Genomic DNA, 141,275 nt, shown 5'->3' on the forward strand with positions numbered 1-141,275 from the left:
CCATTCTGAAGGAGATCAACCCTGGGATTTCTTTGGAAGGACTGATGCTAAAGCTGAAACTCCATACTTTGGCCACCTCATGAGAAGAGTTGACTCATTGGAAAAGACTCTGATGCTGGGAGGGATCGGGGGCAGGAGGAGAAGGGGACGACCTAGGATGAGATGGCTGGATGGCATCACTGGCTCAATGGACGAGAGTCTGAGTGAACTCCGGGAATTGGTGATGGACAGGGAGGCCTGGCGTGCTGCGATTCATGGGGTCGCAAAGAGTCGGACACGACTGAGCGACTGAACTGAACTGAACTAAAGGGTTATCCAATAAGAGGCTGAGAGGAAAGAAATCCATCAAGGCAACCCAGAAGTACTAGACACAGGTAATTGGCCACAAACCCAACAACTGGATTGATTTTTTAAAACTAACATAGGATCTTGTCCATGATAGAAAACATTTTATTTATATACAAAGGTCAAAAGAGTCAAGAAAACATTATAAATGATCATAAAAATCAGGTCCAGCATCTTGGCTAAGCTGTCCACTTCTGACGTCATCCTCTTCTCTTCCTAGCATAGTGCAGTTTCTTCTGTTTGAGTGTCGTTTTAAGGTGAGTTTGAGGTCAGCAGTCCTCTCTACAGACCAGTCCGGTGCAGGGGCCTTTAGAAGTAAGAATTAATCCAACAGTCAAATTCCCTTCAATTTCACTGTGCATGAGCTAGTTCAGTTCAGTTCATTTCAGTTCATCAACTCTTTGCATGAGGTGGCCAAAGTACTGGAGTTTCAGCTTTTGTATCATTCCTTCCAAAGAAATCCCAGGGCTGATCTCCTTCAGAATGGACTGGTTGGATCTCCTTGCAGTCCAAGGGACTCTCAAGAGTCTTCTCCAACACCACACTTCAAAAGCATCAATTCTTCAGCACTCAGCCTTCTTCACAGTCCAACTCTCATATCCATACATGACCACAGGAAAAACCATAGCCTTGACTAGATGGACCTTAGTCGGCAAAGTAATGTCTCTGCTTTTGAATATACTATCTAGCTTGGTCATAACTTTTCTTTCAAGGAGTAAGCGTCTTTTAATTTCATGGCTGCAGTCACCATCTGCAGTGATTTTGGAGCCCCCCAAAATAATAAAATCTGACACCGTTTCTCCTGTTTCCCCATCTATTTCCCATGAAGTGATGGGACCAGATGCCATGACCTTCGTTTTCTGAATGTTGAGCTTTAAGCCAACCTTTCACTCTCCTCTTTCACTTTCATCAAGAGGCTTTTTAGCTCCTCTTCACTTTCTGCCATAAGGGTGGTGTCATCTGCATATCTGAGGTTATTGATATTTCTCCTGGCAATCTTGATTCCAGCTTGTGTTTCTCCCAGCCCAGCGTTTCTCATGATGTACTCTGCATAGAAGTTAAATAAGCAGGGTGACAATAAACAGCCTTGACGTACTCCTTTTCCTATTTGGAACCAGTCTGTTGTTCCATGTCCAGTTCTAACTGTTGCTTCCTGACCTGCATACAGATTTCTCAAGAGGCAGGTCAGGTGGTCTGGTATTCCCATCTCTTTCAGAATTTTCCACAGTTTATTGTGATCCACACAGTCAAAGGCTTTGGCATAGTCAATAAAGCAGAAATAGATGTGTTTCTGGAACTCTCTCGCTTTTTCCATGATCCAGCGGATGTTGGCAATTTGATCTCTGGTTCCTCTGCCTTTTCTAAAACCAGCTTGAACGTCAGGGAGTTCATGGTTCACGTATTGCTGAAGCCTGGCTTGGAGAATTTTGAGCATTACTTTACTAGCATGTAAGTAGATAAAAAAGTCTTTCCATCCTGGTTGGAGTCTTGATTGCAGGTTGTGAGGCATCTGATCTTCATCCAAAGATTACTGAGATAAGCTTCAAAAACAAACTTGGAGTGTCTTCTAATAATTCAATCAAAATTATGCATTAATATACAGTAACAGGGCTTCCTCAGTGGCTCAGCAGTTTAAAAATCTGCCAGGAGACCCAGGTTGATCCCTGCGTCAGGAAGATCCTCTGGAGGAGGGCATGGCAACCCACTTCAGTATTCTTGTTTGAAGAATCCCGTGGACAGAGGAGTCTGGCTGGCTACAGTTCCTAGGGTCACAGAGTCAGACATGACTAATGTGACTAAGCACACACACACCATAACAGCAAAGAACTATCCAGGAAATGAGTCTTAGTAGATACACACCTCCATCAACAAACTGGGATTTAACATTCTTTAAAACATCTTTCTTCCTAAAATTACCCTTGTTTTTACCAAATATAACCAAATTAAGACTCGTTTGTGTGCTAAATGTCTGGTTTCAATAAACTCAACCTGATGATTTACATAACTACATGTGATCATAGACTTTTTTTTTTTTTGCTTTGCTGAAACTTTTATAAAGAAGGTCGGACTATACTTTAAAAAAAATGCTCTCAGAGCTAGGAAATGCCAAGGGCTTTTGTCTAACAGATCTAGGTGAACTCCTCCCTTCTCAAGGTCACCAAAATTCCTTGAGATTTCTGTAGCTGTTAGTGAGATGGCCTTCCTAACTTATAGATATCCTAACTTAAAGCTACTGGAAACCTAACAGTTTTCAATCTCTGGACAGATAAGGTAGAGAGAAAAAATAAATGTTTCAATTTGGCTTACAAAAGTATAAGTTACCAAATTTCTATAAGTTATAATTAAATTGAGAAGACTTTATTACACTTGAAAAACACAGATTCAAACCAGTAATTTTTCAGATAGAAACTATGAAAGTTATAAGCATATTCGTTCATTCATTCCTTTTGTTAATCTTTGTGAAGCCATCAGCTTTTCCATTAATTTTTTATTTCTTACCTAGTTCAGCATTATGGTCTGAAAGTCAGAAACTTGTGTTTATCCAAAGGTCCTTTCTATAAATCTTCTAAAAGAGGAAGCATTTTGGCAAAAACATCAGAACAAAACCATAACTGTCAATAATGACAAAAGACTTAAGAAGGCATGTTTTAAAAATCTGATTACAATGCAATTGACAAAGAACTTGATTATGACTGTGACAACAGTTTAAGATAGTAACTAGAATTATGACGGATAACATTTTACCAGGATATATTAGAATTTTAGGAATCCCGTATGATTTCTAGGATATCTATATTAGTAATATTTATCATGCTATGTAACCTGAGGAGATTTATTACTCATTTCACAATACTTCCCATGCAATTCAACGAACCAAATGAACCTAATTAGTTTAATATCTCTCTTTGGGATGTTTCAGAGGCCCTTTGAAGCATACCAATCTTAGCTAGAGGTCAAAAGTACTTCATTAGAATTTGATTAAGGAAGTTTTGTCAATAAATATCAAAAGGGTTTAGGACACTCAGATAGGAGCATGGGTCATTGTGAAAAATAGTTATTCATTTAGCCAAAGTAATAATAAATGATTTCAAAGGCAAATACAGAACAGATCATTTAAGAGGTAAAGAAACTTAAAAACCTGTTATCAATGGCAATTTAAAATCTTGTCTCTTTTTAACAGAGAGAAAAGCCAAATTGAAGTTTTGTACCAGCTTACTTTTAAAGTTCATTTACTCAATTAAACTTATTTTGAACTTATCACTTAACTTACATTAGCACAATTTTAACTGTCAATTTGTTGAATATCTGGAGAGATCCTAAAATGTAGTTATTTCTAAAAGTTCACCTAAAGCTCTTATTTGTATTTTCTTTCCTTAAAGCTTCCTTATCTTAAAAATTTTTTTAATTTCATTTACATTTCTTTATCTAAAAGTTTCTTTACATTAAATTGTGCCACCACCTACTTGTGGGTCACTTAGTCTGCTGATGTGTTACAAAGAGCATATACTGAGGCTCAAGGTCTAGTGGAAGTCGACTAGCCCACCCATTTTGCTTCTAATCAGTCTATGTAATGTCTTTGGGTTATGTCATACTTACAAAGGTTGTGGCTTGCCCCGTTCCCTCCTTAAAGGCAAAGAAACTCATATAATCTGTTATCAAAAATGGCATTCTAAGAAAACTTTTCTCTGAACAGAAAGAAAAAAACAAATTTAAGTCTCAGCTTACTCTCGACAAGATTCATTTACCCCTATGGAGAACAGAATGGAGGTTCCTTAAAAAACTAAACATACAGCTACTATATGACCCTGCAATCCCACTCCTGGACATGTATCTGGAGAAAAACATGATCCGAAAGGATCTGTGCACTCCAGTGTTCATTGCAGCACTGTTTCTGACAGCCAAGACATGGAAGCAACCTAAGCACCTGTCTACAGAGGAATGGGTGAAGATGGGCACACACATGCCTGTGTGTGAGCTCAGTCCCTGCAGTCCTGTCCGACTCTTTGTGACCCTGTGGACTATAGCCCCCCAGGCTCCTCTGTCCATGGGATTCTCCAGGCAAGAATGCTGGAGTGGGTTGCCATGCCCTCCTCCAGGGGATCTTCCAGACCCAGGGACTGAACTTGCGCCTCCTGTGGCTCCTGCATTGCAGGCAGATTCTTTACCACTGAGCCACTGGGAAATCCTGTTGTACATATATGGAATGGAATATTGGTCGGAATATTGAAAAAGAATGAAATAATGCCATTTGCAGCAACATGGATAGACCTAGAAAATGTCATACAGAGTGAAGTAAGTTAGACAGAGAAAAGAAATATCATATGATGTCCTTTCTATGTGGAATCTAAAAGAAACGATACGAATGAACACAAATTACTTATAAAACGATTTTTAGTGAGAACAACAAACTTACAGTTGCCAGGGAGAAGGGATAGTTAGTGGCTCTGGGAAGGCCATGTACACACTGCTATAGGGAAAATGGATAGCCAACAGGACATTTTGTACAGCACGTGGAACTCTGCTGAATGTTATGTGGCAACCTGGATGGGACAGGGGGTTGACGGAGAATGCATACATGTGTATGCATGGCTGAGTCCACTCGCTGTTCACCTGAAAGTGCCACAACATTGTCAGTTACACCCCAATATAAAATCAAAAGCTCAAGGTTTAAAAAAAAGAAAAGAATCCTATCAGGGGAAAAAAGTTCATTTATCCAACTAAATTCAATCCAGTCTCAGGAAATCCTGATATGCATAACTCTTTTCAGTATATATGTATATGTGTGTGTGAAAGTGAAGTTGCTCAGTCGTGTCCGACTCTTTGCGATCCCATGGGCTGTAGCCTACCAGGCTCCTCTGTCCATGGGATTTTCCGGGCAATAGTCCTGGAGTGGATTGCCATTTCCTTCTTCAGGGGATCTTCCCAACCCAGGGATCGAACACGGGTCTCCCACATTGTAGACAGACGCTTTACCGTTTGAGCCACCAGGGAAGTCGTACATATGTGTGTCTATATATATATACATATATATGTTTTACCCAGTGTCTCACTGGGTATATATATTCTTCATATCTTCTTTTACTGAAAACACATCTTAGGGTCCTTAAAGTTTTCTCCACATTGAATTACTTTTTTTGTTGACAAATTCATAACAGAATGAGGTCTTACTTGACCTCTAGTAAACTTACATACAACAGAAATATTATACTTAATATGGATAACTCTAGACATGTCTATATTATCAAACCAACATGCTTAAACCACTTTCATTAGCGGATATCAATTCAGTACTGAATATTTCCCATATGATGGGTCCTAAAATTTATCTTGGCCAATTTTCTATATATTTAGATTTAATTTGTAAGCGCATACTTTCAAGTACATTAAATCTCAACCAATTTTCCACCACAGGCAGAGCCTGAGGCAATAAGGAAACATTCTCTGGCGTCACATGTGAGCTCTGTCCTGTTAGTTACCAAAGACATCTCAACTGTCAGTGTGAGTACTGACACATATACATCATCAAACATTAATACCAAGTGTCAATTTGATACTGGATATTTCCCAGTTCACATGAACCTGAAATCCAAATTTAGCTTAATTTCCCTTGCACTTAGAATTATTCGCTTTTAAGTGCCAACTTTTCTTTAAGCCAGTTAAATAGAACTCATTTACGAATTAACCTCAGGAACAATATCCAAAATAAAGACACATACTGAGACATGTTGTTCAGTCACCAAGTTTCATCTGACTCTTCAAGACTCCATGGACTGTAGCACACCTGGCTTCTCTGAGCCTCACCATCTCCCAGAGTTTGCCCAAGTTCACGTCCAGTGAATTGGTGATGCCATCCAACTATCTCATTCTCTATCACCCTCTTCTCCTTCTGCCTTCAAATTTTCCCAGCATCAGGATCTTTTCCAACAAGTCAGCTATTCACATCAGGTGGCCAAAGTATTGAATCTTCAGCTTCAATATCAGTTCTTCCAATGAATATTCAGAGTTGATTTCCTTTAAGATTGGTTTGATCTCCTTGCTTTCCAAGGGACTCTCAACAGACTTTTCCAGCATCTCAGTTCAAAAGCATGAATTCTTCTTTACTGTCCAGCTCTCTTACATGACTACTGGAAAGACATAGCCTCAACTATACAGATGTTTGTCGGCAAAGTGACGTCTTTGCTTTTTAATACACTGTCTAGGTTTGTCATATCTTTCCTGCCAAGAAACAACTGTCTTCTAATTTCATGGCCACAGTCACCATCCACAGTGATTTTAGAGCCCAAGAAGAGGAAATCTGTCGCTGCTTCCATCTTAATCCCTTCTATTTGTCATGAAGTGATAGGAACAGATACCATGATCTTAGTTTTTTTAATATTGAGTTTTAAGCCAGCTTTTTCACTCTCCTCCTTCACTCTCATCAAGAGGCTCTTTAGTTCCTCTGCACTTTCTGCCAATAGAGTGGTATCATCAGCATATCTGAGGTTGCTGATGGTGGCTCAGACGGTAAAGCATCTGTCTACAATGAGGGAGACCTGGGTTCGATCCCTGGGTTGGGAAGTTCTCTGGAGAAGGAAAAGCAACCTACTCCAGAACTCTTGCCTAGAAAATCCCATGGACAAAGGAGCCTGGTGTCCATGGGGTCGCAAAGAGTCGGACACGACTGAGCGACTTCACTTTCATACATACATCCAAACAGAAACAACAAGAGATCGCATAGCTTTGTTTTCTAAACTTAGCCATGAATTAGATATCACAATACAAAGCTCACTAGTTTACAACAGTTGGAATAAGACAAATTTTTAAAGGCTTCTTTTCCTTCTTTTTTCCCCTTCAGATTCAGGAATTAGAGATGGTCTAGATAAGTGTCCCTGAGAGTCAAGGTCTCAAGGCACAGGGAGAGAAAAGCATCTTGTCCTAGTAGGACAACTTCAAAAAAGTTTTAATCAACCTTCTCTGGAGTCTAAAGAATACTGTGACCACACTGTCAAAAATCATCTTCATTTTTTTGTGGCCATAGTTTCATAGCCAAAATTTTAGACCAGATAGTGCTCAGTAGGCCCTGATAACAAAGGCAGAGTGGTTCCAGCAGGGATTGTCCCTCTGGGGAGGTGGGAGTGTTAGTTTGATTAGCCCCAGACTGTTGATCACAGGAGAAGAGTCCTGGACATAAGGGAACTTCAATCCATTTTCCCATACTGTGGCAATAGAGATCTAATATTTTCAAGCCATTTTTCTTTATCATTGGATCATAGCTATAGGTTGACCAGTCATTTAGAATTTTTCCCAAGAGGCTTCCAGGTGGGGTGTAGAACTTTAGAGGAAGCGCTTCTCATTTTCAACTCATGCAGTTTGGACCAGATGTCTGTGTGCTCAAACCAATCTGTGTGCTCAGATCAAAGTAACCAAACCAAACCAACCAAGCCAGATCCTCACCAGCTGGAAGTCACACTCCAAATAAAACAAATGGCAAAGAGATGCCCAGAAATAAAAATCCAAATGGCAAAAACCCCCCAAACATGACTTCCCAGTCAGTCCTCCTAGACCTGTGACCTGGCAGAGTGGCAAGTGGCCATTTTTAGTTCTCATATATTTCCAAGCAACTTGTTGGTCTCCTGCAAAGAAGTTACTCTATCATTTCCTCCTTTAGGATCTTCTAGATATCAAAGTAAGCATTCCATTCAGTCTGATCTTATGGCTGGCTTTTTCTAACTGTGCCTGCAAAAATATCAATTTTGGAATATCAAAAGGACCCCAAATTTGGATCCTTTAGGTTGAGATCTCCTTTAGTATAATTTCCTCAATGAAATAGGTACTTGCAAGTACTAATTTTGTACATACATAGCCCTGACTGGAGTGTTAGTGGCTGCTTGCTAATGCCTCTTGCTTCTGTGTTTGCAGGCCGAACTGCGGAAAAGCATCCAATCAGCCTCATACCTAACTACTCAGCACAGCCCACTCAGTCTCCTGCAATTAAGCAATCGTGATATCTTTCAACCAAGCCCCACTCAGTATCTAGATCATGAGTAAGTATGCTCCAGTATCTTTCAACTGGAAGGTGGCACGTAACCTGCTCCACTGCCAAGTAAAACTCAGGATCATCAACTAAAACAGGAGATCTGAGAACCAGGAGACACTTCCCCAAATTCATCTGGTCTCCCTCCGTGAGCAGGCGGATAGATGCAAGGGGCTGCTGCCGGTACCAAAGCTGTGTTTTCTCATAGAGTTCAGGCGAAGGAGGGAAGCCCAGTCTGGGTGACTTCATCAGTCACCACAACTCTTGACCAAAAAATGGTACACAATGTGAGAGTTCTGAGTTAAGTTTTATTTGGGGCAAAATGAGGACTGCAGTCTGGGAGACAGCACCTCAGATAGTTCTAAGAAACTGTTTCAAAACGGTACTGGGAGAAGGTCAATATATGTGATTTTGGGGAAGGGGGAGTTCACACAATCAAGCACATATCTTACAAAAGGTTTTCTACTAGTCATAAGAAGCTGATGTCACCATGAATGGATTTAGTGTTTTTCTAGATACAAGGAGATGCGAAGAGTGGGATTATGAAATCAGTTCCTAAAATATCGAACTATTATCCAAAGACCTGTTCCACCAGTTTCCCTAGAGCACAGAGTGCTTCTTTCTCCACCCTGAACTCCCTTCAAGGCTGCCGCAGCATAGGACTCGGCCTCCACAGAGGCAGATAGCAAAGGTCTTTGGCAAGCACCAATCTGTAGCTGACAATCTCTTCAAGAAAACTGGAGATACCAAGGGAACATTTCGTGCAAAGGTGGGCACAATAAAGAGCAGAAATAGCAAGGACGTAACAGAAGTAGAAGAGATTAAGAAGAGGTGGGAAGAATACACAGAAGAATAATACAAAGATCTTAATGACCTGGATAACCGTGATGTGCGGTCACTCACCTAGAGCCAGACGTCCTGGAGTATGATGTCAAGTGGGCTTTAGGAAGCATTACTACAAACAGAGCTAGTGGAGGTATTGGAATTCCAGCTGAGTTATTTAAAATCCTAAAAGATGATGCTGTGAAAGTGCTGCACTCAATATGCCAGCAAATTTGGAAAACTCGGCCATAGCCACAGGACTGGAAAAAAATCAGTTTCATTCCATCTTAAAGAAAGGCAGTGCCAAAGAATGTTCAGATTGTGGTACAATTGTGCTCATTTCACATGCTGGCAAAGTAATCCTCAAAATCCTTCAAGCTAGGCTTCAACAGTATGTGAACCAAGAACTTCCATATGTACAAGCTGGATTTAGAAAAAGCAGAGGATCCAGAGATCAAATTGACAACATTCGTTGGATCACAGAAAAAGCAAGGAAATTCCAGAAAAACATCTACTTCTGCTTCATCAACCAAGCTAAAGCCTTTGACTGTGTGGATGAAAACAAACTTTGGAAAATTCTTAAAGAGATGGGAGTACTAGACCACCTTGCCTGTCTCCTGAGAAACCTGTATGCGGGTTAAGAAGCAAAAGTTAAAACCGGACATGGAACAACAAACTGGTTCAAAACTGGGAAAGGAGTGAGTCAAGGCTGTATCCTGTCACCCTGCTTATTTAACTTATATGCAGAGTACATCATGCAAAATGCTGGGCTGGATGAATCACAAGCTGGAATCAAGATCACCAGGAGAAACATCAACAATCTCAGTTATGCACATGATACCACTCTAATGGCAGAAAGTGAAGAGAAACTAAAGAGCCTCTTAATAGAGGTGAAAGAAGAGAGTGAAAAAGCTGGCTTACAACTGAACATTCAAAAAAACTAAGATCATGGCATCTGGTCCCATCACTTCAAGGCAAATAGGGAAAAAGTAGAAGCAGTGACAGATTTTATGTTCTTGAATGCCAAAATCACTGCAGAAAGTGACTGCAGACACAAAATTAAAAGATGCTTGCTGCTTGGAAGAAAAGCTATGACAAACCTAGATACCGTATTAAAAAGCAGAGGTATCACTTTGCTAACATTTAGTCAAAGGTCTCTATAGTCAAAGCTATGATTTTTCCAGTAGTCATATATGGATGTGAGAGTTAGACCATAAAGAAGGCTGAGCACTGAAGAACTGATGCTTTTAAATTATGGTGGTAGAGAAGACCCTTAAGAGTCCCTTGGACTGCAAGATCAAACCAGTCAATCCTAAAGGAAATCAACCTTGAATATTCATTGGAAAGACTGATGCTGAAGCTGAAGCTCAAATACTTTGGCCACCTTTGGCCAGCTGACTCACTAGAATAGACTCTGATGCTGGGAAAGATTGAAGGCAGGAAGAGAAGGGGGCGACAGAGGATGAGACGGTTGGATGGCATCACCAATGCCATCCAATGGACATGAGTTTGAGCAATCTCCAGGAGACAGTGAAGGATGGGGAAGGCTGGTGTGCTGCTAGTCCATGGGGTCACACAGTCAGACAGGACTTGGCGACTGTGCAACAACATGGAAGCATCTGCACTTTTCATGGCTGATAAAGACACAGTAGAGCACTTCTAGTATTACCACGACTTGCGGCCGGCAATCCTAACAAGCGCAGAGAGAATTTCTATGACAAGTTAGTGAGCATAACACCTTTTTTTCCCATCCAAGGTTATGGACTGTGGATTCTGTCCATGGATCCTGGGGCGAGAGTCCCCATTTTCAGCAGTACTGTCTCTAAAATTGGTTTGTTCCTTCCGTCCAAGTTCTATCCACAAGAGATCAGGAGCACAAAGCAGCAACCACAGTGGAGACAGAAACATCACTTCACCTTGGGGTTGTGCCCCAGAGGGAACCAATAAGGATGTGCCAGTGCCTTACTGGGGCATTCTGCCAAAGTCCTATATTTTTAGACTTTGGGAATGGACTGATTAATATTGTAATTTCATTGAGAGTCAAACTGTAACTGATGAGTGGAATTGGACATTTGTAAAACATAGGCTTTCTTCAAGGAATCCCATAAATTATTCGGGAAGGAAATCCTGACAAAAGGCAGAAGAATCTGCGTGTGTGTGTGTGTGTGTGTGTGTGTGTGTGTGTGTGATTTTCAAACAAAAATTGATATACTGTCATAATTATAGCCTGCTTTTTTATAATATCACAATAGATCATGAGTAATTTTCAACAAATACAGTTATAAGATACTATTAATGGCTGCATAATATTCTATTATAGGCATATAGCATGATTTATTTAATTCATCCCTACATTTCAACATGTGTGCTGTGTACAGTCCTTATAATTATTATGAAATTGTGCTCCGATGGGTGCTGTAAATCTTTGTCCACATTCTATTTTTATTTTCTTAGACTATTTCTATAAATGGAAGTGCTGTGTCACAATTTAGTAAGAATAGTAATGCATATTTTAAAGATTTTTTTGATCTGCACTGTCAAATTGTCCTCCAGAAAGGTTGTTCCTGTTCATAACAGAACTAGATCTTTGACCTTGGCTTAGAAGATGGCAAAGAGACTGGGAGAATGTCTCTAAATGGTGAGAAGTAAGATGATTCAGTACAAGAAGGAAGGAAGCGTATTAGTGTTGTGCCTCTGATAGATTCCTTTTCTCTGATGCTGGAAACACCTTTAAGACAGAATATGGGATGGGACTAAATCTTCAAGACTTGGAGTCGACTTGATTTAAATAATCTTCCCTGAATATTCATTGGAAGGACTGATGCTCAAGCTGAAGCTCCAATACTTTGGCCACCTGATGCAAAGAGCCAACTCATTGGAAATGACCTTGATGCTGAAAAAGATTGAAGGCAAAAAGAGAAGGGAGTGGCAGAGGACAAGATGGTTAGATAGCATCACCAACTCAATGCACATGAGTTTGAGCAAACTCCAGGAGACAGTGAAGGACAGGGAAACCCGGCATGCTGCAGTCCATGAGGCTGAGAAGGGTCAAACATGACTTAGTGACTGAACAACCATGTGCAGCTGTGCTAAGGGCACCCAGGGAGGGGCTTGTTATCCATGTTTGGACCAGAGTACTCATGAGAATAGTAGAATCAGAAAGCACTCCAAGGGAAGAACAGCTTCAGGTGAGAAGGAGAAAGCAGAGCTGGCCACCTGGTTCATGACTTCCGACCTGGAGAGTCAGTGCTTCCTTTGCTCAAACAACAGGGGTTTTCGAGCATTACTACAATAATGGAGGCTGTTTCTTCATCTTTTTAAAAAACTATCTTTCTATTTTCTTTCCTTTGCAGCTAGACATTATACTTCAGGAGGGCAAAATCCACCTTGTTCTTCTTGTGTATAACCAACAAAAGCTGACCAGGGGGAGAATACTTTCTAATTCCCTCCACTGTCAAACTAAGATAGCAAATCCTGCCACAAAATACACAAGGCGATTAAAATCTAAGGCTACTGACCACTGTTCTGTCTTCTCTTGTGGTTCTAGAGATGTAGATCCGGTTTATTTCTTCCTGCACAGAGACCAAAGGTCAGTTCCGTCTCCATCAACCTATCTCCCAAATCTGCAATTAAATTATTAGTATCTTTCCCCATATCTCTCATCTGGGGTTCCACAGAATGTAGTGGTTATCACTCTAACGTTCCGCTTCCGATTCATATTTAAAGCTTAAAAGATTGTACCCATGAAACTTGGTCTCTCTCCCTGTCCCATGCCCACACCAGATTCCCCTGGTCCACTGCCCTGCTCCCTGTACAACATCAGGAGGCACGTGAAAGCAGAGCCTGGATTAGCATTTGCTTCTGACATTTGTGCTCACCGAGTTGGGCTTACATAAACGGGTGTCTCCTTTCTCATGTGACTTTTCTGGACTCCATTTCTTCTCTGCTGTAACTATAGTGCCCATTGACCCTTGTCACCCAGGAAGCCCTTAGTACCTACTTCACCCGACCCCATCAGCCAGACTTCAATCCTCCGGGCTCTTGACCGCCTCTGACACGGTTGTGCTCGTTTTTCAGAGAGGATCATGGCTCAGAAAAGTTACATTGGATATAAAACTGTCTTCTAGCTAGCCTGGAGATGGGACTGAAGGATCTTCTATTTCCCCCTCCCCAATCAGACCTGGAGTTAGGTCATCTGCACCGTCCCCGCATGCCCGACTTTCCCGCGAGCGCCGAGCCCTGGGAAGTCTAACATGCGATCCGCTTGCAAAGACTTCGCGATCTGTTCAGGCGCATAAAACAGCGAACAGGAAGCTCCAACCGCGTCCAACCACGCTCCCGTTTGTCCCCGAGGCCACCCCGGGAAGAAAACAAGTGTTTGCGGAATTTGGCGGCCAAGGCCCAATAAATCCAGGCTTTATTCTCATTCCACTTTCTCTCTAGGCATCCCCAAGCTCGACCCTCAAAAGCAATCCCCCAGATTCGAAGGGTGGGCCCGGGGCTCTCCGCCCGGCTCGTGAGACCCCAGGCGGGCATCCTCCGGGTTTCCATCAGCCTTCCCCCACCCCCGCCCGCCTCTACCCCGCCCCGAGCCCAGCGGGGACCGGGCGAGCAGTCCCCCGCGCGGGGCTGGAGAAGGGCAAGGGAGGGAAGCGGCGGCGAGGCTCCCCCCAGGGAGCGCGGCGGGGAGTGCAGCGGCGGGGTCGGGGGAAGGGCCGGGAGGCGCCGGCGCAGCCAATCCCCGGGCCGCCCCCTCCCCGCCGCCGCGAGCCGAGCCGGGGCGGGGGAGCCAGGCGGCGGCGGCGGCGGCGGCGGCGACGGAGGCTGCCGCGGGGAGGGATGGAGAGGGGAGGGGGGAGCGGAGCCGAGCGGAGACGGCCGCGGCGCTGCAGAGCGGCTGGGGCGGCGGCGCGGCTCCCGGTGCTCCCCCCGGCGCCCGCCCCGCGTCGGTGAGGGCCCGGCCTGGAGGCCCGGAGCCATGGGCTGCATCGGCTCCCGGACCGTGGGTGGGTACCGCGGCGGCGCGGGCGCTGGCGGAGGCAGGGCTCGGCCCGGCCCGGTCCTCCAGCCCCCTCCCCCACCGCGCCCCGCGCCCCTCCCCGGGATCCCTCTCTCCGCACCCGCCCGGTCCGGCCTCGCTTCCTCACTTTCCCTCCGAGCCCTCGCGGTCCCTGCCTTCATCTCTCCCCGCTCTCCTCGCGCGCCTCCTGGGCTTGCATCCCTCCGGGCTCTTTGCATCCGTCTCCCTCTAGCTTCCTTCCGTCGCCCTCCCCCAGGCGCGGTTCCTCTCCATCATACCCCACCGGCATCCTCTCCGTGGCTCTCCTCTACTCTCCCGTCCTGCACCCTCCACCTCCAGGCCCTGCCTTCCCCAGCGCCTTCTCGCCCCACTCCGTGTCCGGAGCAGCGCCCCCTTCGAAGGACCCCCCAGCCTCAGTCTCAGCCCCGAGTCTCCTTCGCACGCGCCCCCCCACCCATCCACCCACCGCACCCCGCCTCCATCCGGCTTGGATGTTTTGCCCCCATCTCTTTCCTTCTCCGTTGCCTTTTTCTGTCGTCCCTGCCTCCCCCGATTTGCTTTGTTCACGTGCATTTTCCCTCCGGGGCGGGGGCGGGATGAGCCTGGTGCCTCCGGGAGGGCAACGGGTTCCACGCCCGGAGGGAATGGGGCCGCGCTGGGCTGGGGTAGAGGGGACGAGCCGGGGATATCGGAGGAGGCGGGGGGCGGTTAGAGGGCCGGAGAGGGGTCCGGAGCCGGCTCCCCGGAGGGTGGGGCCGACGGCGGAGGGAACCGGGGACCCGACTGCACCTGTCGGCGGGGCTGGCGGGGCGGGGCCGGCTCTTTATTTACCTTTGGCTTGAGGAAGGAAGCGAGGCGCCTCCTAAGACTTCTCCCCTCTGCCTTGCTACCACCCCTTCTCCCCTACCCAGTGCACCCACTCCGCTCTCACAGCTCAACAGATTGATCCAACCCTCTCCCCAACCCCCCAATTTTTCCAACTCCCAATTTCTCCCGCCTGCATGCCCCAGTGACCTCAGGCTGAGAGAACAATTTGTATTATTATTGCAAACGAACTCACTCTCCAAAAGCCTGATTTCTCTGAGACGGATGTATTCCCATGGATTACCACCCCCACCCCCTGCCCCACTCTGCTTTCACCTCTGTTCGGGGTTCTTTCCCTCCCCCTCCCTGCCCCCCGCGACTCTGACTCAGCTCTCCCTCTCTTGCAAAGGCCACCTCCCCCCACCCTTCTCTCCCACTCTGCCCTCCCCATCTCCCTTCCCCTCAGAGGTGGTTCCCTGCCTGCCCCATTCCCGCTCTGTTCGCCCAGATGTCCATCTTTCCTGTTCCCTCCCAGACACCTCCTCTGCTCTGACCCATGGCACCATTCGCCTGTAGCCCCAGGGAGAAAGTGCCCGCTTTGTAGGGTCCTTCCTCTCTCAGACCTGTCAACCACAGTCCTTAGGCTTGCAGCATCCATGTCATCCTTACACACCCAGTACCTCCTGCTGCCACCCAAGATCACAGTCAATTCCCCCCTTCTCAAGAGTGGACCCCTAATCCTAAACTCTGAATCAAAAAACTTTATGCTTGAATGCCCAGCATCTACCACCCAAGTGATTCTTCCCCAAGCCTTCCAGGAGGCACACCCTGCCCTCACACCAGCAGTCTCCATGTACGAGGAGCTCTGGCCTGAGCTGAACAATGACCGTCCTCCTAGGCCCTCCAGTTTCCCCATCAGCCCTCAAACTCCGTCCACTCCCTCCCATTGTCTTTTGTCTTCTCTCTGACTTGAATTCCTCTTCCCTTAGTTTCTGTTTTTCAAAGCCCCCTGCTCTCCTTCCTCTGGCTCCCTTCTCTCTTTCATTTAGCCTGCGTCTCCCACAGTCAGGTAGAATGATCCCATCTCTTTGCTCCTCTGCTCTCATTGATTCTAGGTGAACACACCCAGCTCTCACCTCTATCCCCACCAAATCTCCTTACTCTCATACAAATCCACCCGCTCCCATGGAGGGCCAACCAGGGAAGATGCAATCCTTCCACCTCACATGTAATAAAGCCAACAAGGAGGGAGGCTTGGCTCCGGAAAAGTTCTGCCCTTGTTTGTAGAGACCTAATAGAGGAAAAGTACAGAACCCAGGCACTCCCATAAAGGAACCCTCAGAGATCCCTTGAGACAGAATGGAGAACTGTTTTCCTGCTAAAACCCAGCCACTGGCCCTTCCATTTAAACAAGAGCAACAAATAAGCTCATGGGACCCTTTTCCTAAGTGTGCTGTTCTTGACTGAGCTCAGCGTGCCAAAAACTGGGGGTGAGTGGAGATGTAGAGGGGAATAGGCAATTGGTAGAGAAAGTGTCTGAGGGAGGGGAGGGGGGCTGGCCCCCAACTTGTGGCATCAGAATTCTGGAGGAAGAGAATAATGAGGGGCCATCGGGGTGGTCAGGGGGGCGGGGGGTAGGGGATGTGAAAGGGCCGCAACTCACCATCTGGCCACCGCAGGAAATGAGGTGATCGCCGTGGACTGGAAGGGCCTGAAGGATGTGGACCAAATCAACATGGACAGCACCAGCTCGCTGCACGGGAGCAGCCTTCATCGGCCATCCACCGAGGTGAGCACCCCCCCACCAACTCCCCTGCTCAGCTGCCCTCCTGAAAGAGCTCAAAAAGACCCCCGAACCCAGTCCTTCAGCCATCTCCCTGAATTCCAGGATAACATCCCAGACCCACTCCCAGACTGACTCTTTCACTGAATGTTCCTCCTCTGTTCCTCAAATACAAGCCCAGTGCTCCATACCGAGACCCCAAGTTCCTGATGTGACTCTCAGAAAAGCCCTCCCTACTTCACACACTTTTGGAAGGCCCTCTGAGGAAGTGTCCCGGGTACCCACCCCCTCTCCTCTTCTCCTTGCAGCAAACCCGGACAGACTTCTCCTGGGATGGCATCAATGTGAGTGCAGTCCCCCCACCCCCGACCTCCCCCCTAACTCCTCTCCGGTAGGCCTGCTATAGATCACAGAGGTCCCTGGTTCCAGTGGGCCCTGGAAGCTCTCACGTTCTTTACATACCCCCAAACTTCCAAGAGCGGTTGGGAGGTGGGCCTCCTGGGTATCAGGGTTTCCTATCACCCGTCCTAGTTCAGATCCTTCCTCTGAACATACAAGCATCCCATACTCTCTTATCCCTCTGCCCCATCTCCCATGTCCCCCTCCCAGCTCTCCATGGAGGACACCACTTCCATCCTTCCGAAGCTTAAGCGAAACTCGAACGCCTATGGCATTGGGGCCCTGGCCAAGTCATCGTTCTCAGGTGAGACTCCCCGCCTGAGGATGCTTTCAGACAGGACACTACCTGTGGGCTTCTGGCCTCAGGCTCCCTGGGGTTCAGGCCTGGAAAACACACCCTCATCCCCATACTCCAGGCCTGTTTGCCGTTTCTGTCAAGCCCCTCCAACCCTCCAGACCACCCCTCATATACGGTGTCTCAGGGCATAACCTGCCCTTTTCATGAGACAGCATCCCATGGGGCTAGGGTGGGGATAACGGGGTTTTGAGGGAATCTGGTACAGCTGTTGTGTGATGTTCTGGAGGACGTGGGGAATGTCTGGCCCCTCAGGGATTTCGAGAAGCATGAAGGACCACGTGACAAAGCCCACAGCCATGGGACAGGGCCGAGTGGCCCACATGATTGAGTGGCAGGGCTGGGGGAAGACACCAGCCATTCAGCCGCAACACAGCCACGAGGCCGTCCGCAGGGACACAGATGCCTACTCCGACCTCAGCGACGGCGAGAAGGAGGCCCGCTTCCTCGCAGGTACTTATTCCCCAGCCCCTCGAAAGACACATTTTCAGGATGGCCAAGACCCACTCTTCAACCTGGTCCCCTGTGGTAGGACTGACTCTGTCCATATGATGACCATCAGACTTCATTTCCCATCTAGCTTGAATTTCAAGGACTCTGACTTGTTCATTCTGATAAATGCTCTCAAACTTTTTCTTTAATATTTGTTTTTATTTGGCTGCACTGGGTGTTAGGTTGTGGCATGTGGGATTTTAGTTCCCGGGGATCGAACCCTGGACCCTCGCATTGGGAGTCCGGAGTCTTAGCCACTGGGCTACCAGGGAAGTCCCTCAAACTTATTTTTTATCATCATCTCAGAAGTTGAGGGAAATTAACATGAGATTGTGGGTCCACCTGATGTCTTCTCTCCCACATTAGGACTGTCCAATCTCTGGATTCCCTCTAACAGGGGAAAAAAAAGCAGGGGCCTTAGACTTCAATAGTCTCTCTCTACTTATGTTTTATGATGAAAAAGAAAGAAAAGCCTTGGGGTTCACTTCTAGCCTTTGCGCATCAGCACTTTGCTGTCATGGATTCACTTACAGACAACTTACTTGTACAACTACCAGAAGATCAAGGGACCTGGGTGAGGAGAGGGTATGTACAGAAGAGGTTTTATTCAGTAGAGGCAGGAGGCAGGCATATGATGTACTTACAACACTAACCAGGGGCGTCCCTGGTAGCTCAGAGGTAAAGAATCTGCCTGCCAATGCAGGAGACATGGGTTCAATCGCTAGATGGGGAAGACCCCCCCCCAGAGGAGGACATGGCAATCCACTCCAGTGTTTTTACCTGGGAAATCCCATGGACAGAGAAGCGTGGTGGGCTACAGTCCATGGGATCGAAAAAGAGTTGGACACAACTTAGCAACTAAATAACAGCAATATTGGCCAAGCCTTGGTGGCAGATCTCAACAAGATACTTCAGAAAAAGCTCCGGTGGTGTGCATGGCAGAAGAAATACCAGTGGGGTGGGGAGATGAACAGGTAGGGGGTAATGCAGGGCAGCTAGCAAAGTAGGCTTCAACTTACTCATGGCTTTGACTAGCATGGGAACCCCAAGTCTATGCACCTACATTACTCTATCCCCACTCCCTTGCCATCCCAGACCTTAAACTTTCAGCCTGATACCACTGTAGACCTACAATCCCTCCCATTTAGATTCCTCTGGCCTTGACTACCTAGCACTAGCTACCATTCCTAAAAAAAATAAACTTCCGGAAATCCTCAATTTTAATCCCTTATGATATCTCACCAGAAGATCCCCCCCCCCAACTCTTTCCCCTAGGAATTCTAAGTCTGACCTGGGAAGTCACCCATGATTTTGCCTTGTTTTAGGGCATATACAAAAACTGTCCTGTCCGATACAGTAGCCGCTGGCCATATGTGGCTGAGAATTTGAAATGTGGCTAGTCCAACGGACCCGTGCCATAAGTGCAAAATATCAACTGGATTTCAAAGACTTTGTGTGAATAAGAGAACGTAAAATATCTCAATAATTTGTATATGGATTATACATTGAAATGACAGTTTTATATAGATTAAAGATGTATTATTAAAATTCATTTTACCTGTTTCTTTTTCATTTTAATATGACTACTAGGCAGTTTTAAGGGAGAAGGCAATGGCACCCCACTCCAGTACTCTTGCCTGGAAAATCCCATGAACAGAGGAGCTTGGTAGGCTGCGGTCCATGGGGTTGCTAAGAGTTGGACACGACTGAGCGACTTCACTTTCATGCATTGGAGAAGGAAATGGCAACCCACTCCAGTGTTCTTGCCTGGAGAATCCCAGGGACGGGGGAGCCTGGTGGGCTGCCGTCTATGGGGTCGCACAGAGTCGGACACGACTGAAGCGAGTTAGCAGCAGCAGCAGACAATTTTAAACTGCACAAATGACTCGTGTTATATTCCTATTGACAGCACCACACTGATGCTCCTTCCCCAGGCCTGTGTCTAAGGCTTCCTGGAGGCATCTTATGCTAACTACCTTTCTTCTCCCAGGCGTCATGGAACAGTTTGCCATCTCTGAGGCCACACTCATGGCCTGGTCTTCCATGGATGGTGAGGACATGAGTGTCAACTCCACCCAGGAAACCCTGGGCTGCAACTACAGTGACAACTACCAGGAGCTGATGGAGAGTCAGGGTGAGGCTACCTCCATTCATCTCTACGACTCTGTGCCCACAGCAGCTTTCCTATTGCCTGCCACGTCCCACCCCCATCTCACCCCCAATTCTCTGTGCTCCTGTCACTGCCTTTGATGATGTCCTGGGCCCCCACCAACCTTCCTTTCCCCCACCATCTCTTTCCAGATGCCCTCGCTCAAGCCCCGATGGATGGCTGGCCTCATTCCTATGTGTCCCAGGGCATGTACTGTCTGGGGTCATCGGATGCCTGGGAAGCGAGCGACCAGTCCCTCATTGCCTCTCCGGCCACAGGATCCTATCTCGGGCCTGCATTTGATGACTCACAGCCTAGCCTGCATGAAATGGGACCTTCCCAACCTGCTTCTGGATACTCTGCTCAGGAGCCATCGTCTTTGCTGGGAGGAGACACTGACTGGGCTCCAGGGGTGGGCGGGGTGGACCTGGCAAGGGGCCCCGCGGAGGAGGAGAAGAGGCCGCTGGCCCCTGAGGAGGAAGAGGATGCGGGATGCCGGGACCTGGAGTCCCTCTCCCCACGCGAGGACCCCGAGCTGTCCACCGCTCTCAGCCGGAAGGTGTCTGACGTCACATCCTCAGGCGTGCAGTCCTTTGATGAGGAGGAAGGCGAGGCCAACAACTAGCTTCCTCCCACTCCTCGCCCAGCCGTCCACTCCCGCCTGAGGGCCCTGGCTGCAACCACACCCTCCTCCTTCCCCCAGCAGTGCGCGTGAAACCTGGACAAGACGACCCTGATGAGTCCAGGCGTCCTCGCCAGCCAAACGGAGGGGCGGGGTGGAATTTTATCCCGGCTTATGCTGTAGAGACGACAGGTCCAGGAATTGAGGCCCGGGCAACCAAGATGGCCCGGAACTTCGCTTGCCTGCAGGCTTCTGGGTCTGCGGCAGCGGAGCCCCTGTGTGCATCGCGAGCACAGGAGCGCCGTGCCCTGGATCGCTGTTCTTTGCTCCCTGATCTCGTCTTCCAGAAGCCTCCACTGTGGCTGTCTGAAGGCCTCCTTTCTCCACGTCACTCTTGCTCTTCCCAACTCTTTTCTCTGGCTGTGGCCCAGGCTCAGCCCTCCTATGAGGCACGGACCTGCGGGGCTGTTTGATGTGATTAGATGGACCCGGGGCTGGGGGAAGCAACGTACAGACCACATCCCCTGGGAGGGTGGAGTCTCTACCCTCAGAGGTAACTTGGCTTCTGAGATGAGGGGTCGTGGAGGAGGTGGACATGGCAGCTGGGACGCACAGGGGCCCGGTGGTCACTGGTGAGACCAGGGACAAACACAGGCCACGTGCTTTGAGATCTTGAGTATATCCAGTGGATGAACAGAGGACCCCACCGGCCTGGGAAAGGACCCCCACCAGGGCTGGCTGCTCCAGCTCCTCTTCCCTTTTTCTGCCTTCTAACATCCCCTGCTCTGGGAGCCCCAGCCCACCCCTCCAAGGGGAGACTCGGAATGCTGGAGTCCCGGCCAGACAGGAAGCATGAAGCTGCCTCCCTCCATCCAGCCCTAATTCTCTGGAGCTGTTTACACTTTTCTCTTTGCCTTTTCTACATTTTTATAACTTCTTGGGGACTCAGGGTTGAGTGGGGGTGGAGGGAGGGGTCTGGTGCTGTCAGGCACCCCCCGGATTGGGGCAGGGGAGGGGGTTGGTGTTGGTTGAGGAGCAGCAAGGGTGCTTGGCCCCCTTTGCCCCTCCTCACCTCCTCCCGGGACTCCTGGGAGGACCTCACAGGTGTCCCCCCTCCCGCCCCAGACCTGAAGAGGAAGAGAGGAGGACGAGGTATTCTTCCTTCCAGGATGGTTTACAACGAGGCATAAGCCCCTGAAACTGCTTGCTCTCCCACACGGACTCACCATTCTGGGGTGGAGGGTGGGGTGGGGGGGAACCTCTGGGCAACCGGTGAAGCCCCAGGACTTCTGTCACAGAGCCTGATGGCAGGGGGCTGGGTTGAAGGGTAGAGTGGAGAGCCACCCCGGCCCCGGCTGCAGAATGAGGAGGCTGAGCGCTGGGGTGGCTCCGTCCATGTACGACCCTGCCCCCCATCAAGCCCCCAGTGTCATACACACGTGCCTCTGAAATGTAACCGAGGCCACGTCCCACGTCTTCTGGGGGAGAGGAGGATGGCCACCCTCTGGGGTCGTGGTTCTGGGAGGAAACGGGTGGGCAGGGTGAGCCCAGATAGGTGAGCTCACCTCATCCAAAGCGGGTTACGGGTTGTGTGTGATCATGTGACCGGACATTGCTGGCCCCACCCTGCCCCTACTGCTGCAGGTCCTTGGGGTTTTGAGGGTCACGGTCTCCTCTCAAGGGGTCCCTGTTTCCTCACCTTGTGCACCCTGCCCTCTCTCTAAGGCATCATCCTTTTCTCCTTACTCTCACCCGCTTCGTGCCCCATCTTCCACCCCCAGACCGCAGGGGACATCCAGTCCAGGGAGCGGATTCATTCATCAACACTTCCTTTTCCGCTCAGGGCCCTGTGGAGTCAGGAAAGGTCATCTAAAGCAGCGTTCTCGCCTTCCTCCTTCCCTGAGGAAGCCCAGCGGTCCCTGCCAGTCCTGCCAAAAGATGGCTAAAACTCTGAAGGACTCTAGCAGAGTTCAGATGTGAGCATGAGCAGGGGCTCAGCCTCTGCGGGGCGTTGGCAACGCTGCAGACCAGAGGTCAGGTGGGGAGGGGTCTGCACTTTGCAAGCAGCTCCCCTCCGGTCTGAAGAGGCAGAAGACCCGAGGAGCTGGCCTGGGACCCTCTTAAGACTCTTCCAAGGGAGGGACTGCCTCTCTGGTGCTGGAGGCTAGGATGCATGGGGTTTGCTTTGTAGCCTATTTTAGGGGGAGGGGAGGGGCATGTGCCGGAAGAGGCTGCTGGGGGTGGGGGAGGGTTGCTTTTTCTTTGGGGTTAAAGGCTGTGCAGCACGTTTTAGGACAGCCCCCAGAACGGGGCTGTTTTTATATCATTGTGAATGAAACTGCTCTTGCTAAATTATTTTCTTCTGGTGGGGGGGGGTGCACTTTCATTTTCAATTCACTTTATTTAAGGAAAATCGCAATCTTCCATTCCTCCCCTCCCCCCATCGCCCCCCACCCCCCACACACCTTCCTCTTAAGGAGGGAATCTTGGTGAATGAGTTATTACCTCTCCTCACGCCCGACCTGTACATCCCATACTCCGTCTTCCAGGTCTGGGAAATATCCATTTTTATGGCCAGTCTTAGCATGTTTTCTTAATGTGACATTTCCACCCCAGGCCCAAGAGAGATTCTATGACATATATTACAGAGAGAATTATATATAAATATATATATAAATACTATAGATTATATACACAGGAGCAGGGGCTCCAGGGCCCACTGCGAGGCCCCCTCCCCAGGCTGCAGCCTCTCTCTCTTGGCCCTGGGGAGGCGGAAGGGGTGTACTGTTGGAGACGGTTCCAGGCTGTGTTCAATGGCACTAAACACTGGTGGCACCTTCGGCTATGAGTGTCTTATTTGGGGGGCGGCGGAGGCTGGGCATGGGGCGGGAAGGAGGAGGATGCCAGGGATGGGCACAGGATAATAACCAGGATGGGAATTAAAAGAGGCATAAAAGTAGGCTCGGAGTTGGTGATGGACAGGGAAGCTTGGCGTGCTGCAGTCCATGGGGTCGGAAAGGGTCCGACATGACTGAGCGGCTGAACTGAAAAGAACGGAGGGACAAAAGCCTTAGGGATGGGATCAGGAGCACCTGGGACCACTTGTAGAGAAGGCAGGGTAATGGCAGGCTCCCTGTCACCGGCTTGGAGAGGATAAGGGTCTCTGATTTCCCAAGTGCGGGAGGCATCAAAGAGCTGGGCCATTTCAACACTGAACCTCTAGGAGAGGAATACAAAGGACCAGCCCTGAAGATGTGTAGGGGTGAACCAGCGGCCCAGCTGCCCTGAGCCTTGGTTTTGGGCAGGAGAAGCCCCGGCTAGATCAGCTCAAGGACAGAGCTGACCCTTGGGCAGGACAGATCAAGGACGACAGTGGGAGACAGAGTGACCTGGAAACCGGAGGGTGAGGAAGCTGTAATGCGAGATGCCAGAGGGAGTAAAATAAATCCATTAGGGCCGCGTGACTGTTGAGCCATAAAGTACCACCCCTTCCACACAGAGCCTTCCCGTGACCGTCCCTCTTCTAGGCTCTTTCCCCCAATAGGCTCTGCATCCATGTCTCACTGCCTAAATGGAGGACGGAGGGGGAAGTAGGAATGGCCTTTTCCCGCCCAAGGAATTGAGGCCAGACTCTGGGAGCTCAGATGGTAAAGCATCTGCCTGCAATGTGGGAGACCCAGGTTCGATCCCCGGGTGGGGAAGATCCCCTGGAGAAGGAAATGGCAACCCATTCCGGTACTCTCACCTGGAAAATTCCATGGACGGAGGAGCCTGGTAGGCTACAGTCCATGGGGTTGCAAAGAGTCAGACACAACTGAGCAACTTCACTTTCTAGTAGGAGCCAGAATGGAGTCTGGAGGCAAATTTCAGGGAGTGGCTGTGGGCAAGTGGAGGACAGGGTGGAGGGCTCTGAGAGAAGGCGCTGTGGACAGTTTGCGAGTACATTCGGGGGCCATGAGGCCATGAGGCCCTAGGCGGTCCCGTCTCCTCCTCCAACATGGTGCTGGCAGGACCACAGTCATCCTGGGTCTCCCTTAACCCACCCCCTGGAGAACTGATGGGAGGATGCGCAAGGCCGGGAAGTCACTGGGACAAGAACACTGGGGGCGCCTCCTGGGGGAGGGCGGGTTGTGGGGGATGCATGGGAGAGGAAGCTATTCTCCACCCACACACGGGCAAACTCAGGAAGCCCATGGAATATCAGGGGCCCTTCACACAGATCCCCTCCCGCCTATCTGGGGAGAGGAGGGCATGGCCCAAATGACTGACCAAGGCTACCTCCTGCCCAAATTCCAGTTCCTCCTCCAAGGATCACATTTTTAAAAACTCCCAGGAGAGGCTGTGTATTGATGTGATCCCCACCAGCTTTAGGAAGCACACTCTCCCACACCGTGCACCCTGTGCACTCTCTCCTGGGTCCCTGGACAGTCTTTGTGAGGAGGCCAGGGAGGTAGTCAAAGGACCAGTTCGTCCCCATCCTCCTCATCCGTGGAGCGCAGACTGGGGCCCTGAAGGATATCGGCCAGCTCCTCCTCGGGCCCTGGCCCCTCCACCAGCTCCAGCTCCTCCAGCTCGCTCTCTGCCTTGGCTGGAGCCTGGGAGAGGGGGTGTTCCGGGAAGGGGAATGGCACGGGGGTCTCTGGGGAGGCAGGGGTCATGTCCCCTGCCCCAGTGGCCCCAGCTCCGTCCTCAGGCAGGCTCCAGCCCTCTGCAGGAGGCAGCAGGACCCCGGTGTTCTTCCGAGTGGAAGTTGTACTCCGGAAGCTGGCAAGAGGGGGGCGGAGCTGCACCCCAGACTTGGTGTGTCCCTCAATGGCCTTCTGCAGCTGAGGAGCACAGGGAAGGGGAGAGAGGGTAAGACACAGGAAAGGAAAGAAGACAAGACAGGAGAGCGGAGAAACAGACAATCAAAGGAAAAGGAATGGGAAAGATATGGCCGGGCAGGGGTGAATCGAAGGGGGAAGGCAGAAAAAGGAAAATGGGGGCATGATGGACAAAGAGCCTCACCTGCAGAGCGGTGAAATATCAAGAGCCCTGACCTAGGATCTCTTTCGCCTGGTCCCCAACCCTCAGGCTGCCTTCAGCCACGTCCCATCTGCCTGCTCTTTCCACGCCCCTCCACAGCGGCACCCCCATGAGACTGTGACTCAGGCCCTGCACCCCCATTCCAAGCCCATGCCATCCTGAGAAGATCGGGGGGCTGCCACCCCCGACCCCCTCCAGTCTCTGCATGAGAAACAGGTGGGAAACCTGGAGCACCTCCTGGATGCTAGAACCAGCCCCTCCCCACCTCACCCCTTCCTCCCACTGCTGCTCCAAGCGGGGAACACGTCGCTCTTACCTCCTCCAGGGCCAGCACACCCCTCAGCTTCCCCATGCTGGTCACGTAAGCAAGGTGGAGGCCCAGGAGGGAGAAGAGGGTGTGGGTCTGCAAGGACAGAGTGGTAGGTAAGGTCAGCATGGCGGCCCCGCTCCTTCCGATCCTCCCGGAAGCCCTGCTGGGTGGGTGGTGGGTGAGGACTTGCCTTGTGCAGAGTCGTCTGCTCCACCAGCTGGAAGGGGGACTGGTCAATACAGCAAGAGTCAAAACAGACAGGCTGGCCCAGCTGCTCCTGCTCCCAGGCCTCAATCTGCCAGAGAGGAGAGCCATCACCCAATATTGGAGCCCCCTTTAACCCCGGATCCTTGAACCCAAACTGCCCTCCAATCCCTGGCCCAGAAGCCTGAAATAGGCTGTGAAACTATCAGTCACAACTCATCCAGGTTGCTGGCCTGCCTCCCTTTGCCCCAATATATTCTCCTCCCTCCTCCAGCCTCAAATCAACCTTCAGCTTCAGGTGCTCAAAACACGTCCCCTTCTTTGGGGTGCTCCAAACGCTTGCTATTCCCCACCACCTTTCCAGTCTTGTTTTCTACTACTCCTGTAATTTTCTTGGGCCCCAAAATCACTGAGGACAGTGACTGCAGCCATGAAATTAAAAGACACTTACTCCTTACAAGAAAAGGTATGACAAACCTAAACAGCATATCAAAAAGCAGAGCCATCCCTTTGTCAACAAAGTCCATCTAGTCAAAGCTATGGTTTTTCCAGTAGTCACATACGGCTGTGAGAGCTGGTCCATCGAGAAGGCTGAGCACCAAAGAACTGATGCTTTTGAACTGTGGTGCTGGAGAAGACTCTTGAGAGTCCACTGCACTACAAGGAGATCAAACCAGTCAGTCTTAAAGGAAATCAACCCTGAATATTCACTGAAAGGACGGATGCTGACGCTCCAGTGTTTTGGCTACCTGATGCAAAGAGCCAACTCCTTGGAAAAGACTCTGATGCTGGGAAAGATAGAAGGCAGGAGAAGGGGGCGACAGAGGATGAGATGGTTGGATGGCATCACTGACTCAATGGACATGAACCTGAGCAAACTCTGAGAGAACCAGCATGGGTCTTGCTCCATCTTAGACTTGCCTTAGCTCTGGACTGAACTCCTCCAGAGTGCTGTGAGGCATCCATCCTTATCCTTGTGTGTCATGAAGAAACCTGCAGGCTGACCTTTTACAAATCAGATCTTGGAGAAACTTTATTGGATTTAAAGAGCTGTTCTGGGTCACATGGCACTTTGTTGACTCAAACAAGCCGCTTTTGTGTGTGTGTTTGGTTGGTTTGTTCTACATTGTATTGCTTTGTCTGTGACCAAAGCAATAGGCAAAAGTCCAACTGCGCTTTGGATTTTAGATTTGCATGCCCAAATCCCCAAGGTTCCAAATAACCCAGTATCACTGTGGCTCTCATAAACGAATTTTAAATTTTCTATAACCTCTTCTCAGTCCCCTCCTAATGTGCTAGAGAAAACTTTCAGGAGTCTCTTGCACAGAAAAGAGATCAAACCAGTCAATCCTAAAAGAAATCAACTCTGAATATTCCCTGGAAGGACTGATGCTGAAGCTGAAGCTCCAGTACGTTGCCCACCTGATGTCAAGAGCCGTCTCATTGGAAAAGACCTTGATGCTGGGAAAGATTGAAGGCAGGAGGAGAAGGGGATGACAGAGAATGAGATGGTTGGATGGCATCACTGGCTCAATGGACATGAGTTTGAGCAAGCTCCAGGAGATGGTGAAGGACAAGGAAGCCTGGCATGCTGCTGTCCATGGGATCGCAAAGAGCTGGACACAACTGAGTGACTGAACAACAACCTCTGAATGAGGGTCTACTTTCTTTTTCAGTTTGCTCAGATCTACACGTCTTAAGCTTCAGAGGACATCACTGAAGGTCATGCCCCAGTTCTCCTGTCCAGTATTTGGTCCACAGGGTTGCGCTCTCCCCGCCTGTCCCATCCTGCTTTTTCCTGACTACAATCACACCTCTTCCAAACTTTCACCTTGCCTGACTAAAGGTCCACCCAAAGCTGGGCAGCACTCACAGCCCAGGATGGATGACCACTTAGCAGGTATGTTGCAGACAAGGTTTACTTATATGACAGGGAGCGAGACCCTTGCCGATGCTGGTTTGGTTGGCCCTGCCCCCCTTCAGTGTGCTCTGATCATTCCTGGCCTTCTTGGTTCCATTTCCCCTGTCCTCAGGGAACAACAGTAGCAGAACCATTTCCTGTGTACACGCACCAAGCACTTCTCTGCACCAAGCATTATGCTAATTGCTTCACTCTGCCCTATGGTTATCTCTATTTCACAGATGAGGAAAAACAGAGGAACAGAATGCCTAAGTGTTTGTCCTTAAATGCTTAAGATTACACAGACCTTGACTGCCCATCATGTCCCAGGAACCCCAGTTTTCATCTGCTCTAGGTTTGACGTGATCCACGACTTTGAAAAGCTCAGCATCAGTTACAAACCGGGGCTCTAATGGGTGTGTATTCCTAACAGAGCGGTGGAATTAGATAAAGACTTCTGGTGACCTAGAATTGAATTCTTTGACTGTTCCCAAAGGTGTCATCTTGATATTGTCAAGGGTGTCATCTGAATCCAGCCCGAAAACGCTGTTCAAAATACCCTGAAGTTTGACTCCTATTGTATCTTATCCTTCGAAAGAATCATGGTGGGTCCCATGGGAGTTGAGACCTGCTTAAAGTCTTCCCGGAGACAAATATCAGCTAAAAATGTATCATCTATCTTCTTTTTATCCCTAGTTGCACTTTAGTTCCTGTGGTTATTAAATAACCTCACTGATCAACTAGCTGGCTTTCTTTGGTGCATTAAAAAAAAATTATTATTGGTTTCAGCAGCCTAGTAAAGCACTCCTTCATTGTAGTTATGAACCATCTGATTCCTGCTTGTGGGTAAAAGGAATAGTTCAGTTTTTTTCATCTGTGATTATCCATTTGATTTTTCAGGTCATTTATCCAGAAATGTTGTGTGTCTTGAGGGGTGTCAAGGGGAGAAGGGGAAGACCTGCCTTTCTCTCCTGTCACTAACCATTCTCTCCTCCAATCTTCAGTACTTTTAATTTTTAGCACATATATATTCTGGATGGGATTTTCCAGGTGGTTCAGTGGTAAGGAATACAGGAGATTCAGGAGACTCAGGTTGATCCCTGGGTCGGGAAGATCCCCTGGAGGAAGAAATGGCAGTCCACTCCAGCATTCTTGCCTTGGAAATCCCATGGAGAGAGGAGTCTGGTGGGCTACAGTCCATAGAGTTCCAAAGAGTCAGACACAACTGAGCAAATGAGCATACATGGATGCATACATTCTGGACATCCAGTAGATGTTTCTTTGAAGATAATATACATTATGGTATTTCATCAGCCACATACTTTTTTGTTGTTTGCTCGCTTTACATATCTAATTTTATATTTTAATATCGAGATAAATTTCCCATGAAAATTACCATTTGAACCATTTTAAGAGTACAATTAAGTGGCTTTTTAGTACATTCAAAATGTTCAGCCATTGGCAACGTCAAATTTAAGGGGTGGGTGGATGGGTGAGTAGGAATTAGGGAATTGGCTTACATAGTTGTGAAAGCTAAAATGTCTGATATTTCAGCCACATACTTTTAAAGCTCTACCTTTCAGCCTTTGCAGCAAGCTTGCCTGCTCTTTTACTAAATGGAATGGTTGCTAATGGATTTTATTGGTGCCTCTCCACACCCCAGGGTAGTTCTGATCTGCGCAGCTCAGACATGTGTTCCCAATCTGTTCCCTGCGCCATGTTCTGGTCACTCAGCACAACCTGCTCCACCCAGTGCTTGATTTTCTCTCTCATGGAGTCAACAGCCACCTCTCTGTGGAAATAGGCATTTGTCCCAAGGAGGCACCACCGTCGGTATTTGCCCTCAGTCTGTGGTTCTTCCCAGTCTCGCTTCCTGGAATCTTCCCATTGTCCACTGTCTTAGGGCCCAGATCAACCTAGCATAGTCACCTCACCAGGCACTGATTTCTCCATTTCAGTTTTGATGCTGTTCTTCCACCTCCGTTTGTATAAAAGTTGGAAGCCATTTTCCTGCAGGTAAATGTCAACCTTCCCACATAGCGTCTGCCTGGTCCAGAACACCCCTAATGTCTCAAAGCTCTAAGGCTCATCCTATCACCATTGGCCCATCTACACACGGAGGCTCAAAACCTCCTTCTCCTGAAATGACACTGGTCCCCATGAGGACACTGCCATGTTTCCCCACCCCCAAGCAATGTGCCCAGCACCACTCCATAATCAGACCTCACTAACAACCTCTCAAAGTGTTCTTCTGCCTAGCTTCACATCTTATTCTTACAACAACACAATGAAGAAGATTGAAAAAAAAAAAGAGCAATATCTTCACTTAACAAGACAGGGAACTCCCTGGTCCAGTGGTTAAGACTGCACGCTTCCAATGCAGGTGGCGTGAGTTCTGTCCCTGGTCAAGGAACTAAGATTTCTGCATGTCACACAGCACAGCCGGCAAAACCAAATAAAACAGAAAAATGATTCACCCCCAGCTTCCTGTTTCCTTTACTTACCTCTTCAGGAGACATGTTATCCACTAAATCCGTTGAATCCTAGAGAAGAAAGACATAGGTCCAAGTTCCTGCCCTTTTCTTCCTCGTAGAACCATAACCGCTTCTCCCTGGCTGGCCACTGATGCCTCTTTCCATCCCATCATCCCTTCCATATGATGAAGCTTCTCCTCCCTAGTGGGACCTCTTCCCTCCCACCTTCAGGATCATGGGTTTCTCACTCCTCAAAGACAAGCTCCCTTTCCCAGACTCCCCCTTGCTGACTCCAACACATCTTCTCTCACCTGGGTCATTTTCTTCTTTTTGGGGCGAGCTCTGCCTAGCAAGCAGTGAAGCAGGGACCGAAAGATGGAAGGTCTTGGACCTGAGAGGAGTGGTGAGTGGATGGAAATGGAGACAAAGCAACGTCATCCTGGGAGGAAGGGGTTAGGGGCCCCAAGCAGTCCTGATACTTTGTCACAACAGGTCAGCATTTCTAGGTGCCTCACCTCCATAGGACCTCCCCTCTCCCACTCTCCTCATCCAGCCCTTGCCCCCCCACTTTGGGACCGTAACATTGGACTCAGAACAGAAATCCCTTCCCACCATCCCCTGGCCTAATCCCTCCTCATAATAGCAGCCCTTAGGTTGAGGAGCGTGCAGAGACAAGCCACAAGGTGTGAGGCAAGGGTGAGGTGCATGATGGGAGAATCTTTACCTGTAGACGCCAGTGCTTCCAGCTGCTGTTTGTGGCTGGGCAGGGGCCCATTGGGCTCTTCGGGGGGCAGTGGATCAGTAGGAAGGGGGTGAGGAGGGTGAAGAGGAGGCATCTGTACAGAAAAGTAAAAATTTCAGTCCTAGAGAAGAGGCTACCTCATCCTGCCTGTACCAGCTGGTGTCCTGGGAAACCTATCTAACACCCTTGTTCTTTCCAGTTCAGAAGTCCTCAAAGCTCTTTAGATTCCGTGACTCCAAAATTTGCAGCCTCATCTCCTTCAGTCCCTGGACGCAGGGGCACTGATCTCTTACACTTTGTCAATGATCAGCATCAATCCTCTCTCTTCCTGTTTTCCCTTTGCCCCATCTGTCCCACTCCCCTGACCCTTCCCAGCCCGCTTACCTCGGGCTTCCCATAGAGATCCTCATCTTCATCTTCATCCACAAAGGCAAAGGACTCGGGTCGACCCTGGGGCCAGACACCAGAGCGCCCTACCCCCGCTGGCCGCACCTTCCCGTCGAAGGGCAGCTCGGACAGCTTCCTCGCCATGTCCTGGGCCAACCGCAGCCTCCGCTCGGGACACAGGTGACGCTGCAGGAGGGACTGAAGTTCTGACCGCTCCACGGAGCCCAGCAGGATCATTGAATCTGGGGGAGACCCAGGCTTGGCCTGAGGGCAGCTCGATCACCCCGTCGGCCCCTCTCTCCGAAGGATGGAGTCAGGGACTCAGCCCAGCTCTTTTCAGCTGTTACCCTCTCTTCCTAAAAACTCATTTTCAAAGTCTTTCAGGACTGACCTCATTCAGTCCTTTTTATTTCACCCATTTAGCACTTAGGGACCCAAATGAGAGTACATTATTGCTGTTTAGTCGCTCAGTCGTGTCCGACTCTTTGGGACCCCATGGACTATAGCCCACCAGGCTCCCCTGTCCGTGGGATTTCCCAGGCAAGAATAATGGAGTGGGTTGCTATTTCCTTCTCCATGAGAGTATATTAACTGGTGCTAATTTGTACTTATTTTGATGAGCCCTTACATAGACAGTTTGCAAACAGGTGAACTGGGAATTAAAATAGCCTCACCAACCCTGTCTCCAAAAGAAGACATTAAAAGCCATTCACACTGAGATGGGACTATATTGGGCTGGTCAAAAAGTTTGTTTGGGTTTTCTGTATCATCTTATGTGCTATGTGCTATGCTTAGTCGCTCAGTTGTGTCTGACTCTTTGTGACCTCATGGACTGTAGCCTGCCAGGCTCCTCTGTCCGTGGGAGTCTCCAGGCGAGAATACCGGAGTGGGTTTCCATGCCCTCCTCTAGGGGATCTTCCTGATCCAGGGATTGAACCCAGGCCTCCCACATTGCAGGCGGATTTTTTACCATCTGAGCCACTAGGGAAGCCCATATCATCTTATGGAAAAACCCAAATGAACTTTTTGGTCAACCCAATACTTTGAAAAAAGGCTACAAGGATATCTGATGTTCAATCACTAAAATTCTCTGGGTCCTTCTAGGCATAGACATAATGCTTCCTTTTCCAGGAAAAGTTCTTTAATATTTATTAGAATTCGTTACTATCATTAACATTTTCATTGTGTTCTAAGGCCAGAAGATTGTATGCGTGCTAAGTCACTTCAGACTCTTTGCAACCCTATGGACTGTAGCCTGCCAAGATCCTCTGACCATGGGATTTCCGAAGCAAGGATACTGGAGTGGGTTGCCATGCTCTCCTCCAGGGCACCTTCCTGACCCAGGGATCAAACCCACATCTCTCCGATAGACCCCCTGTCTCTTACATCTCCTGCACTGGCAGGCAGGTTCTTTACCACTAGCACTATCTTAGAAGCCCAAGATTAAGGCAGTGTTTTGAGATAAATCTTACTGTTAGGTCTTGTGCTGTGTGCTGTGCTAAGTCGCTTCAGTCCTGTCTGACTGTGAGAGCCTAAGGACTGTAGCCTGCCAGGCTTTCCTGTCCATGGAATTCTCCAGATGAGAATAATGGAGTGGGTTGCCATGTCCTCCTCCAGGGGTTCTTCCTGACCCAGGGATAGAAACTGCATCTCTCATGTCTCCTGCATTGGCAGGCAGGTTCTTTACCACTGTTAAGAATTAGTCATTACTATTAAAACTCTGCAACCCATCAGCCGTACCCCTGTTCCAATAAGGAGCCACTGCTTTAGGGGCCACTGAAAGGTATTTGGGATTTGGGAAAATATTAAAACTAAGGTAATTTGGATATTCTAATCATCTGAAATTAGAACTAACAATTTAAATGGCTTCAAACGGCCCTATGATTCCATTACACTAATTCAAACATTAGACAACTATTTATTTAATATCTGGTAAATACCTATAAGGAAGAAGTCTGAGGGAGACAGATGTTATAGTCTCAGCTCTAAAAGGATACCGAATCTAGTGAGGAAGATAAGGATATAGAAACCACAATAAGAAGTAATACGAAGCAAGATTAAGTGTCAGAGGTGGGCAGAAAGGATGGTGAAGGAGGTGAAATCACTACTTATCAAAGATGTTTACTCCTTCACATGGAATGGTCTCATCCGCTCCTTAAATTGGGTATTAAGGAACAGCTGTCATTTAGCTATGGGGCAAAGAGAGCCACCTCAAGGGGTGTAAGATTTACAGCGGAGCCTCATTATTCACAGATTCCCTATTTGTGAAGGCTTCCCTGAAGGCTCAGTCAGTAAACGATCCACCTACAGTGCAGGAGACCGAGGTTCAATCCCTGGGTCAGGAAGATTCCCTGGAGAAGGAAATGGCAACCCACTCCAGTACTCTTGCCTGGAGAATCCCAGGGACAGAGGAGTCTGGTGAGCTCCAGCCTATGAGGTTGCAAGAGCCAGACACGATTTAGCAACTAAACCCCTACCGTTACCTATTTGTGAATTCCCCCACTGGCTTGAGTATATTTGTAACCCAAAATCAATACATGCTGTGCTTTCCCCATCATTCACAGGCACGTGTAAAGCAGCAAAAGATCCGAGCTGCCCCACGCACATGTTCCCAGTTGAGTCTGAACAGAGTGATACACCGCCTTCTTTTTTTTTTCCTAGCTTCATATTATAAACAAATGTTCCTTTCGTGATCCATTGAATGCCATGATTTTGTATTTTTGTGTTTCATGATGGTGATTGTGTTGTTTACAATTGCCCCCAAGCAAGAAGGCTTTGATGTGCCTTATGGAGAAAATACACGTGTTAGATAAGCTTTATTTAGCCATGAGCTATCATGCTATTGGTTGTGGTGAGTTCCAAGTTAATGAATTAACAACAGATATTAAATAAGTTGTCTTTAATGAGAAGCACAGGGCTTCCCAGGCGGCACTAGTAAAGAACTCGCCTGCCAATGCAGGAGACGTAAGAGACATGGGTTCAATCCCTGGGTCAGGAAGATCCCCTAGAGGAGGGCATGGAAACCCACTCCAGTATTCTTGCCTGGAGAATCCCATGGACCCAGGAGCCTGGCGGGCTACAGTCCACAAGGTCACAAAGAGTCAGACATGACTGAAGCAACTTAGCACACACACAAGGGAAAACCCATTTAAGACAAGTGTATGCTTCTTTGACTGCTGCTGCTGCTGCGTTGCTTCAGTCGTGTCCGACTCTGTGCGACCCCATAGACAGCAGCCCACCAGGCTCCGCCGTCCCTGGGATTCTCCAGGCAAGAACACTGGAGTGGGTTGCCATTTCCTTCTGCAATGCATGAAAGTGAAAAGTGAAAGTGAAGTCCCTCAGTTGTGTCCAACTCTTAGCGACCCCATGGACTGCAGCCCACCAGGCTCCTCCGTCCATGGATTTTCCAGGCAGGAGCACTGGAGTGGGGTGCCATTGTCTTCTCTGCTGCTTTGACTACTTGAAGAAAATGTGACCAGAGGCTTGCAGGAACTTCACCTTGCATTTCAGGAACTTCACCTTGCATTTCCTTTGGGAGCAATGGTTCAGTGAAGTGAAAGTCGCTCAGCTGTGTCCAGCTGTTTGCGACCCCATGGATTATAGTCCTTGGAATTCTCCATAGAGTACTGGAGTGGGTAGCCTTTCCCTTCTCCAGGGGATCTTCCCAACCCAGGGATCGAGCCCAGGTCTCCCACATTGTGGGCAGATTCTTTGCTAGCTGAGCCACAAAGTTCATAATTACAGTATCCCTAATTCAGTGTTCATGGCAAGTTTTTAGAACATAAGCACAAGGAATAATGAGAATCCACTGCATTTCTTTCGCTGGGTTTTTAACTGTCTTCCTGTGCTTGTGCTTTTCCTTCCTTGAAGATGATCGATCATGTTTGCTAAGGAGCAGAGGCCTTAGCAGAGGTCTACAGCAGGGTGACCTGTGGACTGGGTGGCCCCTACAGACGAGCGCTCACCCCAGTACTGCCTGCACTTCTGTGGCGCCTTTGTTCAGGTCACTAGCCCATGAATCTGCTTCCTTCCCTCCCACTGACCTTTCGATTCAACCAGTGGTAGAGTCTTGACTGTGGTGGTCTGGAGCAGGTTTCGCAACTCCTCGTATGTGCAGGAAGCTGAAACAAACTTCACATCCCGTACCATGATGTCCTCAACAAAGATTGTAAATTTGCTGTGGAGGGAGAAAGCACCGGGGAGTTTAGCCCCACCATATGTGCCTGTCCCTTCCACTCCTCCCGTGAGGTTTTCACCATGCATTTGATCACTCATAAAATTAGTAAGTACACGAGAATATAAAAATAAGTGAAAAAAATAAGGCAGTGGATCCAGACATCGACCCTAATCTCATTCTCAGTCTCAGAACCTCCCACCCCCACCCCATCAGATCTGAACTAATTCCAGCTGGTGCCCCTGACCTGAGCTGGTTCCAACCAAGGTCAGGCAAGTAGGGTAGCTTCTTGACCTGGATGATGCTGTCGTAAAGGGAGGGCTGCAGGCTCTGAGCCACCATGTTGGCCAAAATAACAGCCACCATCATGGGTAGGATGTGAGCAATCTGACCCGTTAGTTCGAAGCAAATCACGGCCGTGGAGACTGTGTGGGACACCGCGCCAGTCAGCGCTGCTGCTCCTGGAACCGGAAACAGACGTGCACCCTGCTTAGGGCTGCCTTTCCTGGCGTGGCGGCAGTGATGGGCGGGACCCAGGGAGGGGGGGTGGAGACGTGACCCCAGGCCGCGCCAGCACTCCTGAGATGACCTTGTGTCAAGTAGGGGCTAGAATGCTGAGCTCTTACAAAATCATTTTGACCTCATTCTACGACCTTTGGCAACTTAAAAAATTTTGTGTGTCCAAATTTTCATTTATAAAATATAGTGATGTGCTATCTGTTCCTTGCTTTTAAACAATTGCATCACTCTTAACTGAGCGTTTTAAAAAACCCATTTACAGCATTTTATTTTGGGCCTCAGGTTCTGATGCCAACAATTTATGAGCAGATTCAAAACCCAAGAATCATGCTGTGGGCTTGGAGCAATGAGATCCTGATTCTATTTCTCAATGGTATGAGAAGAACTTAATCCTTCTGGAACCCCATGCTCTCATCTCTAAGGTGAAAGAGGTCATTAGATAAGTTCTAAGGCCCTTGCAGGTCTAAAACATTACAATTCCATAAGCTCTTTGAAGATAGAATCTGTCTTACTTGTTTTTGGTTATGATTTCCCATCAGCCAAAGAGTCCCTAGTGCATTAACTTTATTTCTTGTTTAAACATGGGAAGATATGCTATGAGAAAAGATGCTGGGGAAGCCATACATGAAAATAGAATGAGAAAAAGTCATAAAAGATAAAGATTGGGAGGAATGGTTTTACTGGATAATGCATGCAATATACTACAGAACATTAATACAGGAGATATATATATATATATATCCAATATATAAGCTCATATATATATATGGGCTTCCCAGGTAGCTCAGTGGTAAAGAATTTGCCTGCCAATGCAGGAACCACAGAATATATAGGTTTGATCCCTGGGTCAGAAAGACCCCCTAGAGGAGGGCATGGCAACCCACTCCAGTATTCTTGCCTGGTGAATCCTATGGACAGAGGAGCCTGGTGGGCTACAGTTCATAGAATCACAGAGAGTCAGACATGGCTGAAGTGACATAGCATGCATGCATGCTAAGGGAAATGTCTACCAGGGAGGTTGAAGGGATATCTGAGAGGCATGAAGATAGGGAATAATAGCAGATGCAAGAAGTTTTTGTACAGAACTGTGATGGGGGACTAAGGTCACCGTATGTTCTATAAAGCTGATTAGTTCTATATCAAAGGGAAGTGTGGGATTAGATGTCATGGGATTTTGGTAAAGAGGAAAGGGAGGGAGGAAGCATAACAATTCTAGGGAATATCCTGGTCATTTTGTTAGACATGGTTTTTGGGTGGAAGGGACTATACATATAATGGGAAAAGATAATCTCAGACTCTCAAAAGATTAGACATCTCGGAAGTCATTTTGGAATAAAGAAACTAGAGTGCAGAAGGCAGGTAATCCGCCCCATGGTCATCCAGTGACGAGAGCTGCAGATGAGACCAGAGCCCACATTTCTTAGCTCTTAGTCACGTGCTCCTAAGACTCGTCAACATGAGCACATCAGCGGGTAGGAGTATTCGAGCCAGTCACAAGCACTGTTCTTTCCACGATTCTTTGGAGAAAAAGAAAAAGCCCTTACCAAACACTCAGAGCCAATCTGAGGTGTTCTCATCCTTATTATCTCATTTAATCCCTAAAATCCCTATTCTGTGTAAAGAAAGAGGGAGGCTCAAAGATGTTTAATGAGAGCTAATTAGAGTCAGAGCCAAGGGCTAATTATTTAAATAAAAGTTGAATTAAATAGCATTAAATGAAGACCGTTTTGTATAGCTTGGAATGCAGATGTCATGGGAGAGTCTGAGTGTGGGTGTCCGGGGTTACAGGAGGGTGGAATGTGTCTTACCAATAACTGCATAGCCCCCAGGTAGGATCTTATAGATGATGTTATCAAACAAGATACCATCTGGGAAAAGCATGGCCATGATCTCTCCTACTAGCCTTCCGAATGCAGCTCCTAGGGAGAGACCAAAGGAAGGAAAGGATTCAAGGTCTTTATCCTCCATTTTTTAAGAGTCAATGCCTCCTGGGGTGCTAAGACTGAACACAAGTCCCCAGCATTCCAGGCCTTTCCTTATTTTCACAGTACCCTAGCCTGAACCACCAGTAAGGTCCCAGGCTTCTCATCAGAACTTACCGAGCACGAACACAGGCATGAAGCCTCCGCAGGGTATGGGCATGGTGGTGGCCACGATGGACATCCAGAACTGGGGTAAAAAGAGGCGTCAGCGCACCCTCTAGACTGTGTCCAACACACACACACACACACACACACACACACACACATCACTCACAACCCCCTTCTTTGCTGCTTCTTGTTCCAAGAGGTATAGAAATCCTAGGAGAGCTAATCCCTCTGGAAGTCATTTTGTCTGTCACCTTCCCCCAGAACCAAAAACAGCATGGAGCACTCAGGCTAAGATATCACCAAAGACAACATTATAAGAAGGTTCCTCCAGGCAGTTAACCCAAATCGCTCCTACTTGGAGTGACAATATTTGCCTTTAGATAATCAAAACAAAAATTGGGGCCCCAGGGGACTCCTCTGTCACTGCCCCCAAAGGGTCCTAGCCCACTGTATCCTCTTAACCCCAAAAGGTCACCTCAACAAAGCAACCTGAAGCTCTTGAACCTGGAGGATATCTTTTCCTGGCCAGACTATGTTTCGAAAAAGAGCCTCATTTCCAAGCGGCAGAGACCTTCAAGTCATAGTGACTTACTGTGTGACTGACTTAGCTTCAGTAAGGTCATTTACAAAGCCATCTACATGGCAAACCTCACAAGGCAGCCTGGAGTGAAGATGGCCCTACCTGAGCCATTTGCTTTAACGTTTTCCTTTAACATCAAATCACCTTCAACAAAGATCAGAAAATCAGATCTGTCTGGACCAATCTGCAAGAGCACATTGCGAGAGCCAGCTAAGCCAGCCAGTGTCATAGAAAAGAACTCTTAGGCCAAGATAGTATTCCAAAAGGAATTGGGATGATTTTAGCAAAAGTAATATGTATAATTGCCTTATGATGTTGTATTGGTTTCTGCTGTACATTTATTATTGTCTTTTGAGGTCGGCCCTGGCTCAAGGGAATCTCTCTAAGGTTCAGAAAATGAGAAACTTTATTTCTCATTAGTTTACAACAAAGTTGGTGCAGTTTTCAGTTGTACATATTTTTATCCTGGTAATTTTTTTTTTACCCTAGCTGCTGTCATCTTTTACCAAATTAGTTTGAGACCTTTTTCTAAGATTGGTTTACTTATTTTGGAAGTCATATGTAAACCTGTTGCTTAATTTATATATTATGTCACATGTTTTTGTTTCTTTTACAGATATTTCAAAAGTTCAATCACTAGTCTTTTCCCCATTCTGTTTCTCAGTTCTTTTGCCTACTCTGCTGTGAATATGGGCTTCCCTTGTGGCTCAGCTGGTAAAGAATCTGCCTGCAATGTGGGAGACCTGGGTTCAATCCCTGAGTTGGGAAGATCCCCTGGAGAAGGGAAAGGCTACCTACTCCAGTATTCTGGCCTAGAGAATTTCATGGACTGTATAGCCCATGGGGTCACAAAGATGAAAAACTGCACCAACTTTATTGTAAACTAATGAGAAATAAAGCTTCTCACTTTCTGAACCTTAGAGAGATTCCCTTGAGCCAGGGCTGAGCAGAAGACAATGATAAATGTACAGCAGAAATCAACACAACATCGTAAAGCAATTTGCCTACAATTAAAAATAAATTAAAAAAAAGAATGATAAAGGCTCTGAGAAGCCTTTGTCCCAGAAGCTCTGGGATCAGGCAAAATACATATGTGTCAGAATGCACGTGTGCCTGCTAAGTCGCCTCATTCGTGTCCGACTCTTTGCCACCCTATAGACTGTTGCCCTCTCCCCATGGGGTTCTCCAGGCAGGAATACCTGAATGAGTTGTCATTTCCTTCTACAACTGTCAGAACAGAACTGTTTAAAACAGCAAAGTTGAGAACAGCAGAGTTAGATATATAAATGAAGAGGGTTGCAGATTGCAAATTCCTTGCGTGTGTAACAAGTTCGCCTTGTCTCTGCCTTCTCTCAGTACCAGCACAGTGCTCAGTAAATGCAGGTAGGATGTAGGTAGGTGGGAGGTAGGTAGGTAGGAGGTAGGAAGGTAAGTTAAGTAGACAGGAAGGAAGGAAAGAAAGAAGAGTTTGGTCAAACAGTATTCATACAAAGCAGAAAAGCTTCTCAGAGCTAATATTTGCTTAAAACACCCACCAGTAATGCTTGCAGGGGAACTTGTTTGAACTGTGATGAGCAGACGTCACTGAAGACTACCCCATTGGACTGTCTGGAGACGGAGTTCTAGATGCTGATAGTTTAAGCTTCTTAAGGGATCCTGACTCATAACATTTGGAGACCTCTTGAACTATTCTGTACTATCTCTTTGGAATAAGTACATGAAAGCCATAAGGGATTTTGTAGGCTCAGGTTAATCTGAAAGCTCCCGTAATACAGATAATAGGTGGCCGATGGGTCTGATTTCAGGGGATGAACTTTAGATTATCCTCCAAGATACACGTAAGAAGAGGCTCAGCATCACAGTACGCTGAAAGTTATCAACTCCTGCAGCACAGAGGTGGACGCTTGAGACTAGCAAATTTTTGAGTTGTTAGCACACAACAGGGCAAGCGACCTGGAACACAAATTACTCCCAAGATTTTAAGCCCCCAGTTCTAGAGAAGTGGGAAACTAGAGACCCCTTCTCACAGATTGTGTTTTATTTAGATGCTTCACAAGGAGGAAGCACAGGAAGATTAGGCAAGAGTTCTCCAGAGCCTTGGGCTGTACTGAGAACTCAGTGATACTAGCTAATAACGTTAGACTCATTAAAAAGGAAATGGAGATGTTGTAATCATATTCTTGCTCATTAGAGACACACCAGACTCACAACAAGATAACTTTCCATGTCTTAAAATTGAGAAGATGGACATTCCCTTCATCAGTATTACAAAACAGCTGAACTGAGAATCCTATTAGTGAACACGGATACTGCCAGAAGACCACATGAGCTAAATTTCAAATTAGACTGGAAAAATAGTTCCAGTCAATTTTATGTTTTAATGTGGCCAGGTACCTTTACTGTCCACATTTTGGAAATAAAAAGGGTATGGTTATATGTCCAGTGATAGAGTAAAGATACTGGAAGCAGTGATAACTAAGTAATATAGATTTATAGCAGCAGATGGTTTTATATTTAAAATATTATAGAATAGTACAGGCCTGCTGCAAACTGTTGGGCTTGAAATATAGCCCAAGAAATGTGAGTTTCTTTTCTTTAAAAAAAATTATTTATTTATTGGCTGTGCTGGGTCTTTGTTGCTGCTCGGGCTTTTCACTAGTTGTGGCAAGTGAGGGCTACCCTCTAGCTGTGATGTACGCGCTTCTCATCTCTCACTGTGGAGTACAGGTTCCAGGGCACTCGGACTTCCGTAGTTGTAGCTCCTCGTGTCTCCAGCATTGGCAGGTGGATTCTATATCACTGAGCTGCCAGGGAAGCCCCGAGTTTCTTTTCTTGATTCTCTTATATGTAGACATTAATGAGGAAGTAATTAAGTAAGAAATCAGTGAGTGACATACAGCCTAGTCCTTCTATATAATCCAAGTAGGTGTCTCAGAATAAACCTCAGTCTGCAAAGTGGGATCCAGAGATAGGCTTGGAAATCTGGGGAAATGAGGCAAGGCGTGAAGGAGATGTTGAAAATATATACAGAATTTTGTTTCTCCCAAAATTTTTAAACGCTTAATGTTTCAAGAATATATATGATCCCAAAGAAGCAGTTTAGTCTAGAAGAGTATCACAAAAACAGAATTATTATCATTGAGCAATAAATTCTGAGATGCCATCAAAACTTGGACTTGGTTACTGCAGATGGGTTTGTATGTTCAACAGCTAATTACAAGGAGCTGGGGTTTATAAATTAGAGAAGATAAACTCTATAATGAAAAATCGTATCTCTAGCAAGACACTGAGAACTTTTATGATAAAAAAAATATCAAATCTATTGAAGGAAGAAATGAAAATGATCTAATTGATAAAATGGGTGTGCTAAATATGGAAGGCACAGGCCTAATTAGCCCATGTGGAATGGAATAGGAAACAGAATGCATAAATACAGCTCCCAGAAGCCCACAGCAAATCCTGAAAACGTAGTGACAGAGTTGGAACCTGGTATGTCAAGCACTTGGTATCTCTAATCATAAGACCATTGACAAGCACATTAAATGAGCAGCAAAAAAACAAGAAGAAATTTTTAAACAACTTTTTCCAACCACAAGCATTAGATACGCTAAAGATCAATAATCAAGTATCACATATTTGGCACACAGTAGGTGCATTAGAACACTTATTGAATAAATGGATGGGAGAACCCACAATGGCTATTACAATGTAACTTAGTGACTCATATCCTATGGAAATAGAGTTTCACAGTAAGTATCAAGAATAAGTTGCATATTGAAATTAGATAGTAGCCCCACTCGCTGCAACTGGAGAAACCCCATGTGCAGCAACAAAGACCCAGTGCAGCCAAAAATAATTAATTTTTTAAAAAAGATTCTCTTTAAAAAAGAATAACTTAATAAACGTGAAAGTTCAATGTGGACAGAACTCTCTGACTTTGGTAAATTACATGGGAATGAAGAACCAAAGAACTGCCTTTTGCGGGTGAATTCTTAATAAGCAAGGTATCCAGTGATAACACCAACCAGAACACTCCTTATGCATGATTCTGAACATCTAGATGTCTCTTGCTTTATCGTGTATATTTTATTTTAAACATATCAACTTTTGTGGATTCACCTAAAGTCTGCCCCAAAGTACTGTCAAACCCACTAAAATGTATGTAAAAAAACTGTGCTATAGACTAAAATAGAATCATTACTTAGATTGTTTAAAAGAAATCAAATGAAAACCCTAATATATAGAGGAAAATCATGGGCTATTCAGACAAGGTTTAGTCGCTAAGTCATGTCTGACTCTTGTGGTCCCATGGGCTGGAGCCTACCAGGCTCCTCTGTCCATGGGACTCTCCAGGTGAGAATACTGGAGTGGGTTGCCATTTTCTCCTCCAAATACATACAGGAAAATCAAGGGCTATTCAGACAAGACATACTATTAATAATGAGGCAATCATCAAAAAGAAAAAGACAAACAGCAATTATAACAGATGTCACAACCAGGGATGGAAATAAAAATAACCTTGTACAAAGCAGTAACTGAAAAGTCTATAACCATGTGATCCTTGATGGGAAGATATGAGAAAGAACCAATGTAAGTAAAAGAGATCAGCTTTTGTTTCCTAGCTGAAGTTAGAAGAAAATGGTTTAAGAATGGCAAAATCCTCACAAGCCTTGCTACCTCAATAGAGAATAATAATATTGTAAAGATTATTTATAGTCACTAATAAAATGGATTTAAATATTTTATCTCTTTTGTAACCCTAGAGAAGAGATTATCCACCAGACTGGGAGAAAAATGGATATGCAAATCATCTGAAAGTGTATAATCAGATGCTGGAGATGAAGTACCTAATTATCTAATATGTGGAGAGATTTGGTTAATTTATCTGAGGTCTTCACACAGTTATTGTATTGTTTAAGCTCTGTCTTGTCCCTATTTACTCAGCGGCTGTGATGTCTCAGTAATTTAGCAAGTGAAACCTTTAGAAGGGTTATAATAATTATGACATCATGAAGTCGACATGAATGGAACATTAACCCAGATATGGGTTCGGTTTTCTAGATGAGCAACTTATTACTACTTAGGCTCTGATTTCCAAGTTGTTTCTTTTTAGGTTGGACAAAGACCAGGCCAAGTTTTACCCTTCCCTACCTTAGGCAAAGGGGCTTCCCTAGTGGCTCAGACAGTAAAGGGTTTCCCAGGTGGCGCTAGTGGTAAAGAATCTGCCTGCCAAGGCAGGAGACTACAGATGCGGAGAAGGCAATGGCACCCACTCCAGTACTCTTGCCTGGAAAATCCCATGGACACAGGAGCCTGGTGGGCTGCAGCCATGGCATCGCAAAGAGTCAGACACAAAGGAGTACGCCCACACACCCCTTATGCAAACCCTGGTTCCTAGGTTGAAAACAGAAGCTCAGGGAGCCAGGGGTGTAGGGAGAGGTACCTTCATGATGAAGAAGAGGAGGAGGACGAGAACAACGCTGGCTTTGGGGTGGATCCACACAGCTGACCGGCCCAGGCTCTCAGGGTCCCCCATATGTTTTACCCACGTATTGTTGTCAAACAGGGTACTGATGGCTTCCCGAGGCATCAGCTGTGAGAGGAGGAAGCAGAAGGGAGCAGTTCTCCAGGGATGCTAGGTACTTCCATTTTTTTAAAGAGAACCGATTCCCTGGTCTCATCTTTCATGGGTCCCTTTCCGCTTTTTTCTCAGGGAGAGATGCCGTCCGTGGGGAAAAGCACGTATGCTCAGAAGCCTGAGGGTCACCTGCGCTGTTTCCTCTTTTCCACGTGGCCTCATCCTGGTTTACTCTCAGTCACGTGCTCAGTGACCTGACCCCCCACCCTCAAAGGTCACCCTTGGAGCTGACCTCTCCGGCCATGAACTGCCCTATTCCTGGTGGAAAGGTGAAGGAGGCGATGACAAAGGTGACAATTCCAGGATAGAGCAGGCGGCTGGAAAAGAAACAGGATTAATTACTTAGAATTAATCCTCATCCTAATTTGGCCAACCCACAGTGGATGCCACACCCTGGAAACCTGAAGTTTCCTGGCGTTCCCCTGTGGTCTCAGACCATTAGACCAAGCACTCTCTCCACCAATAAGCAATCTTTAAAGGGGAAACCACACCGTTAGTCCCTAGTAGGGTATCCAGGCTTCTATATTTTATCACAAGCCACCAAAAGGCATTTAACGCCTTCCGCCAAGATTAAAAGGGAGGAACTCTTGGAGAAACCAGAGAGTAAACGGGTAGGGCGGTGACTCACTGCTTAGCCAGAAACTGGCTGAGGACCTTGTGCTTTCGGACACCAAGCATGACTTGGCGATGCAGATACACAAACACAGCTCCCAGGAACCCACAGCAAATCCTGAGGGTGCAAGCCATACAGAAATGAAACCCTCATCCCTCGGCCCTGGCCACTGCAAGGAAGCAAATACCAGGCATCCACCTGCCTTTCTACCCACCTCCCCCACTGACAGTTTCCACCTTACCCATGCCCACGCCAACTTCCCAGCTTGGGTCCTTTCCAATCCAAAGCTTTGCCCCAGCCCTGCCCCTCCCCCACTCCCAGAGCAGGCACTGACCCGATAATTGCAAAGGCTGGGAGTTCCTGCAGGTCAAAGGGGAAGTCCATTCGGAAATTGGTTCTGAAGAGGGCTGTGATGGTGACTACAGGATGGAAAGGCCAAGGTCATGGTGGGAGTGTCACAGAAGCCATCCAGAAGGACCCAAGTTCATCAGCCTTAAGGATTAAAGCTTCCTCTAAACCTACTGGCCCCTCTTCTATTTCTTTTTTCTAACACTGCTGGCAGAAACGAGCTTCGTTTGTGGCTCAGCCGTAAAGAACCCGCCTGCCAAGGCAGGAGATGCAGATTCGATGCCTAGATCAGGAAGATCCCCAGAAGGAAATGGCAGCCCACTCCAGCATTCTTGCCTGGAAAATTCCATGGACAGAGGAGCCTGGCGGGCTACAGCCCATGGGGTCGCAGAAGAGTCAGACACGACTTAGCGACTAGACAACAACCCTACTCCACGACCTGTACCTTTGCCCTCTATACGCCCTTGGGCCTTGGTCCCACTTCCCAGATGATGCTTCCCATGTTACCAGCATCCTTGTTCCACACGGCCAGCACTCGGAAAACAAAGGCGCTGAACGTGGCTGCAAAGAATCCTCGCCAGTAGTTCCTCACAGCGAAGTAGGTGGAGGTGACCTCGATGCTAAACAGCACTCCTACGGGGCAAGGAAGTCAGGTCAGGTGCAGGCCGGGGGTGAGGCTCTCTCTCACACCCCCACCCCGGGGACCCCAGGAGCTTTGGCTCCTTGAGCCACGAGGGGGGAGCAGTAGTGGGAACAGATGGTCTCTTGGAGTGTGCCATGCTCTAAACCATATACCTGCCCATGCTAGCACTTTTTGCAGACCAGAGAGATGGTTCAACAAGACACAGAGAAGATGGGAAATGAGCGGGGTTTAACCCACAACACATGATGGTTGTGCCTGCTCTACCCCTTTGAAATCAGGGCTGGGTGGAATTCACAGTTGTCTGATATCCACAGGGATCTGAAAATTTTCTGCAGAAAAGTTACAAGGGGGAAAGCTTCCAGAGTGAGTGTTCATCAGAGCACGCAGTAGAGCTCAAGATTTACCCCATAACGCCACCACCCCTGCAATCTCTCCTCCCTTCTCCCATGCGTCACGTACCCTACAACTTTTAGGGAAGAAACAAGAAAAATAAAAAGGAAGGGACTTTGTAAGAGCTGACAGTACTCAGTATTCCAAGAGAGGATTCATTAATATTTTTTTCTAAGTAAAATGTAAAAAACCTGACTTAAAAGGACCAGATCCAGGGGGGAGGAGACCAAGAAGCTCAAAGAAGTTACAAACCATTATGCTCAAGGAAGGAGGGTGAGGTAGAAGCCAAGCTAATTCAGAGTCCTAAGTTGCCCTGTTTCTGAGAGTAGATGCTGGAGCAGAAATGAGAAGGCAAATAAACAGAAAAATAGCAAGAGCTGGTGGAAACAAAGGAAGGAAGCTAACAAGGGTATAAAAGACTCAAGAGATGCAAAGAAAATAATCTTTACACATACCACGAATCGGAGAGAAGACTGTGATTAGATGCAAAGTGGAAACTGAGAACAGAATTACCTAACATCTGGCTAAGCCTCATCTTTATCAGAGCTGAAGAAGGAAGACAACAAATGCAGCCTATAACTGCATGAGTGGAAAGAGCCCTGGCCCCCAGGAAAGCTGTGAACTAGGTCAGGTTCCTGTCCTTTGCTCTCTGTGGCTACTGGTCGGCCAAGACCCACCCCCGCCCCCCGCCACCAACCATGCCACCTGCTTCCCACTTCTGGTGGCCTCTCACATCCGAGCCATTTTCTTCCCCCTGTTCTAGATTCCAAAAGTCACGTCTCTTGATTTCTCAGGACTCCAGCCCTTTCTGCTGCAGGTGACAGTCAATGGCGATAGGAAGTCAGTTATGCCACAGCGAGGGTGGCCTAATGGTTGCTCCTGTGTGGAACAGCCGCTGCACTTGGGCAGAGGACACCTTGTGGTTCCCCTTCTCTGGGAACCAGTCCCCCCTCTCTGGGATCCCCAGTCCCCCTCTGCAGGTAAAAACAGTCCATCCCTTATCTTGTTTTCTGGGAATTTGGGGCATCAGAGCACGTGTCAGCACTTTCAGAGGTAGTTCTCTATTTATATCTCTGAGGTCCCCCTGGGACTGAAGGTTCTTTTGGATTCTCAGCACCTAACACCTATGTGCCTGGTACATCATCAGGCTTCAAAGCCTTGTCCTATGGATGAGAGGAGAGGAGAGAGGAGGGGAGGGGAAGGAGGGGAGATGGAGAACAGGGGAAGGAAGAAAAAGAGCAAGGGATCATAGATGGGTGGAATTTCAGAAAATGGGGACTCTGAGGGACAGCCCTTTGCCAACCACCCCTGGCCTGCCCCTGCTTCCCAAATCTCATCAGGTTCGGCAGCTGCTCTCTTGGCCTAAAAGGAGAATTTGGGGAGTCGGGGGTGGGGGGGTGTCACGCAGAACAAACTGCTCCTTTTCTTCACCAGTAACAAAGAGTCGGAGACGACTGAGTAACTGAACTGAACTGAACAAAACCAAAGTTGGCTCTGATTTGTCGAAATGTAAACTATCCAACTTACGAATATTTGACGACCAGCTTTTGAAATCCTAGGCTAGATTTCCCTTCCCGAGTTCTGGGACACGTTCTGTAACAGTCTGTCACTGTGTACTTCGGAACGAGAGTGAATTTTCATATTTGCCTGAGCCAAACAGAAAATGTGCCGCTGAAAGGAAACAAAGCATTAAAAAACACAAACAGCACTTGGAAGCTCTGGGCTCCTAGGTTCCGGAACGTCGCTCTCTTTCCCACCCTGCAGGCTCCTCTCTGTCTCCTCCTCTGGCGCCAGGGGCCCTGGTCTCTGACTCTTGTGACTTGTAGATCCACTTTTTCAAAGTCATCTATGCTGATGGCTTAACTACCATCCCCATGCTAACCGACAGGCTGACAAAGCCATGCTTTCAGCTCAGTTCCTGGACTCCAGACTCAGCAAGCCAGCTGCCTATTTGACGTCACTTGGAGATGTCGCAGGAACTTCAAACTCAATGTATTCAAAGCGAAATGTATCAACTCTCTTAGACCTGTTTCACTTCCTATATTCCCTATCTTGCTTGCAACACCACGATCCACCGCATGTTCCTCCTTATAAAACTGAAAGTTCGCCTAGATTCCTCCTTTCTTATCTTTCATAACCTCGCAAAATCAGTCACCAGGTGCCATTCATTTCCTTTTCTATCACCCTTATATATCATTCTGTTCTCTGTCTCCTCTGCCTCTGCCCAGTTCAGTCTCTCACCATCTAGCATCATCAGGACTAGGACAATAGTCTTCTTGTTAATCCTGGATAAATCCTGCTAATCCACAGGCCAGTTCTGTCTGGCCAAAGCTGGCCATGTCACTATCTTGTTTGAAACTCTTCCCCGACTCCCCTTCACCCATGACAGCATTTCCCAAAGTCAGGTCCATGAGATATTACGAGTTCCCTAAAGAGGGTCCCTGCAAAAAGGATTCTGCGGGACATACTGTCTTTGAGCCACACGTGGGATATTCACAGGGCATGTCAGTGTATTGAACTCTTCCTGTTTAAAAAAACTATCTATTCAACGCAGTATTTTCCAACCTATCTGATCTTGGAACACTATTTACATGTTATGTCTACTAACACCAGGAACTGTGTTCTGTACAACACATTCAGGCAAACTCTAGCCTAGAGAATGAAACTGACATTCTTGAGCATTTCCTACGATGACCTTCATGAATCACCCCCCAGGTACCTGTCCAGACTCATTTCCTGTCATTTCTTCCCCTGTGTCCTCTAGTAATGCTTATGTATTGACATTCTATTCCTGTATGTCTTGACTATGCAATGCTGTTTCTTCTCTCCAGAATATTCTTTGCACTTTGCCCAGGCTGCCACTGGGATGCTTCTCTGAGTGGGCTGTGATGGTCTGCTGGCCTTCCTGTCTACCTTTGCTGCTGCGGGTACCTGCAAGGATAGTAACCAGCACGGCACCCAGAGGTACTGTCTCTGCTCACAGCAGAGTGCATATATGGAGTCGTCTTAGCCAAATGTTGCAGTAGATTTCATCAGTGTAAGGCATTAAGAGCTGACTACAGAGTGAATAAATTACTCTAATACTATTTTTTTTTGTTTAGAATTAATCTGTATTTGTAAAGTATAGCTATCAAATAAGGTTATCTGCAAGTTCATTTAATATTTGCCACTTACTACAAACATCCTAATAACAAAACATTTTAACTTTTCAATGCTTAACATTTTCTTATGTCAACTTATGTCAAGAGCCATGTTTTATCTGTAACTTAACTATTTGCCTCTCCCAGTGTCTAGACAGGATCATGAAGAATCTTCCTCATTCGTCCCAGAAGCTCTAGTTTTATGCAAAAAAAAAAAAAAATTCATATTCTCTTCACTTTAAAAGAATCTGGATTAAAAACAAAACAACAAAAAATGCTACCCTTCTAAAAGTATTCTTCAGACCTTCTGGATTTGTAAGGCAAAAGATTCAATAAAGGTGAGAGGGGGTATAAATGCAAGTGTGAATATGTGAACTTGTGCAGAAATCCCAACAGGCGAGCCCTCCCTGCTGGGGACATTGACTTTAATGCCAAGAGCTGACCACAGTAGTGCAAGCAGGATGCCAGCTACCTCGTTGGCCAACCTATCTCCCTTAGGCCATGGGCGTTGCTTTAGCATCAGTTCAAGTGAGCATGGTACATTTTCATTAACTGTTAATGTTTATCCATGTATTGTTCCTGAGCCAAGTCATCTTGGTTTCCTGAAGACTCTTCTATGAAAGGACTGATTATATTTTCATAATTGAAAGATCCCTCTAACAGCTGCATTTATGAAGCAGATGCCTTTCCTGCAATTCTGCTTCTCCAGTTGTTAACATGGTATCTTTTTTTATCACCAATGAATCCAACCAGTGATCTATATAATCCTTGCTCTGTTAATCTGGTTACAACTGTTACCAATGAGTAAATAAACAGATACAGCAGCTGTCTCTGACCATGCACACTTGTTAGTCATCCAGGACAAGGAAAAGTCTGAAAAGTTGCTCTTTGTCTAACATTAGTAGAAAGAGCTAAACTCAACTTTACATTGTGGTCAAGGAAAAACGGGACTTTAATTCTCATCTGTAGTCCTCATCTAAACCTGACCATTGGCACTTCCTTGGTGGTTCAGTGGTTCAGACTCTGCACTGCCAATGCAGGGGGCTGGGTTCAATCCCTGGTCTGAGAACTAAGATCCTGCATGCTGTGCAGCATGCCCCAAATAAAAAAAAAGCTGACTATTCATCTAAATGTCTTTCCAGGTGGTGCTGGGGTAAAGAAACTGCCTGCCAATGCAAGAAATGCAGGAGACACAGGTTCCATCCTTGGGTCGGGAAGATCCCCTGGAGAAGGAAATGGCAACCCATTCCAGTATTCTTGCTGGAAAATCCTATGGACAAAGGAGCCTGGCAGGCCACAGTCCATGGGGTTGCAAAGAGTTGGACACAACTGAGCACACACACATGTTAACCTAAATAAGGTCCACTCAAACCCCCAAGAAAGGCAGTGCCAAAGAATGCTCAAACTACCATACAATTGCACTCATCTCACATGCTAGCAAAGTGATGCTCAAAATTCTCCAAGCCAGGCTTCAACAGTACGTGAACTTCCACATGTTCAAGCTGGATTTAGAAAAGGCAGAGGATCCAGAGACCAAATTGCCAACATCCATTAGATCATAGAAAAAGCAAGAGAGTTCCAGAAAAACATTTACTTCTGCTTTATTGACTACGCCAAAGCCTTTGACTGTGTGGATCACAACAAACTGTGGAAAATTCTGAAAGAGATGGGGACACCAGACCACCTGACCTGCCTCCTGAGAAATCTGTATGCAGGTCAAGAGGCAACTTAGAACTGGACATGGAACAACAGACTGGTTCCAAATCAGGAAAGGAGTATGTCAACTCAAGGCTGTATCTTGTCACCCTGCTTATTTAACTTATATGCAGAGTTCATCATGAGAAATGCTGGACTGGATGAAGCACAAGCTGGAATCAAGATTGCTGGGAGAAATATCAATAACCTCAGATATTCAGATAACATCACCCTTATGGCAGAAGAACTAAAGAATCTCTTGATGAAACTGAAAGAGAAGAGTGAAAAAGTTGGCTTAAAACTCAACATTCAGAAAACTAAGATCATGGCATCTGGTCCCATCACTTCATGGCAAATAGATGGGAAACAGTGGCTGACTTTATTTTTTTGGGCTCCAAAATCACTGCAGATGGTGACTGCAGCCAGGAAATGAAAAGACACTTGCTCCTTAGAAGAAAAGCTATGACCAACCTAAACAGCATATTAAAAAGCAGAGATATTACTTTGCCAACAAAGGTCCATCTAGTCAAAGCTATAGTTTTTCCAGTAGTCATGTATGAATGTGAGAGTTGGACTATAAAGAAAGCTGAGTGCCGAAAATTTGATGCTTTTGAACTGATGTGTTGGACAAGACTCTTGAGAGTCCCTTGGACAGCAAGGAGATCCAACCAGTCTATCCTAAAGGAAATCAGTCCTAAATATTCATTGGAAGCACTGATGCTGAAGCTGAAATTCCAATACTTTGGCCACCTGATGCAAAGAACTGACTCATTGGAAAAGACCCTGATGCTGGCAAAGATTGAAAGTGAGAGAAGGGGATGACAGAGGATGAGATGGTTGGATGGCATCACCAACTCTATGGACATGAGTTTGAGTAAGCTCCAGGAATTGGTGATGGATAGGGAGGCCCGGAGTGCTGCTGTCCATGGGGTCACAAAGAGTCGGACACAACTGTGCGACTGAACTGAACTGAAACTCCCATGCCCTTAACAACATACAAGCAAAGGTAAGTCTTCTTTTGGAGAAGAAAATACATGCAAATGTGAACTATATAGAGATGCCAATTACACTTCAATTTAAAAAATGACAACAAAAAAATGAATGATTAAAGAGAAAAAAGTTTAAAAAAATGCACACACAAGTCCCCTGTTAGAGGCTGTAATAAGTGAAGGGCAAAAACATCCAACAATACAAAAGTCTGTCTAGCTTCCCGGGTGGCACAGTGGTAAAGAATCCGCCTGCCCGTGCTGGAGACACAAGAAATGTGGGTGGATTCAGTCCCTGGGTCCAGAAGAGCTCCTGGAGGAGGAAATGGCAAGGGAAACCCATGCCAGTCTTCCTGCCTGGGAAATCCCATGGACAGAGGAGCCTGGAGGGATACAGTCCATGGGGTTGCAAAGAGTCGGACCCAAGTGAGCACTCAGAAATACAATATAAGTAGGGGTCCCACAGAGGCCACCCTGGTTTTCCTTCCTGGTTCTCCCACTTACTAACAGCAAGTCACTTACTCTCTCTCTTTAATATCAACCTCATACAGCTCTGGGCAGGAAGGGATGTAAAGTCTTTAGAATACTGCCTGCACATAGTAAATGCTCACTAAAAGCTATCTGGCTTTACCCTTCTTTAAACTGGTAATACCCAGACTTGGGGATGCTGGCAGTAACCATTTTGGGAGCAAGAACAGGCAAGTGCACTGATGCAGGAGGGGATACATCACTTGCCTCCAAGAGGTGTCCCAAAACAGCAGCCGACTCCCACGGCACAGCCCACCGTCAGCATGTCAGTGTAATAGTATGGCTGCTACTAGGGGACAGACAGAGGGGGAGAGACAGACAGGGGGAGAGACAGACAGAGGGGGACAGGCAGACAGAGGGGGACAGGCAGACAGAGGGGGAGAGACAGACAGAGGGGGACAGGCAGACAGAGGGGGACAGGCAGACAGAGGGGGACAGGTAGACAGAGGGGGCAGGTAGACAGAGGGGGAAAGACAGACAGAGGGGGACAGGCAGACAGAGGGGGAGAGGCAGACAGAGGGGGACAGGCAGACAGAGGGGGAAAGACAGACAGAGGGGGACAGGCAGACAGAGGGGGAGAGGCAGACAGAGGGGGACAGGCAGACAGAGGGGGCAGGTAGACAGAGGGGGAGAGGCAGACAGAGGGGGACAGGCAGACAGAGGGGGCAGGTAGACAGAGGGGGAAAGACAGACAGAGGGGGACAGGCAGACAGAGGGGGAGAGGCAGACAGAGGGGGACAGGCAGACAGAGAGGGACAGGCAGACAGAGGGCGAGAGGCAGGGATGGGGAGAGACAGACAGAGGGGGAGAGACAGACAGAGGGAGAGACAGACAGAGGGTGAGAGGCAGAGGGTGAGAGGCAGGGAGGGGTAAGGCAGGCAGGAGAGGAAGGAGAACAGGCAAGGAGGGGGGACAGAGAAGGAGAGACTTGAGTCACACGGAATCCATCACAGGGGCCCCATCTCCCCAGTGCCATCCCAGGCCAAGAGAAACTGTTAGTTTGGCAAACAGGAATTGATCTCATAGCGCAAAGCCAGACATAGAAAATGAACCGGTTAGGTAAATTTACAGAAGGCAGGTAAGCCTAAATGGTCACCAGAGAAGGGGGCTGGGGACAATCGGGGCCAGAAGTATTAACAGGAAAGGGCTTTGGCAAACGGCAAGAAAGAGCCAGCAGCTTCTAAAAGAACACACAGCGCTCTGGTTTAAGAAAGTGAGTGATTCGGGATGTGATTCGGGGTCACTCCCTGAAAGGCCCACCCCCATCCCCCTTCCGCGAGCAGCCCCCCACCCCCACCCCACCCCAAAGCTTATGAGAGCACCCCCTCCACAACCCCTCAGGCCAACTGGGATAGGGAGGAAGTGAAACTTGCCTCCGACAGGGGCTGCGAAGCAGCAGCCCACGCCCACAGCGCAGGCCGACACCAGTAGGTCAAGCTGCCCAGGCACGGTCTGCAACAGAGGAGCGCGGGGACGAGGCGGTAGAGGGCTAGGGCGCGGCTGGAGCGCATGAGACGCGGGGTGGAGGACCAGGAACGACAAAGGGACGGGGCGGCCCCCGAGGGAATCGCGGAGGGTAACTGACACTGGGGCTGGCGGAGGAACGGACCATGTGCGACCTCCCCCAACCCCGAGGCAGGGCCCGGATCCGGGAGAGAGGGCGTCAAGGGATCAGCAAGGGCTTAAACAGCGGCATCGTCTGGCTCGAAGAGGCGGGCCAGGGGCACGTGGATGCAGGCTGCGGGAGCGGGGGTTAGCGCAGTGCCCGGCTCAGCATCGCGGCCAAGGCAGCCCAGCCCCACCTCCTTTGCCCTTCGGCAAGGCAGCCCAGCCCCACCTCCTTTGCCCTTCTCAGCCTTACCTCATACACCCCACAGAACACCGACATGAATTTGCTGAGGATGGCCGCGCAGATGCTGGCAATGTGAACAAAAGGGCCCTGGGAGAGAGGAGCGGGACGAGGGGTCAGGGGCAGGGGTTGGGTGGGGGGGCCTGGTGGCATTCTTGGACAGACATCGGTTGTTGTGGACACTGTACCAGGGGCTAGAAATATAGCTAAGATAGAAGTTATGCCTTCGCAGAGGTTCAACCCAGGGAGGAAGGGAGGTGATGCCTAGCACATTATCATTTCAGAAAATTCTAGAGGCTGTGAAGAAACTGACTAGTCAAAGCTGTGGTTTTTTCCAGCAGTTTTTTCCAGCAGTCATGTATGGATGCAACAGTTGGGCATAAAGAAGGCTGAGTGCTGAAGAACTGGTGCTGGAGAAGGCTCTTGAGAGCCCGCTGCACTGCAAGGAGATCCAACCAGTCCATCCTAAAGGAAATCAATCCTGAATATTCACTGGAAGGACTGAGGCTGAAGCTGAAGCTCCAATAGGTTGGCCACCTGATGTGAAGAACTGACTCATTGGAAAAGACCCTGATGCTGGGAAAGATTGAAGGCAGGAGGAGAAGGGGAAGACAGAGGATGAGATGGTTGGATAGCATCACCGACTCAATGGACATGAGTTTGAGCAAACTCTGGGAGATAGGGAAGGACAGGAAAGCCTGGCGTGCTGCAGTCCATGGGGTCGCAAAGAGTCAGACACCACTGAGTGGCTGAACACCAGAAGAGAGAGAGGAAACACAAGGGAGGGGTGGGGAAGGTCACAGCTGAGTAGGGCCTTGATGGACATGAAGGCAGAAGCCATGGGGTTCTCAGTAGAAGAATGTTTCAGGCTGAGGGCACAGCAAGTACAAGAACCTGGAGGGGGCAGGCTTGGTGGCTGAGCGGCAGAAACTGCCTTGTCATTCCAGCACCAGGAAGGAGGAGTAGCCTCGGAGGACAGAGAGGAGCCTAATCACCAAAGGCTCCAGGAAATAAGTTTGGACTTCATTTTGAAATGGAATAGAGGGACTTCTCAGGGTGGTCCAGTGGTTAAGACCCTGCACTTCCACCACAGGGGGTGTAGGATCAATCCCTGGGTGGGGAACTAAGATCCCATATGTTGAATGGCCAAAAGAAAAAAAAAAAAAAAGAAGTGAAAACTTCTTTGACGTTCCTAGCAGCAGCAACCAGAGGGCAGTTATTTCTGATATCATTTCTAAAAGATAAATCTGGTTGCAGCAAGGCAAGAAGTTACATGTAACTTCTTACAAGGTGACAAGTAACCTCGAAAAAAAGCACAGCCTGTTTTAGGTCTCAGTTTTCACAGGGTTTGTCTGGATTGTCTCTAAGGCAGTGGTTCTCAACTGGGAGACATTCTGCCCCCAGGGGACATCTGGCGATGTCTGGAGACTTTCGGATTGTCAAAATGCCGGGCTGCGGAGCTGCTGCTGGCTTGTAGGAGGGACGGGCTGGGGAGGTTGCTGATCCTACAAACGCACAGGACGGCCCCCTAGAACCAAGAATTACTCAGCCCCAGATGCCAGTAGTGATTGCCCCAAAGGTGACTCTGCTCTAAGCTACTCCCAGCTCTGATGTTTTTTGTCATTGTGTCCCAGGGTGAGGATCTTCCCTGTTACCCTAGGAATCGCGATGGTCCCAACCTCCCCACCCCCACCAGCTCCCGCTAGACTCTGTGGCGCCCTCTGCTGGAGGGCCTGCCCAGCTTACCCCGCAGAAACTGGTCTTACCTCTTTCCCTACAGGAATGCCACTGCCCAGCCCCGCGGTGAGGGCCACTACCTTGGCCACGAAGGCCTTGAGGGTGAGATACTCCTTCAGGACCACCCCGCGAAGAATTGTCTTCATTTCAGGAATTCCAGAGCCTGAAAGCGTGTTGTTGTTTTGAGCGATTACGTGCAAGTTTAAAGGAGGTTAAAGGTAGATGGACATCCAGAGAGTGGACACGGGACGGAGCGAGAGGTTTTGTGGTGGCGGGGCAGGGGCGGGGGTTGGTGAGCGGGGAGAGCGGGACAGTGGCAAAGCCGAGAACAGGCTTGGGAGCGAGGGGAGGAGATGCTGTGGGTTGTGGTGACAGCGTGACGCGGTGGGATCTGGGAAATTCTCACCGACAGCCTGGGGAGAGATGAGCTGGCAGAAGAGGGCGCTGAAGAGGATGAGGGTTAGGGGGAAGCCGACCCAGACCAGGAATTGCAGAGGCAGGCTGGGCTGCATCTGGTAGTAGGACCACTTGTAGGCTGCGGAGACAGGCGTCCCGGCTCAGTCTTACGAGGATGTCGGTGCCGCCCCGATGCCCGCAGCGAGGAGAGCCGTGCTAAGAGCATGCATGAGTGGCCACTGTCCCCGCTGGACCTCAGAAGTGGCTCTATTCTCATTTGACTCGTGGGGGGATCTGAGCCAGGGGAGGTGACATGACTCATTCGAGTTCCCACCACCTGTGGGAGGTCGAGTGGACGGCAGGGCAGTAAACCACAGTGAGGGCACCTCCTTAGAGGCCGTGGGCACCCAGCCACTTGTTACCCTGGCACGAGGGGCTCCTGGGACTCCACATGTTTCCAGTTGCCTGAACTGCAGAGCCCTCGGAAAAAGTAGCACAAGCTGGTCACCCTACAAGAGTGGCGCCCACAGCCTGGCTGATAAAAAGGGACAGGGAAAGTGGACCTGGGTCTGGTGTCCCTGGACTGGAGTCACACCTGTTCTTCTCTGAGCACCATCCCGAAGCTCCCCCAGCTTACCCTAGGTGGAAACTCTAGAACAACCACAGTGTGGGGAGGGCTAGGGGGGCAAAGGGCCATGTTACACCTACCCTGAAGTGTTTTGGCACTGACATAATCCATGCACCAGCTAACCAGAGCCATCAGGAGCCCCAGAAGCACCAGAAAGATCCAGTCTTCCCCTAACTTTCTTCTCACCACGAGTCCCAGGCGGTGCATACAATCTAGGGAAAGAAAGGACAGAGGAGCAGGTAACCAGTGGCTGCTCTGGGTGTGCGGCTTAGGGCTGGGAGCTGAGGGCCTCTCGGAGTCCGGTCTGTATGTCTCATTCCCTGAGTTCCTCCTCACCTCTCTGCCCTTCAGAAGGCACCAGAGTCCAATTCCCCTCTGGCTGCTTGATTCCCTTCTAAACTCTGCTTTCCTGGGGCTGTGTGGGAGGGATGGTGGGAAGGTAGTGTGAGTAGGACACGGGAGCCGTGTCTTTTCCTTGGAGGAGGGCTTTGGTGTGCAGATGGGGACCGTGAGTCAGAAATACGCAATGAGTCTTCAGAGTTACTACCCTAATCCCTGTACCTCTTTCCTCTCCAGACACCTCCATTCCCCCGTCCCCGTCACCTTGACATTTAGAATAGTGATCCTCGTCCTTGCTGTCCACGGAAGCGCTGGAGCCCATCGTCTTGGGCATCTCGTTGTCCTGCTCCTTGCCTGAGAACTGCCCTTTGTGGTGGCCATAAATCTGGATAGAGGGAGATGGGAAAGGTCTGTGTCGTTGAAGAGTCAAAAGAAATGGAAGGAAGTATATAGAAGGAAATGGCACCCCACTCCAGTACTCTTGCCTGGAAAATCCCATGGACGGAGGAGCCTGGTAGGCTACAGTCCATGGGGTCGCAAAGAGTTGGACATGACTGAGCGACTTCACTTCACTTCATATAGACCCACAGATATATTGAACAAACAGCTTTTTAAAATCCTGGGTGTTTGGTGCCCTGTGACAACCTAGAGGGGTGGGATAGGGTGGGAAGTGGAAGGGAGGTTCAAGACAGAGGGGACATATGTACACCTATGGCTGATTCATGCTGATGTACGGTAGAAGCTAGCACAACATTGCAAAGCAGTGGTCCTCCAATCAAAAATAAATAGATTTTTAAAAAATCCTGGGTGTTGACGGCCTCGTGCAGGGTCACTTGGGTTATCAATGCCCTCCACTCCCCACCATCCATCCACACAGTGCCCACTCCTCGCCCTTGTCCATCCATCCACACCCCTGCCCAGCTGTACTCATCTCTCTCAACAGCAGCCTTCAGCAAGGGAACCAGTTCCTGCTCTGAAGCAGGGGTACGAGAACTGTGCTAAGACTGGGCACCTGTGTCAATGACATGTTTTGTGTGTCACTGCTTCCTGCTTCTTGGTCCCTCTGTCGCTTCCCTGGACCCCCCTCATACTGATACGGACGGGGTGAGGACAGGCTAGCAGGTGACTCCTGGTGGCTCTTGGCCTTGGTGTGTCTAGCTTTAATGAGGCTCCTCGGACGCCCTGCCAGGCTTAGGGAAGACCCAGCCACATCCCCTCCCCGTGCTTGTAGGCACAAACTGGACACCGCCCCCAAAAGTAGAGTGTGTGTGTTTGGGGTGTTGTATGTGTGCAAGGTATACTAACTCCTTTTAGCCTGCCCCACCTCCACTACAGTAACTCTGTCCTCTGGGGCCAGGGTCAGACCAGGCCACGTTGCTGGTTCTCGGAGAGCCTGAGTGGAAGAGATCTGATTTCACAATACGAGCAGTCGAGTTTATGCCTGAATCCTGAGCAGGAGGCACTAATACCCTGCTCTGGGATGAGGTTAGTGACCGAAGGGAGCTGTGTTTTCCTCCATGCCCTCCCCAGACCTGAGAGAAGACACTTCCCATGAGGGCCAGCACGTGGAATACCTCAACTCACCTTAGATCCCAGGCTGGAGGAGATGAGAAGCGGGGGCTACATACCAAACCTGGGCTGGGAAACACTGAAAGAGTCCGATCTTGGGACTTCCCTGGTGGTCCAGTGGTGAAGAAGCCACCTTGCAATGCAGGGAACTTGGGTTCAACCCCTGGTCAGGGAACCAAGGTCCCACACTCTAAGCCACAACTACGGAGCCTGAAGGCACTCTGGAGCCCAAGCCACAACTAGAGACTCCACGTGCCACAACGAAAGATCCTGTGTGCCACAGCTATGACTGAACGAAGTCAAATAAATAAATACATTTATAAAATAAAAATAAAAGAGCCAAATCTGTGCTGGCTGGACTAGGACTCACCATCTGAGCAGAGCTGGGAGGTAAAGAGAGGTCAAGCCTGAAACAGTCGTATTGTCCCGATTCCTGAATGTAGGGCCGGGGATGGGAGGATGGATGCAAAGATGCTGACAATTGATAATCATTGGGCAAGGGGTACTTGGGGATTCAATACACCACTTTTTCTATTTTTGTATAAGTGTGAAATTTCCATAATAAGATTTAAGCAGAGAAAAACAAAGGTCCAAGCTCCCCTTCATTGCACCTGCCCAACCTGATTTCCCACATCCCTTTGGCTTCGCGCTAGTGTGCTCCTTGGCTCGCCGTCACTGGAAGGCGCTGCAGCTGCACCTTTACTAAGCTGACATCCCACTCAGACCGCGTACCTGGCGACAGAGAGCCCAGGACCACGAGTGGGGGGTCTTCCTGTCCAACCCTGCACTGTGTTCCAAGCTACCTTCTCCAGGAAGCCTGCTCTGACTCACCCCTGGAGCCTCCCCTGGCCTTTGTGCCCTTGCCCCCCAGCTGATTCTCCAGGAACTGCCCCCACCCACCATCCTTAGGATGGGTCAGGATTGAGACCTGGATTCTCTGGACCCCCAGCATGGAGATCCCCAGCCTAGCCCTCAGCTTCCCTGCCCTGCCTAGACCCCAAAGGAAACACAGTTCCACCCCCTCATCAGCTAAAACATTTTTAAATCCTGATTTCCTGGTCCCCTCCACCCCCGCCCCCGACAGGTTCCATCCTGTCCCTCTACAGGCACATTCACTTGCTGAACTTAACCTGGGCATTTATCTGCAACAAGCTCCCAAACATCCTTTGGGGATGCCCCCACCATCACTGCCCTTTCCTCAATGTCTGCACCTGAAGGATATTTACCCTGGACTCATTGGAAAAGACCCTGATCCTGGGAAAGACTGAAGGCAGCAGGAGAAGAGAGCAACAGAGGATGAGATGGTTGGATGGCATTATCGAATCAATGAACATGAGTCTGAGCAAACTCCAGGAGGCAGTGAAGGACCGGGAAGCCTGGCGTGCTGCCATCCATGGGGTCACACAGAGTCGGACATGACTGAGCGACTGAACAACAAACCCCTAGTTAGTTCACCAGCAACCCCCCCGCCCACCTCACTGAGATCAGAGCTCTGTATCTCTCCAGGTGCTACCACCACATGGGGCCTCACTTGATGAATCCTCCCACCTGCAAGTTTGATTACATTTCTTCTGCTCATTTGACACTGGTCTGTCTTGGATCACTGACCATGCTCTTCTGTCCATCTTCTCCCCTTATCCCCACCTCTCTGCCTTCTGCAGAAGTGTGGGTGTGTGTGTTCCGCTGAGGGTGGGAAGGGAGAATCTGGTGGTGCCTGCGTGCAGGGTGAGGGGCACACAGAGGTGTGGGCTCCTCTGCCAGTCCCCTAGTGTAGCTTATGTAAGCACAGGCTTGGCACCCATGTGTGGCTCTGCCTTCTCCCCCCGACATTTGGGGGATTCAGTTAGTAAACTTGTGTTCAGGTACACGTGTATCTCTATAGAAGGTGCCCACCGGGCTGAACCCAGACCTTTAAAGAATGTTCATATTTGGAACACACGACCATGTACTTTAAGTTAGAAAGACCACGCTGCCCCCTTTAGCCACCTGCCTCTCCATTTCCCCCGATTCGTGGCTCCTCTGGCTCCTGGACCCCACCGCCCCCTCCTCTGAGGACTTTACCTGTGTTGGGTGGGCGCTGGCATGGGGGCCTGCGTCCCTCCGGAGCCTGCGCTGCAGACCCCCGTCCTCGGAGGGCAGTCCGTAGCTGGTGCAGTGCTCAAAGGGCATGTACTGGTACTGGGGGGCGCTGCCCCACCAGCTGGGCTCGCCCCCGCGCGGCTGGGCCTCCGACGGCTCCATGCCCCTGCCCCCGGCCAGGCTTCGGCCTGCCGGCCCCCACCCTCCCCTGAGAACAGCTCCTTAAGCCTCTCCTCCTGCCTGTCCCCAAGGCGTCTGGGGCAGCATGCCCACCCCCGGCTATTTATAGCCATCTCTCCGTCACATGACCCCCCCCACTGCCACATCTGATCTGCTTGGGGTCGAAGCAGGTGTGAGAGCCGTGCGGGGGAGGGGTGGGGACAAGAACCTGGGGGGCAGCCCCACAGGGAATTCCCCCAGCAGGACAAGCACCGGCCCACTCCTGCGTCACGAAGAGGATTCCAGCTCCATGTCACTGGTCTGGCTATAAATACTGTGCAGATCATGGTGGAAGACTGCTTTGAGGCTTTTGGACCTGCGTGCTCCCCGAGTCTGCACACTCTAAGCAGCCCATCTCTTTTCTTCTGTCAGTCCATCCTTCCGTGGGGACGTAGCGGTTGGGAGCTGGGTGGAGTGATTCTAGGGTCCAGAAACACTGGGGAGTGGCTCACCTGGGCAAGTAAGCCGCGCCTCTCTGCCGTCTTCCCCTGTGGGCTCGTCTCCAGCTCTGGGTGCCCCCCAGGTTTAGCCCTCATCTGTCGGACCAGCTCTCCCAACCCAATCGATGTTCAGCTTTCTCCTCCAGCTCTGCCTTTTGTTGTCTGCCAGAGGCCACTAGCGATGCTTTGGAGTCATACCCTTGACCCCACCTTTACCACCACTGGGCGTGGGGCGCAGGGGCAATAGCCTTGGGTTCTGGCATTTCTCCTACTTCCCGGACTGATCCATGACAGCCACACAGCAGCCTGGATGTTCAGGGAGGGACTGAGCTTCCATTTAGAGCACAGAGCATCCCTGGGAGGGCTGTCAGGGCAGGTGAGATAACAGGGGGGGAAGCGGAAGTGGGGCGAGGGAACGAGGGAGCCCACGGAGAGACGGGAGTGGGCGTTTCTCACGATGAGCCCGACAGACATAAGAGATGACAGGGAAGTACCCTGCTATTCTTCCCTTTTCAGGTCAATAAATAATTTTTGGCCAAGGCCAAACTGCTCTATATGGCATTATGCTTTTTTTTAGACCAATTTTCCTAGTGCAGTCCTTCCCTTGTGAACTATTCACTGTTGAAGGAAAGCTATAAACATGAGCCAATGTGTGGTTTGGGATCCATCACCAAGCAAGGTCTGTCCCAGGGACTGCAGGGTAGGGACACTGAACGCCTGGTCTACAATTGAAATTTGTCCCAGGCTAAATGGGACTGTCCAAAGCAGGTGGAAAGATGAATACCATTAAGAGCACCTTTCCTAACATAAATCTGAAGACCTGTAATCTACCCACAAAGATGACAAACGTGTGATTTGAGGCCCTGGATGTTCTGTAACGTCTCCCTTCTCCCCAGGCAGAAAATAAGAGAGATCTAATGGGTTGGTGTGAGATGAAAGAAACACTGTAAGCTTTTTTTTTTTTTAAATATCTGTCTATTTATTTATTTGGCAGTGTCGAGTGTCGGTTGCAGCATGTGGGATCTTCATGGCGACACACAGGATCTTCTGTTGTGGCACACAGCTTCTCCAGCTGTGACACACATTCTCTAGTTGAGGCACACAGGCTCAGTTGTGATACACATTCTCTAGTTGTGGCCCACAGGCTCAGCTGTGGTGAATGGGCTCGACTGCCCTGTGGCATGTGGAATCTTAGTTCCCTGACCAGGGACCGAACCCACATCCCCAGCATTGCAAGGCGATTCTTAATCACTGGACCATTAGGACAGTCCCAAAAGAAAAACTTTAATAAGGAAAATAGACCTCTAAGAGGAAAGAAAATAGATTGCCAAAGCGAAATTATTTTCTTGTGGGGAGGGGGGCTTCAGAAACAGAAAAGATTTCCACCCCTTTGTGGAGGTGGCTCCCCTGAAAGTAGTCAGTTTTTGCAGGAACTTGATAATTCCAAGAAACAAGTATCTAACACAATTGTTTATTTCTCCAGCGTTCCTGAGAAAATCAGGTCCTGGTTGTGGATCCCAAAATCTGAAGGCAAGATCATGGGCATTAAGAAAACCCTCCCAATCCACCAAGCCACCTGGAAGCACCAGCTGCAATTCTAAAAACCAGACTCTGAACCAGGAGGGTCAAGGAGCTCTCCAGCTGCTAGCTCTGAAGGGTAAGCATTTGAGAGTAAGGATCTTGAGTCTTAGCTCAAAGATTAAAATCTCCTGGGTTATCATCCTGCAAGACAACAAGAAAATAAAATATAAACTGTGCCCATCCCACCCCCAACACCCCATGGGTTCAGCGATTTTATTCGGAAGGACAGTGATGGGTTTCTGGCGAGTCCTTTGAAAAGCTCCTAAATTTGGAAACAAATTCACAACCATGCATTTACCTATGATATGTATACTGAATAAGATATGTATTCTTTGGGGTTTTAATAGATTTTCTTGAGGTCCAAGCTTAAAACCTATAAACCTATAGGCTTATGGAATTGCTATTTGAAGGAAGGTTGCTGAAATGACTGTCCAGGACACAGGTGCGTGGGAGTGTGTTGGGGTATAGAAGGTTGTCAACGATCCAGCTCCTTGGGATCCCCGTATTAATTTAAGCAGGAACTTTCTCCCTGGGTGACACCCTTGTTTTCAGATTCCCACCTCTTGAAGTCTGGGCTTTCCAACTCTTGGACAATACACCATATTATTCTTAAGGGGCTTTAGTCATGACTTGTCTGTTCCACATCAAGCCTAGCATGAGACCCATGACCACCAACTTTCTGAAATTTCCCCCAGGCAACTGTAACTTCCTCTGAACACCCCTCTTCGTAGGCAGTCATTTCTCGCTGGTAGCCATTTCTCCTCTATGCTTACTGAACCTTGCCTCCCAGATCTTTCAAAAAGGCCTGGTCCCTTCCCTCCCCGGCATACAACGCCTTCCTAACAATGGACAGGGCTCTTTCTCCCTCTTCTGGATTTTTGAACACGGTACACTTTTCCCCCTGTTCTCTGCCCAACAAGGGCTAAGATGGAATAGTCTTTCTATTGGTTTCAGGCTCCTTCTCACAACTCAATGGGGAAAATCTATAGCCCCAAAAAGTAAGGAGGGAGGAAAAAAAAAACCTTTTGCTAGGAAAAAAAGTCACAGAAGCAAAATTGTTGAACTCAAGCTGACAGATTGTTACCCATTCTGGCCTCTGTTTCCTTAGAAAGGCAGTTAACTTGAGGGTTATGGAGAGAAAAGAATGGACGTAAAAGTCAGTGTTTGCCCCAAAGTGAGTGCTGAATGTTAACTTGTGTCATTAAACTGAAGTTCACGCTCAGAGATGGTAACACCATCTGTAATGCGTTAACCCCAAGTGATCCACCACGCATCCTCCCGCTTCATCCTCACAGGGTAGCATCCTTCCTTAAGGCAGCAATGATTCACTGGTGTTTAAATGAGGGCGAGGTTAGGTACCTTAGCCAAGGTCTCTGATACCTTAAAAGGACAAGCCAGTATCCAAAATCTATTTAATTCTGGAGTTTGTGTCCTTAAAGCTACACCTTTTTCTTCTGTATAAATTGAAGTTTCTGAGCCTCATTTTCCTCTTCTGAAGAACCGGGGCGATGACACCCTCCTGGCTTGTGGGAGGATGGTGTAAAGCTGCAAGCATAGGGCCTGAGACGCAGTGTGTTCGGGCAGCTGGAGCAGTTATTAACATCTTTGCCTCAGACCACTTTCTCCTTCTATCGGAATATCCCCCTTGCTCCATTTATTCCTGTTATTCTCTTCCTTATCATGGGAGATGGGATGGGGGGAGGGCAGCAAAGAACCGCCCCCGGTTCTGGAAGGGGGATAATTTTAGAAGAGAATCCCCTGGCAGAGGACACGGAGCTGTGAAATTCAACCTGACACCCTTATCCAAGGGCGGGGCGGGGAGGACAGGGAGTCCAGCTCAGCAGATGCTGCTCTGTAAGCCCGGAACACACCCACCTCCCCCAGGCTGTCCTCCCACTCACTGCTCCAGGGCCTTCCCTCCAGAGGCACCCGGGGCCAGCCTGCTCCTAAGGCCTTTGCCCTCAGTGTTCTTCAGCCAGTTCCTCTCTCCACCCGGTGATGCTTCAGCTCAACTTCGTCCCTCTTTGCTCTTCCCCTAGGTTCACAGACAAGCTCCCCACCCCCCCACCCCGCCCCAGGGTCCTCATCAGCTATCCCACCACAAAGCTCCTACAAAACTTCCTGTTTCTAACCCTCTGTAGCCTGACTGCCTCTCCAGGTACAGACATACGGGACCCGAGAATTCCCCAGATTACACAGTCCACTGCCCGAGAATTCTCTTACCAGTTACACCCAGCCAGGAAAACCTTAAACCCAAATTGGACTATGCGAGATGGGGAATTCTACGATCCTTGGCATCTCCTCCCATTTCAACTCAATCTGTTTCTCTAGCTTCCATCTCGTCATCTAAATAATCCAGGACTGATGCTACTTGACTCTTCCACCTCTTGTGACCATGAGGAATCCCAGTGCTGGTAGCTGTGTTTGGGGCCGCTGCCTGTGGCTACGACAATGGAGGTGGGCCCATGCGAAATGCGGACCTGGTGGCATTAGAAAGATCTTGTAGCCAAACAAGATGTGTCCCGCTCTGGGTGCGCCCTGTGAGGTGGTGGGGAAAAAGCAGCTCTAAGAAGCCAAGGAAATAGGTGGGCTTCCCAACACGGATTTATCTACAGACATCAGGCACACATCGGTAATAAATATGAGCATTTATTTGGCACCAGATGGCAATACAAAATCCTGGCAGTGGGAACTGGAAAGGTTCTATCACCTAAGTACTTCCAGATGACACTGAGCCAAGGGCAGGACTTGGCAACGAGTCTATGAGCCCCCAGCTCATGGAACGAGTGTTTACTGAGCACCTGAACTACCAGAGCCTGGGCGCTGTGCCCGGCACCATGGGAGATGCAGAGGAAGTCGCCCTGCACGTGACTTCCATCCTCGGGAGCTAATAACACCAGTGGATGAAACAAAACACGTGGGAGGATACGGAGTACAAACACTAAACTGGGTATTTTCACCAAAAGGGAAATTTCGTCAAAGAGTAGGGTTCTAGCTAGGGTTGCTTCCTTTCTTCAGCAAACATTTATTGAAGAGCTATGACATGCCAGGCACTGGGTGCCTACTAGTGAACGAGACAAGGTTTCTGCCCTCATGGAGTTTAAAGGGGAGATGCGAATGAACACGTGACACACGCACGCATATAATGAGTGATTATACAGTGTGATAAGTGCAATGAGGGGATTAAACAGAAGACAGAAATAAAGCTAAAAACAACACTCGATTTTTAATAGAATGGCTTGGGAAGGCTTCCACAAAAGGGTGGCCTTTGAGCTCTGACTTGAAGGATAAAGAAGCCACCAGGGCCAAGAGTGGCAAGGGGTAGGGCTCAGCGGACCCAGGAAGAGTGTCTGACACTCTAGGCCAGGAAAGACCTCAGAATGTTTGAGAAACCCAGGACATCACTGAGCTGCCGTTTACAGGGAAATCAGCACTTACGAGGCCCTGAAGGCCAAGGGAAGGAGTCTGGAATTTGATTAGAGGTGTGACAGGAAACCAAAGGGTTCCAAGCAGGGGAGCAAGAGGATCAGATTTATACTTAAAAACCAAAATCAAAATCTGTCATACAGAGATTAGATTGTCGTATGGCAAAAGAAGGCCTTTAAGAATAGAAGGCTTCATGTAAGTGCATATAAAGGTGGTTTCTAGGGTTAATAAATAACATATATAGAGCACTGACCTCCCTGAAATGGACAGTCACAATGGGAAGGGGAAATAACACATAAAATCCAGAGGGGATTTAATACAGAAGAAGAAAGCCGGAACAAAGTACTATATTACGTCCTCAAGCAGCCAAACGATCCAATTAAGCTGTATTTTAGACGATTTCGTGGCTGCAATAAACAGAATGAGACAAAGCTAAAGAGGGGAGAAACAGGAAGCAGAGAGATAACAGCCAGGGAGCTTTTCTAGGAGGGGCACTTCACAGGAAGAAAAACGAGGATAAGGTGGCAGACTGCCAAGCATGAGCAAGCATAGCACCCTTATCTCCTCTGCTGACACTCCCTGCAAGGCTTACTTCAGGCACAAAGCTCCGGGCACCCACAACCCATGAAAAGATCTTGGAAGCTTCCATGGGCAAAGATCAACAAGTTAACAGACACAAGGCATCCAAATTCTGACCTCCGCTGAAAGGCTGAATTCCCTGAGTCCCAAGGAGCCAAGAGCTGAGCTGAGAAGGCGGTCCTTCCCAGGGGAGACCTCCTGGAACCGAAGGGGACAAACGCAGAGGTCTGGGCCCACCCACAGTAGCAGAGGCTGCTTGGCCTTTTGAAACCAAATGAAAACTGTCTGCATTGAACTGAAACTCCCACTTTGGGACAAATGGGGCTGGGACATGAAAGGAGAGATGGGAGGTGTGACCTCTGGGACATCTCAGCTCCTGGAACAAAAGCGATTACCAGGGTGCTTCCTCCAAGAGCGCTGGGGCAGGAGCTGAACACAAACATCGAGGAAACCCACACGCCTTCTCCCCGTCAGGATACTGCATGCACGGTGTCACTCGCCAGGTCCCTCAACGGAGGCCACACGCTCCTGGCAACGAGTCCAGCCAGAGCTGGCTCTACAGGAGAGCTGCGCATGGGAGAAGCTGGCGGTCCAAGGTCACCGGTGAGTCGGTGGGTGTGAGAAAGGAGCCTAGGGGAGTCCCAGTCCCTGAGGGGAGGCACAGAAGCCGCGCATCCTGGGGAGACAGGCTCTACCTCGCCTCCTGAGGCCCAGCGGCCTCCATGCGGCCCGGTGACGAGGTGGGACGCGGGGGGCCGGGGCCGGCATCACGTAGGGGGGTGGCCCGGGAAGAGGTAGAGGTGGTGGCACAGGGTGCTGCAGTACTCGGACATCTCCTTGCAGCGGTGGAACTCCGTGCCAGGGGCGTAGCCTTCCCGCTCCTTGATGAGTGCGTTCACCTGCCAAGGCAGAGACCCAGCAGCCGGGGTATGAGAATCGGGTGCTTTCAGAATCCCAGCACAAGCAGAAGGGTGGTGGAAGACTGAAATCCAGTGCAAGGGAGCAGGAGGGAGGAACACTGCGCGGCCGGGCGGGGCCCACCTACCTTCACCAGCATGTCAGCCACGTGCATGTCACAGGCCCTCTCGGAGAACACCTGGGTGAGGGCCTCCACGTACCAGGAGCCCCGCTTGGTGTTGCGCATGGCAGCGGTCCCTGCAACCAGAGCAGCAGTGGGCGCCGGCTGAAGGCCACGGGCACCCTCCCCAGCGGACTGACCTCCCCCACACCCGCCCTGGTCAGAGCCCTGCGTGACAGAGGCTGCCACCTTTGGGATCACTCCTCGGGACACACAATACCTCTGAGGCAGGCGTAGCCACAAATCATGTCCGAGCGGGTGGGTAGCCGTGTCTTCAGCAGCTCCTCTCCACTGGCATCGCTCTCCTCGCACTCGGGGGATCGGTCATGGTTCTTCCCATCTTGCTGGTCGACCCCACGATCTGTTTCATCTGTACAAAAGCAGATAAGAGTGGACAAAGACGTTATTTCCTCCCACCTCTCTTGGGCCTGTCACAGGCAAGCCCAAGTTCCCTGCAACTGCGACGGGGAAAAGCCATTTCCAGCTGTTGCCTCCAACCTGTGGCTGATGAATTAATTAAAAAAAAAAAGGAAAACAAACACCATCACTCCTTCTCTGCCAGTGTGCACTGATCACGCAGAGGGTGCCCACACACGTGCACGTATATGTGGTCTGAGCTTTGTCCACTCTGTAAGACAGGGAAAGTGCTCAATCAAATACTCCTCGTAAACAGAACGAAAAGCCGTCTGTGTCCACGATTCACTCGTCCAATTATCAGTATACCTGGAAGTCAAAGTGCTGCTTATTGCAATACACGACAAGATACTGATACAGTTTTATTACATAAAAAAGAGAAACAAGTTAATAAACCAAAAATATAACTACTACAAGTATGCTGTATGAAAACCACAACCACAATTTCTATGTATTTGAAAAACACATTATAAAACTAAGCATGATCAGCTGTTTCCACGGTATTTTTGATATTTTTAAACCACTTATTATTTATTAATTTCATAAGCCAAGTTGTAGCTGGCACACAAAATTTAAGAGACACTTAAAATTGGGATAAACAACTGTTTTCTCTTAAACAATGTAAAAAGAACACTATTATTCAATTATTAGCAGTAGATGCTCAACATCCCCTGAGCACACGCCCAACCTTCTGACCGGGCCTTATCTAGCCCCAGACGTGTTCTTTCTCTGATGTTGTTGTTTGGGAGTGGTAGGAAAGAGACAGAAGGACACACAGCTTGTCAAGCCAAAAGTAACAGAGTATGTAAGCTTTCTTTTTCTTTACATCTCCTGCTCCAAGTAACACCCAAGAGAGCCTTAAAGGGGAGCGAAGCTTGAAGGTCTGTGCAGAAAATGACCAAGATTCACTGATCCGACAAAAATTTACTGTGCAACTGCCACACGCCACGCACTGTTTTTGTTTTAAGCCCGAGGGATACAGTGAAGAGAAAGTCCCCATCCTCATGGCGCTTACACTCCAGTTTAGGAGCCAGTCAACCAGGGCAGGGTCCTTTTTAGAGGCATCAGTTATGTTAACTAAGTACAGCAGAAGACAGGTGAGCTCAGGCTTTTAAAGGAACAGCTGGCTTACTGGTCATCCCTTGGAGGATTTGATTTTAAAGGAAAGATTCAGCTTAGCCCAGGAGGGCGCTATCTTTCCCTACCCAGGTCTGGTATTTGTATATAATCTCTGACCCAGGAGAAAATGATGATGAACATGTTTACTTCACTTTGCCAGTGATGCCTCTTACAGGAAACAGGCCAAGCTGCATGCGTCCCTCAAGAGAAAGGAGACGCCTTTCCTGCCTTTGTGTCTCAGATCTATTGATCAATGAATGGCTCTTTTCTCACAATATCCCTGTATCTGTTTTCTGTATTATTGCTCCACTTCTTAGGCAAACTAATTTCCATCCTAGACAGCATATTAAAAAGCAGAGATATTACTTTGCCAACAAAGGTCCATCTACTCAAGGCTATGGTTTTTCCAGTGGTCATGCATGGATGTGAGAGACTATAAAGAAAGCTGAGCGCCGAAGAATTGATGCTTTTGAACTCTGGTGTTGGAGGAGATTCTTAAGAGTCCCTTGGACTACAAGAAGATCCAACCAGTCCATCCTAAAGGAGATCAGTCCTGGATGTTCATTGGAAGGACTGATGTTGAAGCTGAAACTCCAATACTTTGGCCACCTGATGTGAAGAGCTGACTCATTTGAAAAGACCCTGACGCTGGGAGAGGTTGAGGGCAGGAGGAGAAGGGGACGACAGAGGAGGAGATGGTTCGATGGCATCACCAACTTGATGGACTTGAGTTTGAGCAAGCTCCAGGAGTTGGTGATGGACAGGGAGGCCTGGTGTGCTGCAGTCCATGGGGTCGCAAAGAGTCAGACACGACTGAGCAACTGAAGTGAACTGAATTTCCATCTACTCAGCCAATATTTATGACGTGCTACTATGTGTCACGCAGTGCCCTGGGCCTGGGGATACAGCAGGGACATAAGAAGAGGACGTTCCTGCTCACACACACTCTTTTTCTCAGCACTGCTCCCTGTAATCACCCTGAAAAAAAAAATTATCCAATTGTTTCTTACTTGTGCTCCCAATAGTTCTGTACTATTATCTGTGAAAGCCCAAAATCTCAGCTGTGGCTACAGGTTTATGATCACTAGGATCTGTCTCATGTGGTCAGCCACATCTCACTACACGTGACTGATGCAGATGGAGAACCAGGCATACTTCTGGCTCAGCCCGCTTTGGGGCAGGGGAAGGGGTATCCTTCTCATCTTGGTGTGCTTGTCACACTGCACTCCTCCTCTCCCTGAAAGGCTCTACCTGGTATTCCACTGCTGTGCTCTGCTAGGCGTGTGTGCTAAGTCACTTCAGTTGTGTCCGATTCTTTGTGATCCTGTGGTCTGTACCCACCAGGCTCCTCTGTCCATGGGATTCTCCAGGCAAGAATACTGCTATACCCATGCAAAAAATACATTATTTGAATCTTTGGACAAAGGAACCTTTAAATCAAACTGTAAGTCTCTTAAGGGCACAGACCATGTTTTAACAGTTAGAGCTGGTATTCTGTGGATTTACCATGAGCCAGGCACTAAGCTAATACGAACCACTTTCATGGAACCACTTCACTTAACCATCACAACAACATGACCTTAGGATGTGTGATTACCTACATTTTACACTGAGGAAACTAAGGTGGAGGAACATGGAGTAACTCCTCTATAACTTCACATGACTAGTCAGTAGCAGGGGCAGAATCTGACTCCACGTTCAGAGCTTTCAATCATTACTCTTTCCCTCTGTGACGAGAAGCACACCCGCATGTCTTCTGAGCGTAATCAGGGAGTCCTGGCTTTCTAAGGGATGAAGACAGTGCGTGCAGGAGGGATGGGAGGAGCTCGCGCAAGAGCAGGAGCCAAAGGCTGACGTGGGGCCTCCACACTGCTCTCCCCCACGACACAGGAGGGGCCCGGAGAGGAGAGGAGGCGAGAACGGGGCGTGAGGGAGAAGAGGAGGAGGAGGAGAAAGCAGAAGGGGAGAGGAGAGGCGGAGAAAGAAAAAGAGGAAGAGGATCAAGTGAGAGGGTGAGGAAGCAGAGCAGCTGGCAGACCCTGAACCAGAAAGAGCGATGAGAAAAGCGCACCGGGGTTAATAAGCACAGGAAAAAAGGAAGCGTCCTCAAAGAAGGCGAAGGCACTGGCCGAGAGCGTCCTGGGGGCGGACGCGGCGGCGCGCAGAGAGCTGACCACCTGAGAGCCAGGGGCGGCCCGAGTCCCAGCACACCCCATGCGTCGGGAGACACTTACAGAGCAAGAGAGGCGGTGGCAGCAGTGAACAGAAGGAGGTGCCCAGGGGGTCCGCTAGCACCTGAGAGGAGCAAATAGGAAAGTGAGAGCGGGTGGGAGGCTGCCCGGGGGCCACACCCAGGTGCCGGTCCGCCGGGGCACTCACCTCCACGGCAGGCCTGGATGAAGAACATTTTCGGTTTGTTCTGTAGGCTTGGGCAGTTGGCATTGTCAAAGAGCCGAAAAACCTCTTGTAGCTGCCAGAGAGAAATAAGGGAGAAGAGGGGGTTGGTGGTCAGTGGGACCCCCGAGTCCTGTACACACAAACAATGGCCATCCCTGGAGAGACGGGCAGCGGGAGGTGGCGTGGCCCAGGTTCACCAGCCGTGGCCACAGACCGGCACGCACCTGGAGCAGTTTGCCGTCCACGCCGTAGACGCCGCCCTCCACGCCGTGGGAGAGGAGCGCCACTATGCAGGAGTCAGTGACTCGGTGAGCCGGGAGCTGGGCAAAACTCTGCAGTTTCTCTTGCATTTCCTAGGAGAAAGATGCCTTTCAGGGTTGCTCCCCAGAGTCAGCACCTATACAAGCTTCCTTTTGGTGTCTGAAGCCCTAGGCTATTAGAAAATCAAACGTGTTTTCTACCAAGTCAGAAGCTAAGTAAGCACGAGAAAACTACATGAGTTTAGCTCAGTCGGTAAAGAATCTGCCTGCAGTGCAGGAGACCCAGGTTCAATCCCTGGGTCGAGAAGATCCGCTGGAGAAGGAGATGGCAACCCACTCCAGTATCCACACCTGGAAAATCTCATGGACACAGGAGCCTCGTGGAATGCAGTCCATGGGGTCGCAAAGACTGAGCAACTAACACTCACTTAGACGAAACACTGACTATAATGACTCACAGGCTCATTACAAGCTCATGTGAAGAACTCCTGGAGTGAAGCCAAGTTATTAATGAAGGTAATCATGCAGATGCGAGTTAACTTGACCCACTCTTCAGGCATCAACCAGCTCTTTCTTCAGCGCATGTGCCCTTGTACGTTAATGGCACAAAGGGGACCGCCAAGTAAACTGAGTGAGTAAGTAACACGCTTACAAGAAAGTAACAGCCTTTAAGAACTGCTCTGTGACCACAGGCTCACAGAATCATGACAACAGAGGACAGCAGTACTTCTATGCTGTTTTCTGTCTCAGAAATGAAGTTCCCAGGGACAATGATGACGTCTGTACAAAAATACTTTTGCCAAGAACACACTCTACGGAGGACTCTGGACAGGGTCATGACTACCCACATGAGCCGGTGGATCAGAGAGACCTAGGTTTAACCCCTGGGTTCATAAATTAGAACAGGTTCTAATATCCACTTTGTAAGAAGACAATTAAGAATAAATTTCCTCTGAGTTTGTAAAGATTAAATGAAACACTGCATCCATTGCTGCTGTTGTTTAGTGGCTAAGTCATGTCCGACTCTTTTGTGAGCCCAAGGACTGTAACCCGCCACACTCCTCGGTCCATGGGATTTCTCAGGCAAGAACACTAGAATGGGTTGCCATTTCCTTCTCCAGGGAATCTTCCCAACCTAGGGATCGAACCCAAGTCTCCTGCATTGGCAGGTGAGTTCTTTACCATTGAGCCACCAAGGAAGCCCCGAGATATTGCATAGAAAGGGCTTATCACTATGCCTGGCACATACTGCAAAGACCTGCCTTCATACTGTGCCTTCTAATGAAGGGTAGCAATATTGTTTTTCCGAAGAAACACTGTAGTCCAGCTTAAATCTTTTTGATCTTGCACTAGACTGCCATATATGAGTAACACTCTACCTTAAGCATTTGCCCTATACCATGGAAAGTTATAATATATCTAATAGCATGATTATACCAATGTGATACAAATTGTTAATTACGTCTCCCTCTACAACTCGAAATGTCTAGATTGTCTCTGAGATGAGCAGGGAGAAAATGAGTTTATTTTGCTATGAATTTGACCAAAATATAATGAAGAATGCACTATAAAGCAGAGCAGTTTCAGTACACGTGTATCTATCAGCACCATACCCAGCTCCCACTTGTATTAACGGACTGCAGTGGCTCTCCAAGTATGACCTCTCAAAGAGCAACATCAGCCTCACCCGGCAATCTGCAGGAAATGCAGTCTTTGCTCCTGGCAAGCTGAGCCTCCACAAGCCCTCCATGTGAGTCTGATGTGCTAACATGTGAGAACTCATCTGCTGTTTGGAACATATCTGTTTGCAGATAACAGATTTCATAAAAGACTTGAAAGTCTGCAGTTTCACTGGAAATGGAGAAACCGGTTGTGTTGAAAGGGCATGTATACTTTCTGAGCAAACAGAACCCAGCCATAATTCTGGAGATCTTAAGGTAATAAAAGATATCCAAAATTAATTCAATAATATATAATCTCCAGAGAATACATGTAAGTTATGACTGCTCCTCTGGAGTTGACTATAACAGAATTTAACATGTCAACAGTGGAAGCTAATTTTGCTCCAAGGGAATAAAAGTATAGGTTTGGCACTCAGGAACGTTTTGAACTTAACTGAGGTTATTACATCAGTAAACAGAAGACAACAAAGTCCAAAGTAAGAATAGAAAGGCTCTGTAACTGAATTTAATAAGACTAAACCACTGAATAAATGAGGGTTAGTCATTTGGGGGAATTTTTCTGAAAGCAGCATGGCTTAAAATAGGATCTTGAGATCTATTTTTGATAAAATTACAGTGCTTCTATAAATAGCAGGGCTCTTCACACTCATACGTGTTTTTGGCTGGGGGACACAGAAGGGAATAACCTGTGAATTCCCTGAAACTACACACAAAATCCTGTGGGCAGCTGCATTTTCCAGAGATGACCCATAGCGCTTGTCACTACACTCTCAAAGCCAGCTATAAACCAATACCTGGTGAAAAGAAATCTGCCACTTTAAAGGGTATCTCATTGCCTAACATACAATAAACTGTAATTCTAGAACTAGTAACCTCAAGAGGTGGAAGCAATGAGAACAGACTCTGATGAAGAACAGAAGCATTGAACACCTCCATGGGCAGGGAAGATACCAGCGTGCTCGCCAGCACCATCAGCGTAAGACAATTCTTCAAGATTACACCATCTCAGACTTTTAAATGACATTATCTCTAAAGCAAAAAAAGAATAGGGGGAGAAAAAGAGGATCCAAATTTTCTTGGTTCCGTCTCTGGCCTGCTGAGGACATTCGATCAGGAAGAAAGTATTCCTGTGCAAACGCCCATTGCACCAAATGGTCACACCCACTGCTGTCATCTGGTTTCAACCGTGCCTGCAAGCTTGCCTGGCCACTGTCAGAAGCTGACCCTGCATTGTCCCCTGTTCTGCACCTCCAGAGCTGCTGAGGACCAGATACGTGGGGAGGGTGCTACCCTCAAGGTTCAATCCTAGCCCTCTGGCTCCTTCTTGGAGATCACAGGCTCTCATTACTTAAGTCTTTTTCCTATACAAGCAGTTCCCAAATTCACGTCTCTGGTCCTGACTTCCTCGGGGGCTCTCAATTCCTTACATTTTTCTTCTTCCATGTTATTGAGTCACATATTATTCTTCCATATTATTCAGTCACAAAGCACTGACGGTACAATCATGCCATTATACTATTTTCCACATGTGTCCTTTTCCTTTTGGTCTGCTATCCTGTTCAGAACCCCTGCCATCTCATCACAGCATGTGGGGTCTCAGTTCCCTAGCCAGGGATCGAACCTGCACCCCATGCACTGGAAGCATGAAGTCTTAACCACTGGACCTCCAGGGAAGCCCTCTACCTCATTCTTTACAATGGTATCATATTAATCTTCCTGAATCATCACTGTGAATGCATCACCTCTCTATTCAAAAACTACTAATGATGTTGGAGTGTTAACACAAGGAAGTCCAATTCCTTTGGGAAGACATTCAAGGCCCTGGGCATTCTGGTCCCCTGATCTCCAGTCTTGTTTTGGCACTCCTGGGCCCCAGACACTTGGTTCATCACACACAGCTCTAACCTGTATGCTGTGGCCCCTGTGTAGGACCCCTTCACCCCTCCTCTCTCCTCAGCAGCTTCCACCCTCCAAAGACAGCTGAAGTCTCACACCCTCCTGACCACATCTACCCAGGTGATGGCTTCTTCCTCTTCACTACTGCAGAAGACACCGTCTCTAATCCTTTGTTGTCTCAGGAACATTAGGGGACGTGCTGCTGCATTTTTTTTTTTTAAACTGAAATCAAGACTTTCATCTAACTGAGGTCCCCTGAATTCAAGGTTCACATTTTAAAAAATCTCTGAGAGCTCACATAGTTCCCCATTATAAGGGTCTCAAAATTTAGAGTGAAAGTCGCTCAGTCATGTCCAGCTCTTTGGACCCCATGGGCTATATAGTCCATGGAATTCTCCAGGCCAGAATACTGGAGTGGGTAGCCTTTCCCTTCTCCAGGGGATCTTTCTAACCCAGGGATCAAACCCAGGTCACCCGCATTGCAGGCGGATTCTTTACCAGCTGAGCCACAAGGGAAGCCCGAGAATACTAGAGTGGGTAGCCTGTCCCTTCTCCAGGGGATCTTCCTGACCCAGGAATTGAACCAAGGTCCTACACTGAAGGCAGATTCTTCACCCACTGAGCTATCAGGGAAGCTCTGGCAGTTCACATAGTTCCCCATTATAAGGGGCTCAAAATTGAACTCTGCTGCAATTCAAGTCATGGAACAATGTAATCAGAGAATCAGAATCCAACAGGTCCTTGAATCTGCATCAGGGAATGAGATCTGTGAAGTGGGCTCATAGGCCCATCACAGCTACTGAATGTCACCAAGAAGCAGGAGCCCAGAGCTGACTTGGTGATTAGGGATGTATCTTTTAACTATCAGGCACATAAAATCCTTTATCAACTGCATAAAATTTAGAAAACAAAGAAAGAGTATATCCCTAGTAAAAGGAATGATTAGACCAAAACCACTAAAGACATGTAAACAGCATTCATTTTGTTAAATGACCTTCTAATAGGACTCCCTCTGAAAGAATTACTGTTGTCCCCCCTTACTCCAAGCCCACGAAACTCTCAGGAGTACCTGATGATCCAAGAACCTGTTCTAGCCATGGCTTTGAAGCAAGCCTGAGTTTACTCCTTTGCAGGAGCTGCTATCACTGAGAAGCTGGCAACAGCAGGACAACATTCAGGTATCAACCACTGAAACTGGCCTTACCTGAAGTTTAGCAGACATATAATCTATTTCATAGAAGTAAGACAACTGAGAAATAGAAATGAAATTCACAGACAATGCTGAAGACAGACAGGGACCACCCTACCTCAACAGATCAAATAGAATCTCCTAGAAACCTTTTTACCATGGACATTCCCAAAGGCAAGTTTAGGAGAATACTGTTTTCCTGGAATCAAATGGAAGAATTAGTATCGATCTACCAATGGACTATTTTCAGTTTCAAAACAGAACTCCCTAAAGGTAAAAACGTCAGTGGTACAGCCAGTAATTGAGGCTAACGGAGACTAACTGATCACAAAAATGCTGATGACCTGCAGGAATCTAGTTCACAAGTTATCTACCCGAAGATCTGTCTTGTGGTCACACAACTTATAACAACAGGTCATGTTAATCCACGAAACAGCAACAAAACAGTATTTTACAAGCACAATTCTAGCAAACTTTTATCAGCCAATGTCATCATGAGAATAGCAGCTGGAACCCTAAGCAGCAGTATCAATCAAGAAGTCACTGTCCTGTGTAGTCCTGACTTGTATGTACCTTTCCTTGGTTGGCTGGGTGCGTATCAGTGTCTCCTCACCTCCTGAGTGCTTGGGAAACAAGTTGCTTAGCTGGGAGAACCCGATCCTGGACCATTCTTACTCAGGGAGCACAGCCACCCTGGGAGGTCAACACTGCAGCAGCCGGCTGGCCCCAGATCTTTCTCTCTCTCCTTTTAAAACTTTATGTATTTATTTTGGCTGCGCTGGGTCTTCCTGGGAGGGCTTTTCTCTAATTTAGGAGAGCAGGGGGCTACTCTCCTGTTGTGAAACACAGGCTCCAGGGCGCTCAGGCTCAGTGGTTGTGGCTCCTGGGCTCTAGAGCACAGACTCTGAAGTTGTGGCATGTGGGCTTAGTTGCTCTGAGACACGTGGGATCTTCCCAGATGAGGGATCGGACTCATGTCTCCTGCAGTGGACGGCGGACTCTACCACTGGGCTACCAGGGAAGCCCCTCTTTTCTTTTTTTAAAAACTAGGCTGCAAGGTGGGAGACAGAATACAGTAAGTAAAAAGCAGGGAGAGAGAGTAACTCTAGTAAAGCCCCGCCCGCCTGGCTTAGGAGCATGGACATGTCTGGCCCCCACGTGTCACCAGCGCTCTGATGCACATGTCAGCATGCCCTGCGCCTCAGGTACCTACCTGTGCGGTCTGGTCAAGAAGAACATGAACTTTGTAGCCCAAGAGCTTGAAGAGGGTGACGAGAGTGCTGTGGTCCACATCCCCTCCCGAGCGGAATTCCAGGTCTTTCTCTCCAGTGAAGTGCACGTTGCTCAGCACCAGTGCCAGGCCGCGGGGCCGAGACTGCAACCGGTAGGCCTGGCGAGGGGCACCCGATGAGACCGTCAGCTTCGTGAGGACAGAAACTATGCCTCCCCCTCCAAAATGAGACATTTCAAGAAAACTAAGACGTCACATTCTTCTTTGTAGCCCCACCAGGTCAAAATATAGAAATGCCCACAAAAGACAGTCAATGGGCAACGCTTTCAAGACTAACAAGGCGAGAAGGAAATGATGTACACACAGCTAGCTACATTCAGATGCCCAGGAAGGGGATCTCATTTCCCAGTGCCCTTCCTCTTGCCATTTTCCAAGACTCACCAGCTGGTGGTGTGTTTGATAAAACTCAGGCGTGCAGGGCTTCACCTGAAGGCAGGGAGGACCATCTCCATGGTCTAGGGAGTGCTCCACTGCATCTGCGGCGCACAAACCAGAAAAACTGGCTTATAGTCTACCCGGCAATCTTAGTATTTTCATATAACCTCAGGTGCCCTTTGGTCTCGCTCACTCCCCTGGTTTGTAAGCACTATGGAGACAGAGACCCTGTTTGCTTTTGCTCATCACGGGATCCTCTGCACTGGACCTGCCTAGAGTAGCAGGTGCTCAACCCACTCAATGACTGAATGCGGTATCTGATAAAAGTCTTATTCTAATCAGGAGGCTAATAAGTCAGCAGGCTAGAGGCCCACAGCGTAGTTTTTCCTCACTGTAAAGTAACTCAGCTGTATACAAACACACGCTAATCACGTGCAGGAATCTCCTACCTGCACCAGTTGCTCCAAGGGCCAATCACCATTAAAAAAGCCATTTGTTATGGAAGGGAAACAGGTCCAACCTACACCCCACCTAAACTGTCCTGCTGGTCCCTAACAAATGCACCGAGGAAACTATGCCAATTACGAACAAAAATAGGTATCACACTAGCCAAAGTCAGATACCAGTCAAGGAAACGGAAGTCAATCTGCAACGGGGGACTGGTTGGGGCGGAGAGGAGGAGGGGTTGTGCTATCTTACATCATCAATTCTTACCTGGAGACAGGCGGAGCCGCTTGTGGGGGGCACAGGACTCACACACCGGGAAAGGGAGACTCAGGTCATAGTCACAGCTCAACTGTAAGAAAGCAGGACCCACCAAGCCAGGCTCAGGGGAGCTGGTTCAGATCAAGTAATACAGAACCCTAGTCCCCCTACCCCAACTCATCCCCACTGTCTCAAAGATGCCTTTCCCACCAAACTAGCCTTTCTCAACACACACAGCCTAGGGCTCCATACCGGCGGGACTACAGGCTGAAGACCGGACAGGGTTCTGAGCAGCAGCTCCTCCAGGTGACTCTGCTTGGTCTCCCTCAGGGCCACACAGAAGGCATCAAAGGCCTGGGGGCCTCTCTTGGGCAGCAAGTTGAGGAGTTCCACATTCTGGCCAAAACTGCCCGTCTTGGCCTACAAGAATAAAACATGACATCACCTTTACTCATCCAGCTGTAATCCTATTTCTCCAGGCGAGCTTCCCACTAACATCATCATCTGTCTCAAGAACTCCTTTTCACAGAAAGAAATGGATGTGTGAACTCCTTCCCGTTACTCGTGGATTCTGTCTTTTCTGTCAAATGCTTGAGGGCAGAAATGCATTTTCACTGCCTTAGTGAAGCATGACGTCCTTCCCCCACTGTACTGTGCTCTGTTCTTGCTCTGACCACCAATGTATTTCCTTGGGTTTCCTCTTTTGCCTCGATACCTGAATGTGCTCTCTCATTTCCAAGGTGATAATGTCCCTCTCTAGGAGGTGTTCCAACAGTTCGCTCAGCAGCAGCTCTTTGGCCAACACCACTCGGTTCTTTTTGAGAGCTTCCTGATGGTCAGGATGCATGCCACACCCTCTCAACATCCTGCAGATAAAAGGCGGACAGAAAAGCCGTCAATACAAGATTTGGCATAGAGGAGTGGGGTGCAAGAGGTGTCAGTAGGAAAAATATAAGGAACAGGGCTTCCGATAACTAAGACATACTTTACTCAATCTGCTTAAAATCACAGAAGTATTGTTATTAGGCAGTGACACATTGATTATAAGCAAATGATATAAATCCTTTACAGAGGATGTTCAGCTGAGATCATCTTCTGTGTTCTAACTAGAATAACAAATGTCTATCGTGACAAAAATCATACACACACAAGCACACATATTCACAATAAGGAATACTCCTCTGTCTGTCAGACCAATTTTAATTCAGGAGTGCTGCAGAAAACATTTCACATTACTTATCTAAGTTGATGACAGTGACTGAACTTAAAACAATCCTCTGTGAGAAATAAAATAATTTAATACAATGGCAAAAACTCAACGGACAACTTTAACAGCAAATAAATCACACACACACATACCCCTCTCAAGCCTGTATTGCGCTATGTGCTGTGCTTATTTGCTTCAGTCCTGTCCGACTCTCTGTAACCCTAAGGACTGTAAGCCCACCAAGCTCCTCTGTCCATGGGAGTCTCCAGGCAAGAATACTGCAGTGGGTTGCCATGCCCTCCTCCAGGGGATCTCCCTGACCCAGAGACTGAACCCGCGTCTCTTACATCTCCCGCACTGGCAGGCAGGTTCTTTACCACTAGCGCCACCTGGGAAGCCCACTTATACCACCTAAAACTATGGTTTTTTAAAACTGTTAGCTCCTGTGACAAAATGACACCAGAAATGACCGAATCCTATAAGAACCAAATTAAGTAGAAAGTCTGACAGTGAAAGCAGATAAATGTCAATGACAGAAACAATCAGCGTAACTTGAAATCACTTATAGGGTTAATCCCTATAAAAGCCAAAATTATTTTGGTAATTTAGTTTATGAGGGATGCCTTCATTTCAAGGACTCCTTCATTTTGCTATGCATTTGGAAAGAGATCAGCTTCTGTTGATGAACTAAAAGAATCCTATTTCCAATATATACCATCTATATGCTTAGTATATTTAAGTTCAACACTTGCAAGCCTGCTCAGTTTCCAAATACATAACAACAGTGAGGATCTGATGGCAGTAAGAAAGGTAACAGCTTCAGTTTGCAACGTACAAATCTATCTTAAAATGCATCCTGATTTCAAAGATGTTAAAATGAGTTTGTGTGGGGGTTGAGGGTGAGTGAAAGTCTCTCAGTCGTGTCCAACTCTTTGGGACCCATGGACAGTAGCCTACCAGGCTCCTCCATCCATCCATGGGATTTTCCAGGCAAGAGTACGGGAGTGAGGGGGACATACATCTCAGAATCAGTGAAATACCACGCATCTGTAGAATGTCCATGGTTTAATTCTAGAATGGAGGAGGGAAAAGCAGCTTTGGAAGAGCTTCTGAGGCACAAGAAATCCAAAGTAGAGGAACCAGCCAGTAGAAGACTCCCAGAGTTGTGTTGTTTAGTCATTGTGTCCAACTCTTTCGTGACCCCATCGACTGTAGCTGCTGGGCTCCTCTGTCCATGGGATTTCCCAGGCGAGAATACTGGAGTGGGCTGCCATTTCCTTCTCTAGGGCCCAGGGTTACAGGTAGCCAACTTTCATTGATTTTGGGGTTTGGGACAGTGATGTTTGAAACTCCGCTTTAACTTCTTGTTTCTGTTCTATCGTAATACTCTTATTACCCCATATATTCATTAAAAACCTGCTACAACAATACAATCTGTAGAGAAATCAGAAATGTCATTAAGAATCACCTTGGCACCTGCCAATGCAGGAAACACGGTTCGATTCCTGGTCCAGGAAGATCCCACGTGCAGCAGAGCAACTAAGCCCGTATGCCACAACTACTTCGCATGTGCTTTAGAGCCCAGGAGCCACAACTACTGAAGTCAGCGCACCCTAGAGCCTGTGCTCCTCAACCAGAGAGGAGCACAACTAGTCGGCCAACTAGAGAAAGCCCCAATGCAGCAACGAAGACTCAGCACGGCCATAAATAAATAAATACTTTTTTTTTTTTTTTAAAGAATCACCTTGGAACACACACCAAAGCAGACATGCATGAACTCTGATAAAAATAAGTGTTAACAGGTCAGTCTCAAGATAACATCGCAGCTGGATACTGGGTATTTCCTCAGGATACACACCAATGGTGGGGCAGTTTACTCAACTTTTTTCTCTTAATTTACTAGTATTTTCTTCTTGAAACTTTATCCTCCCTTGGTTTCCATGCCACCATTCTCTCCAGTTTCCCTCTCTCCCTACTAGGTCCCTGTTTTCCTTCACAGGACCTTTGGTCTGCCCTTAAACGTTGACAATCCCTCTCAAAGTCTCTCCCCATTCCATCTCATTCACACAATTCACTAATCGACACTCAGTTTTTAACTCCAAGTTCTGGACTTAAATTTTCAATCAGTAACTCATTAGGGTTTGATGTGAAGCACCATCCATTCTCCACACACCTGCTCCTTCCAGTATTCCGTATCTTGGGCAGTTTCAAACATGGACTTTTCAGAAGTAACCACAATCACTTAGAACTTTAAGACACATCTGGAAAGGGAGGAGGGAGTGGAGAAAACGGACGCAAAGGTGAGTCTTAAAAGTCCTGATTCTGTGTCCTTCTGCAGGTCTGGTTCGAAAGCCCTCAGTTAATCTTCTGGGTCTGCCATGAAAGGATTTACCTAGGGCAGAGACCGAGGCACACTCACCTCCTTGTCTCAAAGTACTCAAATCCCAACACCTCTGTGGAATGCTTTGAAAATCTGGTCACTACACCCAATGCAATACAGATCATGATCTACTCGACCTAAAACAAATGCACATCAGGCAGAGGTCTGCAGGTCTCACAGGTGTTTAAGAGAGCAGTTTAGTTCCTGAAAGGGGAGGCACGAAACAGAAAAGATAAAGAATCATTTAAGAGAAGCGGAGATTTGGCGGGACTGAAAAGAGCTCCCCTGGTTCAGAGCCCCGTGCGCTGGAAGAAATGGAGGCTGGGGAGTCTGTGCACGAGACGGACAAGGCCCAGAAGAGATTCGCCCGCTTGCGCTCCCCTCGGTCATTGCTTCCCTGGCTGGAAGCGCGGATATAGCTGCTTCCAGGGGCTCCGAGGTGACGAGGCGCCAGGATCACACGCCAGAAATCTGCGTTCCTCCCCTCGGACCCACTAAGGACCCCCGGACTCTCCCCACTCACCTGCGCCCCCTATCAGCGGCCATCTGCTCCTTTGGCTGGAGGGCTGACTGGGACCCCGCGCTCGGCGCCGCCATTTCCCGCTTTTCCCGGGCTGTGCGCGCACCCCCTACAGCCCAAACAAACCGCGAGCCTCCGGGTCCTCAGCATCCCTCCCCCGGCCGCCGGCGCGCAACGCGCCTGCGCACGGCCTCCTCTAGCTCCGCCCCTACCCCTCCACGCGAGGCCGGCCCTGCCGGAGCGGCCGCCGCAGCGCGCGCAGGCGCAGAACCCGCACGGTGGGCACGCTGACCAATAGGGCGAGCGAGCGCGCTAGGCGGAAGGGGAAGCGAGGGCCGCCCCGCCCTACGTGGCCATCCGATTGGTCGATGGTTCCCGCGGAAATCATAGCTCCCTCCCCGGCACCGCCCGCCTCTCCTCGCCCGCCTATTGCGAGAACTCTGTGGAGATGGGTGTGGCCGGACTTTTCAATTTATTGAACTGTTGGGACCCGCGTAGGGAGGACAAGGAAAGCACTGAAAGGCCCTGGACAGCTTCCCTGCGCAAAGAGTGAGAAGAGTGGGTCAGCGATGGTCGAGCAGCTCCCTCGGGCTCAAACCTGTGTTACAGGCTGAGACCGTGATTACGGAGAAGCTGGCGTTCTGTTTGGATCTGAGGAAGCCGGTCAGGGAGCCTGGGGTAAAACCCAGCGTCACAGCGCAGGGGTGAGGCTGAAGCAATCGCACACAGCGCTCAAGTGGCTCCAGTGCCTCACTTAACAGATGATTTATGAGGGAGCCTTAGGTATTCGAATTCCTTGGTGGCCCAAACGGTAAAAGCGTCTGCCTACAACGCGGGAGACCTGGGTTCGATCCCTCGGTCAGGAAGATCCCCTGGAGAAGGAGATGACAACACACTCCAGTACTTTTGCCTGGAAAATCCCATGGGCGGAGAAGCCTGGTAGGCTACAATCCATGGGGTCGCAAAGAGTCGGACACGATTGAGTGACTTAACTGTCACTTTCTTTCTTAGATATTCCACCACCTCTCTCCAAGAAGGTCGGGTCGATCATCATATCCACCCATCCTGAAAATCAGAAGTCTCTCCCCGCTAGGGCAGTTTAACTCCCTGCTTCCCCATCAGATGGGGACCCTGCATTGGGAACTGCTGTCCAGCCCCCCTGATGGCTCAGTTGGTAAAGAATCTGCCTGCAATGCAAGAGACCCGGGTTTGATTCCTGGGTCAGGAAGATCCACTGGAGAAGTGATAGGCTACCCACTCCAGTATTCTTGGCCTTCTCTTGTGGCTCAGCTGGTAAACAATCTGCTACAGTGTGGAAGACCTGGGTTCAGTCCCTGGGTTGGGAAGATCCCCTGGAGAAGGGAAAGGCTATCCACTCCAGTATTCTGGCCTGGAGAATTCCATGGATTGTGTGGTCCATGGGGTCGCAAAGACTCTCACAGGACAGAGCGACTTTCACTTTCACTCCAGCCCCCCAGCCCCACTGCGCAGGACCTGCTCCCTTTGTAGAACAGGGACCATCCCAGTTGCAATTCCCTCTGCTCCTCTAGGAGGCTGGCTTACTCCTGGTATACTCAGCCCGCCCTGTCTGCAGACACAATTGGTTCCAGTTCTGTATACAGGAAGTCCTCCACCCCCTCACCAGCCATTGACCAAGAGGGGAACAGATGCTTGGGTGAACTGGCTTCTGTTGCCTTGTACTGAAAATACAAACTGGTAGATGAAAATACATCTAGGTAGATGAACCTAGAGCCTGTTACACAGAGTGATGTAAATCAGAACGAGAAAAATACTGTACATTAATGGATGTTTGTGCATGCTAAGTAGTTTCAGTCGTGTCTGACTTTGCAACTCTATGGACTGTAGCCTGCCAGGCTCCCGTCCGTGGGATTCTCCAGGCAAGGATACCGCAGTGGGTTGTCATGCCTTCCTCCAGGGGAATCTTCCCGACCCAGAGATTGAACCTGCATCTCTTGTGTCTCCCTTCGTTGGCAGGCAGGTTCTTTATCACTAGTGCCACCTGGGAAGCCCATACTAATGTATGTGTGTGTGTATATACATATATATACACACATAATCTAGAAAAATGGTACTGATGAACGTATTTGTAGGGCAGGAACAGAGACAGATGTAGAGAATGAATTTGTGAGCAGCACAGGAGGGGAAGGGGAGGATGGGATTAACTGAGAAAGTAGCACTGAAATACATACATTATCTTGTGTAAAGTAAACAGCTAGTGGGAAGTTGCTATGTGGTGCTCTGTGACAACCTAGAGGGGTGGGATGGAGGCTCAAGACAGAAGGGATATATCTATGCTTAGGACTAATTCACGTTGTATGGCAGAAACCAACACAACATTGTTAAGCAATTATCCTTAAACTTTTTTTTTTTTAATCATATATATACTGACCTTCTCCCCCTACCTCTTTGGAGCAGTTTCTCAGAACTATTTGAAATGGTTTCTCCTGGGCTATACTTCTCATTCTGTCCCAAATAAAACAACTCAAAAAAAAAAAAAAAAAAAAAAGAGAATAAGAAAAAAGAAAAGACAGAGGCAATGAGATCTGAAGAGCAAAGTTCAAGACTTTGTGTCATTTACTAGCAGAGTGCTCCTGTGCAAATTATCATTTTTTTTTTTCTGACCATTAGGGCCCTCATTTCACAAATGAGGGCAATAACCCCTCATTTTTGTTATCTAAAATAGAGCCAAAGCACCTGGAACAGAAGCATCAGAATGTCACTCAGATATTGTTTCTTTTCTTCTTTCCCTAGATTCTCTGGATCACTTCCTCATCTCGTCCTCGGTCTAACTCTGGATATGGGGTAGGTTGCTGAATATTGCCTGAAGACTCAAATTTTGCCACCTGGATCTCTGGGATGGGCCACCTCAAAACCGGGCAGGGCTCACCACAGCCCGACTCCTCTCTGGGTCAAAGTTTGCATTTGTGATGTCCAGGTGGGGACACAGTTCCTGACACCTGACAGGCACTGGGAAGCAATGGTCCGAAGAATGAGTGGGTCTGGTGCCGAAAGATGATATATCCTCGGAAAGTCCTTTAGGGGGGTGTCCAGTTGTTTCCATAGAAAACATCATCATCAGAGTGATCACAGCTGACTTCATAGGCAGGGGGTGGAGTCAGAGGTTCCAATCTGGGGGTTGTCCACAAGGTCTGCAGATCAGGAACAGTGGACGCAGCCCGTGACCACCGAAGCCGCAGGCTGACTGGAGGTCTTCTAGGACTTGCTGAGGTCACAGACCCCTCTGAGCCCACTCGCCTGTCCAGTCTGGCTCTCCTGGGCTCCTCTGGGTGGTTAGGCTGTCCTTCCTCAAGTCCTGGGGGGATTACAATGCTGCTGTAAGAGGGTGGTTGGTCCAGCTCTTGGTGCGGCTGTGGCTGCGGCTCCGTCACTGTGGCTTCGACATAGGTTGGCACCTCAAAGGCTTCGTTGTCCCTGAGTGGGGGTGGGGGGAGAAATAAGGCCATTAGTGGCTTCCTAAAAGGAGCCTTTTTTCCCTTTCTGTCTTCTATCAGCAAAAGACCCCTCCACTCCCTGCTATCAGTGACCAGGGAAAGCAGAATCTGTATGCCTGGAGGCCAGAAGTACAAAGGAAGAATGGGTCCACGTGTACTCTTCCAGTCCTGCCCATCCCCTCAACTCACCGTGCATTGCTGGAGGCCCCTGGGCTCTCGGTCTGCACTGATCGAGACCCCCATTCCAAAAAACAGGCCAGGAGGCAGCCCAACAAAAAGAAGCCACCCAAGCTGAGAAAGAAATAAGCCACAGGGGTGATGTCCGGCCGTATCCCCAGCAAAGCCAGCCCCAGGAGGAAGGAGGTGCAGCACAGGAAGAGAAGCGGCTTCTCCAGTTTCCCCCACGGCTGGCCTGGCACCATGGCCCCTCCCCAGGCTCCTGCAAAAAGACACACAGCTGTTGTGTCCAAACTAGCAGTTGGCATCACGGCTGGGTCAGATTTCAAAGTAAGCCTATCAGACACCTCTGTCTGGCTTTGTTCTTTCTATATCAAATCAAAATAAATGGCCCAAAGAAATGATCTGCAGGGTCCCCCCACCCCCAGCTCTGGAGTTTTCTCTAGGATCACCTAGGAGTATGATCCCGGGGTATCGATATATTTGGAACAGCCAGGAAACCAGCCCAGGAGTTCTGACTCCCAGCCCCTGTTTAAGTGTATTTGCTGTGCCATGACCTCTAGTTCCTTCCTTTTTCTTTCTTCCCTGTGACTTCTCTTCCAGCTCCACATTTCTAAGCCTTCCAGGTCCCAGTAGTGGGCAGGCCCTGCCTGGGGCCTCTCTGTGCTCCCGGCATCTCAGGAATCCAGGTGATGGGCAGGCCACGCCCCTTATTTTTGCTGGCTCTAAATCTACCCCCCTCCCAACCTCCCCAGTCCCAAGCCCTCAGTCTGACCTCAGCCTTACCCTGTTTGACCCCCGTCTTCCCATTTCCTCCAATCAGCCCATGCTCCAGTCGGAGGGAGAAAAGTGTATACAGACACAGGATACAACTGCCTGAGTGTCTTACAGACCAGGGTCTTGAGTGAGGGACCTCGGTCCACTAATTCTTGACCTCTCCCCGTCCCACATCTGTCAGGGTCCACCACCCTCTATGGGCCCTAACTCAGTAAACTCAGACTTCAAGTGTCCTGCCTGAAGTTATTACCAAAGGGGCTCCGAGGCTGGTGGGGAGAAGCCTTTTCTTTGCTCTGCAACACAGCAGCAACCAGGCAGCCTGCCAGGAGTCCCCTGAACTCTGCACAGGAAGGAGTCACAGGTTCTAGAAAGGGGCCAGACGCCCTCCTTACACCCCAGTCCCAAAGGCACGACCCTCCTGCCCTCTTACCTGCGCTAGGACTTCCACACCTGTCTGAGCTCACTCGGCAGTAAGTAGGTTGGGACGGGGAGGAGGAGGGAGGAAGAGATGGGGCGGAGCCCACTGGTTCCACCCACTTTTGTGCCCAGATCCCTACATTCCTGCGCAAGCTTCCTCCTTCCTTTCTGCTCAAGGCTGAACTCCTACTTTTGCCCCACCTGGAATTTTTCTGACTCTTAGTTACTCTATCCCCAACCCCCACAGAGCCCTAGAGAGAGTACTCCCCAACCTCACCCTCAGTGATCTTTGTACTTTGGATCAGAGTTAAATTCATCTTTCCTTCTCCCTTCTTCTCAGGGCACTTGGTATTCCCTGCAGTTTGCATTATATTTAGCTAATAATGTTTTGTGCCTGGGAGCAAGATGTCAAGCTGGGCCCTGTGGGGCTCCTGGGCACGGAGGTCTTTTTGTCCCCCATTTCTTAGAGTCAAAACTCCAGCCTCCATGACCTTCTCCGAGTTCCAAAGAGCAGAACAGTTGCTAATCAAGGGAGGAACAGTCAGGAAACCACCTGAGGCAAGATTAAAGGGACCAGAGAGGCTCAAGGTTAGGAGCCCCAACCACCTAAGACCCTGAATACATCCTCACTTTTTTGAAACTTTGCAGAAGAGAGAATGCAAGACTGTTACTGCCTAGACGCTTATCACACACCCTTGCCCAACTATATAACCTCTCCCTACTCACCCCGGCGTGGGGCACATTTCCTGAGACCCCACTGTTTTTTTGTGGCCAGCCATTCTTTCTTTCTCCTCCATAACTGTCTCCATATTTATGTTTGGCATTGGTGCACAGAGAGCCAAGATTTTGGCAACAAGCAGAGCAGAGACTGTGGTTTATTTAATCTCCGTGTATCACATAGTGCTTTGCACACTGATATGTCCTGCTTCCCCTACCAAAGTATCATTTGTATAAATTCCTTATTTTCTGCAGACCTGTAAGATGTGTTCGTGTGTATGCTACTTTGCTCAGTTAACTCTTTTTTGTTTTAAATTTTACTGCTATAAATTTTATTGAGGGTGATGGGATAGTACTTCATGTGCTGTGTAAGTGTGTGCATGCTCAGTCGTGTCTGACTCTGTGGACTGTAGCCCCCAAGTTCCCCCATCCTTGGGGATTCTCCAGGCAAGAATACTGGAGTGGATTGCCACTTCCTCCCCCAGGGGATTTTCCCATCCCAGGGAGCTGACTGGTGTGTCCTTCATTGCAGGCAGATTCTTTACCGCTGAGCTGTTGAGGAAGCCCCTACTTTGTTACCAAGTCCAAGCTCACTTTGTGCATTGTGCAACAGACCAATGAATCTGGAACGTGAGATGTTGAGGTAAGGAAGATGACTTTATTTGGAAAGCTGGCTTACCGAGAAAATGGCAGACTACCTTTCCTAAGTTTCAAAGGGCAGTTTCAAACAGTTTCTAATTAGGAAGTAAAGGAATGTAGAAACAAAGGAAGAGCAGTCAAGAAACAATAGTTCCATGATTAAGCAGAGTCCTGGTTCCTCCTCAAGGGATATAGTAACAATATATGTGAGACTTTTTATCGGAACTAAGGCCCCCACCTAGGTGGAGGATGGTAACTTTAGACCGAGCACAAGTTTGGCCACGTAATGCAAAGAGTCAACTCATTGGAAAAGACCCTCATGCTGGGAAAGATTGAGGGCAGGAGGAAAAGGGGATCGCAGAGGATGAGGTGGTTGGATGGCATCACTGACTCAATGAACATGAGTTTGAGCAAGCTCCGGGAGACAGTGGAGGATAGGGAAGCCTGGCGTGCTGCTGTCCATGGGGTCGCAGAGTCCAACAGGACTGAGTGACTGAACAACAACAACAAAGACTGCAGACAAAAGGTGAAGGGGGCTGAAGAGGATGAGACAGTTAGATAAGCATCACTGACTCAGTGGACGTGAATTTAAGGAAACTCAGGGAGACAGTGCAGAAGGCCCTGGCTTGCTGCAGTCTGAGAGGGTAACAGACAAAGGCCAGAGAGCCCCAAGCAGCAGGAGGAAATAAAGTGCAAGTGGCAGATGTTTTTTTCCTTCTCTACACAAAATTAAAAGAGGCTTCTTTAATTATGACACCTGGTTCTGCCTTGAGCTAACCAATGTGTTTTTCTTATGGAAATTTTTCCTTAAGCTATGGTAATGAAATTATGTATTTGCTTGGAATCTACCTTTCTTCAAAATGGTTCTGCCTAAGACTAACCTTCACTTCATGGAAAATAGATGGAGAAACAGTGGAAACAGTGTCAGACTTTATTTTCTGGGGCTTCAGAATCACTGCAGATGGTGATTGTAGCCATGAAATTAAAAGATGCTTACTCCTTGGAAGGAAAGTTATAACCAACCTAGACAGCATATTAAAAAGCAGAGACATTATTTTGCCAACAAAGGTCCGTCTAGTCAAGGCTATGGTTTTTCCAGTGGTCATGTATGGATGTGAGATTTGGACTGTGAACAAAGCTGAGCCCCAAAGAATTGATGCTTTTGAAGTGTGGTGTTGGAGAAGACTCTTGAGAGTCCCTTGGACAGTAAGGAAATCCAGCCAGTCCTGAGTTGAGTGTTCATTGGAAGGACTGATGTTGAAGCTGAAACTCCAATACTTTGGCCACCTGATGTGAATAACGAACTCATTTGAAAAGACCCTGATCCTGGGAAAGATTGAAGGCAGGAGGAGAAGGGGACGACAGAGGATGAGATGGTTGGATGGCATCACTGACTCGATAGACATGAGTTTGAGTAAACTTCAGGAGTTTGTGATGGACTGGGAAGCGTGGCGTGCTGCAGTCCATGGGGTCGCCAAGAGTCAGACACGACTGAGCGGCTGAACTGAACTGAAGACTAACCTTGTTTTCTTTTCTCAAACCTTGGGCTGATAACGGCTCAACAAACCAGTATTCATGTCAATTGTTTTGTGGCCAGGGATGATACACCTTGTCCCATTCTATCTCAAAAATGCATATTGTAGGAGACAGGCCTGGTGAAACTCCCTCAGCCTTGAGGTGTCTCTCTTATCTGATTAAGAGCTTGCTAACAGACATAAAATACCTTGCTAAAAGCTAGCAAGGGGGCATTCTTTCTGCTCCCTTCTGATGTCTATGTTAGAAATTTTCTCCATCTCCCTTATATTTTAATGAAATTCTGTTACACAAAAAGCTCCTGTGGTCAAGCCTGGTCTTTGGCCCTGGATCAGATCCTCTCCTCTGGAGGTCACAAATCCCGGCATAGCACATGGCTCGCAGCAGCAACCTTAAAGTCCATGGGGTTGCAAAGAGTCAAACATGACTTAGTGACTGAACAACAAAAATGAAATAAAAAGATTAGACTATTGTAATTGTAGGTTTGCAGAAGAGAAATAGCTAAATGATTAGTAAATAGCTCTAGGGTTTTTCTGGTGGCTCAGTGGTAAAGAATCTGCCTATCAATGCAGGAGACACAGGTTCGATCCCTGAAAGGAGAAGATATCCTGGAGAAGGAAGTGGCAACCCACTCCAGTATTCTTGTCTGGAAAATCCCGTGGACAGAGGAGCCTGGAATGCTACAGTCCTCGGGGTCACAGAGAGTCTGAAACATGTACAGTACAGACTTGCATACTGATCAACAGTGACAACAGAATTCCTGGAGCACCACCCTGTTACCTCAGTTCATTCAGTTCAGTTCAGTTGCTCAGTCGTGTCGACTCTTTGCGACCCCATGAATTGCAGCATGCCAGGCCTCCCTGTCCATCACCAACTCCCGGATTTCACCCAGACTCATGTCCATCGAGTCAGTGATGCCATCCAGCCATCTCGTCCTCTGTTGTCCCCTTCTCCTCCTGCCCCCAGTCCCTCCCAGCATCAGAGTCTTTTCCAATGAGTCAACTCTTTACATGAGGTGGCCAAAGTACTGGAGTTTCAGCGTCAGCATCAGTCCTTCCAATGAACACCCAGGACTGATCTCCTTCAGAATGGACTTGTTGGATCTCCTTGCAGTCCAAGGGACTCTCAAGAGTCTTCTCCAACACTACAATTCAAACGCATCAATTCTTCGGCGCTCCGCTTTCTTCACAGTCCAACTCTCACATCCATACATGACCACAGGAAAAACCATAGCCTTGACTAGACGGACCTTAGTCGGCAAAGTAATGTCTCTGCTTTTGAATATGCTATCTAGGTTAGTCTTAACTTTTCTTCCAAGGAGTAAATGTCTTTTAATTTCATGGCTGCAGTCACCATCTTCAGTGATTTTGGAGCCCCCAAAAATAAAGTCTGACATTGTTTCCACTGTTTCCCCATCTATTTCCCATGAAGTGATGGGACCGGATGCCATGATCTTTGTTTTCTGAATGTTGAGCTTTAAGCCAACTTTTTCACTCTCCTCTTTTACTTTCATCAAGAGGCTTTTTAGTTCCTCTTCACTTTCTGCCATAAGGGTGGTGTCACCTGTTACCTCACATAAGGGTGGTGTCACCTGTTACCTCACCACCAACCAATTAGAAGAAAGTCACACACCCTACAAACTTCACCACTTATTTTGCCTTTAAAAACTCTTTCCCCAAACCATCAAAAGACCACTGGGTCTTTTGACTATGGGCCGCCCACTCTCTTTGCATGGCCCTTATAGTAAACCTTTCTCTGTCCCAAATTCCCACGTTGAAGTTTGTCTGGCCTCACTGTGGGTCAGGCAAGTGAACCAGTGTTGGGCAACACTTCCACTGTGAGTGTCTCAAGGTGAGTGATCAGTTTCAACCATCTCTGAATCTAACACAGTTCCTGACACACAGTAGGTGTTCACTGAGCACAGTTGAGTGTTCTCGTTAGAAGGCTACCGATCCAGCTGGCCTCGCCGCAGCCTGGGGATCTGGGATCCATTCTTTTCTGTTTGGGATCTGGTGGTAAGTCTGGGTGAGGCAGGTGCTGGGAGGCACAGAGTGGCTGGAGGAGTACTTTGCTCTGGAGGCAAGGTTGGACTCTGCGCCTTCAGAGTATTGATTGTGGACCAACCAGAGGAGTAGCAGTCCTGGGGCACGGCCAGGGCTACTGCAGCAGAGGATGTGTGGAGTGTGTGGGTGGGAGGCAGGGAGAAAAGGAGAACAAGAATGAGGCTATGGATAAAGAGTGAGTGTGTCTGGGGTTGTGTGTGTATGTGTGTATGTGTGTGTAGTGGTGGGGTATCAGTGTTGATTCTCTGTTCCTGGTTGAAAGAGAAGAGAGGGAGGTGATCAATGTAACAGGAAGGCTGTGGTAGTCTAAATGAGCTGTCTCTCTAGGAAGTGAGAATATAGGGTGGGAAGAGACCTGCTTATTATAATTGGCTGTCTGTGTCCTTAGGTTCTGCGTTCACTCAGATCCATCCCAACTAGCGTAGAAAATATTCAGAAAAGAAATGTAGAAGGTTCCAACAAGCGAAACTTGAATTTGTTGAGTACTGGCAACTATTTATATAACATTTATTGGGTAGTGTAAGTAATGTAGAGATGATTTAAAGTATATAGGAGGATTACCAAGTTATATGCACATTACTACATCATTTTATATGAGAGACTTGAGCATCCTCTGACTCAGTGTTTATAGGGTTTCACACCAGTGTGTACTCTATGATATCTAGTGAGATGTAAGCTTTCTTTTTTTTTTTTTTAATCTTTTAAAGACTATTTATTTGTTACTTTTGGCTGTGCTGAGTCTTCCTTGCTGCAGGGCCTTTGCTCTAGTTGTGGTGAGTGGGGGCTGCTGTCTAGTTGCAGTTCGTGGGCTTCTCATTACGGTGACTTCTCTTGTTGCAGGGCATGGGCCCTAGGGAGTTTCAGTATTTGCAGTTCTCGGGCTCCAGAGCAAAGGCTCAGTAGCTGTGGCTCAAGGGCTTAGTTGCTCTGTGCCATGTAGGATCTTCCCAGATCAGCGATCAAACCTGTGTCTCCTGCATTGGCAAGCAGATTCTTTACCACCGAGTTTCCAGGAAGGTCCCGAGATGCGCTTCGAATGAAGGCTTTTCCACATTCATAGCATCTGGGGGTCCTTAACCAATCCCCTACCAATACTGTTGTTGCTGTTGTTGTTCAGTCACTAAGTCGGGTCTGACTCTGCAGACTCATGGACTGCAGCACGCCAGGCCTCCCTGTCCTTCACCATCTCCCGGAGTTTGCTAAGAGATGACTCTATTTTGTTTCCGCCAATTTTCTTACTATTTAGCTTCTAAGGAGAATGTACAGTGGTTGGGATCAGAAGGGCTTGGATCCACAGAAAATATGTTAATAGCAGGAAATTGGCCTAGTCATTGGTATGCGTGATAAGTAAGAGGACTGAGTTAAGGACTGAGTTCTGGATTGGAGGGTACGGGAAGGGTTGGCTGACAGGCAAGAGGGCCAAAGGGTGAAGGCCTGAATGTCTGCAGTGTGAAAGGTCAGGCAGTCCTGGTGAGGTGGGACTTCTGTGGCCTAGGGCTGTTAGTTGCTGGTGGGAACGTATGCCAGCAAGATTTGTTAGGTAAGAACTGGATCCAATTCATGGGGCTGGCCTGCTTGCTGTCTGGCTGTGCCCTACAGTATGTTACCTATTCCAAGCCTTTTTAATAGATTTTCTAAAAATTCCATTTGTTAAAAAATATAAAATGTCAGAGAATATTTAAAGGCTGAAGAAAAAGTATCCACAATCGCAAAGAGTTGGACACGACTGAGCGACTGAACTGAACTGAAGTATCCTAACATGGTCACTTAAATTTCTGCACATTTCTACCAATCTGTTCACACACAAACCAGAATATACTCTAGTTGAGATCAGAGTATGTTCACCATTTTGTTATCTTAAAAAAAAATGTTTTTTTAAATGTTGTAACAGAGAGTTTGTCTTTTGATATAGTCTTTATTGTAATGACTTCTAGTAGCTATATAATATTTTACTGAATGGATATATCATAATTTAACATACCTTTATATTATTCAATAAGATCAAGTATATTTTATTCAATTTTTCTTTTGGTCATCAAAAATAATGCTTTAAGAGACAAAAAAAAGTAGATTAATGGTTGCTAGGGTCTGGAGAGAAGGAGGATTTCTTTTGGGGAGTTAATGAAAATGTTTTCAAATTAGGTAGTAGTGATGCTTGTACAACTCTGTGAATATATATTAAAAAAAAAACCCCACTAAATTATACACTTTAAAAAGGTGACTTGCAATGGCACCCCACTCCAGTACTCTTGCCTGGAAAATCCCATGGATGGAGGAGCCTGGTAGGCTGCAGTCCATGGGGTCGTGAAGACTCAGACATGACTGAGCGACTTCATTTTCACTTTTCACTTTCATGCATTGGAGAAGGAAATGACAACCCACTCCAGTGTTCTTGCCTGGAGAATCCCAGGGGCAGGGGACCCTGATGGGCTGCTGTCTATGGGGTTGCACAGAGTTGGACATGACTGAAGCGACTTAGCAGCAGCAGCAGCAGTAACAGCAGCATATGTCTATAAAGCTGTTGAGAAAAATTATGCTATCTTCTTAGGTATAGTTTTTCTTTCTTTTTGGATTATTTCCTGCAGTTGAATTCTAAGGAACAACATTATTGAGACAAGCCAGGTGAAAGTTTTTATTGCCCTGAACGCAGGAAGCCAAACTCCTTTCCAGAGGTTTTACTTTCCTTTTTTCTTTATCAACTTAGTTTATCAACTGAGTTTATCACTTAGTTCAGTTGTCTTTCCACTTTCTACTTGCTTACTTTCCGCAAACCCCCTTGCTGGAGGTCAGAGCACCCCTCTTGGTTGGCCCACTTTGTGGCCTCATTATGGAGGGTGTGGGTGCAGGAAAGCGGGTGATCAGGGGAAGAGGGAGAAGAGGAGAAAATGCACAGACTTCCTGGGAAGGGTCGTGGGTGTCTACCGCTGTGTGCTTCTGCGTCCCCAGGTTTCTGTGGTCTTGTGTTTCTGAACCTGGGTCTGCTTTGTGCTTATGGCCAACCCACGTGGAGTGCTTCGTACCTACTGCTCTCTGTACTTTTGCACATATGCTCTCTTTTGTACATACAAACTTAGGTAACTTAAAATATAATGGAATAAGGGGGAGTTACTGTCATTATATCATTTTGTAGGTGAGGTGTGAGCAAGATTTGAACCCACCATCCCAGTCCAAAACCCTGGCTCTTAACTGCTGTCGTCCAACTGTAACCACTTTTTTTTTTTTGGCTGCTTGATAATGATAATTTAACAAAACTCCTATGAACTTTCTAAGGTCATTACCCTGGTCCTCCCTGGAGGAGTACGTAGATGCTGTTTTCTCCATTATTTGGCGTCTTAGGAAAAGACTGATTTTTCAGATAGCAAAGGCAGCAAAAGAGAATATCAGGAGATAAATAAGGTTCAGTTCAGTTCAGTCGCTCAGTTGTGTCCGATTCTTTGCGACCCCATGAATTGCAGCACGCCAGTTGTCTATCACCAACTCCCGGAGTTCACTCAAACTCACGTCCGTCGAGTCGGTGATGCCATCCAGCCATCTCATCCTCTGTCGTCCCCTTTTCTTCCTGCCCCCAATCCCTCCCAGCATCAGTCTTTATCGAGCTATAAAGCAAGATTGGGAAATTCAGATTGTAGGCGCTATCGGGATGCTCATCTTTTATGAGCTTATTAAGCCCGATTATAAAAAGTAACACTTTAACTGAAGAGCTGTTAGAAGCCTGATGTGCAGGTGACTTCTTACAAGGTGTTAATGGTAGAAACAACAAATAGTGTGGAAACAAATCCGCAATGTCATTTGATCCTTAGTAACAATTGTGGGGTAGATCTGATTATCATTTTCATGTTACAGAGGAGGAAACCAGCTCAGAGAAAGTCCATGATTTCTTTAGTTAGAATCAAACTCAGAATCTTTTTTTTTAAAAAATGCTTGTATTTATTTATTTACAGCTGAGCTGGGTCTCCGTTGCTGTGAGGGCTTTTTTGTAGCTGCGGTGAGCAGGGGCTTGTGTCATTACGGAGCATGGGCTCTCGGGCACATGGGCTTCAGTAGTGGCGGCAGGTGGGCTCGGTAGTTTCAGCTCCTGGGCTTTAGATAGTTTTGGCACATTGGCTTAGTTGCTCTGCGGCATGTGGGATCCCCCCCAGATCAGGAATCAAACCCATGACTCCTGAGTCTCCTGCGTTGCAGGTGGATTCTTTACTACTGAGCCACCACGGAAGCCCCGGTTAAATGATATAACAGGAAGTACATCAGAAACCTTGATATTGGGGGGGGGGGGCGGAAATGCTTTCAAAGGAGCCTTAAGTATGTCAGGATAAATATTACGCTCACCAGCTAACTGTCACGTAGTACGAAGCTCGCTGGCAATGAACTGAGCGAATAGTGGGATTTAGTGCCGTTGCGTGCACCGAGCCGCAAAAAGCGATACTGGCATTTGAGAAATTGAGTGTGGTGGTGGCCGAGTGACACAAGAAAGCACTGTGTTGATTAGAAATGTCTACAGGTAGTGGCAACAGCGTCCCGTGTAATATGTCTCCGCACATGAGAAAACAGGGACTGCTGCTGCTGCTAAGTCGCCTCAGTCGTGTTCAATTCTTTGCAACCATGTAGACCATAGCCCACCAGGCTCCTCTGTCCGTGGGATTCTGCAGGCAAGAATACTGGAGTGAGACACATTGTAGTTGATCATGTATTTTTTTGAGATAGCCAAACCAGGTTCCAAATCTCAGTTCTGCCATTTACTGTGTGATCTTGGGTAAGTACTTTACCTTTTGGGGCTTCAGTTTCTAATTTGTAAAGGTGAAAATAAGCCCAAGCTTATCACTCCTTTCCCATCCTGTTCCTCCAGCCTGGCTTTGAGCCAGGGACCCACCACAGGGCCACCATCCTGTCGCAGGGCCTGGATTTCTTTCACTGTGGAGCATCTGTGTGTAACTTACATTGTACATCACCCTCTGCTAATCTCTCAAGTTATCTAAAGTAATATCTAAAGTAATCTCTAAAGTTATTACCCAGGAAATGTAACACTTAAAAATTTTTTTTATTTGTTATTTTTGGTTGCACTGGATCTTTGTTGCTGCTCACGTGCTTTCTCCAGTTGCAGCAAACAAGGGCTCCTCTTTGTTGTGGTATATGGGCTTCTCACCACGGTGGCCTCTCTTGTAGAGCATGGGTTCTAGGGCACCCGGGCTTCAGTAATTTCAGTTCTTGGGCTCAGCAGTTGCGATTCCCAGGCTCTAGAGCGCAGGCTCAGTAGTTGTGGCACACGGGCTTCGTTGCTCCAAGGCACGTGGCATCTTCCCAAATCAAGGATTGAACCCATGTCCCCTGCATTGGCAGGTGAATTGTTATCCACTGTGCTACCAGAGAAGTCCTGATATATCTTATTTTTTAATTCATTTCAAAGTAGGTTGCAGAACCATCAGCACATTTCCACCTAGCTGTGTGTGTGTGTGTGTGTGTGTGTGTGTTGCTCAGTTGTGTCCAAATCTTTGTGACCCGGTGGACCACAGCCCACCAGGATATTATGTCCATGGGATTCTCCAGGCAAGAACACTGGAGTGGGTGCCATTCGCTCCCCCAGGGGAATCTTCCTGGAGTGGGTGCCATTCGCTCCCCCAGGGGAATCTTCCTGACCCAGGTATAGAGCCTGGGTCTCCTGCATTGCAGGCAGATTCTTTACCACCTGAGTTACTAGGGAAGCCCCTATTAGTCCTTAGAGAAATGCAAGTTAAAATCACAATGACTTACCCCTACACACCAATCAGAAAAGGTAAAATAAGAAATTGTAGTAACACCAAGTGCTGGTGAAGATGTGGAGAAACTGGACTGCTCATGAATTGTTGGTGTGAAGGTAAAATGGTAAGGCCACTCTGGAAAAATATAGCAGTTTCTTTACAAAGCTAAATATTCACTTACCACATCACTCAGTGATTATACTCCTGGGCATTTACCCTGGAGAAATGAAAACTTATGTGCACATGAAAACTGTATGTACATATTCATAGCAACTTTACTTGTAGTAGCCCCTGTGATATTGTGATTGATTATATATATATATAGGGCTTCCCAGGTGGCTCAGTGAAGAACCTGCCTACCAGTGCAGGAGACATAGGAAATGTGGGTTTGATCCCTGGGTTGTGAAGATTCCCTGGAGGAGGAAATGGCGACCCACTCCATTATTGCCTGGAAAATCCCATGGACAGAGGAGCTTGGCAGGCTATAGTCTATGGGGTCTCAAAGAGTCAGATAGGACTGAGCCCAGTATATGTGTATATATATATATATATATAATGTATGGATATTTAGATGACCAAAATATGTTTCTCATATATATGTGGCTTTCGTCTGTAGTCCCTGGGTCGCAGCTTCCAAAAGCCTTGAAACTGCGTAAGCATTGCTAGTGATAAACATGTCTTTTGTGAATGAAGTGACTTTTAGAAGCACCTAAAGGTGGGGGTTTTCAACCTCAGGCTCCTCTCTCCTCCCCAGAAATCGGGTAGAACTGAGAATTACAACTCTCTGATCACTCGGTTGGTTCTTCTGGCAACCACACCCCCCACCTTTAGGTGCTTATAAAAGTCACTTCATTCACAAAAAGACACCTTTATCATTCTCAGTGCTTAGACAAAGTAATGTCTCTGCTTAGACAGCATATTAAAAAACAGAGATATTACTTTGCTGACAAAGGTCCATATAGTCAAAGCTATGATTTTTCCAGTAGTCATATACGGATGTGAAAGTTGGACCATACAGCAGTCTGAACATCAAAGAATTGATGCTTTCGAATTTTGGTAGTATAGAAGACTGTTGAGAGTCCCTTGGACAGTAAGAAGATCAAACCAGTGAATCCTAAAGGAAATCAACCCTGAATATTCATTGAAAGGACTGATGCTGAAGCTAAAGCTCCAATACTTTGGCCACCTGATGAGAATATCTGATTCATTGGAAAAGACCTTGATGCTGGGAAAGACTGAGGGCAGGAGGAGAAGGGGACGCCAGAGGATGAGATGGTTGGATGGCATCACCAACTCAATGGACATGAGTTTGAGCAATCTCCAGGAGCTGGTGAAGGACTGGGAAGCCTGGCGTGCTGCAGTTCATGGGATCACAGAGAGTCGGACACGATTGAGTGCCTGAACAACAGAGATTTGGTCGTTCATGACTATGTAATGAAGTCTCCATAAAAACCTCATTTTCTGAGAGCTTTTACATTGGGCTTCCCTGATAGCTCAGTTGGTAAAGAATCTGCCTCCAATACAGAAGACCCCGGTTTGATTCCTGGGTCAGGAAGATCCACTGGAGAATGGATAGGCTACCCACTCCAGTTTTCTTGGGCTTCCCTTATGGCTCAGCTGGTAAAGAATCTGCCTGCAATATGGGAGACCTAGGTTTGATCCCTGGGTTGGGAAGATCCCCTGGAGAAGGGAAAGGTTACCCCCCTCCAGTATTCCGGCCTGGAGAATTCCATGAACTTTATAGTTCATGGGGTTGCAAAGAGTTGGACACAACTGACGAACTTTCACTTCATTCTACATCGGGAAGCTGGGAGGCTTCCACCTGCCTCCGGGCTGGTTCCCAAGCTCCGTGAGGACAAAAGCTTGTTCAGGACCTTGTCCTATATATCTCTTCATCTGGCTTTTGAATCATATCCTTTAATATACTTTTATAATAAATTGGCAATCTAGTAAGTAAACAGGTTTTATTGAGTTCTGTGAGCTGTTCTAGCAAATTAATCAAACCCAAAGAAGGGGTCATGGGTTATATAACCAGTCTTCAGAAGAACCAGTGACAACCTGGACTTGCAGCTAGCGTCTGAAGTGGAGGGTGGTCTTACATATGGAATGTGATGCTATTTCTGGGTAGTGTTAGAATTGAGTTGAATTCTTGGACACCTTGCTGGCATCTGAAAATTGCCGATTGGTGTAGGAAGCTTACACACACACACACACACACACACACACACACACACACACACACACACACTGGAATTTGGTCCAGAAACTGATTTTTAGCCCCAAAATAGAAACAACCAAAATGTCCTTCAATGGGTTAAACAAACTGGCACATCCGTACCAAGGAACATGATGACTTGGCAGTAAAAAGAACAAACTACAAACTACAGACACATGCAATACCGTGGGTGGATCTCAGGGAGTTAGGCTAAATGAAAACACATCATTCTGATTCCATTCATATAGCCCTTGTGAAATAAGAACTATAAGAGCAGATTAGTGGTTGCCAGGGGTTAGGGAAGTGGGGAGAAAAAGAGAGAGGTAGTTGTAGCTACGAAAAGCGCATTGAGGGATCCTTAAGTTTGGAGGCATTCAGTATTTAGACTAGACTGGTTGTGGTCACGTGCATCTGCATGCGTGCTAAGTCACTTCAGTCGTATCTGACTCTGTGCGACCGCATGGACTGTAGCCCACTAGGCTGCTCTGTCCGTAGGATTCTCCAGCCAAGAATACTGGAGAGGGTTGCCATGTTCTTCTTCAGCACATGCGCCTACAGGTGATAAGATTATATGGAACTAAACACAGACACAGAAATGAGTGCAGGCAAAACTGGTGGAATCTGAATGAGGTTGATGGACGGTAACAATGCTAGTTTTCTGGCTGTATTATTGTACCGGATATGCCAGATGTTGTCATTGGGGAAACTGGATGAAGGGTATATGCAATCTCCGTATTATGCCTGACATTTGTGTTAAAAGACATGGGCATTTTTTAGAAAAAACTTTTTATTTTGTATTGGAGTGATAACAATATTGTGATAGCATCAGCTGAACAGGGAAGGGACTCGGCCATACATGTACCTGTGTCCATTCTCCCCCAAACTCCCCCACTAGACATAGGCATTTCTGGAAGCATATACAGAAAAGTGGAAAGTAGGAAAGGGATAACTTCACTTTTCACAGTCAATAGTTTTCTGAGTGTTTTTGTTTTACCACATGCATGCCATACTTTGTTGTTTTTAATTACCACTTTTATTTTGGTTCTATAAACACAGTATCCCTTTTAAGAACTTTACCTAAAAACATTGCATTTTGGAAGCATAACACTATTTAGGAAGCTTGGAATTTGAGTTACAACACAAGGAAGCGGTTCAGTATTTAATTCTGAGCACTGACCTCATTGCAAATTTTGTATGTCAACCGTTGATCAGAAGATGTGGAAAGGAAGAAACTAGGCATGAAACTGCTTCAATTAGAAGTGTTCCTTTATTGGGAAAAATTTGGTGCATTTGGAGGCTTTTCCTTTTCTCCCTGTGATGGTTATTTCACTTGTTAACTGTGCTAACAGATTGCCATGAGTTGACTCATTGGAAAAGACCCTGATGCTGGGAGGGATTGGGGGCAGGAGGAGAAGGGGACGACCCAGGATGAGATGGCTGGATGGCATCACCAACTCAATGCGCATGAGTTTGAGTGAACTCCAGGAGTTGGTGATGGACAGGGAGGCCTGGCATGCTGCGATTCATGGGGTCACAAAGAGTCGGACACGACTGAGCCACTGAACTGAACTGAACAGATTGCCAACTCAATGGACATGAGTCTGAGGAAACTCTGAGTGATAGTGAAGGGCAGGGAAGCCTGACACGCTGTAGTCCACTGGGTGGCAAAGAGTCAGACACAGTTTAGCGACTGAACAACAGATGCCAGAGAGCTGATAAGACATAATTTCTGGGTGTGCCTGTGAGTGTTTCCGGGAGAGATTAGCTCGATCAGTGCTGGCTCACGTGATTATGAGAGCTGAGAAGTCCCATAGTCTGCCATCTGCAAACTGGAGGCCCAGGAAAGGTGGTGGGGTCAGTTCCAGTCTAAGTTCAAAGGCCTGAGAATCCAAGTTCAATATCCTATTGATCCTGTTTTTAATTATTTGACAACCCTCACTAATACAATCAATTTTTATTCTATTTGCCATAAATTCAAACATTGTAATCTAGATCACATGTGAAAGGATTAGTCTAGAAATTGTCTCATTCCTTCAGAGAAGATTAAATCTGCTATTGGATTAGAAAAATAGGATTCTAGAGCCTTTGAAGGAGGAGTGGCCAGGGCTGCAATATGTGCCTCTAAAATAAGAGATTATCCTACATTACACTGAGATAAGATTTAGGATTAAGTTAAGCAATTGATGCTTCCCAGGTGGCTCAGTGGGAAAGAATCTGCCTGCAGTACAGAAGCTACAAGAGATGTGGGTTTGATCCCTGGGTCAGGAAGATCCCCTGGAGGAGGATATGGCAATCTACTCCAGTATTTTTACCAAAGTAGTCAATGGACGTAATCCCATGGACAGAGGAGCTTGGTGGGCTACAGTCCGTGGGGTCGCAGAGTCGGACTCGACTGAGCATTCAGCATTAAGCAACTGATACAAATTTAGAAAATAATGAGAAGGGTACACAATTGTATACAAATCTGAATATAAATTCTTGAAGTCTTTTTTTTTTTTTACTGGAATAAACAGTCTTTTAAAAAACTACAAATAAGGGGGCTTCCCTGGTGGTTTCAGTTCAGTTCAGTTCAGTCGCTCAGTCCTGTCTGACTCTTTGTGACCCCATGAATCGCAGCATGCCAGGCCTCCCTGTCTATCACCAACTCCCAGAGCTTACTCAAACTCATGTCCATTGAGTTGGTGATGCCATCCAACCATTTCATCCTCTGTTGTCCCCTTCTCCTCCTGCCTTCAATCTTCCCCAGCATCAGGGTCTTTTCAAATGAGTTATTTCTTCGCATGAGGTGGCCAAAGTATTGGAGTTTCAGCTTCAGCATCAGTCCTTCCAATGAACACTCAGGACTGACCTCCTTTAGGATGGACTGGTTGGATCTCCTTGCAGTCCAAGGGACTCTCAAGAGTCTTCTCCAACACCACACTTCAAAAGCATCAATTCTTCAGCGCTCAGCTTCCTTTATAGTCCAACTCTCACATCCATACATGACCACTGGAAAAACCATAGCCTTGACTAGACCGGACCTTTGTTGGCAAAGTAATGTCTCTGCTTTTGAATATGCTATCTAGTTTGGTCATAACTTTCCTTCCAAGGAGTAAGCGTCTTAATTTCGTGGCTGCTGTCACCATCCCTCGTGGTTTAGTGGTTAGGAATCCACCTGCTAATGCAGGGGACACGAGTTCAGTCCCTGGCCAGGGAAGATCACAAATGCTGTGGAGCAACTAAGCCTGTGTGCCCCAGCTGCTAGCCAGAGCTCTAGAGCCTGCGAGCCCCAGCTGCTGAATCCCACGCATCCAGAGCCCATACTCTGCAATAAGAGAAGCCATGGCAATGAGAATCCTGCACATCCCTACAAAGAGTGGCGCCCGTTGCAGCAACGAAGGCCCAGCTCAGGCAAAAATAAATATATAATCTTCTAAAAACATATGCAAATAAAATGGAAACATTTTGATATATTTTATTCTAGATTAATAGTTCAGATTTATTCCAGATTAATGTCCTCTGTAATATATCTTTATGTAAGACATAATTGAGACCATACTATGCAGTTGGATCATTTTTTCCAATCAATATTATATCCTAAGAATTTCCAAATTTCCTATAAGTTGCTAAAAATTCTTCACAAATATAATTTTTGATGGCTATGAAACATTACCTCCTGGATGTACCATAATTTATTCAAAAATCCTCCTGGTGGACATTTATCTGATACAACAAGCAATGGTGAGACAAGCATCTTTATTCACAAAGCTTTGTCTCTACTAACCCTCAACATTTATGAGAACTTCAATATAGTTGATTATATTTAACTTCAATATATGGAAAGTTCCATTTAAAAAAAAATTTAAGTTTTACTCTTTGGCCATGCCATTCGGCATGTTGCATTTTAGTTTCCCAACCAGGGATTGAACCTGCGCCCCCTGCATTGGCAGTTCAGAGTCTTAACCACTGGACTTCCAGGGAAGCCTCTCCTTTTTGTTTTAATTTGCCCTTATGGTTCTCATATTTTTATTTTTGCATTAGTTGCACATTGTCACAGGTCTCCTTTGGAGAAACAGAGTGCTTATTTGGGGATATACTTGTGACATTACATTACAGGTATGCCTGGTCAGGATGAGTTGAAGTCTTGGAGTGTGCTGGAATAATGGAAAAAAGGGGGAGAGGAGGAAGACTGAAAGTGATGGGAGAAAAGAAGGGAACATAGGATAGGAGATGAGAAAGCCAGAAATACGAGATGAGAAGATGGCAAAGGGAAGAGGCATCTAAACTCCGAAAGCCCTCTGAGCCATCGAAGTCACCACACAGGCATCCAAGTGTGGTTTCAGCATCTGAAGAGAGTCTTCTTCAAGAAGTCCAGACCCTATTGAAACACGAGGCATTCTGATGATTGCACAGTGGGCATAGAAAGAGTAGGAGCTCTCAGTGATTAACTGGGGGGAGTGGGAAAGCTATAGGTTTGTTGGGGAGGGAACAGGGGTCATAGTGGGCCAGGGAGAGGCCTGGCTTTTCCTTGGGATCTGCTTTGTGGGTGAGGGGAAGGCACCCTGAGGGGATGAGCAACTTCTTCGGGCCCTGGCAGCTCTGGCCAGTCTCCTGGCACGGCCTCTCCCAGCCCCTGCTGGTCAGAGTAGCCGGACCCCATTTAAACATCTGGATGCAAGCTCAGCCATGCTGGGGTTCTCGCTAGCCTCCACTTCCCCTGGGCTTCCGGCCCCAGCCTGTGTCTCAGGCACCATGGCTGGTCAGAAGACAGTGCCCAGCTGGTTAGTTGCAGAATCCATCTGGCTTAGCTTTCTGTCTCTGACAGACTTAAGAAGCTTCTGTAGAAGAGAAAGAGGGACTATTTCCTGTTCCCTTCACATAAGCTGCCCCAAAGTGGGGCAAAGGGCTGGGGGCACACAAAGAACTGTTCTTTTCAAACATCTAGAGTGGCCAGGATGTGGCTGTAGGAACAAGAACAGATAAACACAAGGGAGGACACAGGCTGAGGAATATGATGCCTAATGGCATTAGGTTTATTCTGTGAAAAGCAGAGTTGGAGGTTCTCAGAGGCACTTGGTGAGACTAACGGCAGACAGTGTATTGTCCTGCCCGCCCCCCCGCCCCCCAGCATACCCCAAGACCGGACAAGAACCTCTATCAGATAGGAAACCAGAGTCCCAGGGCCCCACAGTGGAGGAGGGGTAAGCAGATGGTTTGCTTTTTAATACCAATCGTCTTGCTTCCTCTGGGCTTTGGGCTTAAAGTCTGGGGTTTACAGCTGGAGGCACAGGGCCCATCCACTTTTCTCCTGAATAGAAAAGATCATGAGTCAGAGGCCCCACAAGCCCTCAGGGATTCTCTCCAGGAAGAGCTCCTGGGTGCTGGGTACGAAGGCTTCCTTCTCTCCTGCAGAAGAAGGTGCACTCCACCTAAAGCACACCTACCTCTGTATGAGGTTCCATTATCGAAAGTGCCTAGAACATTTTTTTTAAAATTCTTGAATCCATCCTTCTGGGCAACTGATATAATGCAGGGGTGGGCTCAAGGGCAGTCAGTATGAACGTGTAACTTACCCAGCAGGTATGCCAGCAACTCCATCCGGTCGGAGCCAAAGAGCATGTGGGTTTCATCATGCAGGTGGGCCACAGTGATGGGCAGCCCAAAAGCCTGGAGAAGTAACAGGGCAGGAGGGCGAAGGAGCAGGTGGTTACAGGGCTGTGGTTGAAGGCTGCAAGTCAACACTGGTCTGAGGTCATAGACACAAAGTAGCCAGAGGTATTCGATGAGAGGTTCCAGAGGTTCCAGGGTTCTAAGGAGAGTTTTCTGTCTCCTCTCTCACCATCTAGCTCTCTCCCTCCTTTCCTTGGGCCCAGGGAAAGGAAGGAAGAGGATGAGGGTGATCTTGGAGATCTCGGAGGACTCACAGTTGGGGAGTAACTTTGGCTCAGGAGCTTGGGGACCTGGTCAAGATTCTCTGTCTCAGCACAGGGGTGGGGACAGAATTGCTCACCCCATATTTGCAGGCTGCCTCAGTGGTCTCCTTGAGCTGGTTCTTCACTTGTGGTGTTGAGACCCTTTTTAGAAGTTCCTGGGCTTGTTCCATGGACATGCCAGCCTTCTCTGCAGCCTGAAGGGATGTGGTAGGGAAAACAAGTGTGTCTGCGTTAGTGCAGGTGGGAATCTCAGGAGAAAACTCTGGTCATTTTATTTTCTGCCCCCACATTATCCACAGCACTTTTACCTACCCACGAATGGAGGTCTATCTTTGCCAAGAGGGGCTATGTTTTTTGCCTTCAAAATCATGAGATTGGTAGAAAGAGTGGGTGGCCACGAGTCATAATTGTAGAAATTTAATGCCAGAGGGCATTTTGAGAGGCCAGCTTCCCAACCACTTCATTAACAGGTCAGGAAAGACTTCCCAGGTGGTCCAGTGGTTGAAGACTGTGCTCCTAGTGCAAGGGGGCCTGGGTTCAGTCTCTGGTTAGGGAACCAGAACCCATACGCTGCAACTAAGAGTTCATATGTCACAATTAAGACCTGGTGCAGCCAAATAAATAAACATGGGAAAAAGCCAAAACAAAGCAGACAAGGAGCCTCCAGTCCAGAAATGGTACATATTTTGGTCAGTGCTAAAGAGCTTGTTAGTAGCAGAAACAATGCTAGAATCCAAGTCCCTTGACATTAAGCTGGGGGCTCATGCCTTCCTACTTCTCAGAATTCCTGAATCCAAGGGCTGGGCTCTAATTCCCATAGAATTTCCTGAGGACTCTGGACAGGGCACATGGCTGCAGCCACCAGCGTCTGGCTTCAGAGAATGTTAAAGGTTTCACTTTGGGGTTTGTTGGGATCAGTGATTCTCAACTTTGGCCGCACATATTAGAATATCCTGGGGGAGCTTTTTTTAAAATCTCAGTTTGGATGTCATCCTTGAGAACAAATTACATGGGAATTTCTGGGTGGTGGTGTCCAGGTGCTGTAAGTGATTTTAATACATAGCTGGGGTTGACAAGTATTGCAACCTGACCCCCTTGACCTGGAGTGGGAAATATGAAGTCAGGCATGACTTCTTGTCTTTGACCCGGTTACATCAGCGAAGTTTATTTTGGCCAAGTGCTCAACAACAGGGAACTGGTTCAGTAAACAGAAGTACACCCACTGAATGGAATGCTATGTGGAACCTAAGAATTATTCTCTCCAACAGTTTTAAATGACATGGGAAATGATTATTAGATATTAAGTGAAAAAGCAAGCCAATGCATAGACTTTGCAGGAATGAAAACACAGGAGGATATACTGGGCATGCTTTACACATTTAACGTTTTTTGTGACTTGTCATTTTATATATTATATTTGAATATGCCTCAGCTGACTGCAGCCTACCAGGCTCCTCCGTCCATGGGATTTTCCAGGCAAGAGTACTGGAGTGGGTTGCCATTGCCTTTTCCTGTCTTTTGTAAACTTAAAGTGAAAGTTTAAGTGACTCAGTCGTGTCCGACCCTTTGCAACCCCGTGGACTATACAGTCCATGGAATTCTCCGAGCCAGAATACTGGAGTGGGTAGCCTTTCCCTTCTCCAGGGGAACTTCCCATCCCAGGGATCGAACCCAGGTCTTCTGCATTGCAGGCAGTTTCTTTACCAGCTGAGCCACAAGGGAAACCCTTATGGGTTAAGGGGGGAAGAAACTTAAGGGGAAAAAATGCGGTGTTGAATTTCCTGATTTAATCCTGAAGAAAAACTTTTTTACATCTAAATATGGCTAGCACACATTTTGACATTTGGAGCTATTTCCACTTTTCTCACTCGGACTTTCTATACTTCTGGATTGAGTGAGTGATCTCTCTTTGTCTTTCCAAAGCCTGTTTTTTATGTCTCTTAGATGTGACAGTGAGGTTTGTGTTGCAGTTTTTAGGGCCACGACTTGCCACTACTTCAAGTCTCCACATCTGCAGGTACCACATGTACCACCTTCTTTCATCAAATACATGTTTCCTTTTTCACCCGTGATACATTCTTTCGAGAGTCGTCTTAGTTCCAACCGTTTAGTAATTTGGCCTCTCAAACATCCTTTCTCCCCCGGTAACTATGACCTCTTCCACCCAATAATAAACAATGTCCTCTCTGCCCCCAGAGGTCAACTGTCCTCAGATTACCCAGGAGAGGAGTGGGAACACTCACGGCCAGGATGCTCGGGGGCTCCGTGATATCTTCATCCTGGGAAGAGGACAGTCAGTATGAGGGGGTGGCGAAGTGAGGAGTGAGATGGAGGCCAGTGGACCAGGTCAGTGAACAAAGAGGAGGGCAGGACCTGGACTCTAGGCCTAGGGGAGGGTCACCAAGTCATCCTGGGTCTCCCCAAAAGTGGGTGCCCAGAGCCCAACCCTCACCCGTGACCAGACGCGCATCCACAGTTCTCTGGACACTTTCTCTAGCATCTCCGGGTGCTCCATCTTCACCGCAGTGAGGAAGCGCATGGCTGTCAAACTTCCTGTGGGGCAGAGGCACTTGGAGAGGGGCCTTCTCTAGCTTGTTTCCCATGAAGACCAGGTTTTCCCTCCTTCTCATCCCCCCCCCCGCCCCCGCCAGTGCTCCATCACCCTCAGCCTCCCATTTGCGTTTCTGATCACTGATCCATCCTGCTCTCCCTCCCCTTCTGTCTCCACAACCTTCTGCATGATCAGCTCTGATGCTGAGCTTTCCCAAAGTTTCCTTCACTTAATGGAATCAACGAAACCCCTCCTTTCTGGCCCTGAAATCGCCAAATCCACTGCTGAAACCTTATGCTCCATCCATATCCCACTCTCTTCACCTTTCTTAAGGATCACAGAGAAGAAATCCTTGGGGAAGTGGATGGGAACCTGGAGATGCTGGCTCAGGAGCCTAACGTCACTTCTCATGTATACGGCTTTGCGGGGAAGCATAGCTGGCGGCTGGTTTCCTGCAAGGGGAAAGTTGGGCTTACTGATGAGAGATCACCCGAGGGTCCCAGACAGGGGATGCACCTACCTGGGTTTCAGGCAGCGGACATATTACTAGCTGCTGCCGCCAATAAGGAGACCCAGTGGAAGGGCCGCTCCCCTGGACGTTTGAAATGTCTTCCCTCTAATCCCCGCCAAAAACACCGCTGCCTTTGTACCGCTGTCTCTCATGATCCCTCCAATTAACGTGGGCTGCAGCTGCAGGCTGACGTTCCAGATATTCTTATATCGGCACAGGACCTGCAGGGAGGGACGGAGACGGAGAGTGAAAAGGGCTGAGGGAGAGAAGGGTGTTTGATGGCACTGATCAGCCAGTCTATAGGCGCGGAGAAAGGGTTAGGAGGACACCCTAAATTTGGTTTGAAAGGGCAAAACTCTCTCAGTTCCTAGTTATCAATTCCAGGATCTCTGCTCCTGTGGACAGTTTTTATTTGTTCTGCACCCCACCCCCCAAAACTGACATCGGAGGGCTTATATTCTGGATCCTGGAGTTGCTCATCTTCCAAGCCAGTATGGGAAACCCCAGCCTAAGACATAAAGGTTCCTTCCACCTGGAGCCAGCGACCATATCCCGTTTATCAACAAAGTGACCTTCAGTCCTGGCTCTCTACCTGCTTGCCCTAAACCTCGTAGGGCACTGCCAGGAAATTCACGAGACCGAGGTCCCCGTGCTATTTGCTGACCCCTCCCTCTGCCTCTGTCTCCCCAAGCCCCGGGCGAAGCTGCTCCCCGGCGTCACCTCGAAGGCCAGCCAGGAGTAGGGGGACAGGACATCGTAGAACAGCTCGAGTGTTCGGGGCACGGACCCCATGCTGCAGACTCGTGATCGCGAAGCGAACTTGGCCCCCGGAAACCCGCGGCGCTTGCGTCCTTCCTGCAGAGCGCGGCGGCCCCGCCCCCGCTCCCCACCTCCCCCCGAGGACCGCCCCCGACCCGCCCGGGCCGCGCCTCCTCCCGGGGGAATCCGCCCGCGGGACAGGGTCCGGTGGGCGGTTGGTGTGTGGGGCGGGGGGGGGGGGGGTTCCCTGAGGGCACCCGCGGGGGGCGAGGGTGAGGGGGTCCCCTGGGGAGCTCGCAGGTGTGCTCACCCGCTCTGTTCGGGGGGATGGGGGGTGTGACTACCCTGCCCTGGGGAGGAGTGTGGGGCAAAGGGGCGAGGTTTGAAATGCTCGCCTCTACACTTAGCTGTGCACCTCTGGCAAGCCTGTTGACCTCTCTGAACCAGAGAAGGCTTGTTGCTGACCGGAGTTCTTGTCCTCCTTCGAACTTCTGCGTGGGAGCGTGCTCGGTCGTGTCCGATTCTTTGTAACTCCATGGACTGTAGCCTATCAGGCCTCCATGTCCGTGGGATTTCGCAGGCACGAATACTGGAGTGGGTTGCCATTTCCTACTCCACGGGATCTTCCCCGCCCAGGGATGGAGCCGCCTCTTTGGTCTCCTGCAGTGGCAGGCGGGTTCGTGACCACTGGTGCTTTTTATGCAATAGAAATGGATCAGAGGCCTGATAGAAAATTCAGGGAAGGCGTCATTGGGTCTCCTGCTGGCGGGGTGGGGGGAGGGGGTGTTCCTGAACAAACCACAGATTCCCTTGCTCACTCCCCAAGTGTGCCCCGGCCCCCCCCCCCGCCCCCCACCACACCAAGCTGGCTCCTAATGTGGGGTGAAGTAGGGATGTATCCAGGGATCAGGGCGGGGGGGGGGGGTGTAGCTTAGGTGATTTGTCCACCCTTCAGGTGGTGGTGTGTACAGGAGGCATGCTTAGTACCCAGCTCTTGGTTCCAAACCCCAGCTTTTGCGCCAGGCCCTTTAGAAGTGGCGGTTGGGTTTTTTTGGTCTCTTTGTATCTTTTGTCCAGAATTTGCCCTGTGCATACATGCAGTTATGTTTAGTCCCAGATAGTTTCTTTGTTTGGAGAAGGAAATGGCAACCCACTCCGGTACTCTTGCCTAGAGAATCCTGTGGACAGAGGAGCCTGGTTCCTTGTATTTTGTTGCTCCAGGAGAGGTGTGTCTAAGTGCAAGCATTGCAGCACTTAAGTAAACGATTCCAGGTCCCAGCCTGTCTCATCCTCGTCTCTGGTAAAAAGAGAACACTTAATACAATTACATAAAATTAAAAAAATATGGCAAAATCCAGCCAGTCGAAAAAATGACTGGGAAAAATATTTGGGTTCGTTTTCACAGTCAAAAAGCTAGTTATCCTCGTGTAGAAAGAGTTGAAAAAAATCAACAAAGTAAAAGAACAGAAGTTCATGGGAAAGCAGGCAAATCATATGAACAGAGCTTTCACAGAAATGGACAAATAGATGGCTCTCAAACACAAACCTGCTTGTCTACATGAAAATTGCAAGTTAAAATTACACTATGCTATGTTTTCATCTATCAAGTTGGCAGAGATCAAAAAGGTTTATGACTCAGGGTGTTGGCAGGGATCTGTGGAAAACCATTGTCTTATGTAAGTGGTGGGAGTGTAAGTCAGTTTAGCAGTACCTTTCTGTTTTAAACATGCACACACCCTTTGACCTAGTAATTCCCTTTTTAAGAATTTATACTATAAACACGTTTACTTACATGCAGTGTGATGAGCTGTGAGGTTATGTATTACAGTATTGTTTATAGTAACAAAAGATTGGAAAACTACCTAAATGTTTATCGATACGGGGCTAATTCATTAAACCAATATTTATAATATTTTCAACTATAAAAGAATTTGGAAATTCTTTATGTGTTAATATTGGAAGATATACTATATATTAAAAAGGGGAAAACAAGGTGTAAAACAGAGCAAATAATTTATCTTTTTTTGAAGAGTTTAAATAATCTCTAGGTCTGTGAATATATCATATACACATATATGTTCATTGATACTGACAAAAAAACCCCCGATGAAACCAGTTGCTTTTGAGGAGGGAAGCTAGGTGCCTGGGAGCAGGGCAAGGGGAGAGTTTTTGTTGTATCTAATGTAGTTTTTGTTGTAGCTAATGTTTAACACTTTTTGATTTTTGACCCATGTGAGTATATTATCTACCCACAAAGGAAGACAATCAGGAAAGAAAGGCAGAGAGATGGAGTCAGGAAGAAAAATTGAAAAAGGAAGGAATTTGCCTTTAGGAACTTGTACTGGCAGAATAGGGGAGATTTATTTATAAGATTTATGAGCATTTGTATATTTTATTTTGATTTAAGGAAAATGTCAATTATGAAGGCCATTGTATTTGCCAAGATACAACAGGGTATTTACATCACTGGTTCTCAGTGCCTGACATTTTCCTAAGGATTTGCCAAGGGTGATGTGAAATTCTGTGTGCTAGCTTCCACACATAAGAAACCACATCCAAATGCAAGAGACCCAAGTTGATATTATTGTGGTTCTAATCTTGGGTATGCTCTGCTATATTAAAAGAGGTAAATCTTGGCAAACTGGGTATTTTCAACATGATTTAATAACAGATTTAGTTGGAACATCTTGCAGGTCATCAGGACAAACCAGTGTGACAACATCATAGCTGAGAACAGCTAATATATACTGTCATTATCACTTTGTAAGTAAGATCCCTGGAGGAGTAAATGGCAGCCCACTCCAGTATTCTTGCCTGGAGAATCCCATGGACAGAGGAGCCTAGTGGGCTACAGTCCATAAGGTGGCAAAGAGTTGGACACGCCTGAAGCAACTTAACCTGCACATACCTTCGTAAAATACATACATACTGGACATGGATAAAAGCAAAAACCAGTGGAAAAACTGAAAATATCTGTAGTAGAGATTATACATACTTTTCTTAATTTTTCAGAGTCCCTCTCAGGCCTTCCCCTCTTCTTTCTAAAACAGCTTTATATTGAGGTATAACTGCCATATGATAAACTGCACATGTGTGTGTGCATGCTAAGTCGCTTCAGTTGTGTCTGACTCTTTGAGACCCTATGGGCTGTAGCCCGCCAGGCTTCTCTGTCCATGGGGTTCTCCAGGCAAGAATACTGAAGTGGGTTGCCAGGCCCTCCTCCAGGGGATCTTCCTGACCCAGGGATCGAACCCGAATCTCTTATGAATCCTGCATTGGCAGGTGGGTTCTTTACCACTAGTGCCACCTGGGAAGCCCCAAACTACACATATTTCAAGTATAATCTTTAATCTATGATGACATATGCATGTACCTGTGAAACCGTCACCATTGAGAGTGAATACACCTGTCACCCCCAGAGTGCCTCGTGTCTCTTGGCAATACCCCGCCCCTCCCCCCACCTCTATCCTGAAATAACCAGTGATGGCTTTCTGTCACTAGAGGTTAGTATGCAGGAATTTTTCTGTCACTGTTGGATTTAATATACATTAAAAATCTTCATGTTTCAAAATAAATTTTAGAAGCCCGAGTCATTGTTTCCAGGTGTCACAGTTGGAAAGTTGACTCTTGGAGATTAGAAAGGAGAAACTCCACTGGGGATAGACTTTATGATTGTCCCCTTTGGAAAGGAAGGGATGAGAAGGGGAGGAGAGAAAGACCCTGTGCTGTGATGCTGTCTGAACAAAGGCCCAGCCAACCTCCAGGGGATTCTGAAGCTAGGATGGTCCTTCAGAGTTGCTCTTTACTTGCCATCTCCTGTCTGCCGCCCCCCAACCCTGCAATAAAGCTGTCATAGGGTGTGAGCTGCCCTCAGAGGAGGGCTTGACCTTGACTGAGGTGTAGCTGTCTGCTGACAACAAGCTATGAGTGGCGCTTGGTCATGTTTGAAAGAGAATCTGTGCAGAGCATCACAGGGCCTCTGATATAATAATTGTGATATTTCTCCCATCCCGGGGACTTCTTTAAAAACATAATTGCTAGAGAGACCAATTTTAAGTTGTGCAAAGGGCGAGGGTGTGGAAATACTTTTAGAGATTTTTCTCAGAATTTGAAAGGACAATCCTTAAATTCAAGTCTAGAGAACAATTCGTTGGTTCATCGAGTCACACTTCCCAGTAGTGCAGAATATCTCAACCACAGCACTACTGACATTTTGGACCAGACGATTCTTTGTGTGTTTGGGGGTGAGGATGTCGGGGGGGGGGGGCCCTGGGGGGCTGGGGGGGTGGGCTTCTCATATGCTGTAACATCCCTGACTTTCACCCGCTAGATGCCAGTAGCATGTTCCAACTCCAGCTGTGACAAAAGATATGCCCAGTGAAAGAAAACAGATGCAAAGGATTCCATATCATGTGATTTCATTTATATGAAGTTGTCAGAGAAGGTAGAAAACAGCAATGGTTTCTCCTGGAGGCTGGGAGTAGAAGTGGGAACTGTCTGAAAACTGGGGCACTTTCTGAGGTCATTCAACCACTAGATGTCTCCTGAGGGCTTTGAATCACCCCATTGCATGGATATACCACATTCTGTTTATCCATTCACCATTTGATGGGCATTTGGAATATTTGCAGTTGTTGGCCATTGCAAACAATGCTGCCAGGAATATTTACATACATGTTTTAGTATGAGAAAGCTTTTATTTCTCATAAGTAGATACCTGGCAGTGAAATAATTGGGTCTAACATTCAGTTTATGTTCAATTCTTTGAGAAACTGACAAAACTGTCCTCTAAAATGGCTGTTCAGGTACGTACTATTATCACCACGGTCCCTGTCTTATTGATGGGGAAACTGAGGCATGAAGAGATTCAGAAACTTGCATAAGGTCATAAAGCTTATAAGTGGTGGAGGTGGGAATTGAACCTGTGGAAATTGGAGCTATGATTTCTAAACCCTTCAGTGGTTGAGTGCCTTTCTTGGATCCATAACCAGCTCTCTAGGACAAAATAACATTCTAGCTCCTGACCTCTGTGAACTTGACACTAAACTGTGGTGGCTGCGTCCTGGGTTGGAAATTATTCTCAAAGAGGGCACCTGATCACCTTTCCCTGACCAGATTTCAGTTTCAAAACTGCTAGAGAACTTGTTATTCAGCTCTGTCCGTGGGAACTGTGCCTGAAAGAATGTCTGTGATGTCCTTTTCCTTCTTTGCTTCCAGGGTCATTCCCTAAGCACATTTCAGGCCACTCAAGTATTTTTATCTTTGTGTTCCTTCCGTGAGAAAAATGAACAAACCTAGTGAGTATTTTGCAACTGGGATTTCTAAACTCTCCAGTGGTCGAGTCCCTTTCTTGGACCCAGAACCACCTCCTTAAAACAAAATAACATTCTAGCTTCTGATTCGACATGTGTGCCTGGTGGATTTTTTAATTTTTATTTTTAATGCAGCCTATGGTAGCCAACAGTGCACAAGTCAATGATGGCATATGTTTGCCGACTGGCAGCCACTCAGGGCTTCCTGATAGCTCAGTTTGTAAAGAATCTTCCTGCAATGCAGGAGACCCTGGTTCAACTCCTGGGTTGGGAAGATCTGCTGCAGAACATATAGGCTACCCATTCCAGTTTTCTTGGGCTTCCTTTGTGGCTCAGCTGGTAAAGAATCCGCCTGCAGTGTGGGTGACCTGGGTTCAATCCCCGGGTTGGGAAGATCCCCTGGAGAAGGGAAGGGCTACCCACTCCAGTATTCTGGCCTGGATAATTCCATGGCCTGTATGTCCATGAGGTCACAAAGAGTAGGATATGACTGAGCGACTTTCACTTTCACTGCCCAGTTACGCAAAAGACCCTTTGCATCTGCCTGGTTATTCCTCCTGATTTTAAAGGCCTGCACAGTCTTCACTCTCTTCTGGTTTAATATCCCTGTCTGTTCTGTTCCTTTGCTAAGAATTGCAAAAGAGCACCACACGCTGTAAACAAATCAGTGAGGAAATGTATTTTCAGGCTTTCGGGTTAATGTACACATACTTGACAATACGCAATTTGGGGAATCGTTCTTAAAGAGACCTTTTTTTTTTTATTGGAACCTAGAGGCTTGAGGGATCTTAGGTTCCCCAGCCAGGGACTGAAAACACACCCCCAACAGTGAAAACTCAGAGTCCTACCTCCATAAACTGTGCTGTGAGGAACATCCTCATCTCTGTCTCCCTGAATCTGTGCTACAGCTTCTCTTGGGAATGTTCCCAGGAGTGAACCAAAGCATATGTGAATCCTTTATTTCACCAAGTCCTGATAGATTGCTCTCCAGGATGATTGTACAGCTTCACACTCCAGCTGGCGACACCAAGCTTTCCTTTCTCCACTTCCTCGCCAACATGTGGTGATCTGGGGCCATTCTGATGAATGCAGAATAGTATATTATTGTTGGACCTTTCTGGTTATAGATGAGAGTGAGGGCCTCTCTTGATAGCCACCGAGTCTCCTCTGCCTCTGTGTGTGTGTGCGCCCTGGTTTTCCTTGTATAGTCTAGCCAGTGGTCTGTTATGTTGTGAAAGTCTCCTTGACAACCATCTGTGCCTTTCATTGACTGGAACTCCAACCAATTTTTGAGCTTTTGGCTCACCCTTTAGTCACAAAATTATTCTATATTTTCTTCTATGATTTTGTAGTTTTACCTTCCATATTTAGGTCTTTTATCCATTTGGATACCTTTGTATAAAGTAAGAGGAAGGAAGCCAACTTCCAGTGAGCCTCATCCGCAGTATCATTTAATGAATGATCTATCCTTTGCCCACTTATAGGTGGTTCACATTTTATCATATCTTAAGTTCCAGTGGATAAATGAGTCCATTTTCATCCTCATTTTCCTGTGTTATTAGTCCGACTATAACTTAGCAGTATGTCTTCATATCTGGAACAGGTAAGTATGCCTTACTGTCTAGTGCTCAGACACTCAGTCCTGTCTGACTCTTTGTGACCCCATGGACTGTAGCCCACCAAGCTCCTCTGTCCGTGGGATTCTCCAGGGGGTGGGTTGCCATTTCCTCCCCCAGGGGATCTTTCCGACCCAGAGACTGAAACTGTGTCTCTTACTCCTGCTCTGGCAGGTGGATTCTTTACCACCAATGCCACCATAGATGCTTTTATTCTTCTATGTAAGTTGTTAAAGTAATTGTTGGGTTCATTAAAAATATTTTATTTCTACAAATATTTAGTAAATTTGTGATAGGTAGCTTCCTTTCTGTATGGTTCTTATTCACCTTATATTGTTACTGCTTGCCATAGTATCTCACATATACAGTAGCTCAGTAAATATTTACAGACGTGAACTATTGTTCAACTGATTTAGGTCAGTCTCCTTTCTGGGAGAGTATTTCAGGGAATTGAGTGATGTGATAAAAGGAGTCACATTTGAAGCCATCTTGTCTTCTTTTGAGCGAGAAGAGAGAGGCGAGGAAAGCAAGTATCGGGGGCTGACCCTTCTCTAACAGGAACTACTATAACTTTGGTTTTATTTCTTCAGTTCAGTTCAGTTCAATTCAGTCACTCAGTCGTGTCCGACTCTTTGCAACCCCATGAATTGCAGTGCGCCAGGCCTCCCTGTCCATCACCATCTCCCGGAGTTCACTCAGACACACGTCCATCGAGTTGGTGATGCCATCCAGCCATCTCATCCTGGGTCGTCCCCTTCTCCTCCTGCCCCCAGTGTCTCCCAGCATCAGAGTCTTTTCCAGTGAATCAACTCTTCGCATGAGGTGTCCAAAGTACTGGAGCTTCAGCTTTAGCATCATTCCTTCCAAAGAAATCCCAGGGTTGATCTCCTTCAAAATGGACTGGTTGGATCTCCTTGCAGTCCAAGGGACTCTCAAGAGTCTTCTCCAACACCACAGCTCAAACGCATCAATTCTTCGGCGCTCAGCCTTCTTCACAGTCCAACTCTCACATCCATACATGACTACTGGAAAAATCATAGCCTTGACTAGACGGACCTTAGTCGGCAAAGTAATGTCTCTGCTTTTGAATATGCTATCTAGGTTGGTCATAACTTTTCTTCCAAGGAGTAAGCGTCTTTTAATTTCATGGCTGCAGTCACCATCTGCAGTGATTTTGGAGCCCAAAAAAATAAAGTCTGACACTTTCTACTGTTTCCTCATCTATTTCCCATGAAGTGATGGGACCAGATGCCATGATCTTCGTTTTCTGAATGTTGAGCTTTAAGCCAACTTTTTCACTCTCCTCTTTCCCTTTCATCATTTATTTCTTATAAGATTGAAAATAACTTCTGCCTGGAGTTTTACAGATGGTTACACTCAAGGATCACTAACTGGGTTCCTAGTGGATTTTCAAAGGAAAATATGAAGCGTAAACTGGGAGATGAAAGGGGGGAAAATGTTAGTTCTCTTCTGTGATTGAATTAATGACCTCTTTCGAATTGAGTAGCAAATAACTGCAGAAAGGGTTTGTGCTGCGGAAATGAGGAGGGTGGCACCTAGTGGCAGTAAGTCTATATAACACCATTTGATTTTCGGTCCCGAATAATAACATGAAATGCGTTACAGTGGCTAAGGTATGCAAGGCACTATTCTAAGAATTTTGCTTGTTACAACAGTAACCCCATGAGACAGAGATGTTTATTACCTCTAGTTTAAAGATGAGGAAATCGAGCCTCCCAGGAGTTAAGCAACGTGCCCAAGGTCACAGAACTAGCATTGTGTGGAAATCTACAGAACTAGTACTGTGTTGAAATCTGGGTTGTATAGCTCTGGAATCATTAAGTTCTATCTTTCTTCTGTTTTGCCCGAGAAGACAGGGTATGCAGTTGTAGTTGATTCCTACAGCAAGAGGGCATGGATGGTGTGCATCTCTTCCCCCAACTTCCGGTCCAGTGACATCTTGTTAGTTCAAATTCCATCATGGTGGGTGAATTTACACAATGGAAATTAAAAAAATTCTACACATAGGGATTTCTTTTCTTTGTCTCCTTTTTCCTTCCCTCTTTCCCTTCCTCCTAATATCGCTTCCTCCCTTCCTCCCTTTCTTTTCCAGAGAACAACTTTGCCAATATACCCTGGGTGAGAATGTCTAATAATTCAGAGATATGGTCCTAAGCTTTCTTTAGGAAAGCTGGAGGAGAGATTTGGAAAGTAATTAAAACCTAGTTTTGAGAGAAAACAATGGACAAAGTGATCTTAAGATTTTCCTTCTTGATATTTTTATATGAGAACAGAAATAGGTAGTTTAGGACTAACGTAGAACTCCTTAAAATAAAGAATAATGTGAAATTACCCAACTGCTTAATGAGAAAACAGACAGTTGCAGGATCTGTGTTGCTGAGTACTCATTAAAAACAGCCAAAGAGACAGAGAAATCAGGAAAATAAGCAGAACCATTTTTAGAGGGACTTAAGCTAAGTTTGGGCTTCCTAGGTGGCTCAGTGAGTAAAGACTACGCCTGCAATGCTGGAAATGCAGGTTTGACCCCTGGATCGGGAAAAGCCCCTGGAGCAGGGCATGGCAATCCACTTCAGTGTTCTTACCTGGAGAATCCCATGGACAGAGGAGCCTGGCGAGCAACAGTCCATAGGGTCAAAAAGAATTGAACATGACGGAAGCAACTGAGCAAGTTAAGTGCAGCAGAGCCTACATAACCATTGTTGACATTGGCAAAGTAGAACTGGAAGACCCAAAATTCACAGAACAAACACACAAATGGCAATTTGAAGGCAGTGAAAACACAGACTGAGAATGGCCCTGGCATTTAGCGGAAACGACACAAAGTTGCTACAATTGCCTACTTTAGAACCCACAGAATCTTTTGGGTTAAGGCTACTGGAAATATTTGAGTCATAGAATAACCCTACTCAAATACTTTCAATAGACAGTACTGGTAAAATGTTGGTAGTACTTGAGGTTGTGAAACACAGAGGATCTTTGTACTGTTTCTCTTCTTTTCTGTATGTTGGAAATTTTCCATAATTGAAGTTTAACAAGGGAACCAAGCCTTTAGGCCCTGTAGATGGTTATACTCTGTAGAATGGAAAAAAAAAATAAAGCAGCAAGATCTGTCAGAAAAAGGAGGCCTGAGATGCAGTGTGCAGGGCTTTGTATGCCAGTCTGAAGAGCTACAGGAGGCTTTTCAGCAGGTGCATGGGTGAAGTTCAAGTGTGTATATATCTGCTTGTAAAGGAAGGGAGCAGAAGAGAATATCATGACTGCAGTTGAAACCTGAATTTAGCCTCAGTCATTTGGGTTGTGCTAGGGTGACCAACTGCTCTGGTTTGCCCAGACACTGAGGTTTTTCTGAGATATGGGAATTTCAGCTTTGAAACCTGCCTGGTTGGTCACTTTAGTGATGGTGGCAGAGGAAGTGCACAAATGGTGACGAGTTCTGTGTTTGAAGGGCGCTTGATGGATAAGGAAACAGGAGAAAAACCAGGCACCTGAACAGATCTGAAGTCAAAGATGGAGAATTTTAAAAGAGGAGATGGTCACAAAGCCCTGTGCCATGGGGGACCCAAGAGGAAGGAGACTCAGGCCATATGGTTTGACTTTGTGGAATGACCTCTTCAGATCAGGAGTTGCCAGACACTTTCTTCAGCTACTACTTAGCCTTTGAAATAAAAAAACAAACAAAATTTCTGCCATCAGGTACAATGAATATAATCAGTGCCAAAACATTAAACTGTATTAGTAGTTTTCAATATTAAGATACAGATATGGAAATTAGTTGAATAATTCATGATAAGATAAACTGCAGAGGCAAAGGCGTTTTAGTTACTAACAATCTGATTAGTTCAACCAAAGGTTAAAACCATAGCTTGCAGTATTTGGAGATATTCAATTTTTGTTCATTAACCTAAATCTCACATAAAGTTGAACAAATCTTAGTCAAAAATAAACATTATAAAACATAAACGCACAATTAACTGAACACAGTCCAGAGCAAATCATTTTAGCCTCCTTGCTCATCTTCCTCACCATAATTAACTGATGGATGGAGTCCACTTAGCCTTCATTCTGCTGTGACGTGATGGAGGTCCTGGCCCAAGGTTTTGGGGAAGAGATAGATGAGTTAGTCTTTCAATATGACTATGGCTTCCTGTCCCACCACTTCATGGCAAATAGATGGGGAAACAGTGGAAACAGTGTCAGACTTTATTTTGGGGAGCTCCAAAATCACTGCATATGGTGACTGCAGCCATGAAATTAAAAGACACTTACTCCTTGGAATAAAAGTTATGACCAACCTAGATAGTATATTCAAAAGCAGAGACATTACTTTGCTGACTAAGGTCCGTCTAGTCAAGGCTATGGTTTTTCCTGTGGTCATGTATGGATGTTAGAGTTGGACTGTGAAGAAGGCTGAGCACCGAAGAATTGATGTGTTTGAAGTGTGGTGTTGGAGAAGACTCTTGAGAGTCCCTTGGACTGCAAGGAGATCCAACCAGTCCATTTTGAAGGAGATCAACCCTGGGATTTCTTTGGAAGGAATGATGTTAAAGCTGAAGCTCCAATACTTTGGCCACCTCATGCAAAGAGTTGACTCATTGGAAAAGACTCTGATGCTGGGAGGGATTGGGGGCAGGAGGAGAAGGGGACAACAGAGATGAGATGGCTGGATGGCATCACGGACTCGATGGACGTGAGTCTGAGTGAACTCCGGGAGTTGGTGATGAACAGGGAGGCCTGGCGTGCTGCGATTCATGGGGTCGCAAAGAATCGGACACGACTGAGCGACTGAACTGAACTGAGTCTTCCTTTGTCAGCAGGCTGCCTTAGGCAGTGTGGAGAGTAGATCCGACTGTCTGTTTGCAGCTTGAACTTTGAGCTTCATCCACCAAGCTGTCTGGGTACTGATTCCCTGGAGCATTGTTCCATCATCTGCTCAACCAGAGACCCACTGGGTCACATGGCCTTTCCTTTCTTGCACCTCAGTCCCTCTGTGGCCAGAGCTTGCCTGTGACTTTATCTCCTTTCTATTGCTGTCTCCACACCCTCCATGATGAGCACAGAGGACTTCACCCAGTCTTACTTCCTGATGCTGCTGCCTATAAGGACCATCTCAGGTAGGGCGAGGGCTTCCATGGTGGCTCAGATGGTAAAGAATCTGTGCAGTGCAGGAAAACCAAGTTCGATTCTTGGGTTGGGAAGATCCCCTGGAGAAGGGAATGGCAACCCACTCCAGTATTCTTGCCTGGAGAATTCCACAGACAGAGCAGCCTGGCAGACGACAGTCCAACGGGTACCAAAGAATAGGACACGACTGAGTGACTAACACAGGTGGGGTGGGGAGCCTGGGATAGATCCCCAGCTCGGGCAGGTGATCAGAGGTGGCAGGCGAGGAGTGAGTGGTGAGGATAGGAGTTAAACCACAGTTCCTTCTGTCTGTAACCTCAGCAAAGAAAGGATCCAGAGTCCCGCTTCTCTCGCCCACACCCCCACACCAGTCTCCTGACAGATACTCTGTTCTCCCTTGGGAAGCCAGATCATGGCTAGGAGGTAGTGCTGGAGGGTGGCTGCAGGCCCCTGTACAGATGAGTTTTCCAAGGCATCTTTCCGGGCCTTTGAATCCATAGGCAAGCACATGTTTCTTGCCGTGTTGATGAGTAGAAGGTGAGTTGAGGGCCTCTTTCACTAAGTGAGATGAGATTAGAAGCCAAACCGGGATTCCATGAGGTCTCCTGTCTTTCCCAAGAGTTGAATTGCCATCCTCTCCCTGTGAAGTGTTTCTGTCTCTCATGGTCCCAGGTGCACTCAGGGCTTCCAACCATGATATATTGTAGCATCTGGTTTGAGTAAACCAGGGATTTATTTGCAGTCTCTGAGGGCTCTGGGGGAGGAAATGCAAACAGCAGCTTTCCCTAGGGAGGGCCGCAGGTAACAGGACCCCTGTGTTTTGCATCCTTAGGCACTGATGGGGATCTCCAAGGATGCTCAGCGGGACATTTCTTCTCTCCGTCCTTATCTTTCCTAACTGGCCAGTGAGACTGAGAGATAAGCGTTCTATTCTGAGTTCCTCTCTCTCCAGCCCAGAAGGAAATAATCAGGAAGATCAGGACTTGTAATATTTTGTAGAGAAGGGGTTTTAATTATGAACCTTTGCAGTTTGAGGCACAGCGCTGACCCCGCAGTACACAGACCTCCCCAGAAGTGTTTTCCACACTGTAGTTTAACGAGTTGTTCTTTCCCGGCCTCTGAGCTCAGGGAGGTGAGTTTTTTTTGCCTTAACCTTTGAGTTCTCAGCATCCACTTCAGGGATTAGCCCATATACAGTACACTTTTGTTGAATGAATAAATGCATTTACTTTCATATGGAGGTTTCTTGTTTATTACACACAAATGTATTATTTCCTCTGAACCTCCAAACAACCCTTTGAAGTGAATATTCCCATCATCGCTTTTTCCTTGGCAGGGAGACTGAGGCTGAGAAAGGTTTAGTGACTTTCCAAAGATCACCCAAGTGGAGGCTCAAGTCTAGATCTTTGACACCAAGGATCTTCCAGGTCCTTCTCCAGTGCCACACAGATGCTAGGCCTCTCCTGCCATTGTATAATAAACCAGCCAGTTGCCTACCGTCTGAAATAATGCAAAGATGTAAGCTCTGCCCCTGGATCAGATCCACGAAGAGAAAGGTAGCCAAGAGTCCAGTGTGACAGCGGGAGTTTATAGGAGTGTGATCATTTCAGAGTCAGAGACATAGCCTCCACCGCATTCCCGGGGACTCTGCAGGAACCCATCTGCCAGCCTTTACTCCTTGAAATCGACTGAATAGCTTCAGGGTGGTCCCTCTCAGAGCTTTAGATAAAAACTCACTTGAGGCCTGTATGTCTGTCCTTAACAGCATTGTGGTGATGGGGGAAGTGGTGGGGGAGGCAGGACCAGTGCATTAGATGAGTCTTTATTTTTCACAAACAATTAAAGTGTTGTGTTTTAAGGGATTGCAAAGCAGTGGATGAAAGCTGGAGAAATTGGAAGTGGCAAAAATATTCAGAAAGTTGCTGTGTTCGAAACATGGCAAAAGTTGTCATGACGAGTGTCTCTGGTTTACAAGTGGAGTTTGGTGGTGGGTTTCGCTTCCCCCTTGGGTTGGCGAAAGTGCCAAGTGCATGGTTGGCAAACTGGGGTTTGGGGGGTCAAAATCCGACTCACTGCCTATTTTTGTAGTGCTCATGAGCCAAGAATGCTTTTTGCATGTTTAAATGGTTGAAAAACAAGAGAATATTTCCTGACATGTGAAAAATTATATGAAATTCACATTTCAGTGCCAGTAAATCAAATGTTATTGGAGGACAGCCATACACGTTGCCTCTCGTGGGTTTTGTGCTTCAGAAGAACCTGGAGGACTTGTGACAGGGGCCCACAGAGCCTCAGATAGTTACTGTGAGGCTCGACCGAGGGTTTGCTGACCCCTGACCCAGTGCCCTGCTTTGTTCCAGACAGAGACTTGAACCACTGCCAAGGCGCTAAACCCTGGAGTCTTTCTGATGTTGTCAGGAGTGGGTGCAGGAGCTGGACCCTTCAGGGTGCCCCCTCTTCCTCCCTCCCTGCCGGGACAGGTGAGCTGCTACAGATTAAGCTGTATTCTGCTGGAGTCTCTGGTTCGGGACTGGTCCTCTGTGTGCATCCGGCTCAGTCTAGGCTGTGGTCTTTTCTCATCTGACCTGCTTTGAGTGTCCTCATTCTCCAACACCCTGCCTCTCAGCCTCCCATCCCTCACCTTTAGACAATGAACAGCCAATGGTCCCTGAGAGCTTACTCTGGGCCAGTGTTTTCTCTCACTCATTTCTGAGGCTGAGACAGAAAATCCTAGGCGGTCGATATTCTTATAATTATTCCCATTTTACAGATACAGAAACTGAGGTTCAGAGACAGGCAGTAACACGCCTGAGTCACAGACCCGTAAATAGCCAAGCCAGGACCCCAAGCTTAAGTCATCTTGACTCTGGGGACCACAGGGTAGGAGAGAGGAAGGTGGGACTTGGGAGAGGTGCAGTTGCTGAGGTGAGATTTTTTCCATGAATGTTCCACCTTGGGATTCTTTTTTAAAAATGTCTTGTTTTATGGCTGTTTCCTTAAAAATATATATATTTTAGTAATTTTTTAAACTCTTTATTTTCTATTGGAGTTGTCATGCGTGTATGTTTCTCGATTCTTTGTCTCGTCACAACAAAGATTTGGAGTGACGGACGTTAAAGCCCCCTCGGCGTGTCACAGCTCTCAGGTCTTGGATAGATCGTGTTATAGCTCTCAGGTCTCGAATGGACCGTGTTATGCTCTTAGACAAATCGGTGTTACAGCTCAGTGTTACAGCTCTATTTTATTTAGAAGATAGCAGGAAAATCCATCTTTGAGGTGAGAAGGCACGGCGATCTAAAGACCCGGGGAGAAGAGTGCCCCAGCGCGTGGGAGATAGAGAGAGAGAGCTGGCTTTGGCTCCTCTATTTATATGTTTCTCTCTCCCTGGGCCTGTCCTATGTAAATTGGGCCAGCCAGGAGTGTTGTTTGTTTTACCTGAGGTCCTCACTCCGTCCTCAGACCTTCTTTTTTCATTTTCCCGGGCTTTTCCCTGCCCTGTCTGTAGCCACCGCCATTTTGGACTCCTTTTCCCTGTTCTACCTGCCTAGCAGAGTATCAGTATCAGTATCTATTGGAGTATTTGCAATGTTGTGCCAGTTTCAGGTGTACAGCAAAGTGATTCTGTTACACACATACATGTATTTATTCTTTTTCAAATTCTTTTCCCATTTAGGTTGTTACATAATACTGAGCAGAGTTCCCAGTGCTATATAGTAGGTAAATGGGGGTTATCCGTTTTAAATGCAGCAGTGTGTACGTGTCAGTCCCTAACCATCCCTCACCCCACACCCAACCACAGTTCCTTCTCTTAAGTCTATGGGTCTGTTTCCTTCCTTGGTTCCACTCTGACTGCTTCTGCCACACCCAAACCAAATCCGACCCAGGGGATTACTGGTTCTGTTTCACCCTGGACTAACTTCAAAACCACTTTTCTCTTATTTTCTCCTGACGCAGCTGAGTGAGGGTAGAACATTCTTTAGACCCTTTACTAAAAGCAAGGAGGAAAACCAAATGGGAAACAAACCAAAAGCTTAAAAACACCTCGTTTCCCCTCAGTGAGGCTGGTTGACAGGCCAGCTTTGAGGAGCACCCGCACGACACCACACCACCCTGGGAAGGGTCTCGCCCAGGAAGTTCCCCTGGAGAGCTCTTGAAGATGTTCTGCTCCTGGTTTGTGGGAGTACTCTCTGGAGGCCTGGCAGGAGCTGTCAGTAGAGCCCTTCTCCCAAGGAGACTGGCCAGGTTTGTCTTCGGAGCTCAGCACCTTCACACCTTCCCTCCTGCAGTGCTTGCGGCTCTGTTCTCCACCCTCACCTCAGCACTGCTGTTTCCTTCCCTGAGTCTGCCCTGCCTGGGCCATCTGGGTCACATCCCTGGCTCCAGAATGCATCCATCTTCCTTCTTAGAAATTTCTAATTGCCAGTAACCCATGACCTCCCTGCAGAGCACCCTGGAGCTGACCATTTTCCCGACAACCATCAAGTCTCCTGTAAAAGGCAATGCCTCTCGGTCCAGGGAAGGGGTCCAGAGAGCCCCCCAGCTTTCACACACTGAGGACTGGCTCCCCTCTTTGTTTGTCCTACCTCTTCCCACAAACCCACCTTTCTGAGTAAATGCCTGTTCTCCACCTCCCTGTAAGGAGTGTACCTCTCTCCACAGGGACTTTGGGTGGAGGGCCCCCTTCCCTCCTGGTGTCTCTTCCTGCCCTTCCCCAATGGCTTCTGATTTCTGCCCTTGGCTTCAGCCCCACCTCGCTCATCTCAAGACTTGTTACCGGTTGATTTAACTTCTGCTTTCTTGTCTCTTATTCAGTAGAGACTGCTCCACGTAGTGGATAATGTGGGGGGTGACTTTGTGGGTAAAGAAATCCTTCCTGCCATAACTTTCAACTGCTCCCAGGGGACAGAGGTGTTGTGCAGAGTTTGCAAAGTGGATCCCTTAGAAATGCTGGTTTCTGTCCAAAGCCAACCAATTTGAAGACAGGGTAGTCTGGCCCATTGTGGAACTTTGGGTGCATTCTACAGAAAGCAAGAAAAAAAGGGGAGGGAGGGAGGAATAGCGAGGAGAGAACTTGATCTGGTTAAAGTAGGGCAACATACAGTATTGATAAGGATGTCATCATCCTTAAAGCTCTTGTTAGCTCTCTGCCTCCTTCGGCTTTTGCAAATGAGATACTATTTCTTCATAATAAACACAGAGAGGGATTATATAGTCTATTTTCTTGGCAATGTTCCTGTTAATGACATGATGACTTTGAATCCGTTTTCTGTTTTTCAGTAGTTATTAGTGCTTGTATTATTTGGGAAAAATGTATATTTCTCTTTTCTTTAGGCATTGAAATGAAACTTCAAAATCTATTTTTTTTTTTTTTTTACGATAACTGTCCTGCCAACCTTAAACAGTTTTAAATAAATTTCACTTAGGAAAGCTATCAAAAGAGTATGTTTTCTATAAACATTTTCCTTTCCAGTTGAGTAACTACCAAGCTATTTGAAGTATAAAGAGATGAATGTGAGTGAATTTGTGTGTGTGTGTATGTGTTTTTTTTTTTTTTTTTGCTACTTAGGAGGTAAGGGACTCTCCGAAAAAAGTGCTCAAAGGTCCAGGAACTCAGAATTTAGCATTTGCCAATGACCTCACATTTTCACTTAGCCTCTTAAGCTTGATATGATCAGTAGCATTTTTTCCCTCAGTTACCTTAGTAATTCTGATTTTTAAAATGCCCAATATAAGAAAACCCAACCTCCTAACTTCTGGTTCCGAGATATCTGGGAGGAGGGCTGTCTAACTCTGTGATCAGCCTTCAGAGGCTCTGCTGCGGGTCTCATTCTGGAGAGCGACAGTGAGCAGTAAGTAGTGTTTGCTTGTCCAGCAGCCCCTCCTAGATACCCCGCCCCACCCTGCTAGTTCTGCCAGCTGACCCAGAACTGGTAAAGCCAGAGGCACTGGTGCGCGTATATTGTCACAGACCCAGGAGGGAAGCAAAAGAGATGACCCTCCAGTCTGGCCTCTCTCTGTTTTCTACTTCCTGCCCACATCACTCTTTACGCTGCTCTTCCTTTCCTTTCTTCTTGAGTTGTCCCTTATCATTTGGAAACATAGAGCATCCAGTTGACCAGCCACCACGACACACCTGCCGCCCTCTGCTTCATCTTTACCTCCAACCAGCCTCCTGAAAAGACTGGGCTTTACAAAATGCCTCACTGTTTTCATCTTTGCGTGATTTCTGGAAACTCCTGTGATCTGAGTGCCACCGGATCCTTAACCTTTTGTTGTTGTTGCTTAGTCGCTCAGTTGTGTCTGACTCTTCTGTGACCCCAGGGACTATAGCCTGCCAGACTCCTCTGTCCGTGGGATTTTCCAGGCAAGAATACTGGAGTGGGTTGCCTGCCATTTGAGTGGGTTTCCTTTTCTAGGAGGGTCTTCCTGACCTGTATTGGCAGGAGGATTCTCTACCACTGAGCCACCAGGGAAGCCTAACCTTCTTTTAGCCAAGTCCAAAGCCCTTTTCTTCACTCTTCATTTTCCTTGAAACTTCTACACCACTTGAAAATTTGGGCCAGACTTTCTCTCCTGGATCCTCTTTATCTGTAGGCATTCAGATGTCCCTTCTACCCCTTGAGATGCATCCCATGCTTGTCACTAGCCCTCCTTTTTCTTGACTCTGGGTTAGTGGGGTTTCTTAAGTAGGGTGATCATATAATTTTTCATCCAGACCAAGCTATCTTTGGGAATGAAAAGATGAGAAATGCCAACAGGCACAAACAGAGCTCATCCCAGGCAAACAGAAATATCTGGTCACCCTCTTCTTAAGGTTCAGTGGGGGAGAAAGTAGAGAAGAGCTAAGGACAGGATGCAAATGACCATAGATCAAGGAGCATTCATAAATCCATCTTAGAGTGGTTTAGCGACTTCTACTTAGAATCTCAAGTAAAAAAATTCAGCTTCACGTTCATGAATGAATCCAGTTACCTGAGAAGTGTCAGAGCAGATTAGGGAAGAAAAGATGGATGGGGAGAGAGGTCAAGGAGAGGAGAAGTCAGAGCTTGATTGGAGCAGGTCCTGTGGTCCCCTGTGGGTTTGCCCTTACAGGTAGAGATGAACTTGGTGCTGAAACCGCTTCCATGCCCTTTTCAGCCCACGGTTGCCTAAGATCAGTAGCACTGAGTGGCCAGCAGGGTAGGCAGCCATGATGATTTTGTACAAAATATTCCAGGAGCTGTTGGCGGCAAAGATGTTGGATATGGAAAGAAACAGAGCAACTGCGTTGAGAATGTAGAAGATGAGAAAATAGCTGATGGCTTTGATGGCCCCCAGGTGAGCCTCCATGCTGGGGTCCCTGGAGCCAGTGGCGTTGCTTTTCATGTGGAAGGTGTGTCTTTTGAGAGAGATGATCAGCAGGGTGGCCGCCAGCATAAACATGATCAGAGGGATGAAGATCCCCAGGTAAAGGGTGGTAACCAAGTTGCCGTTGGTCTCGGAGAAGTACACCTTCTCAGTGGAGTTGGAAGAGGGGACGGGGACGGAATTGTTCACGTACACATTGAAGATGCCTCTAGAGAAGGGGAAGCTGGAGCAAAAGGAGAAGAACAAGGACAGCCTCACAAGCCCAGGCATCAGTCCCATGACCTTCCTCTTCATCACGGAGAACCACGGGTGAGTAAAGCTTGCGATTCTGAGACAATAGAAGATATTGAGCCAGGCAGCAAGCCAGAGGTTGGAGTAGTTCAGAAACATGACGATGGTTTTGAAAAGTATGTATACTCTTTTCTCATTGTAGATGACCCAGAATAGCAGACAGTACGTGTTTTCCAGCATCATCCAGATCTGTAGCAAGAGCCTGGAAAAGCTCAGCATGAGCAGAATGCAGTCACCAATGGGGAGTCTTTCGCCTCTGACCCACTCGGCTCCATGGTTGATGGTGATGAAGTCGTTCCCCGCGATGCCAATGATGCACGCTATTGCAGAGACCACCAAGGTGAAGACGATCTTGAACCTGGTCGTGTCTTTATCCATGGCATCCGTGTTCACTGTCACCATCCTCTTTGGCTCTGATGTTCAGATTTCTGCCTGAAGAACTGGTACTTCTCTGCAACTGTCTGATCCTGACTCAGTGTAATTATGTTTTTTCTTTCCAGTTAATGGTTATTGCCAGTTTTTCTTCATTTGCTTGTCACGTGACCGCAAGTTAGAGGCTTAAAATGCAAATGATGAGAGGATCTGGTTGCTGGCTGTCTCCATTTTTCATCAAGACCCATTTGTCTTGGGCTTTCAGGAGCTCATTGGGAAAAAAAGAATTTAGACAGGCTCCTATCCCAGCACCCTCCTACCTTACCTACCTTTGTTGTTGTTTAGTCAATCAGTTGTGTCTAACTCTTTGTGACCTCATGGCCTGTAGCCTGCCAAGCTCCCCTGTACATGAGATTTCCGAGGCAAGAATGCTGGAGTGGGTTGCCGTTTTTGTCTCCAACCTACCTATCTTATTTAAGTCCATATTGTACTGACTTTATAGGGCAAGAGTCCCAGTTTAGGAATCACAGTCTTTTTTTCTTATCTCACAAAACTTGTTAAACCTGCTAAATTATCCATGAAAATGTGAACAGATTCTTTTGATCTGCTTTCTCCTGCTTCCTTTGCTATCTCCTTTATTTGGGTAGAGACTTTTTTCCTATGGTTAGTTTATGAGTCAGAATTTCCCATCAGCTCATATCTGATCATTTTTACTTAGAATCAAATTTCTTTCAGAAAAGCTAGCTATTATAGTATCCTCAAACAGTACTCAGAAGAGCCAAAATTGGATGTCATTTGAGTTAGAGACAAAAATCTCCCATATGACAGTTTTCATTGTTTGTGTGTTTATCACCAATTCTAATTTACCAAGATCCATGTCAATATTTGTGCCCAGAATCAGGTAGAGTTAGCCCGGGAAGCCTTCAGAGTGTTTTGAATATAGTGTTGAAGTTGGAAAATGTGATAAAACATCATTACTTGAAATTTAATTCCCTACTTCTTTGCCCTGGCTGTGGAGCAGAATGAACTCTGGAACATATGTATGTGTATAAAATATAAAATATTTATAAATATATATGGGCTTCCCTGGGGACTCAGACAGTAAAGAATCTGCCTGCTTTGCGGGAGACCCAGGTTTGATCCTGGATTGGGAAGATCCCCTGGAGAAGAGAGTGTCTACCCACCCCAGTATTCTTGCCTGAAGAATCCCATGGACAGAGGAGTCAGATGTGACTCAGCAACTAATACCTTCACTTTCATGAGTATATAAATCAATAAAATATAATATAAAGTATAATATAATAAATGAAGCATAAAATAAAATATAAAATATTATATATATGTATATATACATATATATATGCCCAGGACTCATTCCTAATCTATTTAGTCAGAATCTGGGAGATAAAAAGAAAGATGGCACTAATAGACATGATTAGCAAAGTGTTACACAAACCTTCAATTTGTAAAAAAACATAACATCTAGGAGGTATTTACAATACAGCACAAGAAAATGAGGAAGAGAATCTGAGAGACAGGGCTCAGGCATGCTGTATTTTTAAAAAGCTAAGAGATCTCACAGTCACCATTGAGAAGCAAGGTCTTGGCTAGAGCCCAGTGGGTCTTGGGTTAAATCTGGGCTAAAGCTGTACTTTACCTTGTAGTGCCTGATGTTGGACAACAGTGGTTCACCGGCGTTTGATTTTTATCCTATAGGCAAACATCTTAAATTTAGGAGACTGCCTATATGTACACACAAAAATCTGTCTTCTCTGAAAAATTAAAAAATTGTGCATTATCGAGTCTTCATGGTGAATCGTTTGAAGCAGAGTTGTGGCTGTCTATGCAAAACGTGTTTAGTGTTATAGTATTCACCAGTTCCTTGGAGAAGGGAATGGCAGCCTGCTCCGATATTCTTGCCTGGAGAAGCCCATGGACAGAGGAGCCTGGCGGGTTCCCAGCCATGGGGTCGGAAAGAGTTGGACATGACTAAGCAACCAACACATTCCCCAGTTTCTAATGTCTTTTTGACCCTGAGGCTTCATGCCAGTGTATTTGTCCTATTTTTATAATATAAATAGAGGAGTAATAAAAAATGGATTTCCCAAACCCCAAATTAATTTTATTTCAAATACAGGGACTTTTCTTTTATTATAAAATTGTATTATTAAATCATATTTGTATAAAAATATCACCAGACACAGCCATATATTACAAAATTAAGAAAGCATTGGTTAGAGAAATGAAAATTCATGTCAAGCCAAAGACTGTTTATTCATGATAGCCAGAGACAGGAAATAAGATTCTTTGACAAGTTCTGCATCTTCAGTAACAGAATCATTAACTTATTTTACTTCTACTAATAGAGGGGAGTAATATTTGTCAGCAGCTTTCACATATTCAGTTCAGTTCAGTTCAGTTGCTCAGCCATGTCTGACTCTTTGCAACCCCATGGACTGCAGCACGCCAGGTCTCCCTGTCCATCACCAACTACTGGAGTTTACCCAAACTCGTGTCCATCAAGTTGGTGATGCCATCCAGCCATCTCATCCTCTGTCGTCCCCTTCTCCTCCTGCCCCCCCCATCCCTCCCAGCATCAGGGTCTTTTCCAGTGAGTCAACTCTTTGCATGAGGTGGCCAAAGTATTGGAGTTTCAGCTTTAACATCTGTCCTTCCAATGAATATTCAGGAATGATTTCCTTTAGGATAGACTGGTTGGATCTCCTTGCAGTCTAAGGGACTCTCAAGAGTCTTTTCCAACACCACAGTTCAAAAGCATCAATTCTTTGCCTTTCAGCTTTCTTTATAGTCCAGCTCTCACATCCATACATGACCACTGGAAAAGCCATAGCCTTGGCTAGACGGACCTTTGTTGGCAAAGTAATGTCTCTGCTTTTTAATATGCTCCCTAGGTTGGTCATAACTTTCCTTCCAAAGAGTAAGTGTCTTTTAATTTCATGGCTGTGGTTACCATCTGCAGTGATTTTGGAGCCCAGAAAAATAAAGTCAGCCACTGTTTCCCCATCTATTTCCCATGAAGTGATGGGACCAGATGCCATGATCTTCGTTTTCTAAATGTTGAGTTTTAAACCAACTTTTTCACTCTCCTCTTTCACTTTCATCAAGAGGGTCTTTAGTTCTTCACTTTCTGCCATAAGGGTGGTGTCATCTGCATATCTGAGGTTATTGATATTTCTCCTGGCAATCTTGATTCCAGCTTGTGCTTCTTCCAGCCCAGTGTTTCTCATGATGTACTCTGCATAGAAGTTAAATAAGCAGGGTGACAATATACAGCCTTGAAGTTCTCCTTTCCTGATTTGGAACCAGTCTGTTGTTCCAGGTCCAGTTGTAACTGTTGCTTCCTGACCTGCATACAGATTTCTCAAGAGGCAGGTTAGGTGGTCTGGTATCCCATCTCTTTCAGAATTTTCCACAGTTTATTGTGATCCACACAGTCAGAAGCTTTGGCATAGTCAATAAAGCAGAAATTGATGTTTTTCTGGAACCCTCTTGGTTTTTTGATGATCCAGCAGATGTTGGCAATTTGATCTCTGGTTCCTCTGTGTTTTCTAAAACCAGCTTGAACATCTGGCTGGCTTGGAGAATTTTGAGCATTACTTTACTAGTGTGTGAGATGAGTGCAATTGTGCAGTAGTTTGAGCATTCTTTGGCATTACCTTTCTTTGGGATTGGAATGAAAATGGACCTTTTCCAGTCCTGTGGCCACTGCTGAGTTTTCCAAATTTGCTGGCATATTGAGTACAGCACTTTCACAGCATCATCTTTTAGGATATGAAATAGCTCAACTGGGATTCTATCACCTTCACTAGCTTTGTTCATAGTAATGCTTCCTAAGGCCCATTATGAAGCAACAAATTCATTTTTCTTTTTTTTTTTTTTGGTCCCAACTTACACAAATTTGTAATAAATAAGATCTCCCCAAATTTCTTGCACATAATCCTTGATTTCTATTGATCTGGTACCATCTTCTATTGGTGTTCATTCCTGTTTTTCTCTGATTTTAAGAGGTGAGAGCAATGGTGGGCAGGCTCTGTATTTATAGGGATGTGGGGTCAACTTATTATTTGGTTTTTTTTTTTTACTCTCATTTAGGGAGCTAGAATGGAGGCACCTTTATTTTGGGGAAACTCTCATGGTGGAACCAAATATCAAAGTTTTCAAATTGTCAGCTATTAAGTTCAAAAATTGGTCCAAGTGTAGGACAGAACAACTTTGGAAGAACATATGATTAGGGAGCCTTTTTCCTTTCACTTCTCTCTCAGGCCCCACCTTGGAGACTAGAAAATGCTTTTCCAAGAAAGAGGAATGAGAGAGGGGGAGGGAAGAGTTATTGAGGGTAAGCGTCTCTCTGAAAGGGGCCCTACTTCGTGCCGGATCTCTCGTGGTTGTGTGGGGGTCTCAGTGACAGAGGGGGCTTTGCAGGCACACTTGCTGTCGCACTGTCCATCCACCCTTGGGAGAATTGCTGTTTCTGCCTTGTGTTCACAAAAAGAGTTTGAAAATTTGCTGAGGGAGTCTGGAGTCTTGGAGTCTCCTACCAAGGAAGTCTTGCAAGCTTGGGTCCAGATGAAGCCAATGCAAGGACAGAGGAACATCCATGGAAGGGACTCCCCACCTCCTTTCCCTCCTGTCCCCCTCCAAGTCTCTGTTTAATCTCCAAGCAACATATATGTCACCTCAGGGAGTGTAGAAATCCTAAGGAAATCTTAGAATCATAGTATTTAAGCCTAGTATGACTATGAGAAAACACTAAAGTATCATTGGTTTAGGGAGCAGCATCAACTCAGTGAGAGAGATAAACATGAACAAGATTTTCCCTTCAATCAGAGTGTTTAACCCTCTGCTTTTGAATCTTCTCTCATCCTGTTGTTGAACCCAAGTTCATGTGTCCGAGGCACTGTGAGGCCAAACTGAAATAGAGTTTGGAGCAGAGAAAGATACATCAGTAGTATCCCTTGCTGCTGCTACTGCTGCTAAGTCGCTTTAGTGGTGTCCGACTCTGTGCGACCCCATAGACAGCCTCCTACCAGGCTCCTCTGTCCCTGGGATTCTCTAGGCAAGAACACTGGAGTGGGTTGCCATTTTCTTCTCCAGTGCATGAAAGTGAAAAGTGAAAGTGAAGTTGCTCAGTTGTGTCCGACTCTTAGCGACCTCATGGACTGCAGCCTACCAGGCTCCTCCATCCATGGGATTTTCCAGGCAAGAGTACTGGAGTGGGCTGCCATCGCCTTCTCTGAAGTCATGTCCAATTCTTTTGCACCCCTATGACTGTAGCCTGCCAGGGTCCCCTGTCCATAGGATTCTCTAGGTAAGAATAGTTGCCAAGCCCTCCTCCAGGGGATCTTCCTGACCCAGGGATCGGACATGGGTCTCCTGCATTACAGGCAGATTCATTATCATCTGATCCACCAGGGAAGACCTCCACTACTTTTATTAGTAGAGGAGGTGTAACTCAGAAGGTGGAGACCTAGAGTTATCTCAGATCCATCTGGTTGGCTTTGATGCAAGGGTTTTAAAGGCAAAAAGGTAAAGAAGGAGACTTCTCTGTGATTTCACTTTCTTGATAAGGCCTCAGCTGCAGACTTCCTGGCGCCGTCTAGTGATTCGAGGTGTCTTTGGTGATTGCGACTGATCTATGCATGCCTGCAAAGCCGACTAGTAAATCATGGTCTTGTCATGTAGCAACTTCTTTCCAGGAGAGAGCAGAAGCCATGGCTGAGGCATTTTATTATTTACTTAGAGCTTCTGTGATGATTCAGAAGCTTCAGTTCTTAATTGATCTTCCTGGTGCCATCAATTTCAAGTCCGCTTGGGGCAGCCAGTTAAAGCCACAGCAGTCTCTGCAGTGTGTGGTCATAAATCAAGACATTAGTTTAAGTTAACTTTGTTGGGCTTGCTTTCCTTTGTTTCTGCTTTTGCTCACTTCCCTAGCTGGAACTGCTTATATCTGCTTTTTGGAACTCAAAGAAAGGTCTAGGAGTCTAAAACCATTGCCTACAAACAAGAAACAGGGGACATGGAGAGGTTTTCCTACCCGGGAGGACCCCATAGGGTCCTGCTCGGTTTCAGTCCCATAGTGATATCTTAGGCAGGCTGAATCTTTTCTAGTCTTCTTTGACTCAATCCAGTTTTGTTTCATACTGGTTTGAATCTTATCTTCTCTGCTTTTCCTCAAGCACAGCTTGAGCTGAGACCCCATCTGCTTGGGTTGAATGGGAATGGGGACATCCGTTTCTCTTTCCTCTTCCTCCAGGGTCCTGGCATGGGAGAAAGGGGACTGGGGATGTCTCAGTATTCTCCTGGTGGCATGGTAAGTGTGCTCCCTAAGGATGTTGCTGCTCCTCCGACACCATCTGGCCATGATGCCTCTGGGAGCAGGCATCCCCGTTCCGGCTGTCTCCTGAGGACCCTGAATGAGTGCCTCAGAGGGCTCTGCGGCAACTCCCCAGTGTGCTGCCTGTGACTCACATCACCCACCTCTCCCTCCCTCCCCTCTGCTTTTTTTTTTAAACTTTATTTATTTAACTGGAGGATAATTGCTTTACAATATTGTGATGGTTTTGGCCATACATTAACATGAATTTGTCATAGGTATGCCCGGAGAAGGCGATGCCACCGCACTCCAGTACTCTTGCCTGGAAAATCCCATGGATGGAGGAACCTGGTAGGCTGCAGTCCATGGGGTCGTGAAGTTGGACACAACTGAGCAACTTCACTTTCACTTTTCACTTTCATGCATTGGAGAAGGAAATGGCAACCCACTCCAGTGTTCTTGCCTGGAGAATCCCAGGAACGGGGGACCTTGGTGGGCTGCTGTCTATGGGGTTGCACAGGTCGGACACGACTGAAGTGACTTAGCAGTAGCAGTTATCATGGGTATGCCACGTGTCCCCTCCCCTTTAATCCCGCCTCCCACCTCCCTTCCCACCCCATCCCTCTAGGTTGTTTCAGAGCATTGGCTTTGGCATGGAAGCATATACATTACCACATGTAAAATAGATAGCCAGTGGGAAGCTGATGTATGATCCCAGGAACCTTCATTTTTTTTTTTTAAAGCATAGACCTAGGTGGAGAGTTGCTCTTGTGTTCGTGGCTGGTTACAGTAGGGCTGGTGTTTTCACGTTTTGGTCAACTTTTCAGGTAAGCATGTAATCTTAATTCTTGGCACTTCTTTAATTGGGTCTTCTCAATCCTGCCTGCATAGCAGAATTGCCTGAGTTGCCTGAAGGGCTTATAAAAAAGTCCACAGCCAGGTCGTATCCTCAGAAATTCTAAGCAATTCCTCTGGGGAAGACCTGAGCATTGGCATCTCCAAAGCTCCCCATGGCAAGTCTACCATGGAGCAGGGGAAGGTTGAGAACCACTGCAGCTAAGGGGTGGGCTTCTCAGGTGGCTCAGCTGTAGAGAGTCCTCCTGCCAATGCAGGAGATGCAGGTTCAATCGCTGGGATGGGAAAATCCCCTGGAGAAGAAAATGGCCACCCACTGCAGGATTCTTGCCTGGGAGAACCATGGACAGAGGAGCCCAGTGGGCTGCAGTCTGTGGAATCACAAAGAGTCAAACATGACTTAGCGACTCAACAACAATAACCACCACAACAGGTAAAGGGTACTTTCCTGTGCTGTTTATAGTATGGGCTCTAGGGTCTATTCTGGGACAACAGGAACTTGGCCTCTCAACATCTTTGTGGAATTGACCAAATGACTTCCTGGGGGAGAATAAGAGGGCCAGATCTTCATCAGGTAGAGGGACACCAGATCTAGAGGATAAATTCGAAAAATTATAGTATTTTTAAAAACTGAGTTTTGCTCTTGTGAAAATCACTTCTACTGTATAATGTTAGAAAAGCAAAAATATTTCTCATGTCTATGAAAAGGAAGAAAAAGAAGATAAACCGAGAGGGTCAAATGTTCTTCGTAAACTTAAAATCATTCCGATATGCTTACTTGGCAAAGGATATGTGGACAAAAAAATGTTACCTGCCATTTCAGCCAACAACGGATTATGCCACCATTAAGCCATCAGCCACGGTAGCCACCCCTGAAGGTGTGCCCTGAGGGGAAATTCCAGATGGAGGAAAAAAAGATATGGCCTAGACAGTTAAGTGAAGGTCGCTCAGTCAGTGTCCGACTCTTTGTGACCCCATGGACTGTACAGTCCATGGAATTCTCCAAGCCAGAAAACTGGAGTGGGTAGCCTTTCCCTTCTCCAGGGGATCTTCCAAACTCAGGGATCAAACCCAGGTCTCCTACATTGCAGGTGGATTCTTTACCAGCTGAGCCACAGGGAAGCCCAAGAATAATGAAGTGGGTAGCCTATCCCTTCTCCAGGGGATCTTCCCGACCCAGGAATTGAGCCGCATTGCAGGCAGATTCTTTACCAACTGAGCTATGAGGGAAGCCTCATAGCTAGATAGTTACGATGCATATCAAAGGAATAATTTCAATGAGCCCAGACTTGAAAAGCATCTTCCCATATATAGAAAAGCACTAAAATCATTGACTTGTGATGTCAATTTTCTATGTGTGTATGATTAGCAATAATCTTTCGATGTTCAGCTACGTATTTCTTCCCCCCTACAAAAACTCCTATATATCCTGGCTCTTCCCTTACCTCTTTGGAACAGTTCCTTAGAGCTATCTGAGAGGCTGCCTCCCAGGCTATAGTCAGTCTTTCATTAATGTCCCTGAATAAAATATAACCTGTAATGGTTAGGTTGTGCATCCTTTTTTTTTTTCTTTTCTTTCACTGACAGCTGTAATGAAAGAAAACAGCCTAGATGTCCCATGATATGAACCACTTGTAAGAACAAAGACCAGGGATGTGGAAGAGATGTGATCAAAACCGAATGGGCTTCTGAGAGAACTGAAATGTCAACAAGGCTTGTTCTGGTTGTTCATAAAATAAGCAGTTACGTATCTAAGTGAAAAATCTGCTTGAGACATCACATTCTTCACAGACAGTAAGTTGTAAAAGAGTGTCTTTTGAATATAGCGGAAACTGAGTCCTGAAAAGACAGAAGCACGTGCAAATGTAAGTGTAACTGGAAATACTATTGCTCAAGGTCCTGAAAATGTGGCTAGGAAATGAAAAGATAAGTTGTGTGAAAAGTTTTAAATGTTGTGACATTTGCTATTGCAGCCAAGAGTAGA

At 47.3% G+C, this 141,275-nt stretch overlaps 6 protein-coding genes across 10 annotated transcripts; 1 reads left to right on the plus strand and 5 right to left on the minus strand.

The window, feature by feature from the left end:
• On the plus strand, nucleotides 14,023-23,640 carry FAM131B (family with sequence similarity 131 member B). Its single transcript, XM_018046842.1, has 7 exons — nucleotides 14,023-14,187; nucleotides 16,685-16,794; nucleotides 17,097-17,132; nucleotides 17,398-17,491; nucleotides 17,798-17,995; nucleotides 20,025-20,168; nucleotides 20,336-23,640. Exons 1-7 carry the CDS (start codon nucleotides 14,160-14,162, stop codon nucleotides 20,806-20,808), a joined length of 1,083 nt encoding a protein of 360 aa, XP_017902331.1. The 5' UTR covers nucleotides 14,023-14,159; the 3' UTR covers nucleotides 20,809-23,640.
• Nucleotides 25,096-62,028, minus strand: CLCN1 (chloride voltage-gated channel 1). Of its 2 annotated transcripts, XM_013963554.2 has the most exons (23): nucleotides 61,771-62,028; nucleotides 58,405-58,525; nucleotides 57,882-58,013; nucleotides 57,184-57,312; nucleotides 56,807-56,940; nucleotides 55,053-55,130; nucleotides 53,399-53,477; nucleotides 46,317-46,442; nucleotides 45,796-45,880; nucleotides 45,477-45,578; nucleotides 45,081-45,165; nucleotides 44,654-44,803; nucleotides 38,640-38,709; nucleotides 38,349-38,459; nucleotides 36,269-36,482; nucleotides 35,891-36,024; nucleotides 31,845-32,089; nucleotides 31,443-31,554; nucleotides 31,030-31,109; nucleotides 30,749-30,787; nucleotides 26,331-26,435; nucleotides 26,147-26,233; nucleotides 25,096-25,631 (listed from the first exon to the last, which is right to left on the minus strand). In XM_013963554.2, the coding sequence occupies exons 1-23, from the start codon at nucleotides 61,948-61,950 to the stop codon at nucleotides 25,260-25,262; spliced, it is 2,970 nt and encodes a 989-aa protein (XP_013819008.1). In that variant the 5' UTR covers nucleotides 61,951-62,028; the 3' UTR covers nucleotides 25,096-25,259. The 2 variants fall into 2 exon arrangements, with proteins under 2 accessions (XP_013819008.1, XP_017902332.1); XM_018046843.1 differs by lacking the exon at nucleotides 45,477-45,578 and having other exon boundaries at nucleotides 61,771-61,986.
• Nucleotides 66,658-84,731, minus strand: CASP2 (caspase 2). Of its 2 annotated transcripts, XM_005679555.3 has the most exons (11): nucleotides 84,550-84,727; nucleotides 81,155-81,305; nucleotides 80,692-80,859; nucleotides 80,449-80,530; nucleotides 79,741-79,835; nucleotides 79,282-79,458; nucleotides 73,266-73,394; nucleotides 73,024-73,114; nucleotides 69,332-69,481; nucleotides 69,079-69,188; nucleotides 66,658-68,932 (listed from the first exon to the last, which is right to left on the minus strand). In XM_005679555.3, exons 1-11 carry the CDS (start codon nucleotides 84,621-84,623, stop codon nucleotides 68,801-68,803), a joined length of 1,359 nt encoding a protein of 452 aa, XP_005679612.3. In that variant the 5' UTR covers nucleotides 84,624-84,727; the 3' UTR covers nucleotides 66,658-68,800. The 2 variants fall into 2 exon arrangements, with proteins under 2 accessions (XP_005679612.3, XP_017902333.1); XM_018046844.1 differs by lacking the exons at nucleotides 66,658-68,932; nucleotides 69,079-69,188; nucleotides 69,332-69,481 and adding an exon at nucleotides 71,419-72,939 and having other exon boundaries at nucleotides 84,550-84,731.
• Nucleotides 87,110-89,448, minus strand: TMEM139 (transmembrane protein 139). Of its 3 annotated transcripts, XM_013963553.2 has the most exons (4): nucleotides 89,404-89,448; nucleotides 89,224-89,313; nucleotides 88,209-88,458; nucleotides 87,110-87,999 (listed from the first exon to the last, which is right to left on the minus strand). In XM_013963553.2, exons 3-4 carry the CDS (start codon nucleotides 88,439-88,441, stop codon nucleotides 87,603-87,605), a joined length of 630 nt encoding a protein of 209 aa, XP_013819007.1. In that variant the 5' UTR covers nucleotides 88,442-88,458; nucleotides 89,224-89,313; nucleotides 89,404-89,448; the 3' UTR covers nucleotides 87,110-87,602. The 3 variants fall into 3 exon arrangements, with proteins under 3 accessions (XP_013819007.1, XP_005679611.1, XP_013819006.1); XM_005679554.3 differs by lacking the exon at nucleotides 89,224-89,313; XM_013963552.2 differs by lacking the exons at nucleotides 89,224-89,313; nucleotides 89,404-89,448 and having other exon boundaries at nucleotides 88,209-88,972.
• On the minus strand, nucleotides 107,272-112,135 carry GSTK1 (glutathione S-transferase kappa 1). The gene is made up of 8 exons (XM_005679551.3): nucleotides 111,984-112,135; nucleotides 111,403-111,484; nucleotides 111,076-111,204; nucleotides 110,654-110,754; nucleotides 110,445-110,480; nucleotides 108,279-108,395; nucleotides 107,842-107,935; nucleotides 107,272-107,576 (listed from the first exon to the last, which is right to left on the minus strand). The coding sequence occupies exons 1-8, from the start codon at nucleotides 112,053-112,055 to the stop codon at nucleotides 107,527-107,529; spliced, it is 681 nt and encodes a 226-aa protein (XP_005679608.1). The 5' UTR covers nucleotides 112,056-112,135; the 3' UTR covers nucleotides 107,272-107,526.
• Nucleotides 131,179-132,201, minus strand: TAS2R40 (taste 2 receptor member 40). The gene has a single exon (XM_013963550.2). It carries the CDS (start codon nucleotides 132,130-132,132, stop codon nucleotides 131,179-131,181), a length of 954 nt encoding a protein of 317 aa, XP_013819004.1. The 5' UTR covers nucleotides 132,133-132,201.

Source organism: Capra hircus, chromosome 4, assembly GCF_001704415.2.
Source record: "Capra hircus breed San Clemente chromosome 4, ASM170441v1, whole genome shotgun sequence".
NCBI lineage: Eukaryota > Metazoa > Chordata > Mammalia > Artiodactyla > Bovidae > Capra > Capra hircus.

Bases quoted from the DNA above. Each gene is read 5' to 3' on its own strand.
- GSTK1 (XM_005679551.3), bottom strand. From the start codon at position 112,055: ATGGGGTCCGTGCCCCGAACACTCGAGCTGTTCTACGATGTCCTGTCC. The intron at 111,485-111,983 runs GTGACGCCGGGG...CCCTCCCTGCAG, and splicing joins ACTCCTGGCTGGCCTTCGAG to GTCCTGTGCCGATATAAGAA. The intron at 110,755-111,075 runs GTGAAGAGAGTG...TCTGCCCCACAG, and splicing joins CTCTGTGATCCTTAAGAAAG to GAAGTTTGACAGCCATGCGC.
- TMEM139 (XM_013963552.2), bottom strand. From the start codon at position 88,504: ATGCCAACTGCTAGTTTGGACACAACAGCTGTGTGTCTTTTTGCAGGA. The intron at 88,000-88,208 runs GTGAGTTGAGGG...ACCCCCACTCAG, and splicing joins GGGGCCTCCAGCAATGCACG to GGACAACGAAGCCTTTGAGG.
- FAM131B (XM_018046842.1), top strand. From the start codon at position 14,160: ATGGGCTGCATCGGCTCCCGGACCGTGG. The intron at 17,492-17,797 runs GTGAGACTCCCC...CTGGCCCCTCAG, and splicing joins GGCCAAGTCATCGTTCTCAG to GGATTTCGAGAAGCATGAAG. The intron at 17,996-20,024 runs GTACTTATTCCC...TTCTTCTCCCAG, and splicing joins GGAGGCCCGCTTCCTCGCAG to GCGTCATGGAACAGTTTGCC.
- CLCN1 (XM_013963554.2), bottom strand. From the start codon at position 61,950: ATGGAGCCGTCGGAGGCCCAGCCGCGCGGGGGCGAGCCCAGCTGGTGG. The intron at 58,014-58,404 runs GTGACGGGGACG...TTCTTTCCCTAG, and splicing joins TCACTATTCTAAATGTCAAG to ATTGTATGCACCGCCTGGGA. The intron at 45,166-45,476 runs GTGAGTCACCGC...TTTCTTTTCCAG, and splicing joins AGCCAGTTTCTGGCTAAGCA to CCGCCTGCTCTATCCTGGAA.
- CASP2 (XM_005679555.3), bottom strand. From the start codon at position 84,623: ATGGCGGCGCCGAGCGCGGGGTCCCAGTCAGCCCTCCAGCCAAAGGAG. The intron at 80,860-81,154 runs GTATCGAGGCAA...TTATTCTTGTAG, and splicing joins AAATGAGAGAGCACATTCAG to GCCAAGACGGGCAGTTTTGG. The intron at 69,482-73,023 runs GTGAGTGCCCCG...GCTTTTGTACAG, and splicing joins CATCCAGGCCTGCCGTGGAG to ATGAAACAGATCGTGGGGTC.
- TAS2R40 (XM_013963550.2), bottom strand. From the start codon at position 132,132: ATGGTGACAGTGAACACGGATGCCATGGATAAAGACACGACCAGGTTC.